The sequence below is a fragment of the Hemiscyllium ocellatum genome, chromosome 35 (assembly GCF_020745735.1).
Source record: "Hemiscyllium ocellatum isolate sHemOce1 chromosome 35, sHemOce1.pat.X.cur, whole genome shotgun sequence".
NCBI classification, from domain to species: domain Eukaryota; kingdom Metazoa; phylum Chordata; class Chondrichthyes; order Orectolobiformes; family Hemiscylliidae; genus Hemiscyllium; species Hemiscyllium ocellatum.
This window is the reverse complement of record NC_083435.1, coordinates 5023660-5167838: the sequence shown is the minus strand read 5'-3', so window position 1 is coordinate 5167838 and position 144179 is coordinate 5023660. Positions and strand designations below refer to the sequence as shown.

At 45.3% G+C, this 144179-nt stretch overlaps 5 protein-coding genes across 6 annotated transcripts; all 5 read right to left on the bottom strand.

Moving 5' to 3' along the window:
• Window positions 1–22708: 22708 nt before the first annotated feature.
• On the bottom strand, window positions 22709–35380 carry LOC132832929 (zinc-binding protein A33-like). Its single transcript, XM_060851171.1, has 7 exons — window positions 34980–35380; window positions 27346–27527; window positions 26539–26634; window positions 26031–26264; window positions 24352–24374; window positions 24143–24258; window positions 22709–23256 (listed from the first exon to the last, which is right to left on the bottom strand). Exons 1-7 carry the CDS (start codon window positions 35371–35373, stop codon window positions 22709–22711), a joined length of 1593 nt encoding a protein of 530 aa, XP_060707154.1. The 5' UTR covers window positions 35374–35380.
• Window positions 35381–35972: 592 nt separating this feature from the next.
• LOC132832382 (zinc-binding protein A33-like) lies at window positions 35973–44605 on the bottom strand. Its single transcript, XM_060850332.1, has 6 exons — window positions 44189–44605; window positions 43860–43955; window positions 41650–41883; window positions 40283–40305; window positions 40074–40189; window positions 35973–37967 (listed from the first exon to the last, which is right to left on the bottom strand). Exons 1-6 carry the CDS (start codon window positions 44561–44563, stop codon window positions 37384–37386), a joined length of 1428 nt encoding a protein of 475 aa, XP_060706315.1. The 5' UTR covers window positions 44564–44605; the 3' UTR covers window positions 35973–37383.
• Window positions 44606–52256: 7651 nt separating this feature from the next.
• LOC132832499 (zinc-binding protein A33-like) lies at window positions 52257–67787 on the bottom strand. Of its 2 annotated transcripts, none has more exons than XM_060850553.1 (6): window positions 67564–67787; window positions 61499–61597; window positions 58893–59126; window positions 57349–57377; window positions 57142–57257; window positions 52257–55419 (listed from the first exon to the last, which is right to left on the bottom strand). In XM_060850553.1, the coding sequence occupies exons 1-6, from the start codon at window positions 67756–67758 to the stop codon at window positions 54863–54865; spliced, it is 1230 nt and encodes a 409-aa protein (XP_060706536.1). In that variant the 5' UTR covers window positions 67759–67787; the 3' UTR covers window positions 52257–54862. The 2 variants fall into 2 exon arrangements, with proteins under 2 accessions (XP_060706536.1, XP_060706537.1); XM_060850554.1 differs by having other exon boundaries at window positions 58893–59123.
• A 2631-nt stretch (window positions 67788–70418) lies between these two features.
• On the bottom strand, window positions 70419–104963 carry LOC132832374 (guanylate-binding protein 1-like). Its single transcript, XM_060850320.1, has 10 exons — window positions 104729–104963; window positions 98663–98865; window positions 95631–95758; window positions 94368–94477; window positions 88116–88312; window positions 86380–86622; window positions 84964–85241; window positions 79997–80209; window positions 79584–79686; window positions 70419–75888 (listed from the first exon to the last, which is right to left on the bottom strand). Exons 2-10 carry the CDS (start codon window positions 98853–98855, stop codon window positions 75491–75493), a joined length of 1863 nt encoding a protein of 620 aa, XP_060706303.1. The 5' UTR covers window positions 98856–98865; window positions 104729–104963; the 3' UTR covers window positions 70419–75490.
• Window positions 104964–127015: 22052 nt separating this feature from the next.
• LOC132832397 (claudin-4-like) lies at window positions 127016–127902 on the bottom strand. Its single transcript, XM_060850358.1, has one exon. It carries the CDS (start codon window positions 127884–127886, stop codon window positions 127251–127253), a length of 636 nt encoding a protein of 211 aa, XP_060706341.1. The 5' UTR covers window positions 127887–127902; the 3' UTR covers window positions 127016–127250.
• Window positions 127903–144179: the final 16277 nt, after the last annotated feature.

Here is a 144179-nt window from a genome sequence, read left to right as displayed (position 1 = left end):
GTACATGTGGCCCACCTCTCCGCACAGGTTACAGTTCTTGGCCTCCTTACATTCCTTGGTCAGGTGGCCTTCCTGCTTGCAATTTCGGCATACGGTCACCTTGCAGTCGGCCGCCATGTGGCCTGACCTCCCGCAGGTTCGGCACACCTTCGGCTGCCCTGCGTACGTCAGGTAACCTCTGCTTCCTCCGATGGTGAAGCTGGAGGGTGTGTGGAAGATGTTCCCGCTGCCATCGACCCTCAGGGTTACCTTGCCCTGTCTTTTACTGGTCCAGATCCTGAAAGGATCGACCACATCGGTGCTTTCTCCTTCCACCTGGACATACCTCTTCAAGAAGGTGAGAACATCTGCCACTGGGACGTAAGGGTTGTACATTTGGATTGTAACAACCCGACTCCTCTGCGCAGGAAGCACACACAATGGGACCGCCGACAAGATGGAGAACAGAGGTTCCCCTTCCTTCTCCTTGAAGACCTTCAGGAGCTGCTCACAATGCTTCACACTCCTGAAGGTCACATCGAAGTAGCCTGCCCCAGGGAAATCCTGCAGGCAGTACACATTTTTTTAATTTCAAAAATATACTTTATTCATAAAATATTCATTAAATAATTTGATACACTGTACATTAGATAATGCCATACATATTTCCACATTTACATACACAGCTCAGAATTTTCATTATTACATACAGATCTGTGCATTTCTCACTCATATATTGAGCTGAGGTGCCAGCAGAGCCCAAATGACTGCATGGGCCCCCTGATCTTCTTTCGACAGGCAGACCTTACACGGTGGTCTTTCCCCACCGCGCCTTGGCGGCAGCTGCCCCAAGCTTCAGCGCATCCCTCAACACGTAGTCCTGGACCTTGGAATGTGCCAGTCTGCAACACTCAGTCGGGGTCAACTCCTTCAGCTGGAAGATCAACAGGTTTCGGACCACCCAGAGAGCGTCCTTCACCGAGTTGATGATCCTCCAGGCGCAGTTGATATTCGTCTCGGTGTGCGTCCCGGGGAACAGGCAGTAGAGCACGGAGTCCCGTGTCACGGCGCTGCTCGGGATGAACCTCGACAAACACCACTGCATTCCTCTCCAGACTTCCTCTGCATAGGCACATTCCAGAAGGAGGTGTGTGACAGTCTCGTCCCCCCCGCAGCCGCTTCGAGGGCAGCGTGCGGTGCGGCTGAGAGTCCGGGCATGCATAAAGGATCTCACAGGTAGAGCCCTTCTCACCACCAGCCAAGCCATGTCTTGGTGCTTGTTGGAAAGTTCTGGCGATGAGGCATTCTGCCAAATGGCTTTGACAGTCTGCTCAGGGAACCACTCAACAGGATCCGCTCTCTCCTTTTCCCGAAGGGTCTCAAGGACGCTACGTGCTGACCACTTCCTGATGGACTTGTGGTCAAAGGTGTTTTTGTTCAGAAATTTCTCCACGAAGAACAGGTGATACGGAACGGTCCAACTACTCGGAGCGTTCCGCGGCAGCGAGGCCAGGCCCATCCTTCGCAACACTGGGGACAGGTAGAACCTCAGTACGTAGTGACACTTGGTGTTTGCGTACCAGGGATCCATGCACAGCTTGATGCAGCCACACACAAAGGTGGCCATCAGGGTGAGGGTGGCATTGGGAGTGTTTTTTCCCCTATTGCACCGGTCTTTGTACATGGTGTCTCTTCGGACCTGGTCCATCTTTGATCTCCACATGAAGTGGAAGATGGCCTGGGTGACTGCGACAGCACAGGTTCTGGGGATAGGCCAGACCTGTGCCACATACAACAATACTGAGAGTACCTCGCACCTGATGACCAGGTTTTTTCCCGCGATGGAGAGCGACCGTTGCTCCCATCTGCCTAGTTTCTGTCTCATCTTCCTGATCCGCTCCTCCCAGGTCTTGGCGCATGCCCCAGCCCCCCCGAACCAAATCCCCAGCACCTTCAGGTGGTCAGTCCTGACAGTGAAGGGGATATAGGATTGGTCGGTCATGTTCCCGAAGAGCATGGCCTCGCTCTTCCCTCGGCTCGCGACCTCAACAGGGTGCTGCCCAACTACCACCAACACATCTGTCCCACTAGAAAACCAAACATCCTGAACCACTGCTACACAACCATCAAAGATGCCTATCCCTGCCCAAACTTCAGAAAATCGAATCACAGCCCTGTGTTTGTCCTCACGGCTTACAAGGAGAAGCTGAAATGGGAGGATCCCTCACGTAAATAAAATGCTGGTCTGAGGCTGTAGAAGACCATCCCGAGGATTGCTTGGAGTCGGTAGACTGGACCGTGTTCAAATAGTCAGTGGAAAACCTGAATGAGCATGCCCACACCTGTCACAGACTTGTTAGCAAATGTGTGGAGGACTGTGGACCAAAGAAGTCAAACCAAGTGTTCCCGAACTGGAAACCTTGGATGAACCAGGAAAACCACTCCCTACTGACGACCAAACATGCAGCATTCAAGTCAGACGACACAGACCTATACACGAGATCCAGGTATGACCTGTGCAAAGCTACCAGAGATGTTAAGAGGTAGTGCCAGACCAAGTAGAGGCCCAAACCTGCCAAACAGACTCCCGCCACCTATGGCAAAGCCTACACAACATTACGGGCTACAAAGTGAAGCAGAGCAAGACAGCAGTCAAAGTCACATCCCTCCCAGAGCACTCAGTGCTTTCTCTGCTTGATTTGAGCAGAATGCCAGTGGTATAGTGATGCCTACCCTGACAGCCATGGACACACGAGTTCCCTCGGTCACTGCTGCAGATGTCAGATCGGTCTTCCTGGGAGCCAACCCAAGGAAGGTGACAGGCCCAGACAGAGTCCCCAGCCGAGCACTCAGATCCCGTGCAGATCAACTGGAGAAGGTATTCACTCACATCCTCAACATCTCCCTCCAACAAGCTGAAGTCTCCACCTGCTTCAAGGTGACCACTAACATCCCAGAATCTGTGAAAGCACATGCTATGTGCTTTAATTATTACCATCCAATGGCTCTGACCTCAATAATAATGAAGTGCTTCGAGATGCTGGTCATGGCCCACACCAACTCCAGTCTCTTGGCCTGCCTCGATCGCCTACAATTTGCTGACTGATTTAACGGGTCCATAGTGGATGATATTTCCCTCACCTCGCATTCATTCCTGGAACATCTCGACACAAGGACACCTACATCAGACTCCTGCTCATTGTCTACAGCTATGCCTTCAAAACCATTTTCCCCTCCAGACTGATCCCAAAACTCTGGGACCTTGGTCTCGACTCTGCTCTCTGCAACTGGGTCCTCAGCTTTCTGACCCACAGACTGCAATCAGTGAAGATAGACAACTGTACCAGCTCTATAATAACAGTAAACACTAGAGTCCCCCAAGGATCCATCCTTAGCCCCCTACTGTACTTCGTGTACACCCACAACTGTGCTGCCAAATTTCAAACAAATACCTTCTCCAAGTTTGCCACCGATACCACTGTGGTAGGACAGATATCTAACAACAATCAGTCAGAATGCAAAAAGGAGATAGAGAGCTTGGTGATGTGGTGAAATGAGAGCAACCACTCTCTCAATGTTGGCAAAAGTATAGAAGTATCATTGACTTCAGGCTGAAAGGACTAGAACACGCCCCCATCTACATTAATGCAGCTGAGGTTCAGAGGGTGGACAATATTAGGTTCCAAGAGTGACAATAACCAACAACCTGTCCTGGACTTCCCACATGGATGAGATGGTCAAGAAGGCACAATAATGTCTCTTCTTCCTCAGGCAGCTCAGGAAATTCAGCATAAGGCCCGTCACCAACTTCTATGGACACATAATTGAAAGCATACTGTCCGCGTGCACAAAGGACTTGCACAGCAACTGCTCTGCTCAGGATCATAAGAAACTACAGAAGGTGATGTGCACAGCCCAGACTATCACAGAGGCCAATCTTCCATCCATGGACTCCATTTACATGGCTCACTGAAGCAGGAACACTGCCAACATCATCAAAGAGCCATCACACTCCGGTAATGATCTCCTACAACCTCTTCCATCAGGCAGAAGATACAGAAGCCTGAACACACGCACCAACAGGTTCAGGAACAGCTTTTCCCAGCTGTTATTAGACTGATGAATGGATTCTCCAACATTAATTAATGTTGTTTGTGATCATGTTGATCTTGCTTATCACACGGCCTTTGCAATGTAACTTGCATGCTTCTGTCTACATTTATTTTCACCCTATGCTCTGTATGTTCTTGCGCACTATGGTTTGCCTGTACTGTTCATAAACAAAGCTTTTCATTGTACTTTGGCACACATGACAATAAATAAATAAATCAAATCAAATCAAATCAAACAGGTAGATTTAGATTAGTTATCAATTTAGGATAATTATTCAAAAATTTTGACAAGTCACTTTACACATCAGAGTCATGAATTATACTGTACAAACGGTGCATTCTGCATGGCCATTTGACTGAAGGTAGTGAGGAAGGGAAGTACTATGTGTTGAACAGGAGGTGATGATCTAGTGGTATTATCACGAGACTATTTCTCCAGAAAATGAGCTAATGCTCTGGGGACACAGGTTTGAAACCCGGTGGATTTTGAATTCAATTGTTGTCTGGTTCCTCTTTAAACAAGTTGGACGACTCCGACCAGAATATTATGAATGAATTTGCCCAGGTGTCCCACAATACTGTAATGGTCAAATCCATGAAAACACAAGCTGGTACCAATGCAAAACTGTCCCAACTTCATTCTGAGCAAAGCGACAACAACCTTTAATACTGAACATACTACCTCTAATCCTATATGGCCCCTTAAGGTTATTACACTCCCTGAGTCTCCTATACATTTATTTTCACAGTTGTTCTCTCTTTGGTTGTCTCTGGATCTGCAAAGCTGCTTTCTTCCTTTCCCTCTGTCTCTGTCTCTGTCTCTGTCTCTGGATGAGCCAGCCGGTCTCTGCCCCTTGTCATGCTGGTCCCCTTGGAAGGCCTCACAAGATTCGAAGAAAGCAGTCTCCAGATGAACCCTGTTTTTATACCTTTTACATGGTTTTCTGGAGTCCTCCATTTTTCTGACAAATTAGAGAGAGCCGCTTAATTGTTTGAAACAAAGGCAATCATTTGTTACTGATTGTGTCTTTGTGTAGCAAAACCCAGTGTCTTTCTGATAGGGCCCCTATGTTTGGTGGGTAACATGTTGGGGATATGTCTGTCCAGAATAACTGTTGTCTTTTGTTCATGTCATTAGTATTTGACTGCTGGGTTTGCACTGTTTCTAGTGTGTGGGTTGTGTGATTTCAGGCTTTATTTGGTCAATGTACCCAGCATCCCTTGCTGTTTGGCCAAGCTCACAACCTATCAGTGTTTTAGCGGCCAGGAAGGTTCTACCTTTCTCCCCTTTTGAATGGAAAAAGGTTTATGTGAATGAAGTTCAAACCTAATTGTAAAAGTTGGTTAAGTTTGTTATTGGGGAGCCTATGTGTTCATTGAAATTTATTGTCCACATTGGTCAAGCCCACCATATAGTTATATGTACAAAAGAGGAAAACTCTTGTCACGATAATCCATAGTATCATGGTGCTTGGTAACTTTCAGTAATCAGAATAAATAGAAGTGACAATAGTGATAAGCCTGAGGGTTCATCCACCTTAAAGCCGCTGTGTGTGTGTGCAGTATGATCCAGAGTGAGTGCAGTGATCTCTTGGAATATCTGTCTTTCCAAGCCTGCGATCATAACCATCAGTATCCAGAGGTACATCAAAGTGAGTGCAGGTAAGAAATACTGTGGTGAGTAACTCACCTCCTGTCTCTCCAAAGTTTCTCCATTATCTACAGGGCAAAGGTCAGCAGGGTGACAGAATAGTCCCCACTTGCCTGGATCGTTGCAGTTCCAAAATCACTCAAGAAGCTTTTGACACATTTCAGGACAAAGCAGCCCACTTGAATGGCACCACATTGGCAAACATTCACTCCCTCAACCACCGATGCTCAGTAGCAGCAATGTATTCTAACTACAAAATGGACTCAGAAATTCACCAAAGCTACTGAGACAGCACTTTCCAAACACACGACCACTTCCATCCAGAAGGACAGTGGCAGCTTTTTACATTGGAAAAACCATCCCCCCTGCACGTTCCTCTCCAAGCCACTTGCCATCCTGACTTAGAAATATATAGGCCACTCCTTCAGTGTCGCTGGGTCAAAATCCTGGAATTCCCTCCCTCTGGGACATTGTGGGTCTACCCATAGCACATGGACTGCAGCGGTTCAAGAAGGCGCATCACCCCCACCTTCTCAAGGGGAATTCAGGATGGAGTGCGAGGTGGGTGACCTCTACTCGATCCATGACCACCTATTCCCAGCCTATTCATACATCTGTTACTGCCTCTTCAATATTGTAATTGTATCCACCTCCAACACCTTCCTTGGCAGCGCATTCCAGGCACTTATCACCCTCTGTGTAAACACTTTGCCTCTCAGATCTCCTTTCAACTTACCCCATTTTACCTTAAATCTATTGTTAGTTTCTTTTTCCTGAGGTTCTCACACACTTGCTGCAACTACAACACACCAACTTCAGTAAACAAGCAACCAAATTTATTAAGCACACTACATTACAGCAGGTGCGACATATTTCGACCAGAAAGCATTTCTGACTGGAAGGGATTGAATTGATAATTTACTTTGACAATAGCAGGGGAGTAATAGCAAATGACTGTCTGAATAAAGTGCAAATTACAATGGATAGTCATCCACATTCTTTCATAGCTGTCGTCCCCACCCAAAGACAGTGCAGTTTAACCCTTTAATAAGACATGAATGTGCAGACAGATAGTACAATTTAATCTTTTTAAGATTACATTACTCCCTTTTATAATTCCATGAACCACCTAGATGACACTATCAGCTTTCATTACACTCTGACAGCCAGTATTTAAGCAAGTTATTGATACACAACATGCAATGGGTATAACAACAAAAATTCCTAGTCCGTGCAGTAAATAGAATTTCTAGGATCCTAGCACGAGTGAAAAAGTTCAGCAGTAAAGTAGTTAAATCCACAGTGCTTAGTGACCACTCCAATCGCTCCAAGTCGAGTGGAAATGAGCCAGTTATCCAAACTCTGCATCAGTAAAGTCCAATCTGAAAACAAAATTCAGTCTGTCCTTGCACACCACTCCAAGGAGAAATCTGAATTCTTGGCTAAGGGCAGTTAAATACTTAACAAAACTGATCCGACTTCCATCCCCTGCAGGTACTGCATACGCAGGATACCAGCAGCATTCGAGTGTGCAGCAACTGCTGCTGCAGCACCAGGCTCAGTGAACATAGTATTCTGTGCTGCTTCTGCTCCAGCTCTGCTGTTAAATGTAACAAAGCCAACTGGCTATTGTGTTGTTAGCTTAACCAGTGAACCTTCATATCCATTAAATGATTGAAGGGCAAGGTAAAGCTCATATGGTTTAATGTCCATAGGAAGACCACTGACAAAAAGCGTACCGACCTCCTCTTCACTGTTCGTGTTCATGACTGGGGAGCTGATTGAATCTGTTGGATCAGGCTGTGGAGAGACGGGTGGTGGTCCAAAGGTGTGCTTCACCTGTGCATGGAGAAACTTGAGAGACGATGTTCGCTGCTGAAATTATCTCTATATTTCCTCTTTCATTTCTTCCTTGCCAAGGTGGTTATCAGTATGAAGACAGTCACACATTTAACCACACTAAATTGTGTCTGACTATTTCAACATTCTTTGAACTCTTGAAGCCTGTTACTCTGTTCACTACTTATGACATTGTCAAGTTTTATACAATCCATAAACTTCTAAATTATAGAACCTCAACAATCCATTCAATTATAACGACAATTAATGGTCCAAAAATTAAACCATTATTCAATTTTTCAATTTGCCATCCTGACTTAGAAATATATAGGCCACTCCTTCAGTGTCGCTGGGTCAAAATCCTGGAATTCCCTCCCTCTGGGACATTGTGGGTCTACCCATAGCAGTTATTCAAAAATCATTTTCCTTGAACAAATTGAGACTAGGCTAATGTGAAAGCTGTCAGGAAAAGTATTTCAAACATCGGGAATAGCAAGAAAATAAAATGCCTCCTGTGCTTTAACAATTGAAGAGACAGTTTCAGTTCAGATTTAAATCTCAAATATTTGTGCGAAACAAATGCAAAATATTTGAAAATATGTCCTCCAAATGAAAATTCCCAAATAAAACAGTTGGAATTACAGTGGCAACTTTGGTAGAGATCAACATTCTTTGAATTTGTAATATGAAGGGAGCCAATGATGTCTTAATAATAATTAACAGACGTGAAACAACTCAGCCTCAAGTTCTAATATTCTCTAAAATCTGAACAAAATATCTAACTCAAGATGCACTCTTCTGTTTGTGAATACTCTGAATTAAAAACACAGCAGCAAAGATACATTAGTACAATACTGTCACCTGGCATAAGCATGACACTGACTCAAATCGTTTTTTTAAACAGGCACTGTAGAATTTCAAACAACTCAGGGGCTCAAGGCATTCAGACAATTTGTTTTAAGATTACAAGTTTGACCATTTTTAAAAATGACACAATGTTGTGAGAAACGAATCTCACTCACTTCAATAATTTCAGTCCGAGACAAGATCTGAATCAGTAGTATTGTTTACTACTTGCAAGAGGGGTGTGGTGTCCACTGTCAACACGGCACGCACACACTGAATTTAACGAGTACACAATATTTATGTATTTCGTTTCTCTTCCCTCCTCCCATTGCTCCTCCCCTGTTTACATCTGTTTCTAATCCCTGAACTCATCCGGCCTTGTCCGTGACTAAATGTTTATCTCTGGCCTCACAAGGCCGTTTGACCACCTCGCTCTGTGGTCTTATTGTTATTTATCCTTCTTCACTGCCACCTGTGTCCGTGCTGGGCAAAGCAATATTTCCTTTTATTCTTTATTTACACAGAGCCTTGATGGTGGGTTTTTTTGTTTTTGCTGAAATGGGAAACAGATGTATGTAACTGTTTGTACAGGTATATCTGGCTTAACCTACACCCTCTCCCCTCGCAGCACCTTATCTATTTGTCTGTAACATCTACCATGTTTGCAGGCACATTTCATTATTGTATGCACATTTTAGCTAATGCAAAAGCAATTATAAGACCATAAGACCATAAGACCATAAGACATAGGAGTGGAAGTAAGGCCATTCGGCCCATCGAGTCCACTCCGCCATTCAATCATGGCTGATGGGCATTTCAACTCCACTTACCAGCATTCTCCCCATAGCCCTTAATTCCTCAAGACAACAAGAATCTATCAATCTCTGCCTTGAAGACATTTAGCGTCCCGGCCTCCACTGCACTCCGTGGCAATGAATTCCCAAGGCCCACCACCCTCTGGCTGAAGAAATGTCTCCGCATTTCTGTTCTGAATTGACCCCCTCTAATTCTAAGGCTGTGTCCACGGGTGCTAGTCTCCTCGCCTAATGGAAACAATTTCCTAGCGTCCACCCTTTCCAAGCCATGTATTATCTTGTACGTCTCTATTAAGTCTCCCCTCAATCTTCTAAACTCCAATGAATACAATCCCAGGATCCTCAGCCGTTCCTCATATGTTAGATCTACCATTCCAGGGATCATCCGTGTGAATCTCCGCTGGACACGTTCCAGTGCCAGTATGTCCTTCCTGAGGTGTGGGCACCAAAACTGGACACAGTATTCTAAATGGGGCCTAACCAGAGCTTTATAAAGTCTCAATATATTTCCTTCACATAGTTTTCATTCTTGTTAACCCAGCTCTTGGCTGAAACAATTATACACTGGTGTGAGTTAATTTACCTTGCAAAAGCAATTATGATTGCAGAAGTAACACTGCTTTACCTATATCCCACAATGTTGAACAATTTCATTGTAAAAACAAAAGCTACCCCATTACATAGTCCACAAAACACATGGAACTGGGATCCTGATTCAAACAAGGCAAAACAGTTACTTAAGGATTTTCTGAACCAGTACTTTAACAAACCAAACTAATTAAACATCAAATTCTTAGCATGGCACAATTTACATTGAAACTTCCTTTTCCAACCCAAGTATTTGTACAACATTAACTTCAGCGTTTCTTTTTTTTTCACATCTTCTCGCTGAAATTGCACTTAGAAAAGGAGAAAGCCCTTGCAGCGGACCACATGGTGCCACAGTCCAAGCCACTCCCTTCCCCCCCAATAAAAGACTCAAAGAGTCGAGTTCACAGCACAGAAACTTGGACAAAGCTTCCCCAGCAGTCAACGCACTTTCCTGTTGGGAGCCAAATGGAGCGGCTCCACTTTCAACCCCTTTCCCTGGTGACTCCGTAAGGCCAGAAGATACTGCTGATTTCACAGGTTTTGAGGAAGTATTTGTCTTCCATCCATATATAATTTTTCAAAATCTGATCGTCAGATATCCTTGAAACCACAGTCAATAGGATTTGATGTTAGACGCTATATACAGTCAATTCAGCTGGTTGCAACCAACAATCCCAAAACAGCAGCCAGCTTTACTATCCTATGACTGAACCCAATAAAATAATGCTATCCAAATGGATACCTATTTGAATGAAAGGATCACTTGTAACTTATGATTGTAAGCAGATTTTCACCAAATCCTGGAAAAAAGATGGGAAAGATTCTCCCAGTGAAAGTCTGGATATAAATGTGGAGATGGGACATGTTGTCCACGTTGTAAAATGATACCTGTCCATACTCATAGTCCAGGAACACCCCAATCTTCTAGGGTTGCACACTTAGGGAATGGAAACTCAGTGAAGAGGAACGACCAAAGCGATCCTGGCCCAGACACCAGTATCCATTCTCAGGAATTGAGTTGATTTTCCAGTCCCTTTCAGTTGATTCTCGGGTCATCCCAGAACCCAACAATTCCTGTCTCCAACATCCACTTCCCAATAATGTTACCCCGAGCTGAATCTCTCTGAGCCCAAGACACAGGGACAAGAGGCAAACCTCTCAAACGTACGTTGGATTTGAAAGATGGAGCTGAAACGATCGCTGAGTTTCACACTATTCCAATCCTTCACCAGGATGAGCTAGGGATTTGCTGTGTTCGGATCCAAAGCAAGAGAAGCTGGAGCAAGAGAAATGTTCAAACAACACAGTCACAGACTTTCACCACTACTGTGGGGGAAGGTTTAAATTAAAAGTGGCAGGAGGAGGGGAACCTGAGCAAGGTGACAAGAGAGAGTGGAAAATAGACACATATTAACAGTGCAAATCAATGTAAAAGGATACGATATGATTGCAATTGTGGAGACAGGTGTGACCAAGGCTGGGAACTGAACATCCATAAGGCATTCAATCTTGAAGAAGGACAAGCAAAAAGGAAAATAAAGTGGGGCACAGTTATTACTGAAAGATTCAATAAATGCAGGAGTGAGAAAGGAAGTTCAATCCAAGAATCTACATGTAGAATCTGGATAAAGTGAAGAAGCAGCAAGGGGTGGAAGACATCAGTGGAGTTGTTTATAGGCCTCCAGACAGTAAGGGAGCTGATGACTTTAAACAGGAAATTAGAGATGCATGTAACAAGCATTCTACAGTAACCATAGGTAACTTAAATCTACAAATAGATTGGGCAAAACACATTAGCAGATTAATTCTTTGAATATGTACTTTAGGTCAGTACATTAGGAACCAACATAGGAACAGACTATCTGAAGTTTGGTTTTATGCGATGAGGAAGGATTACTTAAAAACAAAAATGGAAAGTACTGGAGAAACTCAGCATGTCTGTTAATATTAGTAGAAAGGCAAAGTTAATCAACAATTCCCTTGGGAGAGGACCTTCAGTGAAGAGCAACTATAGCATGATAGAATTTATCACCAGAATAGAAAGTAGCATTGTCCAACCCACAATGAAAGTCCTAAATCCAAATCAAGGAAACCACAAAAAGTATGAGATGTGAGTTGCCTCTGACAGACTGGGTAACAGTGGGTGGCACGGTGGCACAGTGGTTAGCACTGCTGCCTCACAGCGCCAGAGACCTGGGTTCAATTCCCGACTCAGGTGACTGACTGTGTGGAGTTTGCACATTCTCCCCGTGTCTGCGTGGGTTTCCTCCGGGTACTCTGGTTTCCTCCCACATTCAAAAATGTGCAGGTTGGGTGAATTGGCCATGCTAAATTGCCCGTAGTGTTAGGTGAAGGTATGGGTGGATTGCGGGTCGGTGTGGTCTTGCTGGGACGAAGGGCCTGTTTCCACACTGTAAGTAATCAACTTTATTAAAAGGCATACAATGAATACACAATGATTCATATTTAAGGAACAAATGCATGCATGACAAAAGCTGCACATTACTTTTGAGCAAAAGAACACAACAGGAAAAGGGGCCCAAGCATGGCTCATAAAATAAACTAAGGATAGTATCAGACTCAAAGGGGAGTTAACATAGAACATAGAAAAATACAGCGCAGTACAGGCCCTTCGGCCCTCGATGTTGTGCCGATCCAAGCCCACCTAACCTACACTAGCCCACTATCCTCCATATGCCTATCCAATGCCTGTTTAAATGCCCATAAAGAGGGAGAGTCCACCACTGTTACTGGCAGGGCATTCAATGAACTCACGACTCGCTGAGTAAAGAATCTACCCCTAGCATCAGTCCTATACTTACCACCCCTTAATTTAAAGCTATGCCCCCTCGTAATAGCTGGCTCCATATGTGGAAAAAAGTTCTCATGGTCAACCCTATCTAAACCCCTAATTATCTTGTACACATGTTGTTTAAAGTTGCTCAAAAAAAGTAGCAAGTCTGAGAATTGGGAGCACTTTTGAATTCAAAGGACAATGAGATTAATTAAGAGGGGGAACTAATGGGGGAAAACTTGCACAGAACATAAAAGTGGGCTGTTGGAGCTTCTCTGGGTATAGGTTTCCCCCACCATCTGAAAGTAGAGTGTTCCTGTGAAACCTTTAGTAAGCCAAAATGGCGGAAAGCGAAGAAGCTATGTTCGCTTTTCGCTTTTTGTCATAAAAGTGAAAATCCTCTTTGGATTTCTTTTGGTTATATAGTGAAAATAGGTGCTAATGTCGGTCTTTCATAAAAGCGATGTGGTGTGAAGTGAACTTTTGAAAAACGGGAGATAATTACATTCAAGAAGAAAAGTATTATTGAAGCATTTGTCTGCCTTTTTGCAGTCTGAAACAGGAGAACTGATAACAAATTGACAACTAGGAGAAGACACATCAATGAAAAACAAGTTCTGTTTCTCCAAAAACAAAATTACCATCAATGCTAGAATGCAAAGCTCTATTGGGAGGGGAGGGATTGAAGGAAATTAGCATTTCAAAAAAACAATCAGCATTCAAAAGAAAGAATGGGACTGAAAGTTAATGATGCTCTGGGGTGCAATAACCTGTTTCCCTGGGTACTAATGGAAGGAGCTACAGAGATACCGCAAGTATTAGTTTCCATCTTTCAAACTTCTGGAGATTTGTGAACTCCATTCAGGTTACAGGGCAATAAATGTGATTCCTCTGTTTACAAAGGAGAGAGAGAGAGAGAGAGAGAGAGATAAAACAACAAATGCTGACTGGTAGCCGAAATGCGCATATCTATTATGAAGGATGTGATAAGCAGACATTTTGAAAGTACCAATAGTATTTCACAAAGCCAACTGGAGTTTGTTGAGGTTGTAATTTTAAAATAGATAACGGAGAATCAGTGAAGCAGTGAGGTATTTGAACTTTCAGAAAACTTTTATTAAATTCCTTATAAGAGGTCACTGTACAAGATTGAAACATATGGGCTTGAAGGCAATAGATTTGCATAGATGGTTGGCAGACAGGAAACAAAGTAAATATACTGGGTCCTTTTTGGCGCAAGGTGGTTACAGGTTGGGTACTGGAGTAGTCAGCGTTTGAGACTTAAGATAATCATAAATATGCATGAACGATTTGCTTGATGGACTCAGACATAATATTTCAAAGTTTGCTCAATACAACAGGTGTATAAACTGGATAGGCAAGAATAACAAAGCATTAATTAACTCATGATAGATAAAGAAGTATTTCTTTACAAAGAAGCTTTGATTTCCGTGTTCTGTATGCCAGTCAACAAAAGCAAGTGTGGAGGTGCAGTAAGCAGTTAGGTATGTTGCTTTCATTACAAGAGCATTTGGGCACAGAAGCGAGAAAATCTTCCTGCGGCTGTCCAGGGCCTCTGTGAAGCCACACCAAGAGTACTGTGTGCAATTTTGGTTTCTGTATCAAAATAAAATGTACTTGGACCCCCAGTACAGCAGCAAAGTCTCACTGGACTGATTCCTGGAATGTCATATGAGGATAGATTGGTTAACCTGGACCTGCATTCACTGGGGTGCAGAAGAATGAGAGGGGATCTCATTGAAACATAAAATTGTGACAGCGCTGAACAGTTAGGATGGGGGCAACGATGCATCCCCTTGCTGGGTGTTGAGAACAAGGGGTCATGGTCTCAGGGTACAGGGCACACCATTTCAAACTGAGTGGGAGAAAATTTTATTTGCTCAATGGCTGTTGAACCTCTGCCACAAAAGGCTGTCGAAACCAAAATACAATGCTATGTGTAAGAAAAGAAATATATTTATTCCAGAAATGAAAGTTGACAATTAATATGGATCAAGGTGTTAAGACAGAGGAACAACCAAGACCATGTGGAAGAGCAGAGCAGGATCGATGGCTGACGTCCAGTTTACTATGTTTCTGAGCTTGAGTTTCTCACTGAGTTTTATTCAAGCCCTTTCCTTTATAAAGATCACACTCAGGATATTCCCAGGAATTCCAGTGTATTAAATGACTCCAGGTTGTGTTATTGGAATCAGGGTTTACCCTCCTGGGATCACTCTGCCTGTCAATAGACAATAGACAATAGACATTAGGTGCAGGAGTAGGCCATTCAGCCCTTCAAGCCTACACCACCATTCAATATGATCATGGCTGATCATTCCTAATCATTATCCTGTTCCTGCCTTATCTCCATAACCCTTGATTCCACTATCTTTGAGAGCTCTATCCAACTCTTTCTTAAATGAATCCAGAGACTGGGCCTCCACTGCCCTCTGGGGCAGAGCATTCCACACAGCCACCACTCTCTGGGTGAAGACGTTTCTCCTCATAAGCTGTTTATAAGCTATGTCCTCTGGTTTGGCACTCACCCATCAGCGGAAACATGTTTCCTGCTGCCAGAGTGTCCAATCCTTTCATAATCTTATATGTCTCAAGGGAGACATATGTCCAACCCGATGAGAGCTGAACAGGGACTGGGAGCACATTGTGTTTTATTTTTACCTTCCCTCAGATACACACACACACACACACACACACACACTCCGGCTTCAATCCTGACCCAATACAAGGAATCCTGTGTCCCTCAGGGCTTCTCAGTGATTGTAGAGTGAGGCCCAGACCTTTAGAAATCCCCCAGGAACCGGGACCAAGAAGCTCTGATACGGCAAAGAGAGACCATTTCAACTCTGGAGGTGTCAGCTCCGATATCCCACATCCCCAATCAGTGTGATTGATGAAGAGAGAGAGAGAGAGAGGTGGGGGAGAGAGGGAGTGAGAGGGAGACCGTAGATGGAACTGACAGAGAGAGAGAGAGAGAGAGAGAGAGAGAGAGATACAAGGAAGCAAGTCAATGAAGAAAATAAGTTCAAAGTGGAATAGAAGCTGAATTGAAACCCAAAAGACAGAGTGAAGAGTAATCAGAATCATAAAAGGTCAATGATTGGGAGAGGTACACTCTGCAAAGGGGAGGGGAGCAGAAAGAGAGAGAAGGTAAGACATTGGAGCAGTCAGCCATTCAGCCCACTGGGACTTTCGATGAGATCACAGCTGATCTGATCATCTTCAACTCCAGTTTCCTGTCTACCCTCCATAACCCTTGGTTCCCTCACTGATTCAAAATCTATTTCAGCCTTGAATGGACTTAATGACTCAGCCTCAACAGTGATCTGTGATGAACAATCCCACAGATTCACAACCCTCAAAGAGAAACAATCCCTCGTTCTCTCAATCTCAAACGAATGACCCCTTCTTCTAACATTTTTGACCTCAGGTCTTCGATTCTCCCAAAAAGGAAACAAACTTTCCCACATCTACCTTGCAAAAGTCCTCAAAGGATTTTGTGTGTTTCAATAAAGTCACCTTGAGTACAGGACCAATCCACCCAACCTCTTCTCATGAGACAGTCCCTAAATACTGAGCATTTGCAGAGTAAACCTTCCCTGGACTGGCTCTGATGACAGTTTAAGTTTCCTTAGATAAGGGGCTCAAAAGAGGAAGAGGAATGTACAGGGAGTGCTATTGTTGCAAACAAGATACACAACAGAGTCTAAAGTAAATGTTTAAAAATCATAGCACAGGGGAGGGGAACATGAACCAATCTACAGAGGAATAACACCAGCAGCATCCCAATGTGATGTCCCACCGCTCTCCCCTCTCTCCTGAAACTCTCCCTGCTTGGAGAAAAGGCATTTGTCCAGGGAGACAAAATATTTCCTCAGGACAATTGAGAATAAACCTTGGGGACACTTTCAGGAATTGGGTTCCAATCCAGAGCTTGCTCCCCATGTCCACTGTGAGCACCAGCTGACCCCATATTTCCCAGCACCTCCCCTCCCTCAGCAGGGACAGACAAACCATCTCCGAGGTTAAGGAGGTGATGGGCGGGCACCTCCTTGTCACTGATGTAATGTACAGGAATGCTCCCCTGAGACTGATTAATGTGTACGCCCCAGTGGGTAAGAGTGAACGGTTGGCCGTCCTGCAGCAGCTTCCACTGGTTGGAGACTTCAACTGTATCATTGATGCAGATGGACGATCCGGCGGGGGGGACGGTAAACTGGACGCCAGGTCCAGAGCCCTGATGGACACGGTAAAAGATGCCAAGCTGCCCGATGTCTTCAGCACCCCTGCAGACGGAGCGCAGCGTAGATACACCTGGTCATGGGCAGACGGGTCTATCCACTCCAGGATAGATTACCTGTCTGTGTCTCGAACGCTCTCGGTCAGATCCACCGACGTCAAGCCGGTGTTCTTCTCTGACCACTGCCTCCTGCTGGCCGACTGTCATCTACAGGACAAGCAGCGGGCGGGTAAGGGAACGTGGAAGCTGAACACCAAGCTTTGACCCCAGGAAACATTGAGGAGCTCAAGAGGGACTACGCAGGTTGGAAAACCGTAAAGCCCCTGTTTGAGTCCCCAGTGGACTGGTGGGAAACAGTAAAAGGGAGCATCAAAAGGTTCTTCATCCTCAAAGGTGTTCGGAGACAAGAGAGAGGCTTAAAGAAACTGTCCCAGCTCCAGGAAAGTATGCAGAACCTGCTCTTGCTGCAGATGATGGGGGTCGATGTCACGGAGGACCTCAAGGAGGTGAAGGGCCAGCAAGCCTCGCTCTTTGCCTCGGAGGCTTCCAAGATAATCTTCCGGTCCAGGGTCCGCTCGGTGGAGCAGGACGAGACGTGCTCACGTTTCTTCTTCCAGAAGGTGCACAAAGAGAGCTCCGTGCTCAGCAGCCTGAAGGAAGAAGACGGCTCGACAACGTCATCTCAGGCTGACGTCATGAGGATCAGTAAATCCTTCTATGCCAGTCTGTATGACGCGAAGCCAACCAACAGCACAGACTCCCAGTTGTTTCTGTCCTCTATCATGGAGATCTTAGATGACAAAACACGGGAGAGGCTGGACCAGCCGCTTTCTCTGGATGAGCTGACTAAGGCCCCCGAATCCTTCGAAAAGAATAAAACTCCCGGGAGCGACGGCTTACTGGTCGAGCTCTATTCCGCTCTGTGGGACTTGATTGGCCAGGACCTACTGGAGGTGTATGTCAGTATGCTTCAGGCAGGTACCATGAGTGAATCCATGAGGAAAGGCATCATCACCCTCATCTACAAGCGGAAGGGGGGAGAGGGAGAAAATCAGAAATTGGAGACCGATCTCACTATTAAATGCAGACTACAAAATCCTGTCAAAGGTCATCACCAATCGGGTCAGGTCTGTTCTGGGATCGGTGATTCACCCTGACCAAACCTGTGCTGTGCCAGGCAGGAAGATCTCTGAGAGTCTTGCACTCCTCAGGGATACGATCGCCTACGTGCAGGACAGAGGGTTGGACACCTGCCTGATCAGCCTGGACCAGGAGAAAGCCTTTAACAGGATATTGCGTACGTATATGAGAGATGTTCTCTCCAAAATGAGCTTTGGGGAGGGAATCTGCAATTGAATCAGACTGCTCTACACCAACATTGTCAGTGCAGTCTCAATCAATGGGTGGGAATCAGATAGCTTCCCAGTCAGATCTGGAGTCAGGCAGGGCTGCCCTCTCTCTCCTGCCTTGTTTGTGTGCTGCATTGAGCCATTTGCCGAGTCCATCAGGAAGGATGTGAGCATGAGAGGGGTGACTATTCCTGGCAGTGGGGGCCTGCAGGTTAAGGCCTCCCTGCACATGGATGATGTCGCCGTTTTCTGCTCGGATCCGCTGTCCATGCGCAGACTCATGTGCATTTGTGACCAGTTCGAACAGGCCTCGGGGGCCAAGGTAAATCGAGTCAAGAGTGAGGCCATACTCTTAGGGAACTGGGCCGACCAATCCTCGATCCCCTTCACCGTCTGGACTGACCACCTGAAGGTGCTGGGTATTTGGTTCGAGGGGGCTGGGGCATGCGCCAAGTCTTGGGGGGAGCATATCAAGAAGGTGAGGCAGAAACTGGCCAGATGGAAGCTACGGTCGCTCTCCATCGCGAGTAAAAACCTGGTCATCAGTTGTGAGGCACTGTCAGTGTTGTTATATATGGCACAGGTCTGGCCTATTCCCAGAACCTGTACCGTCGCAGTCACCCAGGCCATCTTCCATTTTATATGGAGATCAAAGATGGACCGGGTCCGAAGGGGCTCGATGTACAAAGATCTGGGCAATGCGGGAAAAAATACACCCAATGCCACCCTCACCCTGGTGGTCACCTTTGTGTGTGGCTGCATCAAGCTGTGCGTGGATCCCCGGTACGCAAACACCAAGTGTCACTACATACTGAGGTTCTACCTGTCCCCGGTGTTGCACAGGATGGGCCTGGCCTCGCTGCCGCGGAACGCTCCGACTAGTTGGACCGTTCCGTACCACCTATCCTTCATGGAGAAATTTATGAGGAAAAGCACCTTTGATCACAAATCCATCAGGAAGTGGTCAGCACGTAGTGTCCTTGAGACCCTTCGGGAAAAAGAGAGGGCGGATCCTGTTAAGCAGTTCTCTGAGCAGACTGTCAAAGTCATTTGGCAGAATGCCTCATCACCAGAACTGTCCAACAAGCACCAAGACATGGCTTGGCTGGTAGTGAGAAGGGCTCTGCCTGTGAGATCCTTGATGCACGCCCGGACTCTCTGCCGCACCGCACGCTGCCCTCGACGCGGCTGCGGGGGGATGAGACTGTCACACACCTCCTTCTGGAATCTGCCAGAAGTCTGGAGAGGAATGCAGTGGTGTTTGTCGAAGTTCATCCCGCGCAGCGCCGTGACGCGGGACTCCGTGCTCTACGGCCTGTTCCCCGGGACGCACACTGAGATGAACATCAACTGCGCCTGGAGGATCATCAACTCAGTGAAAGACACTCTCTGGTCTGTCCGAAACCTGTTGATCTTCCAGCTGAAGGAGCTGACCCTGACTGAGTGTTGCGGGCTGGCACATCCCAGGACTATATGTTGAGGGACGTGCTGAAGCTCGGGGCAGCTGCCACCAAGGCACAGTGGGGAAAGACCATCGTATAATGTCTGCCTGCCAAAGAAGAACAGGGGGCCCACGCAATAAGTGGGCTCCGCTGACTCCTCAGCTAAATATATGGATGGTAAATGTACAGACCCATATATAGGAATGATTGATTCTAATCTCTATATGCAAAGAAATGGAATGTTTACATATGTATGGCATGACCAATTATACAGATCATCCAAATATTTTATGAATGAAGTATATTTTTGAAATTAAAAAAAGTTTCTATGTTTATACAAACTTTTATATCCTCTGCCTGATGGAAGAGGGTGGAGGAGAGTATAACTGATGTGGAAGGGGTTTGTGATCATGTTGGTTGCTTTCCTGAGGTAGCGGGAATTATAAATGCAGTCAGTGCATGGTGACTGGACTGTATCCACAACTCTCTGTAGTTCCTTCCAGTCTTAGGTAGAGCAGTTGCCCTACCCATGCTCTGATGCATTTGGATAGGACGCTTTCTGTGGTGCAACTATACAAATGTCTATGAGTCTTTATGGGCTTGCTGAATTTCATTAGCCTCCTGCGGAAGTAGAGGCATTTCTGTGGCGTATTTACCATCATGCCAATGTAGGTGGACCAGGACAGATTGTTGGTGAGTGTAACTCCCAGGAACTGTACGTTCTTGACCATCTCCACCTCAACACCAGTGATGCGAATAGGGATGAGCCCTCCACTCTGCTTCCTGAAGTCAATGACCAGCTCCTTCATTTTGCTGACATCGATGGAATGTAATTGTTATATTGTATTGTTACACTCTCTGTCTCCTCCCTGTACTCCATCTTATCATTGACATCCAGCCCACAATGGTGCTGGCGTCAGCAAACCTGTACATGGAGTTGATGTGGAATTTGGCCACAGAATTGTGTGTGTAGAAGTGGGCAGCTGAGTATGCAGCCTGACAGTGCACTGGTTTGAAGATTATCGTGGAACTGGTGTAGTCGCCTGTTCTTACTGACTGCAGCCTTTGCTTTGATTTATTGCAGTCACATGTACCTAAGGACAGTGAAAAGCTTTGTTTTGCAAGCAGTACAGGCAGATCATAGCAAATAAGGACATACAGTTCATAGGCTGCTTAGTCAGAGCAAGGCCTTCAAGGTTACAGCTGCACAGGGCATGCACAAAGCAAGGTCAATATTATGTGACGTTAAAGAGGTCTATTCAGCAATGTAATAACTGCAGGGAAGAAGCTGATACTGAACTTGTTGATGCATGTGTTTGAGCTTCTGTACTTTCTGCCTGACAGAAGAAGTTGGAAGACAGTACAACTGGGTTAGGAGGGGTCTTTCATGGTGTTGGCAGTGGCAACGGGAAGTGTAGATGTAGTCTATGGATGGGAAGCTGGCTTCCGTGATGGACCGGAAAGCGGCCTGGTAGTTAGCAAGTCAAGAATCCGGTCACAGGGTCGAGCATAGACCTCATTCCCAGAGTTTAGAGGTGAGTTTGTTTGGAATTGTGTTGAAGTGACTAGGGTTTCTTCCATCAACTCCCTGAACGGGCTGTGAGTTCCAGTCTCCCACCACCCTCTGGGGCAATATGCTTTTCTTCACATTTCCTCGAAATCTTCTGCCCCTTTACCTAGCTCTGGGCCTCCCCATTCCCACACCACTCTCTCTCCAGTCATTGATCCCTCTGCCAAGGGAAAACCTTTCTTCCTGACAACACCTCTCATTATTTTATACATCTCAACACGTCCCTCTGCTCCAATGACAACAAAAGCAGCCCCCAGTGAATGGTAAGGCGGCTAATGGGGGAAGAGACCAGGGGGTGAGGGATCAGATGGCAGTGAATATGTGTGTTGGACACCCACCTTGTTCTCAGACAGAGTAAAGCTGACAGTCAGCCCGGACACAGAGGAGAGAAGCTGGATTCCGAATCTGCTTCCACCATCCTTTCAGGCAGGACATTTCAGATAACAATGCTTTACATCAAATATATCTCACTTCACATCAAATATCCTGTCACTTCACATCAAATATCCTGTCACTTCACATCAAATATCTCCTCACTTCACATCAAATATCTCCTGGCTTCATATCTGCTTCATAACCATCTGAACACATTTAATTGATTCACATCACCTTCACTGCAGGAATTCCTGATTAACCTTGTCCACCACTAGTCTGTTAAATTCATTGACATTAACTGGGAACTAATCACCTATAAACCAAGTGCAGTCACTCTGAACTGCTGTCAGACAGAAATAATGGTAAGGAATTTTATTATACATCCTAATCACTTATATTACAAATTCATCATAAGGATTGCACGCATGGTTTAAATCACAGATCTTTTGATTGATGATACATCTGTTTTAAGCTTATGGCATAAGATATTTCTACAAAGCAATGATCTGTACACAATGACTTTATAAGACTGGCGCAAGTCACTAAAACAGAGGGAGCTCCCAACCTCCCAAATAAGTCATCTTCAGAGACAGAGAGCAGGATATACTTTCAGGATCAGGAAGAAAATGTGGAACAGTAACACTGTCCTGATCCACTAAGAATTCAGCACTTGCCAACACCATACATCAGACATTATATTTAAAGCAATAGGTTTGCTGCCTAAACTGGGATTAAGTAATGGGATCCTATTGTTGCTAAGGATTGTGCGATAACAAGATACAGATATACTGATTATTCCAGTTGTTAGTGAATTTTCACAGAGTCTGTGCATATTTATCAGTGATTATTGGTGTTTAAACATTTTCCCAGGCTCTGCTCATTTATCAGTGACTATTGGTGATATTTTCAGGTATTTTCTCAGACTCCTCTGTCACTGCCAGGATCTCTCATTAAACGAATAATTAATGGATACAATATCGGGTTGGTGAACTGTGATCTTTCAATAAGCTTCATTGCTACCTAAGTGTCACATCTGGGAATATTGTGCAATATTTTATTTGGAGGAAAGGATAAAATTCTCATCCTACCGGATTGTTACTCTCTGGGGACAGATTTTCAATGCTTCTACGTTTTTATCCCCATAAGTGATCGATGGGCTGAAGGAAGGATAGAGTTTCTCAGTGAATGTCCCAGTGAAAGTGTAGATATGGCTCTTGTTCTCTGAGTTATAAAAGGACACCTTCCCTCCCTCATAGTCCAAGCAGATACGAATCTTTCTGGGCTGCACACTCAGCTCTAAGAGTTTTGGCGGTTTATCACAAGCTAAATACTCGTGTCCACTTTTCAGGTTCACTGTCAAGTACCCATCACCTGGAGTCAGTTTAAATTTCTCCCTCCTGATGCAGGACTCCTTGACTACACCCACATTCCACTCAGTTTTGTTCCCTACGTCCACATCCCAGGAATGTTTCCCTGATGTGAAGCCCTCTGATCCCAAGACGAAGACGTAGGGATCAAATCTCTCTGGATTCCTAGGAAGCTGCTGCCGACTCCCGATGTATCTCACAGTGCACAGGTCCTCAGACAGTCTAAGGGAAGGGGCTGCTGTATTCGGGTCCAAGGTGACTGGAGCTGGGAACAGATGAAGACAAATAAGATGTTAGTAAGACTCACTGTAACCTTCACAGTCGGGTGTAGTGACTAGGAAAGTCAGCAATGAACCAGAATTAGAAATTCATCTTCTCTCCCTCTCTCCCTCCTTCCCTCTCTCTTTCCATTCCCTCTCCACACACTCCTCCTGCTTCTCAACCATTTTTATCTTTCTCCCCTCTCCTCTGTCTCTCTGTATTCCATTCCCCCCATCCCCCTTCCTCACTTCAGTCTCTTTCTCCTTCCATCTCCACAGCAGTTCCTCTCCCTCCCCAGTTAACCAACCCTCTTCCCTTTCCAGCTCCTCTATCTTCCACTTCTTCTCTGCTCCTCGGTCTCCCTTTCATGCTCCGTCTCCCTGCATTTTCTCTCTCTTAGTCTCTCCCGATGTCTCTCAGTGACGGTAAAAGAATAGCAACGTAGATCCCTGTCAGGATGGTGTGTTGCTTGAAGGGGAATTTGCAGGTGGTAATGGTCCCATGTATTTGGTGCCCTTGTCCTTCTCGTGGTACAGGTCTCAGATCTGTAAATAAATAATAAAGCTCCTACATTGGCACTGGCTCAATATATGGAAATCTCCAAGGCTCCAGAGTTTGAAACTGGATCAGGGACACCTCCCTGGAGCAGATAGAAATTTAACAGATTCTGCATCTGCCCCCAAAATATCCCCACTGGAATTTCTGGGCCTGGGCAATTATTCAGTAAAAAATGTCAAATAGAAACAGGTCTGACGATTATTATATTTACAACAGAATAACCAAAGGAAAATTCAGTCATTTACAAAAGAAATGGTTACAAAGAGACAGCTCCCTTCTACTCATAATTGTAAGAGTTGTTGAAGAGCTGGTGTCAGGAAGCTCACACCCACCTGTATTAATCACTGTCAGCATCTTTTTCCACACTCTGTACTGCAGGGAGCCGATGTACTTGCCTACATTTATTAAAGGGTAAACCTTCTGTGGCTCTGGGAGGGGTTGCTTCACTCTGAAACAGGAGATAAAGGTCAGTGTTGGGTCATTCCATGATGAGGGATGAATATGTTAGAAATAAAAGTCAAATCAAGGATGTAAATTTTACCTTTTCTGTATATCCTGAAATCTCTGTGGAAGAAAAGCAATGAACAGTTTAATACTTGGTGAATAATTTGCCACCATTGCCTTTGTGTATATACTTGGGTCCAGTTTACAGTTAAATGCACCAATGCTATTTGCCTTAGTAACCCTCTATGGTCACAGGTTCCACATTCTAATCATTGTCTGGATAAAAATGTTTCTCCTGAGTTTCCTATTGGAACTATCATTGACTACCTCATGTTCATGGCCTCTTGATATGGACTCGCCTTCTATCCTGTGCCATGACCATGGGTCAGAATTCCAAAGTGCCCTGGACTTCTTTAACTTGGAATTTCAAAATGTGCTTGAACCCTGCTAAACAGCAAGCCATCCCATAAGGAATATGTCGCAAATTGCGGATGCACTTTCTTCCTTTTGAAGCACTGAGGTTAGAACACCACTTTCAACTCTACTGGTGCATGCCAGTGGGACTGAACATTGTTGTGCGTACCAGACATTAGCATACTTTGCAGGTCACTATCCCCAAGCCAACATTTGTGTTGCAGGTCATGACTCTCTCTCTCTCTCTCTCTCTCTCTCTCTCAGTCTGCAAGCTAGATGTCAGAGAGATAACAGCCAAATGAAAGAGAGTAGGAGAGCAAAAGATAGGAATGGAGAATTCACTTTGAATTTTGGAATTCAGTCTTGATTGAATAACAGGCGACCTAGAGAATATAAACCATTATGTAAAACAAAGGATCATGAAGATTGACTGCTCACCCGTCAATATCAACACAGCTGGTGACATCTGCAGCATTGGTATCAACATTCAACCCTCTGCCATTTGTGAACAATTCATCGACTATTCCATTTTATTTTACATTTTGGACTCACTTCTTATTTTAAGTCTGCATGTATGTGCATCAGTAATTAATAAACTCACTCTTTATAAACTCAAACAAGTCCAGTTAAGTTTGCTCCTTTTGTGACACAGAAAGGATTTGTTTTTAAATTCGTTTTGTTAATAGAAATGGAGGAGGGGAGCGACTGAAGAAGAGCCAGCTCATCCCTCCATACCCAGAGGCTTAACGGTTTGTTATACCCGTGTGGAATTATAAGAAGTAGGAGAACGTCTCCAGGATCTGGGTGGAACACTGTCAAAACCCTTTCAATAAGGAGACTTCCATCTGTCAGTCAGGTCCTCAGTGTTTTTTTTTGTTAAAAGGTCTCAGCCAATTGAATCTTTCCTGATCTGTTTAAGACTCTGTTATCTCACTTTTTAGATTAGAATCAATCTAAACATTTTGGCACAGACAGAGAACACGGGGGCTAACACCTTCAACATATTGTCTAGCTAAAACCAATTGTTGCAGAATATGAAGAATATCCAAAAGTGTCTTCAGCAAGAGAGTATTTGTATTCTGGAACTCATTACAACATGGAGTAGTTGAGGTAAATTTGCCAAGTTACCTAGATGGGAGGACAGACCTGACTAAGAATGGAATGGGATATGCTGATGGGGTGAGAGAATAAAGTGTAGGTGGAGTCCTGTATGGAGTAGGAAACCAGGCGTGCACTGTGTGCTAGGTACTAGGCTGTGCAAATCAACATAATATCCAGAATTTGGATGGTTCATCCTGCCAAATCTGGAAACTATCCCAAAGAAGGGATGCGGGAAGCAAAACCCATTCAATAAGCAGCTACCTTTAAAAACTTGACATCGTCTTGTTCACTTAGCTCTCGTTTAATATCCTGGAGAGTGACTGAAAGTGATGAGATTTCTTCTGTTATCTTTGCAATCCTCTCCTTCATCTCCTGAATGTTTTTTTCTTTTTCCAGTTTCAGATCTTCCAACACAATCCTCTCCTCCTCATGAAGGAACTGGTGAAGTTTTTCAAATTCGGCTTGAATCTGTTCTTCTGTATTTACACACTGACGCTGTGGAAAACAGTGCAAGTTTAGATTAAATGAGCTTGTCTCTTCATGACCAGACAGAGAAAAGTTTTCCTTCATGATGTACAATCTAGTTAATTGATATTGCATGACAAATCATTCTGAAGATCAAGCTCTGAGAGTCAAGCTGCTGTAAGTTAGATTTCATGGACAACAGGGAAGTGTCAGCAATGATCTGTGATGTGCAAAAGTGAGATATAATTTTGGTAATGGACATTGGACAGTTTTTCTTAAAATAGCAAAATGATGTTAAATGTACCTGAATGTGAGTGAATGTTTTCTCATAATCACTCTGCACTGTGTTACATTCCTGCTGCTTGTCCAGAATCAGTTTCATCAAAGTCCTCAATTTGTCCTGAACAAAGAAAGCTCATTAATTTGTACACGTTTGTGTCAAAAGCAACGAGAACTTTAAATAACACATAGTTGACTTGTTGAACATTCTTTCAGCTCTCATTCGCTTGAGAGGTGACCCAACAGAGTGGGGGTTAAGCTGATGAAGAAGTCGATAGATTGTATCGAGGAACAGAGGATTTAGAAGGTAGCAGTAGGCCATTCAGCCCTTTGAGACATCCGACTGTTCCATAAAATGATGGCTGAATAGGTCCCTACCCAATTCCCTCCATAATCCTTGACGCCCCCTCCACTGTCTAACACATTATCAAGCCAACACAGCCTATTTCAGTGACCCAGGCCCCACAGATTAACAGAGTCCAGAGTGTGGTGCTGGAAAAGCGCAGCAGTTCAGGCAGCATCCGAAGAGCAGGAGAATCAAAGTCTCAGGCATAAAACAACATTAGAGTGGTGCTGGAAAAGCACAGCAGGTCAGGCAGCATCCGAGGAGCAGGAAAAACGATGTTTCAGACAAAAGCCCTTCAACAGGAAGGATGCTGCCGGGCATGCTGTACTTTTCCATCATCACACTCTCGACCCAGAGATTAACAACCATGTGGGTGGAAAAATATCTCAATTCTATCTTCAAAGGGGTTAATTTTAATCTGTGCCCCCTTGTTCTAATCTCTCCAGCAGGGGGGAGGTATCCTGTCAGTACTTGCCCTGTCCTGACCGCATACCCGGAACGTGGTGGGGACTGAGTCTCGGAGCGACGGCTGGCCGAGGGAGCTGATTGGTGAGAGGCGCTTGGCATGGGCTCCGGAGGCGGCTGCTGAGTCGTCGCTTGGGCGCTGTGAGGCCCCCGACAGAGGTACTGCATGGACTGTGCAGCCCGGAGCAGGTCACTGGCGTGGGCTGTAAAACCCAGAAGGTCGGGGGGAGGGTGGACGCTAGCGCTGGTAAAAGAGCGAAGAAGGAAAGTTGGACTTTCTTTAAGTTATCATCCTTTATTTTATTCCGTGAATGGCACCATGTACAAGCGACGGTGCACACTTTTCACTGCATTGAATGGACATGATAATAAGCGATATTCCTATTCATTCATAAGTCCTCTCCGGGATTTGATATTTCAATGAGATCACCCCTCATTCTTTCCAGTCCAGTGCTAAGGGCCCAAATCTCATCCATCCTTGCCGGCTGAGAGTCTGGTACAAGGAAGTTAGTGCTGGGCTACCCAACACTTCTTTGCACAGAGGGAACTGGCTATTTTGAACTCTCTTTGCCCCATCCAAACCTGCCCCAAAGCCAGAGAACTGGGATCTTTTAGACATTTCAGACCTGAGGAGAATAGATTTTTGTACAGTGAGAATTAGACAGGGACAGACAGTTACGAACCCTGCTGATGGTAATAGTGGACAAGTCAGATCTTGGAATGGACACTGCCTTAGACAATAAGTTTTGTGTTTTTGTAGTTTGGTTGTTTCAAAAGAAAAAGGAATAACAAGACAATTTACAGAAATATATGTATATATATATATACACACGCACACGTGCATATAGCATATAGATACCCACATTATATATAAATTGGCAATTCTGAATGCCCTTTAGATAACAGCAAAGAGAGAAACATCCACCCTTTCCTCAACAATATCCTTTACAATCAACCATAGTGAACTATCCACTCCCATTTCTACAGTGCAGAAATTGCCATTTCAGTCTGCACCAACCCTCTGAAGACCATCCTAGCTTATCCCTGTTCTGTAACAACAGCCTGAATTAATGTTAAAAATCACACAACACCAGGTTATAGTCCAACAGGTTTAATTGGAAGGACACTAGCTTTCGGAGCGCTGCTCCTTCATCATGTGGCTTCAACCCTGATGAAGGAGCATCGCTCCGAAAGATAGTGCTTCCAATTAAACCTGTTAGACTATAACCTGGTGATGTGTGATTTTTAACTTTGTTCACCCTAGTCCAACACCAGCATCTCCAAATCAAGAATTAATGTTATTTGAATGTGTATACATAGAAGCACTTTCAACTATTTTATTTGTTGATATTAATTTCATAATGTATGAGACATGTTTCCCTAGTTCTTAGTTTAAACAACTGCTCTAAGTTAACTAAAAATAAAGTACTGCAGATGTTAGAAATCTGAATTAAATGCAGAAACTGCTTGAGAAGTTCAACAGGTTGGGCAGCATCGGGGAGAGAGAAACTGAGTTAACACTTTTGAGTCTGACTTGAGTCTTTTCAAGAACTCTGAAGATGTTCTACAGAAGAATTGTACTGGATTGAAAAAAACTAGCTCTGTTTCTCTCTACGTAGATGCTGCCAAACCTGCTGAGTTTCTCCAACACTTTGTTTTTGATGCTGAACTTAATAATTTCACTGGTCTATGCCAATTCAATCTCATCAGTGACTGAATTCACGCAGAAATCTCTTCACTTCCTTCTCCCAAGTGCGGGAGTATTCCCAAGTTACTGATTGGTATTTTTTATCGATGTGTTGTTTTCACTTTTTGCTTTATTAATATGACACAATAAGTTCGCCTCACAGAATCTGTCTCAGTTAAAATAAGTTGAATTTCCCACTTTGGGCCGATTTTTAACTGAATTTTAGATGTCTAGTGATCATCGTTAATCAATGTTGATGATTTATTGTATTTTCTTATAGTTCGTTGAGAAGCAGCAGTTTAGATATGGTCCATTAGTTAATTAAGCAAAGAAAGGAAATGAACAGTCCATGGCCAGTGAGAATGCTTTATCAATCTTGAAGCCATTCTGGGGAAGATAGGAGCTGAGGCAGTGCACTTCCAAATTCCAATGGTTCTACATCCTTTCGTGGTGGTCTTTGCTCATCTTCTATGGTCCCAGTGTCAACAGCCTTTGCTCCTCTCTCAGGAGAATACTTGGTCTTCCCCCTCATCTCCCTGGCTCTCTCTGCCCCTTCTTCTCCTCCTGTCCCTTCTCATTATAACTTATTTTGGGAGTTGGCCATCAATACCATGTTCATCACCTCTCCTCTTGGCCAAATGGACATTAGACAATTTGACTTCTGAGTCAAAGACAGTTGTCCACTTGTTCATATTGTGACAAAGGTGTGTTTTGTCCTGCTCCAAACACCTCTGTCTATATTCAAAAGCAATGCAATATCTGTCTCCCGATTAAAATTTAAAAAGATAAAAGGCAGCACGGTGGCTGTGGTTAGCACTGCTGCCTCATAGCATCAGCAACCCTGTTTCAATTCCCACCTCGGGCAACAGTCTGTGTGGAGTTTGCACATTCTCCCCATGTCTGTGTGGGTTTCCTCCCACAATCCAAATATGTGCAGTAAAGGTGAATTGGCCATGTTAAATTGCTCAGTGCTAGGTACATTAGTCAGGGTAAATGTAGGGGAATGGGTCTGGGTGGGTTACTCTTCAGAGGGTTTGTTGGGAATCTAAAAAAAATCAATTCAATTTTAGCAACACGGTGGTTTAATGGTTAGCACTCATTGCTCTCAGTGCCAGGATCCCAGGTTCGATTCCAGCCTCAGGTGACTGTCTGTGTGGAGTTTGCACACTCTCCCTGTGACTGCATGGGTTTCCTCCGGGTGCTCCGGTTTCTCCCCACAGTCCGAAAATGTGCAGGTCAGCTGAATTGGCCATGCTAAATTGCCCATAGTGCTATGTGTATTAGTCAGAGGGAAATGGGTCTGGGTGGGTTACTCTTTGGAGGGTCAGCGTGGACTGGTTGGGCCGAAGGACCTGTTTCCACATTGTAGGGAATCTAATCATAAAACATAGGTACTAAATTAGCTTGGAGCAGTTTTTTTTAGCGCAGAAATACGATGCTATTTTCTGTACATTGTTAAGGTGCAAAGATGGTCTTCAGTAGAATGATGTGCTCTTCCTGTCGGATGTGAGAGATTGGGAACATTTCCATGTTCCTGATGATTATGTCTGCAGTAAGTGTGTTTGGTGAAAATCCTACCATATTGCATGGATCAGTTGGAGCATCAGTTAGAGGCAATGAGGAATTTACCGGAGCCAGGGGATGTGATGGATGGTGGTTATAGAAAGGGAGAAAAACTGCAGATACAGTCAGGAAAGATAGGAGAGGGAGGCAGGTAGTGCAGAAGTCCCCTGTGGCTATCCCCATCTTAAAAAGGTATGCGGTTTTGGAAAACATAGGAGGTGATGGACTCTCAGGAGAATGTAGCACAAACAGCCAAGTTTCTCATACTGACACGGGCTCTAACGTAACAAGAGGCATGTCAGGTTCCAAGCAATCGATTGTGATAGGGGACTCTCTAGTCAGAGGCACAGCCAGACTTTTCTGCAGCCGACTGTGGGAAATCAGAATGGTGTGTTGCCTTCCTGGTACCAGGATCAAGGATATTTTGGAGAGAGTGCAGAATATTCTCAGATTGGAGTGAGACCAGCTGGAGGTCACTGTATAGATTGTTTTTCTTTCCTGTGTTATTTGTTCCAATGAGATTCTGAAGGCGGAATATAGAAAGTTAGGCAGGAATTTAAAAAGGAGGTCCTCAAGGGTAGTAATATCTGGATTACTCCCAGTGCTACGAGCTAGTGAGGGTAGGAATAGAAAGATAGAGCAGATGAATGAGTGGATGAAGAGTTGTGCAGAGGAGAAGGATTCACATTTTTGCATCATTGGAATCTCTTCTGGGATAGAAGTGACCTGTATAAGATGGACGGATTACACGTGAAATGGAAGAGGACTAATATACTGGCAGGGAGCTTTGCTAGAGTTGCTTGAGAAGATTTAAACTAGAAAGGTGGGGTGACAGGGATACAGAGGAAAGAGATCATTCTGAGACTGATACAGTCAGGAAAGGGAGCGAGTCAAACAGTCAGGGTAGGCAGGAACAAAGCAGAGATCAAGGTAGGACTGATGAATTAAACTGGATTTATTTCAATGCAAGAGACCAGGCAGGGAAGGTAGGTGAACTACAGACATGGTTAGGAACATGAGACTGGGATACCATAGCAATTACAGAGACGTGCATCAGGGATGGACAGGACTGGCAGCTTAATGTTTCAGGATACAAATGTTATAGGAAGGATAGAAAGGGAGGCACAAGAGGAGGGGCAGTGGCATTTTTATTGAGGGCTAACATTATGGCTGTACGTAGGGAGGATATTCCTGGGAATACATCCAGGGAAGTTATTTGGGTGGGACTGAGAAAGAAGAAAGGGATGATTACCTTATTGGAACTGCACTATAGACCCCTCCCTTCCCCACCACTCCCAAAAGTCGGCAGGAAATTGAGAAACAAATCTGTAAGGAGATCGGTTATCTGTAAGAATAATAGGGTGATAATGGTAGGGGATTTTAACTTTCCAGATATAGACTGGGACTGCCATAGTGTTAAGGGTTTACATTGGGAAGAATTTGTTAAGTGTGTACAAGAAAATTTTCTGATTCAGTATGTGGATGTACCTATTAGAGAAGGTGCAAACCTTGACCTATTCTTGGGAAATAAGGCAGGGCAGGTGACTGAAGTGTCAGTGGGAGAGCACTTTGGGGTCAGCGACCATAATTCTATTTGTTTTAAAGTAGTGATGGAAAAGGATAGACAGGATCTAAAAATTAAAGTTTGAAACTGGAGGAAGGCCAATTTTGATGGTATTAGGCAAGAACTTTCAAAAGGTGATGGGGGCAGATGTTCGCAGGTAAAGAGACGGCTGGAAAATGGGAAGCCTTCAGAAATGAGATAATGAGAGTCTAGAGACAGTATGTTCCTGTTAGGGTAAAAGGCAAGGCTGGTAGATGTAGGGAATGCTGGATGACTAAAGAAATTAAGGTTTTGGGTCAAAAAAAAAGCATATGTCAGGTATAAACAGCAGAGATCAAGTGAATCCTCAGAAGAGTGTAAAAGCAGGAGGAGGAGTATACTTAAGATGGAAATCAGGAAGGCAAAAAGGGACATGAGATAGCTTTGGCAAATAGGGTTGAGGAGAATCTAAAGCACTTTTGTTAGTACATTAAGGACAAAAGGGTAACTAGGGAGACAATAGGGCCCCTCAAAGATCAGCAAGAAAGCCTTTGTGTGGAACCTCATGAAATGGGAGGGGGATACTAAATAAGTATTTACTGTAGAGATAGATCTGGAAGATACAAAATGTGAGATAAAAATGGTGACATCTTGAAAAATGTCCATATTACAGAGGAGGAAGTGCCGGATGTTTTCAAACGTATAAAGGTGGATAAATCCCCAGGATATGATTAGATGTAACCCAAGAACTCTGTGGGAAGCTAGGGAACTGATTGCTGGGCTCCTTGCTGAGATATTTGTATCATCAATAGTCACAGGTGAGGTGCTGGAAGACTGGAGGTTGGCTAACGTGGTGCCACTGTTTAAGAAAGGTGGTTTAAGAAAGCCAGGGAACTTATAGACCGGTGAGCCTGATGTCAGTAGTGGGCAAGTTGTTGGAGGGAATCTTGAGGGACAGGATGTCCATGTATGTGGAAAGGCAAGGACTGATTAGGGATAGTCAACATGGCTTTGTGCATAGGAAATCATGTCACACTAACTTGATTGAGTTTTTTTGAAGTAACAAAGAGAATTGACACAGGCATAGCAGTGGATGTGATCTATATGGACTTCAGTAAGGCGTTCGACAAGGTTCCCCATGGGAGACTTGTTAGCAAGGTTAGATCACGTGGGATAGAGGGAGAACTAGCTATTTGGATACATAACTGGCTCAAAGATGGGAGACAGAGGGTGGTGGTGGAGAGTTGCTTTTCAGACTGAAGGCCAGTGACCATGGTGTGCCACAAGGATTGATGCTGGGTCCACAGCTTTTTAGCATTTATATAAATTATTTGGATGTGAACATAAGAGCAAGTTTGCAAATGACACCAAAATTGAAGGCTTAATGGACTGTGAAGAAGGTTACCTGAGAGTACAATGGGATCTTGATCAGATGGGCCAATAGGCCGAAGAGTGGCAGATGGAGTTTCATTTAGATAAATGTAAGGTGCTGCATTTTGGAAGAGCACATATAACTGTATTTCTATTCTCTGAACTCCCAATAGCTGGGAGAGGTTAAGCTGGGAGCTTTCAAATCTTCATGCTGCACCATTAACAACTAAACTCCTTCTGACTCAAGCACAGAGAACTGTTATCCTGGTGAGGCTGGCTGGCCCAGTTACCATTCAATATCTACTGTCTGCTGGAGCATAAGTTCTGCTTTAAGATTCCCTGGAACCAATTCCCAGATACTGACCTTGTTAATGGCCAATCATCTTGGTTAAGCATACTGTGAACACTTCTTAACAAGCATCATCCTCCAATTAATTTTCAGGCCTGATCTCGCAAAGAGACATGTTTGTTCCTGCATTTCTTACACAAGCTGCTGCTTATCTTCAGCTCACGGGTCACAGCTCCAAACCAAAAATAATAAACGTAAGAAAATAAAACAAACAGAAATTTGTGCAGGTTCCAACTCAATGTTTTTACCGATCTGTTTAAATTCTATTTCTCCTATCCCATTCAGTTAAGCTTTATCTTTAAGGTCAAATATTCTTTTTTGGTTTATTTTCCAACTGCAATTTCTTCTTTTGAAAAATATTACTCTTTGCTCCTTTTGAATGTCCTTCTCTGGGAGTCTTTTCCTGTGGGTGTTCTCTGGTTCACAGGGGCTTTCCTTTCCTCTGTAACTCACCCCTCCCCCTCTCTTTCCATTGAAATCCTAGTAAATCCCCATCTGCTCCTTCAGGAAATACCCAGAGGAATTAATTTTCTTCAGCTTCCTGGTACCTCTTACTTTACTCAGTCACTGAGACTTTGCACCATGGATCAGATTCACTGAGTCATAGAATCACAAAGGTATAGCAACAAAAAGGCCCTTCAGCCCATCAAGTCTGTGGCTGCAAAAAACAAACACCTAACTATTCTAATGCTATTTTCAGCACTTGATCATGTACACCTATCCAAAGCGTACATCTACATTTTAATTAAATGTTATGTGAATTTCTCACTCTATAAACCTTACAGACAGAGTGTTCCAAATTCCCTTCATGGTCTAGGTAAAAAAAAAGTCCTCAAATCCCCTCTCTCTCGTCTGTTCCTTACCCCTTGCACATTGATTTGATGTGAGCCATTACACACTGTTTCTCTTTCTGCAGGTACCGCCAGACTGCTGGATACCTACAGCATTGACTGTTTTATTTATAATCTCTCCCTTTCCATCCCTAGTTCCAGAAGCAGTTATACACAAGGCAGAGCATTCAATAATTGAGTATTAAATACAAGCACATTATTTAACATGGCTTAAATATTCAGCAACACTCAAACCTGACTCTCCGAATGTTCCCTGTTCAGGATTCCATTCTCTATTTTCGGCATTTTATTTTACCCGGTGTCCCCTCACCTTAAACTCTTCAGCAGCTTCGTCCACTGGCAGCACCTCATGGTTTTGATGATCTTTTGAAATCATACAGCTGATGCAGATGAGCTGATTGTCAGTTTGACAAAATAATTTTAACTGCTTTTTGTGTAGGCTGCATTCCCGCCGAATTTCACCAGCTTTCTCAGTTTTTATAAATGTCTCCACGATGTCAGCGAGGATGCGGAATGGTCTCAGGGTCCTGGAGGAAGCCTCCTGTCTACAGACAGGACAAGGGGCAGTGGCCACTTGCTCCCAGTACTGAGTTATACAGGATCGACAGAAACAGTGATCACAATCGATTAAGACAGGATCTTTGTACAGATCATAGCAAACAACACAGGAAAGATCATTTTCCATCCTGAAGGACTGACGATCTGTGCTCTAAGTAAAATATTTATTGGTATAAAGTTTCTGTCCCTGATTTGGAATCAAAGTTCATTTTGTATCACAGTCCAGGTTACGAAAGCAGAGGGAAAACTGATCAGCATAAATACGTTACTAAGGTAGTTTCATCAGCTGGCTGAGTCCCTTGGATTCCTCCACATGGACTCCAAGGCCCATGAACTGTTACAGCTACAAAATGGTGCCATGGGGATATCTTCAGCTAATCACCACAGGTCATGCATTCAGATCCCAACATTTCGCTGCATTAAGTATTTCCACATTTCCCATCTGCTCCATCATTCGCCTAACAAATATTACCAAGTCATTTCAGCTTCACCACAGGAATTCCAGATAAACTCTGTCCATCCCTGGTCTATTATATTCACTGATGTTAACCGGGAACTGGTCACCTATAAAACTTGTACAGTCACTCAGCACTGCTGTCAGGCAGGAATAATTGTGAGAAACTTTATGATAGATCCCAATCTCTTACATTATAAACTCATCACAGAAAAAAAACACAGTTTAAACAGAGAGATGTTCAAGTTATCAGATTGTGTCACAAGTGTCTCAACAAAGTATTGCTGTAAGCTGCTATATACTGTGCCCTGGTTTATTTTCTATGTTTTAAGATGGTGTTGGACAGTAATGACATCTCACAATACTTTTCACTGCATTTGTAACAAATATAACAAACAAATACATGGGACAATAAAGCGATCAGTCAACTTATGTATGTATGGTGAAACACAAATCAATAAAGTTAAGGGAAACCTCCCTGCAGAGATAGAGAGCAGATAAACACGTCAAGAACATTCAGGATCAGAAAGAAATGGAATAGTTACACAGTCCTGATGGCAACGTCAACCCAGCAGACTCTAAAATTAGCCACTGGCTATTATTCTCAAAGCAATAGGCTATTGTGTCTGACCCTATTCTGTCCCTATGGCTCAGATCATTGCTTATTAATATTTGTACATTGTAATATTTGCTTACTAATAAACTCCAATACAGATATCTAACTATTTTCATTGAATCACTGACAGTTGCTTCAAAGATTAGACATTTAGATTACTACATGGATATACTGCATGGCACTGGAGGGTGTGCAGAGGAGGTTCACTACACTAATTCTGGAATTGAGAAGGTTGCCTTATGAGGAGAGTTTGAGTAGACTGGGACTATACTCTTTGGGATTTACAAGAATGTGGGGGGGGGGGATTCTTGTAGAAACATACAAAATTATGAAGCGAATAGATAAGATAGAAGCAAGGAGATTATTTCCACTAGCTGGTGAAACTAGAACTAGGGGGTATAACCTGACAATAAGGGAGAGCAGATTGAGGACTGAGCTGAGGAGGAACTTCTTCACCCAGAGAGTTGTGAATCTGTGGAATTCTCTGCCCAGTGAAGCAGCTGAGGCTACTTCGTTGAATGCCTATCAAGGCAAAGAACAGTAGAGGGATTAAGGGTTATGGTGAGCGGGCGGGTAAGTGGAGCCGAGTCCACACAAGATCTGCCATGATTAGATTAGATTAGATTACTTACAATGTGGAAACAGGCCCTTCGGCCCAACAAGTCCGCACCAACCCTCCGAAGAGCAACCCAACCAGACCCATTTCCCTACACCTAACACTACGGGCAATTTCTGCATGGCCAATTCATCTAACCTGCACATCTTTATTGAATGGTGGAGCAGGCTTGAGAGGCCAGACAGCTGATTCCTGTTCCTGTTTCTTATGCATGTCCCAGACTCTATGGGCATTTCTCAGTAATTGTGGCATTTATCTATGATAATTGCTGTGTAGTGTGTGGGATTTTCCCCATTGTCAGAATCTCACATTCACCAGTGAGTCAAAAGTATGGAGGGGAGGGCTGGAGAGGAAATGGGGGTACTGGACAGCTGATGTCCCAGTAAACCTCCCAGTGCCTATGAGAAGCTACTGGTGCTGAGTCTGAGAATGGTGTAGCAAGCAGAAGACGTTATTTCGAGTTGGAGAAATGGACTGACCCATCATCCTCCTGGATGGTTACTGACTGGGGACAGGTTTTGAGTGGTTCTGGATTTTTACACTCGATATTAAAACCTGGACTGAAGAAGGGGTAGAGTTTCTCAGTGAATGTCCCATTGAAAGTGTAGATATGGCTCTTGTTCTCTGAGTTATAAAAGGACACCTCCCCTCCCTCATAATCCAGACAGACTCGGATCTTCCTCGGATTCATACTCAGCTTTAAATGTTTCCATGGCTCATCACAAGCCAAGTATTCATTCCCATCTCTTAGCACCACTGCCCAATATCCTTTACTCGGACTGAGGTAGATCTGTCCCTTCCTGTTGATGGATTCCTTGGCCACACCGATATTCCATTGAGGCTTGTTCCCCACCTCTACCTCCCAGGAATGTCTCCCTGATGTGAATCCCTCCAATCCCAAAACACAGGGACATCGATCAAATCTCTCTGGATTGTTGGGAAGCTGCTCCCATTTCCCAGTGTTTTTCATGGTGCTCAGGTCCTCAGACAGGAGAAGGTAAAGATTGGCAGTATTAGGGTCCAAGGTGACTGGAGCTGGGAACAGACGATCACAAACAAATGGTTAGTCTTTCACTTGTTGGGAATGAATACATACACAAACAAACAAACACATATATATATGGAGAGTGTGAAGAGCTGCAAGATATTTAACCATTTGGACACATTCTGGAATAAAAAGCACTGATTGTCCTTAATTACTGGAACATATGCCTCTAAATTGCTTAGCAACCTTGGCTGGGACTTTTATTTCCAATACCTAGAGAGTCAGAGAAGGAGAAGCAACAGAAAGGGTCAGACAGCTGCTCTCTTTCTCTCTGCTTCTCCTGTATCAAATCTGGAAACTTAATAAAGTCAACAATTTATATGACCTGCTCAACTACAAGAAAAGGAACTGGGACCATTTGTCCAAGACTTTGAAAGCATCTTGATCCTCCTTCAAACTAAAGCTCTGTTTGAAAGGTCTTTTATCAATATAGAGCGGTCAGCAGTGCGATTTTGTTAACAAGAAACTCAGGAGCATCAACCTCCATCCTTTGTTTCACAGACTCTTGGCCAATAAGGATGTTTTACCTTATTTGTGAAATACCTCCTGAACAGGACCATTCTTCCTGTGCATGTGTGAGTGCAATTGTTTGGAATCAGAGGGGAATGGAGTTCTGATACTGGATTTTGTTTGGATATTAATAGGTCTTGCAATTTGTTTTAAGAATAATTTTTGTATTATAATAAACAGATTAGTTTGAGTTTCGATAAGAAACTTTGTGAAAGTCTGTCATTCTTGATCACAGTACCAAAGAGAAAGAAGAGGTTAACTTGGTAGTCTCCAAGTTAATAGTTTACACTAGTGGTACCATTTGTGGAGCAGTTGAGAGTATCAGCTCATTCTTCCTGTCATGGCTGTAACTTTTACAGCTGCTTAGTGACTGGGAAAATCAGAAATGAACCAGAATTTAAAAATTCATTCCCTGGGGAAGATTTTAAACAGCATATGGACGTACATGGAATAGTGTAAGTTAGATGGGCTTCAGATTGGTATGACAGGTCGGCGCAACATCGAGGGCCGAAGGGCCTGTACTGCGCTGTAATGTTCTATGTTCATTGTTGCATTACTATGTAGATTACAGACCCAACAGGCAAAATATCTTTGGGACAGTTACATTGTATCATACCAAGTGACATTCTGGTATAAAGGTATTCTGAGGAACAAAACCTGAAACATTAACTCTGATTTCTCTTCACAGATGCTGCTGGACCTGCTGAATTTTTCCAGCAATTTGTGTTTTGGTTAAAGGTATCAGCTTCATTGTCAGTTGCTCTTACAGTGTGATGAAAAAGTATTGTGTGTTCAGTTAGTCAGTTGTGATTAGATTAAATTAGATTAATTTAACCAACCAGTCCACACCGACCCTCCGAACAGCAACTCACCCAGAGCCATTCCCCTACATTTACCCCTTCGCCTAACACTACGGGCATTTAGCATGGCCAATTCACCTTACCTGCACATCTTTGGACTGTGGGAGGAAACCGGAGTACCCGGAGGAAACCCACGCAGACACAGGGAGAACGTGCAAACCTCAGACAGACTGTTCCCTGAGGCAGGAATTGAACCAGGTCTCTCGTGTTGTGAGGCAGCAGTGCTAACCACTGAGCCACCATGCCACCCAAAATCATTATGTTATGTACAGTAATATCAGTAAGCACCAAACACCAATAATCACTGAACCCAGACTATGTGCAAATCTGTGAAATTATAGCAATACCAATACTGTTGTTAATAAACTTCAAGACATCTATCTCAACAAGGTTAAAAATTGCACAACACCAGGTTATAGTCCAACAGGTTTAATTGGAAGCACTAGCTTTCGGAGCGCCGCTCCTCCATCAGATGGTTGACAAAAACAGCGCTCCAAAAGCTAGTACTTCCAATTAAACCTGTTGGACTATTACCTGGTTTTGTGTGATTTTTAACTTTGTACACTCCAGTTCAACACTGGCATCTCCAAATCATATCTCAACAAGAACCTACTGTTTTATGGTACATGTTATACAAGTTAAAACATAGGTCAGCATTCAGACGATAGCTTCTACACATAATTGTGAGAGTTGTTGAAGAGCTGGTGTCAGGAAGCTCACACCCACCTGTATTAATCACTGTCAGCATCTTTTTCCACACTCTGTACTGCAGGGAGCCGATGTACTTGCCCACATTTATTAAAGGGTAAACCTTCTGTGGCTCTGGGAGAGTTTGCTTCACTCTGAAACAGGAGATAAAGGTCAGTGTTGGGTCATTCCAGGGTGGGAGAGGGATATGTTAGAAATAAAAATCAAATCAAGGATGTAAGCTTTACCTTTTCTTTGTATCCGTGAATTTCTGTCAAACAAGGACAATTTTTATAGTTAGTCAAGAGAACATTTTATCACGAAATGAAACAAACAAACTGGAGTCAATGGAAAAGTACATTTTAAATATAGAGCGTGATTGAAAAGCCTCATCCTGTCCTTGGTGCAATGTCACTTACTCCACATTACTGGGTCCAAATCTGAGCATCAAATATAAGGGAAGATATGAAGGTCTCAACAGAAAGTGCAACAAAAGTTATGAGAATGGTTCCAGGGATGAAGATTCCATCACAGTGGCTGTTAAACACATCAATGGAGACAGAGGAAAAGCTCTCTCATACAACGAGTGGTTAGGGTCTGGAATACACAATGCCGCCTGAGAGTGTGGGGGGAGGGAGGGTCACTCAAGGGGTTAGAGTCTGGAGTATACTGTCTGAGAGTGTGGGGGGGACATTCAAAAAGGAGTTGGATCATTATCTGATAAAGAAAGATGCGCCGGGTTACAGGGAGAAGACAGGGTGGGATTTGATTAATTGCTTTCTTAGAGGACAGAGCTGATGGCCTGAAGTTGTTGAACTCAGTGTTGCATCCTGAAGGCTGTAAAATGCCTGAACGGAAGGCGAGATGTTGTTCCTTAAGCTTCTGATGGGTTCCACTGGAACATTGTGGAAGAGACTCGGAGGTGATGTAGACCAATATCTGTGTGCAGTGTTAGTATGTGAAGGTTGGGTTTGAGTGTAGCTGGACTCCTGTAAAATCATTTAAGAAGAAACAAGACATCTAATCACAGCAACCCGAAGACTAAAATCAACAGTGATTCAGAATCACCATGAGTAAAGGGAAATTCCTATATCACAGGTCATTGGCGTGCTGTTACTCAGTGAGGTTAATACTCTACATTTTAATGACAGAATCTGCAATTCATCAACTCGGTCAAAGATGCTCTTTAGTCTGTCCGAAACCGGTTGATCTTCCAGCTGAAGGAGCTGACCCTGACTGAGTGTTGTGGACTGGCACATTCCAAGGTCCAGGACTACGTGTTGAGGGACACGCTGAAGCTTGGGGTGGCTGCCGCCAAGGCGCAGTGGGGAAAGACCACCGTGTAACATCTGCCTGCCTAAGCACAGGGGGCCCACACAGTTAGTGGGTTCTGCTGATGCCTCAGCTAAACATATGGATGATAAACGTACAGACCTGTCTATATGAATGATTACTTGATCTCTGCATGCAAAGAAATGGAATGTTTACGTATATATGGCATGACCAATGGTACAGATCATCAAAATATTTTTATGAATAAAGTATATTTTTGAAGTAAAAAAAATCAAGACACTCTCAAAGAAAAGAGGCAAAGGAGAGGAAAATAAATAGTTACTGTTAAAAATGTGATGCTGTCCTGTTCCCTCAGCTCTTGTTCAATATCCTGAACAGTGACTGAAAGGGATGAGATTTCCTCTGTTATCTTTGCAATCCTCTCCTTCATCTCCTGAGTGTGTTTCTCTTTTTCCAGTTTCAGATCTTTCAACACAATCCTCTCTTCCTCACGGAGAAACTGGTGAAGCTTTTCAAATTCAGCTGTAATCTGTTTCTCTGTTTTTACACCTTGGACCTTTGGGAAATAATAATCAGATCGAACAAAAACAAATTAAAATATTGTTCAGCCTGAGAAACTTTGAACAACAATCTGGGACATTCTTGAAATCAAATCAAACTGCAGCTCATTTCAGAATGTTATTGAGAATAGCATTTCCAATCTGGTTCATCCTCACTGAGGTCATTTGAGATTTCTTCAAATATAGGGATAATTATTCTTTAATGGATGAAACAAAGCATGATTTTACAGAACCACTCATAATTTATGAAGACTTCTGAAAGGCTGTTCAGCCTGTGCAGATTTTTTCATTTGTGAATATAGTAGAGAAAAACATTTCCAATCTGATTCCCAAAACAAATAATTTATTGTTTTCTTTTAAATACAATGAAATTATTCTCTAATGCAGTGAAAGTACATTAATTTACCTTTCCATAGAACAGGTTATAGATTTATTCAGCAGAGCAATAACGGATGAGAAAGTTGTTGAATTCCTGAATTATCTCACTGAGGACTAGGTTAAAAATCACACAACATCATGTTATAGTCCAACAGGTTTAATTGGAAGCACTAGCTTTCAGAGCGTCACTCCTACTATAGCACCTGTTGGACTATAACCTGGTGTGGTGTGATTTTTAACTTTGTACACCCCAGTCCAACACCGGTATCTCCAAGTCATGACTGAGGACTGGAGCATACGGAGGATCCCGAGTTATAGTTTCAGTGGAAACTTCTTCTCCATGCCCACCCGAGCATGACCTCATCACCAAATCACCCCTCAGCCTTTGCTTTCCCAGAGAAGAGAGCCAGAGCCCATTGAATAGAAACATTCAAAACTAGGAGTGGGCCATTTGGTTCAATGAGCTTGCCCTGCCATTCAACATGATCATGCTTTCCCGCCTTCTCCCCATCCTTTACTCCTAAGAGCAATATCTAACCACTTCTTGAAAGCATTCAATGTTTTGGCCTCCCCTACTCAACATGGCAGAAAATTCCACTCTCTGAGGTGAAGACATTTCTGCTCACCTCAATCTTAAATGGCCTACCCCGTATCCTTGTAACCTGCTGGTTCTAGACTCGCCAGTCATTAGATTAGATTACTTACATTGTGGAAACAGGCCCTTCAGCCCAACAAGTCTACACTGACCCTCTGAAGAGCAACCCACCCAGACCTATTCCCCTACATTTACCCCTTCACCCAACAATTCACCTAACCTGCACGTTTTTGGACTGTGGGAGGAAACCCACGCAGACATGGAGGAGAATGTGCAAACTCCACACAGACAGCTGAGGTGGGAATTGAAGCCGGGTCTCTGGCGCTGTGAGGCAGCAGTGCTGACCACTATGCCACCATGCCTTGCACAGCATGGCCAATTCACCCAACCTTAGAAACATCCTTCCTGTGTTTACCATGTCCAGCCCTGTCAGAATTTTATCAGTTTCTATAGGATTCCTTCTCATTCTTCTAAACTCCAGTGACTAACAAATCCATTCTCTCTTCATATGTCCACCCTGCCATCCCAGGGATCAATCTGGGAAATCTTCCTTCCTCAGATAGGGAGACCAACACAGCACACAATATTCCAGGTATGGTTTTACCAAGGCCCTGTACAATTACATCAAGACAACCCTGCAGCTGTAGCTACAATGAGGACCAGCAACTGTCTGTCCACTTTCCTGCCCGCTGCCCCCCAGCATGTTTACTTTCAGTGACTGGTGTACGAGCACACCCAGGTCTCATTGCACCTCCTCCTTTCCAAATCTATCGCCATTCAAATAATAATATGACTTCCTATTTTGTATGAACAAACTGGATAACCTCACATTTATCTATATTATGCGGCATCTTTCCTGATAGGTGTAACCTCTCAGTTTGAGCACCATTCTGGTTTCTACCATCTCTTTACCTTATCTGCAGTATGAGGATGAGAGTGCTGCACGAAGCAATTTTACAATTCTAGACAGGGTATCAAACAATGCAACATCAGAAGTACCTGAATGTGGGACAATGTTTTCTCATAATCACTTTTCACAGTTTCACATTCCTTCTTCTTCTCCTGAATTGGCTTCAGGGAGGTTTCCAGTTCCTCCTGATCAAAAAAACATCAATGAATTTGGGTTTTTTTCCAGAAATAATGTCTAAAGGTTAAAGGCTATACAGATAAAATTCAACCTAATAGCTCTCAGGATTTGAAACAGCAAGACAAGTGGCATTTCACTCAAAAACAGAGTAATTACAAAAATATGCTTTAAGCATCGGGAGCCTCTCAAATCCATATCTGTTATTTATTGCTGTATTTTATTTTACTCAGTGTCCCCTCACCTTCAACTCTTCAACAGCTTCTTCCACTGGCAGCACTTCGTGGTTCTGATGACTTTTGGAAGACTGACAAACCAGACAGATGAGCTGATTGTCAGATTTACAAAATAATGTAATCTTTTCCTTGTGTCGGCTGCATTCCTGCTGAATTTCACCACCTCCACCGCTTTTTACAAATGTCTCCACGATGTTGGAGAGAGTGCGGTTGGGTCTCAGGGTCCTGGAGGAAGTCTCCTTTCTACAGACAGGACAGCAGGCAGTGTCAGCTCTCTCCCAGTACTGGGTCACACAGGATCGACAGAAGCTGTGATCACAGTCAAGTAAGACAGGATCTTTATACAGATCATGGCAAACAGCACAGGAAAGATCAGCTTCCATCGTGAAAGGCGGATCACTGTGCCGTGATAGCACGGTGTTAAGTGAAATATTTACCTAGTATTATTTCCTGATTTCAGCAGCAGCATTATAAACCACAGCCCAGAATAGGGCGGGGAAAAGTGAGTAATATCAATGGATTCTTGATAAACAAGTTTGGTTCCCTTATGTCCCTCCCGGAATAAGAACAGAAGAGCTAGGAGCAGAGTAAACAATTCAGCTCCTTAAGCCTCTTCTGTCATTTAATATGACCATGACTGATTTCATCTCCATCTCAACTGCACCTTCCTACCCACTCTGTATAACCCTTCAACCCTTTAACTAATTGAAAATCCGTGTATCTTCTTAAATTTGCTCCACGTCCTGGCATTCACTACACTCTGGGGTCATGAATTCCATAGTTTCACCACCCTTTGAAAGAAGTAATTTCTCTTTATCCCTGTTTTAAAGATGATACTCCTTATCCTCAAACTTTCGCTCTAGATTACCTCACAAGAGGAAACATCCTCTCTATATCTGCTTTGTCAATCATCTTTAGCATCTTATATCGTTCAATTAGATCTCCTCTCATTCTTTTAAACTCCAGAGAGTATGGGCCTACACTGCTCGAGATCTCTTCATAAGACAACGCACTCATCTCTCGAATCAATCTAGTGAACCTCCTCTGAAATGCTGACAACTATATCCCTCTTCAAGTAATAGGACAAAACCTGACCACTCTGCTCCAGGTGAGGCCTCATGGTGCCTTATACAGTTGCTGCAACATTTCCTTACTTCTATACTCCGTTTCCTTTGTGTGAAATGCCAAAATTATACTTGCTTTTCTGTTACCTGCTATACCTGCACAGGAGTTTTCTGTCATTTTTGCATGTCAACACCCAGATCCCTCTGCATCATAATGCCCTGAAGTGTCTTCGGATTTAGAAAACAAACTGCCTTTCTATTCCTCTGACCAAACCAGATAACTTCACACTTATCCATTTCCAATTCCATCTGCCAAATGTTGGCCTATTCAGCTTACTGATCCATTTCCATTTGTAAATTTTCTTATTTCTTCATTGCAACTTACTTCCCCAACTATTTTAATGACATCTGCACATTCTATCCCTGAATCTAAGTCACTAATATTGATTGTAAATAGTTGGGACCCGATTCCTGAACCCTGTGATGTACCATTAGTTACATGTTGGCAATCAGAAGACGCCCCATTTATCCTGACTCTCTATTTCTGTTGGTTAATCAATCCTCTATACTAGATGATAAGTTGCTCCAACCCTGTGAGATTTTAGATTTTATTGTCACATGAACCCAAGTACAGAAGTACAGGAGTACACTGAAAAGTGTATAGTGTCACCACACATGGTGTTATCTTTGGTACCAAGGTACTTAGGGACAAAAATGTCTTAGGTATGAAGTAGTAAGAGAATTGAGAGCTAAAAAGTTAAGCACGTAAGGTAATGAAGAGTTCCAGGTGTTACTGTCGACATTTTTCTTGCATGTGCCTGAACCTGGCCACAGAGCTAAACCCTAGCTGCTTTCAGCGTACAGACCTGGCTCATACACACACAGACTAGAGTGCAACCAAAGTGGCAAACAGTGCTGATTTCAGAAAGTAATTTAGGATTCAGGAAATTAGTGCTGTTTGGTGACAGAGTGGGTTGGAGGGGAATCTGGAAGCTGTGATGATGCTGTCACTTTAAAAAGATTATTTTGTCTTCTGGGGTTTTTTTCAAAAGCGATTGTAAAGGCAGAGATGCTGAAATGTCTATTTTAACAATGGCCCAGGAGTGGCCAGTTCTCCCAGTTCAGATTTTTATTTTGAGTTTAGTTCAGTTGTAACAGTCACAGGAGCTGCTGCAGTGCAAAAAATTCCATGCTTCGGATGATGATCCCTGGCTGACTTTTCTCTCCAAAAATTCTCCTGTCTGTAAGAACCCGTTTGCGCCAAGGGTTGTGTTTACGGGATGTTACAGGAATAGGAACAGCTCCTTCATTAGGTTGCTGTGTTGGGTCAGTTAAATTTTCCACTAGTTAAGTTATTCTAAATTGTGTTTTCCTTTGTTCGTGTTTCAACTGTGGTGTTTAATTAAGTTCTGTTTTGCTTAAAGCTATGTTATTTGACCTGCTGCATCACACCTGGAATATCAACTTCACAACTGCCTTTAACATCAGAAATAGTTAGGGTCTAGGCTACTTTCTTACAGTATTTTGTGGGAGTCAGGCTTTTATTCCATCGAACCCAGGTTGAGCTGTGAGAAGACCGGACAGGTTGGAGTGTGAAATTTGGCAGCAGTGGTTTTAAATTAGTATCACTCATTGATTGACACAAGGCTGGTGAGCGTAAGATATGGTGGTTTGCATGTGGAATGAACTTCCAGAGGAAATGGGGAATGTGGGTACAATTACAATTTTTAAAGAACGGCAGATGGTGGAATTGGAGTTCAATAAAAACCGGGTAGTAAGGAGCTAATGATGAGCATGAAACTATTGCCGATTGTCAGAAAAACACATCTAGGTCACCAATGTCCTTCAGGAAAGGAAATCTGTCAGTCATTCTCACTTGGTCAGGACTACACCCGACTCCTACACATGACTCCAAACCCAGAGCAATGTGGTCACTTCTCAACTCTGGGCAATTAGAGATGGGCAATAAATACTGGTCTAACCAAATACCCTAAAAGTGAATAATAATTAAAAAAAACCATGGGGAGCTATGGGGCAGACCTCAAAGATTTGCAGGGGGAAAGAGGTCACACTTGAAGGAGTGTAGGAGCTGGGAAAAATAAACAGTGAGCAGGAGGATCAGGCGGCATGAGACTTGAGAAGTGGGAATGTCGACAAGAAAGACATGATGTAAGGTTAGGGTTCATGCTAATAGCTGAATACAATATAACTTTTTTTTGTTTTGTAATGCACTGGACCCCAATACAGGTAACCTGTCAGAGTGAATGAGGTGAAGGGAATTTGCATAAATTCACAATGACCTACCATGGTAACACATGCCTGAAACCAGTGTCCATTTGTTCTGTAATCCTGCAGGGTTTTATAGAGCTCTTGGGGTGCAGTGGCAGTGTCTCTACCTCTGAGGCAGGAGGCCCGGATTCAAGTCCCACCTCCTTCAGATGTGTGGCATGGCACATCTGTGCAGGTTGATGAAAAATACTTAGCCTGAGTTTGGAAGAGTGATCGCTCCTCGTCATGATACTGCTTCTGCCTTTCCCATGTAACAGAGTAAAGGCTCCTGTTTGAAACACTCTGGCAGCATCTGTGGAGGCTGCAGCCTGAATCAATGTTGTTTGTTAATTATTATCACTGTGTTCAGTTGTTCTGATTCTGACCATTTCGAGACCCATTCGGAAAAATTCTCCTTCTGACCCCACAGATCCTTCTGGGTGGTTTCAGCTTTCTTGGTCTGCTTTTATTTTGGTTTCCAGCATCCACGGTATTCCATTTTGGTTTTTAAAATGTTGCTGCTAGTTGAAGTAATGAGCATTCACAGTTCAATTCCTTAACATTACTCAATTTTCTCTTCGACTCAAATGAATAGAAATAGCCTTAACTCACATTTAAACAAGGGGACAATACCACTAATGGATGAATACCAGTAACCGTAAAATAATATAAATGGAGGTATATAAATCTACATCATAATTAATAAACACACTGTTTAAAAAGTGACCATCAGTAAATGGATGCTGTGGGTTAAATACACCCTCAGACAACTCAGAGATTACTCAGGTAAAACTAAAAATAATGCAGACATTGTGGAAGTCCCTATGTTACTAACAATCTACCCAAGAAGGCCTACTCAACTCAAAGATTAGCTGGTGTGAGTATTAAACACCAACATGTTAATACTGCTAACACAGGAGGGTGAGCTCTGCCTATTCACTATGTGTTTTTGTGTGTGTATATTACCTCTCGTGAGCCTGAAAACTGTAAGCAGTTGAATCAAATTGCGCAATGCAGAAACCTTGGCTAACTCCATTGAAGACAGGATTGAATTCTCCATTCCAGACAAACAGCTGGGTGTATCTTGTGCTGCAGACTGGCGTTATCAGCCATCCAGTCCAACGCACGTGTGGTGTAAGTAAGTACTGCCGCAGGGGCTGAATGAAACGAGTTCTGTTGAGGGAGAGGAACAATTAAAACATTTCCAACTACGCTGGAGAGATTTGATAGGTCTAGGATTTTAGAACTGCTCCTGAACCGCATTTAAAAGTACCTGTACCCACTCCAGCCAGGAACTTGTGGTTTGGAAATATCATTTACTCAGAAAATGTTAGAATAGGCTTCTGGACAGTGAAGTGGTGTCTGTGGTCTCCCAATACCAGCTAGTCCCGGGGGGCTATGACCTGAGCGGGTCAGCAGTGACCTCTCCATGGGACCCACAGCCATTGCTGAAAAGCGCCTGACCATGTGCTCTGTCACCTTGATCCCCCACCCACCTCCCGGGTTTGGAATCTAATCTACTCTTCCGGGCTATAGCTGACTATTATCTTCTAATACGCTTTTTATTTCAACTTAATCCTCTCTTCAACTTCCTTGGTTAGTTACTGATCCGCATTGGCTCCCAGTCCAGCATTACCTCAAGCTTACATGTCTCGTTTTAAATCCCCCTCCCATGACCTACCAGACTTCAGTCTCTCCCTCCAGCTTAACAATTCACTCAATCGCCGCACCGCTCCCACTCTAGCCTCTGGACGATCCCCAGAGCTGGGGAATATGATCTCCAACCAGGCACCCTGTCACCCATCCCATCCCATCCCAGCATTGCCTTTTGCGGCTCAGTGCCAACTTCTTTGAACGAAACAGCTTCAGTTCGTTTCTCTGCATTTATACGCGCTACACAAATCCAAGTTGTTGTTGTCTGCTCTCTCTCGGCAGTGGCTGTTATGGGTTGTCAGTCTTTCATTTTCTTGCTGTCTTGTGTCCTGCCTAATAAGAAGGGAGAGAGATATCTGCAGGGATTGGACATGAGTGAACTCTGAGGCTGCTGCTCCCCATTTGCAAAGCGCCTTTTCTCCGCCCAAAGGAAATAATGAGCAATTCCGCCATCTGCTGGCAGCTTCCGCACTGCTCAGTTTGTCAAGCCTGATTCACTTTTTGAATAAAACTTTCTAAATTCAACAGCCTGACAACTTGCTAATTGTTCGGCCACACTTCACATTGTGCTTTACTTTGTGTAGTTTCACCCTCTGCCATTTCAGCGCTATCCCTGGATTCGCTGATCAGAGGGATTAGATTACTCACAGTGTGGAAACAGGCCCTTCGGGCCAACAAGTCCACACCGACCCGCAACCCACCCATTTCCCTACATTTACCCCTTACCTAACACTACGGAACTGTGAATTGGAGGAAACCCACGCAGACACGGGGAGAACGTGCAAACTCAGTCAGTTGCCTGAGTCGGGAATTGAACCCGGGTCTCAGGAGCTATGAGGCAGCAGTGCTAACCTCTGTGCCACCGTGCCGCCCACTGCTGTTCTGCACAGTCTCTTCCAATCCACAGGTTTAAGCACAGAGCCAGACACCTCAGTGCAGTGCTGAGGGAACAGTATTGGGTTTTAATTCTTCTGTTTCTGCTCTCCAATTATTCCCCACGCTACTGAGTTTGAGATTTAATTTTGCAGGCGTCTCTGGAACAGTGGCTGCGAGTTGGTTGCACTGCGCCAGCTAAACAGGTATGACACCGAATCATCAGTGTCAGTGGGTTTTACCTCCTTTATTGCCCTTTCCTAATTGCCCTGGAGATGGCGGTGGTGAGCTGCCTTCTTGAACCTCTGATGTGGAGGAGCCGGTGTTGGACTAGGGGTGGACAAAGTTAAGCATCACACAACGCCAGACTATAGTCCAACAGGTTTATTTGGAAGCACTAGCTTTCAAAGCGCTCCTTCTGACATGATGAAGAAGCAGCGCTTCGAAACCTAGTGCTTCCAAACAAACCTGTTGGACTATAACCTGGTGCTGTGCGATGTTTAACCTTCCTGAACCCCTGCAGTGGTAGATACATCTGAATGTTTCGCTTGGTCCTTTCAAAAACCAAAGTCAAGCACATTGCAGTGGGTCTGGAGTCACGTGTTGTGTCGAAGTAGACAATTAAATAACTCCCAGGAGGAGGAGGAGACTCCAAATGTATCCCCATCCTAAATGATGGGGAAATCCCAACATATTATAAAAAAGGTAAGGCATTTGAATCCATCTTCAGTCAGAGATGCCCAATAGATAATCCATCTCGGCCTTTTCCAGTGATCCCCAGCATCAGAGATTCTAGTCTTCAACCAATTCGATTCAGTCCATGTGATATTAAGGAATGGTGGGAGGCACTGGATACTGCAAAGGCTATGGGGCCTGGTGACATTCAGACAACAAAAATTGAAAGCTGTGCTCCAGAACCTGCAGGACTCTAGCACACTTACAACACACCAGCATATACCCAGCACACCTGCATATGTCATGTACACAAAAAAGCAGGACAAATCTGACCAATTTCTATTGTTCCTAGAAGGGTCATATTGCATTAACTCTGTTTTCTGTCCACAGATGCTGCCAAACCTGCTGAGTTTCTCCAGCACTTAGTTTCTCTTTCAGATTTCCAGCATTGTCAGGGTTTTGTTTTTATTTTCAAAGAGATATGAGGATGTGGGGAAGGAGAAGCTGACCAAGAAGATCAGCTACTACCGTAACACTCACATACTCATGGGATGTAAAGGTAACTAATTACTCTTACTCATTGTCCAAAAACATTGTCTAAAATCCACCTGCAACACATTAAATATATTCCCACCCAAGTCGGTAAACACTTAACCCTAACGTGGTTTCATAAATCTGATCTCCAATTTGAACATCGATGTTGATTATCCATTCAGCAGCCATATTTATTCCAGGCCTACATTTGTCAAATATCTCAAAATAATTCCAAAGATTCCAGGGAGAGAGTGCAGGAGGAAGGATCACATTCCCATGGAATATATAGTACCTTCCCAATGAGGGGGAATCTACAAAACATGACAAAGAGACAAACCAAAATCTAATGTCAGCGTGAGAGTGCAAACAGATAAACGAAACCAGAACAGATTCTCAGCAAAGCTGAGTGAACTTGCAGAGTCACATCAGTTCTGTCAGTGCCATTCAGAGATAATGTCATGGAGAGATTCACAGTGTAAATCGAGAGGATAGTGGCACTCATACAAAATGTTAGATGCTATGAAATAGGGACATAAGGGTGACGTGACTGGATGAGAAATCCTGAGGCCCAGGCTGGTGCTGCGAGGGGACTCAGGTTCAAACCCCACCTTGGCAGCTGGAATTTAAATACGTCCAGGATATCACAATAGTTTTCAGTGACATTGACCATGGAGTGATTGCTGTAAAGAGCCATTTGGCTTCGGGAAGGAAGTCTGCCACTCTTCGCTGGGCTGGTCTGCATGTGACTGCAGACTCAGAGTACCATGGGGGATTCTAGTCCACCCCTGAAATAGCCCAAATCAGTTCCAGGTCAATTAGGATCAGGCCACAAATGCTTCCTTTTCATCCCACAAAAGAATAAAATGAGTAAAAATCTTAATTATTGGGAGATATAGATATCTTAATAAATCCCGAGACTGAATTATTACTTGGAGAGCAGATTAAAGGGTCTTTTCCCAGCATTTTCCTTTATTTTGTTTTAAGAATAGCAAAAGACAATTATATAACAGTTTTTGTACTCCATACAATTTTACTTATTATTGAACTCAATCAGAATTCCATCCAAACCTGTGACGTCCCTGCCTATAGAGCTTGGTTAAAATTATTCTCAACACTCAATTGTTTGTGGCCTTTCCTTATTACAATTTCTGGATTGTTGTTGAGTTTGGGATACTCGTGATGTATGTGTCTCTGCTTTGACAGAACCTCAAACAAGTATCCAGACTCTGAGCAACTTCTGGAGTAACTGCTTTTAGCCCTCCTGCTTTTAGCCCTCTGTCAGCATGCGAACATTGGGTTTCTGAAAATCACGCTCAAGTCCTTCTCGAGATGATGTGAATTCTCAATGTCTCACATTGTATCGACAGATAAGGAAGATGTCTTGGAGCGCCTCATTGGTGATATTATTCAGCAAGGTGACATTGGCTGGAATTGAGAGTATGGTGCTGAAAAAGCACAGCAAGTCAGGCAGCATCTGAGTAGCAGGAGAATCAGTTATGCCCGAAACGTCGAGTCTGCTGCTCTTCGGATGCTGCCTGACCTGCTGTGCTTTTCCAGCACAACACTCTCGGCTCTGATCTCCAGCATCTGTAGTCCTCACTTTCTCCCTCCTGGATATTGGCTGGAAGCAGAGTCTAGATTAGAGTGGCGCTGTAAGGGCTTGCTGATGAAGGGCTTTTGCCCGAAACGTTGATTTTCCTGCTCCACGGATGCTGCCTGACCTGCTGTGCTTTTCCAGCATCACTCCAGCCTAAACTCTGATTCCAGCATCTGCAGTCCTCACTTTTGTCCCTTGGCATATAGCCACAGTTAAGCTTAAAAAACAATGAGCCCAACTTTCAAAAAGGAATTGGGCTAATCCTCAAAGTAGAAATGTTTTCAGTGTCACAAAGGAAAATGACCAGGAGCATTGGCTCATAGAATGGTCTTCCAAAGAAGTGGAACAGGCAATAGGATGGAAGATTCTTCTGTGCTGGGTCATTCTTTGAAATATTAATATCAATCGGTTAGAACCATTTTACTTAATATTCTGAAAACATATCCCAATATTAAAAACAAACAATTGCTTACACATTGGTTTCCTGAACTCTGGAATCTGGAGGAGGTAAAAAGATATTTATATCACTCAGATATTTAGAGAAAGACCCTGAAAAACAGCATACAGCTATCCCTTTATCAGTCTTGTGTTTCCTGATCGACTTCAGAAAGAAATGCTACTAAAGTAAAAACATCAAATGCTAGAAATACTCAGCATCTGCAGAGAGAGGGAGACAGAGTTCGCCCTCCAGGCCCTTTTTCAAAGATAGAAGATGTTAGGGGAATGACATGTTTTTGATAGGTATGGAGGGAGGGGTACATAGAGGAGGGTAATATAATGATTGTAACAAGGTAGCCCTCATGGAATATGAGTTCCCTGATTAGGGCTGTTAACTGGGTCCAATCAGGGAGCCCTGGCTGACAGATATAAACAGGAGTGTTCAGGGAGAGGTGGGCACCGCAGGGAGTGGAGTGTATTATTTCCCCCTTCAACTTTATTTTGATTTAATCCCTGCCCTCCCCTTCACTTTTTGATCACACAGCATTGCCCTTTAATGTGAAGGGCACTGCTTGTCACTGGCCACTCGGGTGTTTCCTTTCTTCCTGATGGTGGATATTTGAATAAAGGTTTGTGCACCTTATGTCTTTTACTGTGTCTCACACCTGTACACATACGACATGGGTGCTGGGGAAAAAAATAAGCACTACCGCAGTTAGGCAGGTGTGTGGGGGTAATTAAAAATAAATAAATAAGTGAACAAGAGTGTTCAGGGAGAGGTGGGCACTGCAGGGAGTGGGGCATATTATTTCTCCCTTTAACTCTATTTTGATTTAATCCCTGGCCTCCCCTTCACTGTTTGATCACAGCATTGCCCTTTGAGGTGAAGGGCACGGCTTGTCACTGGCCACTCGGGTGTTTCCTTTCTTCCTGGTGGTGGAAACTGAATAAAGAATCGTGCACCTTGTGTCTTTCACTGTGTCTCACACCTGCACACCCACAACATGGGTGCTGGGGGAAACATATACACTACCACAGTTAGGCAGCAGTGTGGGCGTAATAGAATAAAAAGAGAAAAATAAATTTAAAATAAACATGGTGACAAAGGTTCTGTTCACTTGAGAGCTGCCTCTGAGGAAGAAGAGAAAAAAAACAAATAAACAGAAATGTTCGAGGTTCTGTTTACTCTGAGGGCAGGCTCGGAGGGAACCGAATCAGTTCAAGGACTCTCCACATGTAAATAAAGGGTGATGGTGTCCGGCCTCTGAGGAGTTATTTCAGTTACTATGATAGGATGGGAGGCAGGAGATGGTGGAAACAATGATGAGCCCAGTCTACATGGGATAGTAACAGGACAAGAACAGGAACAAGAGATGAAGGTGCAGGAAGTGTACACGCCAAGAGAAAACAGAAGCTATCGTTAGGGAGTAAAGTTGTCAAACTTGCACACTTTATGACTGCAGTATCTGGAAGACTGATGTCATTCCTCTCGTACAGATGCTGCCTAATCCACTTCAGTTTCTGCTTTCATTTCCCATTTTCAGCATTTGCAAAATTTCCCTTTGATTCAAACAAAAATTCTATTCCTCTTGGATTATTACTCTACGGGGACAGATTTTCAGTGGTTCAGCATTTTTACCACCATCATTTCGACCAGGACTGAAGAAGGGATAGAGTTTCTCAGTGAATATCGCAGTGAAAGTGTAGATAAGGGTCTTATTCTCTGAGTTATAAAAGGACACCTTCCCTCCCTCATAATCCAGACAGACTTGGATCTTCCTTGGTTTCTCCCTCAGATCTAAGTGTTTCCATGTTTTGGTAGCAGCTCTGTACTGATATCCATTTCTCAATGCGATAATCCAGCCTCCGGAATCTGGATTCAGGTCAATGGCCTCTTTCCTGTTGATAGATTCTCTGACCACACCGACATCCCATTCGGTCTTTTGCCCCACCATCACCTCCCAGTGATGTACCCCAGATGTGAATCCCTCACGTCCCAAGACACACAGGCAAGGATCAAATCTCTGTGGGGAGTCCGAGGGTGACTGCTGTCTTTTCATGGTGTGCCTCACACTCGTGAACTCTTCGGACAGGAGGAGATATGGGTGAGCTGTACAAGGGTCCAAGGTCACTGGAGCTGAGAAAACAGAATTAAACAGAAACTCTTAACACATTCTGTGGGTGACCTGAGAAGCTGATGAGTAATATCATTAATGAGATGATAGACAAAAACACGGCAATGTTACTCCCACCCTTACTTACACTGGATTCATTGACCTTCTATAATTAGCGTCTGATTTCCCAATAACCTATTCATTTCTGCGATGGGCACTGTCACAGGCCAAGTCAGTATTTATTGCCCACCCCTTGTTGCTGCGGAGACTGCAGTTGTGAGCTACCATCTTGAATTATTGCAGCCCATGGGATACACGGACACCACAGTGGCGTTCGAGAGGGAGCCCCTGGATTTGGACCTCGTGACACTGAAGGGACAGTGCTATGTTTCCACAATGAGTGGCTTGGAGTGGAACTTGCAGGTTGAAGCGCTGCCTTTGTCCTTCTAGTTGGTAGAAGTCTGTAGAAGGTGCTTTGGTGAGCTGCTGCAGTATAAATGTAGATGGTACACTCTGCTTCTCCTGAGTATTGGTAGAGTGAATGTTTAAGGTGGCAATGGGATGTCAATCAAGCCGGCTGCTTTGACTTGCACAGTGTCAAGAATCTTGAGTGTTGTTGGAGCTGCACCCATCCAGACAAGTGGGGAGTATTCCATCATTTTCTTGACTTGTGCCTTGTAGATGATGTACAGGCTTTGGAGAGTCAGGAGATCAGTTTCTGAATATAGAATCCTGGACTCCCACCTGCTCTTGTGAGCACAATATTTATAAGGCCTGTCCAGGTTGGTCAATGGTGACCTCCTTGATAGTAATGCTGTGGTTTCAGCATTGGTAATCCCACTAGATGTCCAGGGAAGATGGATCAGATTTTCTCTAGTTACCTGGTACTTGGGTGGCGCAAAAGTTAATTACCACTTATGAAAGCAAACCTAGAAATTGCCCATGATGCATCTGATCATGCTTCAGAATCTGCAGAGTCATGAATGGAGCTGATCATTGAGCAGACGTCTTTGACCATTCTACTCCTGATCTTATGATGAAGGGAAGGTTCATATGACCATACAACCACAGGAAATTGGAACAGGATTAGATTAGATTACTTACAGTGTGGAAACAGGCCCTTCAGCCCAACAAGTCAACACCGACCTGCCGAAGCGCAACCCATCCATACCCCTACATATACCCCTTACCTAACACTACGGGCAATTTAGCATGGCCAATTCACCTGACCCGCACATCTTTGGACCGTGGGAGGAAACCGGAGCACCCAGAGGAAACCCACGCAGACACGGGGACAACGTGCAAACTCCACACAGTCAGTCGCCTAAGTCGGGAATTGAACCCAGGTCTCGGGCGCTGTGAGGCAGCAGTGCTAACCACTGTGCCACCGTGCCGCCCATTCGGCACCTCGAGCCTGCTCCACCATTCAGTAGGTTCATGGCTGATCTGATATTCCTCATGTCCACTTTCCTACCCTTTCCCCATTACTCTTGATACCTCAAAAATGATCTATTTATCTCAGCCTTAAAATACACAACAAAACTCTGCCCACAGCTCTCTGTGGTAAGGAGTTCAAAATGCTCACAACCCTCTGTGAGTTTGATGTCAAGGGCAATTAGTCTCACCTCGCTATACAGCTCCTGCACTTCCAGAAGAGAGCTGCTGAGCTGAGCAATTCAAACTCTGTCTCTCTGTCTGCTCCTGGGGAGATCAGTCCATCCGCTGCCTCATGCCAGAAAACTAACCTGTGCTAATCACTGTCAACATCTTCTTCCAGACTCGGTACTGCAGAGATCCAATGGTCTTCTCTACATTGATAACAGGACCAGTCTTCACTGGAGCTGGGGTAGGTCTTTTCACTCTACATGAACAGAGCAGTGCAAGGTAACAGCAGCAAATTATGAGCATTCAACATCAGAGAAGAAAAATAGATTCTCTTTAAATCTATTCACCTGCAGCTTTTCACCATCTCTGGATATCTCTGAAAGAAGCAAAAGATAGTAATTACTCTTTCAGAACTTTGTTACAAACATATCACATATTTAAGGGAGACACGGTGGCTTAGTGGCTAGCACTGCAACCTCACAGCACCAGGGAACCAGGTTTGGTTCCACCCTCAGGTGACTGCGCAAACTCCACACAGACATTCTCCCCATATCTGTGTGGATTTGTTCCCACAGTCCGAGGATGTGCAGGTGAAGTGAATTGGCCATTGGAAATGTCGAGGGGTGGGATGGCCTTCAAAAGGGTTGGTGTGGACATGATGGACCGAATGGCCTGCTTTCACAGAGTAGGGATTCAGATAAATAGTAAGGTTTTCAGACTTTAAACAACAAAAATCAGCCCTTTATGCTGACAGTGTGAATTTAATGATTTGCTACAGCTGATATTCTACAGCGCAATTCACAATGGAGTCAACTACAATTACCTTATACATTCAAATGTTCCCTGTGTAAAATATTCAGTTTCAAAGAACAGTGGATTTCATATTCCCATGAAAACAGAAGAGATACTTTATATGAATGCAGATGTAGGCCACTTGGCCCATCAAGTCTGTTTCTCCATTCAATGGGATAATGGCTGATCTTATTACTCCACATTTCTGCCTAGCCCTGATAACCTTGTACCTTCCCTGGTTTATCGTGACTCTCTATCTCTGCCTTAAAAGTATTTAACGACAGTTGAGTGGTGATCCTTATAGAGGTTTATAAAATCATAAGGGGCTTGGATAGGGTAAATAGATAAGGTCTTTTTCCTGGCATGGGGGAGTCCAGAACTGGAGGGCATGGGTTTAGGTAGAGAAGGGAAAAATTTAAAAGAATAGGTTAGGATACCTGGTTGGCATGGACGAGTTGGACTGAAGGATCTGTTTCCATGCTGTACATCTCTATGATTCAATGATTCTGCTCCCATTCCTTTTACAAGGAGAGAGATTGAAAGACTCACAGGTCTCTGACAGAAAATGTTTCTTGGTTTTGAATAGGATTCAGTTTATTTTCAAACTATGAGCCTAGTTCTAGATTTCCTTCACCAGTCACCTCTTCAAGACTCCAGCAGATATAAGCTTTCTCATTTTCTGTCCTCTCTCTATCTCCCCACCTCTTCGCCTGAAGACTTTGATATGTCACTAAGACTATTGGTCATTTGTCATGCCTGAGCCTAAAGCCCACTGGATATTCAACTGTGTGGGCAGCACAAGCACGGAGTAACCAATTTCAGTTTTGCTCAGTCCAGCTTCCCCCTGCCATAAATTTCTCAAATCGGATCTTTTTACATCCACCCGGCTGTGACTTGGTGTAGTGTCACATCCAAAGGCCAGTGCAGTGCTCTCTCTGTAGTGCCCTGCAGTGTCAGCCTGGGTGAGCTGATCAGTGTGGAGTGAGACTGGAATCCACAATGGGATTGGGAACAGAGCCTTAAATGACAATGTCAGCTTCTGTTGGGACAAACGGGGAAAGACAGGGAAGAGAAAGCGACTGTCCAAGGAGGCACTGACTCTGAGAAACCACACATGGTCCTCTTCTCCCAGTAACTGCTGCATCTCCTGAATGGAGGCGGACAGCACTGCTATTTCTTCGGTTATCTTCTCAATCTTTCCCTTCACCAACAGGGTCTTTTTCTTCTTTTCCTGCTTCAGTTTCTGCAAGGCAATCTTCTCCTGCTTATGCAGAAACTGGTAAAGTTTGTCAAACTCTTTTTTCACGTGCTGCTCTGCCTCGTTTGTTCGCTGCTGTGGGAAGAGAAAAATTGAAATGACCAGATTAATGGATCAAGTTCTGGGACAGAAATGATATGTGTTCCAAGCCATTCCTGATTCCTGACATGTATACATTTGCAAATAAGGTTTACATTACAGAGCACAGGAAAACTCACAGCTACTGACAACACCAGCAAACAGACTCCAATCTCAAACCTATAGAATGAGCTGAAACAAGCCCAGAGAAGGCTGGAGAAACTCACGAGGTCTGGTAGCATCTGTGGAGAGAGTCAATGCTTTGAGTGGTTGGGAGGTGCTGTCCTGGAGGGATTGTCACTGGATGATTAGTCCAAAGAGCCAGATAATGTTCCCGGTGACTGTATTTGTATCCTGGATATTTCACTTCAATAAAAATCTGGAATTAAGTGTCTAATGATGACTGCTATCAATTGTCACCTGATTCATAAAGTCCTATAGAGGAAGAAATCTGCCATCCTTTCCTGGTCCGGCCTATATGTGACTCCAGACCCACAGCTATGTGGTTGACTCTCAACTGCCCTGCAGGCAATTCAGGATGAGCCATAAAGGCTGGCCTAGGCGAACATGAAGACTGCAGATGCTGGATATCAGAGTCAATAGTGCAATGCTGGAAAAGCACAGCAAGTCAGGCAACATCCAAGGAGCAGGAGAGTCCACGTTTCGGGCAAAATCCTTTTATCAGGAAATCCTGAAAAGGGCTTTTGCCCATAAATGCTGGCCTGGCCAGTACTGGGTGGATAGAGGAATGTCCAGTGAGATTCCAATAGTCTTCAGCCATTGAGGAAGAAGAGGTGTTGTTGAGTCTTCTAGACTGTCACATCTATGAGGGTTCCAGGCAGTCTCTGGCAGCTGCTTCCTTTGGGTTTTATCCTGAGGCTTCCCCAGTCTGATTGAAGAATCAGTTTCCCAAATGAGGACGTGAAATTGAACCAAAGTTTCAGCTGCATTTGCATTCTGAAGGGGGCAATGTTCTTGCAAAGAAAATATGTGCAGCACAGAAATGAAATATTGGGCCTGATAGGTCCATACCAGCATTTATACTTCAGCTGGCTCTGCTCACTCTACACTGCTGTGCTCAGTGTGTCAACCTAACCTTCCATTCCTGTTTCCTTCATCTATTATTTCAAAGGTTAATGTTGATTTTTCTCTGTGCACCTTCGCAGCAGCTGTAACACTGTAACCTGTATTCTTTTTTGTTATTTATGACAAGGGGTAAACCCCTCTGCTAATTTAAATCAGCCACACAGAAAGGATTCACCCCATGCTGTAATCTGTTAAAATTCGAGAGGCAAAGGGCTATCCCAGAGGTCACTAGTTAAAGTAAAAATTAATAACTTTATTCTTTAAGTATAACAGAGACTATTAACTAACGACCATTTACAACTCATTTCTCTTAAACCTATCTTTTACCTCCCCCTCTACAATACTAGTCTAATAAAAAAAATCCCAGTTATAATTTACCAAAACAAAACAGCTAGCTGAGTTTCCTCTGTAATTCTCTCTCCAGGTCGATGTTCTGCTGCACAAACTTATCAACTGGTGTCTTTCAGAGAGCTGTTCTGCTGGCAGTCTGTCCTTGTTGGTCGCTTAGCAGGTCTCTCTTTTGGCTAACTGGTCAAAATATCTGTTATTTACACCCCAACACACTGGATCGTTTCATTGATTTTAATATTATCAAAATACTAAATTAATTGATTGGAGCTTGATATCTTGGGGCATAATTTAAACAGATTGGCCAAATTTGAGTTTGTTTTTGTCTCATGGCAACCCAGCTACTCTAGCTGTTTTGACCAAAGGTTACATTGTTACCTTGTTCTGGACTCTCTGAGCTTCTCTAAGTCTTTGCCAGCTTTTCAACTCTCCTAAAGGTACAGTACACCCACAATTTCATACCAGTTACCTTGATGCACTTGTATAGTATATGATCTGCCTGTAAAACAACACTGATGAAGGAAATCTCGATCTTCCTGCTCCTCGGATGCTGCCTGACCTGCTGTGCTTTTCCAGCACCACTCAAATCTAGACTCTGATCTCCAGCATCTGCAGTCCTCACTTTTGCCCTGTAACACAACACTGTTCACTACATCTCGGTACACGTGACAGTAATCAATCAAATCAAATCAGCTTCCTCTTCAATGCATCGATTTGACTTGTCTCAGTCACTCCCTGTGGTAGTGAGCTCCCTCCAAGTAAAAGGGTTGCTCCTGGCTTCCAACAGGATTTCCTGGTGACTATTCTATATTTATGACCCTTTCACACAAACACCTCAGAGTAAAGATGTTACGTTAAGACTTATCTTTGATTAAAAAGACTTGGATATTTGAGCAAGTGTTTAAAATGTTATATTAACAATGTATTAAACATACCTTAATGCAAGCTAACCTTCTCTCGTAGGTCTTCTTTGTGATACTGCATTCCCTCTTCTTGTTCTGGAGTGGACACAGTAAAGTTTGCAGCAGTTCCTGCTGAAAATGGGACACATCCATTAATTGTGCTGACATCGAGTCTGGAAGCCTGCATACAGTTATTAGGAATGTGAATATTAGACTCAAAACATTCAGCTAATGTTCAAATCGTTGCTGTTTTTAACAGAGGGCATTACTGTGCTTATTTTAAACAAAGTAACATAACTATTAAAGACTGCTTCTGTATGGGTGCATTGGTTTAGATACGTTCAGGCCAGACCTCAAAGTGTTTCTTCAATCATGTTTATGGACATTATCTGCATGGTGATACAGCAGCATTGACTGGAATCTCTAGCACGTGATTACAGAGAGCCCTGTTACATCACAGAATGTTTCAACAGCTCATCCAGAGAGGCGATGGCACAGTGCGACTGTCCCCTGGGGACCCAGTTACAAAATCAACAAGAGCAGATGATGGAATTGAAACTAAATCAAAATCTGGAATTAAATATCTAATGTAGTCATTGTCAATTGTTGTAAAAACTCATGGTAACATGCTTGAGAAAGACAACAGTAGCCCTTAGTTGCTGCAGAGTGACACAAACAGTGTGGCTGAGCTTCCTCAACCATCCCCCCGGCCTGAGATGTGGTCACCCTCAGGATCATCTCTCTCAAGTAAGAAAACAGCATTATTGTGATTGGCTTTTTTAAAATATACCAGATTTAACAAATGCGATTTTATTTTTCCTTGTTTGATTGGGCCCTGGGTCAGGTTGTATTATTAATTGTGGTCAGCTTCTAAAGTGGGAGGTGTGGAGTTCCAGTGACATTGGAGATGCCCAGCCTATCCCATCAAGGCCTACTGAAGTAAGCCCATTGGTATTGAAGATGTCACGGGTTCACAGTGATCGGAGCAAGAATTTCTCTGTTTCTTGTGCCTTCCATCCTTCCCCTGATTGTCTACTGTTTCCCCTTCTGCTCTCTCCAGGCTCATCACTTTTTCCCTCCAGATGCCTTGCTCCTTATTCAACTGATATAGGACCATTTTTTTCAGAATGTATTTATTCACAGGATGAGGGAGGCACTGGCTAGACCAGCATTTATTGGCCATCCCTAATTGCCCAGAGGACATTGTTGTGCATCTGGAGTCACATGTGGGCCAGACCAAGTGAGGCTAGCAATTTCCTTCCCTAAAGGACATTCACAAACTAAATGGGTGTTTCCAACAATTGATAATAAATTCACGATTAGACCCTTACTTCTCAATTTTTAAAGATTGAATTAAATTTGACAACTGTGGTGGGATTTGAACCCATATCCCAGGAACATTACCTGCGCCTCTGGGTTAACACTCCAGTGATAATACCACTAGGCCAGCTCCTCCCCCATTGGATGCTATTCAGCCCCTCAAGCCTGTTCCACCACTCAATGAGATCAAGGCTAATCTATGTCTGAACCCCATATTCCCACTTTGATCCATATTCTTTAATACCTTCACTTAACAAAAATGATCTGTCTCAGATCTAAAATGAACAACTGATCCAACATCCACTGCTAATGTACAAGAGAATACTAACTGTCTACCACCTTTTGTGAGTGGAAATGTTTTCTAGCATGTCTCCCGAACGGTCTGGCCCTAATTCTCAAACTGTGCTGATTCCCAGCTCCCAGATTAAAAATGAGACTGTTAGCTATTTCCTCTTTGAGGAACCGAAGAGAAGTAGGAATAGAAGTGAAGTAGTAGTGGAGGAACTGAGTATTTGGTATCAGTCTTCATGGTGAAAGACACCAGCAGCATACCAGAACTTCAAGGGAGTCAGGGGCAGAGGTGAGTGTAGTGGCTATCACTTAAGGAGAAGGTGCTGAGGAGATGGAAAGGTCTGAAGATGGATAAATCATCCAGACGGGATGGGCCAGTCCCCAGGATTCTGAGGGAGACAGCTGAAGAAATTGTGAGACATTGGTGGTGGTCTTTCAGGAATTACTGGAGTCAAAGAAAATCCCCAGAGGACTGGAAAATAGGCTGGTTAGCCTGACCCGAGTCATTAGTAAGGTTTTGGAGTCTATCGTTAAGGTTGAGATTGCAGAGTACTTAGAGTCGGACGCTGAGGGGTGACCTTATAGAGGTTTACAAAATTATGAAGGACATGGCTAGGGTAAATCGGAAAAGTCTTTTCCCTGGGATCGGGAAGTCCAGAACTAGAGGGCATAGGTTTAGGGTGAGAGGGGAAAGATGTAAAAGCGACCTACTGGATAACTTACATGTATGGAATGAGCTGCCAGAGGAAGTGGTGGAGGCTGGCACAGTTGCAACATTTAAGAGGCATTTGGATGGGTATACAATAGGAAGGGTTTGGAGGGATATGGGTCGGGTGCTGGCAGGTGGGACTAGATTGGTTTGGGATATCTGGTCGGCTTAGACGGGTTTGACCAAAGGGTCTGTCTCCATGCTGTGTATGACTCTATGACTCTATAAGTGCATGGTTAAAATTGGACAGAGTCAGCGCGTCTTCATCAAGGGGAAATCATGCATGACAGATCTGGAGGAATGCTTTGAGGAGGTCATGAGTAAGTTAGACAAAGGAGGGCGTGTAGATGTGATTTATTTGGATTTTCAGAAGGCTGCTGACAAGGTGCCGCACAGGATATGAGCTCATGATGACTTGGGCAAGGTACTGGCATGGATTGAGAATTGGCTGACTGGCAGAATAAAGAGAATAGGGATAAAGGGTCTTTTTCAGGATGGCAGCTGGTGACTAATGGTGTTCTGTAGGGGTCAATGTTAGGACCATATGTTATACATTAACAATCTGGATGATGGAACTGACGATATTGTTGCTAAATTTGCAGATGACACAAAGATAGGTAGAGGGACATGTAGTCTTGAGGAAGTGGGGAGGTTGCAGAAGGGCTAGGTGAGTGGGCAAAGAAGTGGCAGATGGAATACAATGTGGTGAGGTATGAGGTTATGCATTTTGGTAAGAAGAATTGAGGCATAGACTATTTTTTCAATGGGGAAAGGTTTCAGAAATCTTAAGCACAAAGGGACTTAGGAGTCCTCATTGAGGATTCCTTTAAGTTTAAATTGCAGGTTCAATTGGCAGTTGGCAAATGCAATGTTAGTTTTCATTTTGACAGGGCTAAAATACAAAAGGAGAGATGTACTGCTGAGGCTGTGTTTGACTCTGGTCAGACTGTATTTGAGTAAAAAATGAGGTCTGCAGATGCTGGAAATCACAGCTGCAAATGTGTTGCTGGTTAAAGCACAGCAGGCCAGGCAGCATCTCAGGAATAGAGAATTCGACGTTTCGAGCATAAGCCCTTCATCAGGAATAAGAGAGAGAGAGAGCCAAGCAGGCTAAGATAAAGGGTAGGGAGGAGGGACTAGGGGGAGGGGCGATGGAGGTGGGATAGGTGGAAGGAGGTCAAGGTGAGGGTGATAGGCCGGAGTGGGGTGGGGGCGGAGAGGTCAGGAAGAAGATTGCAGGTTAGGAGGGTGGTGCTGAGTTGAGGGAACCGACTGAGACAAGGTGGGGGGAGGGGAAATGAGGAAACTGGAGAAATCTGAATTCATACCTTGTGGTTGGAGGGTTCCCAGGCGGAAGATGAGGCGCTCCTCCTCCAGCCGTCGTGTTGTTGTGTTCTGCCGGTGGAGGAGTCCAAGGACCTGCATGTCCTCAGTGGAGTTGGAGGGAGAGTTAAAGTGTTGAGCCACGGGGTGATTGGGTTGGTTGGTTCGGGCGGCCCGGAGGTGTTCTCTGAAGCGTTCCGCAAGTAAGTGGCCTGTTTCACCAATATAGAGGAGGCCACATCGGGTGCAGCGGATGCAATAGATGATGTGTGTGGAGGTACAGGTGAACTTGTGGCGGATATGGAAGGATCCCTTGGGGCCTTGGAGGGAAGTGAGTGTGGAGGTGTGGGCGCAAGTTTTACATTTCCTGCGGTTGCAGGGGAAGGTGCCGGGGGTGGAGGTTGGGTTGGTGGGGGGTGTGGATCTGACGAGGGAGTCACGAAGGGAGTGGTCCTTGCGGAACGCTGATAGGGGAGGGGAGGGAAATATATCCTTGGTATTTGGACTATTATGAGCGGTTTTGAGCCCTGTATCTGAGGAAGGTTGTGTTGGCATTGGAGGGGGTCCAGAGAAGGTTTACAAGAATGATTCCAGGGATGAAGGGCTTCTGATGTGAAGAGAGATTGAACACTCTGGGTCTGTCCTCAATGGAGTTTAAAAGGATGAGGGGGATCTGATTGAAACTTAGAGAATACCGAGAGGCCTGGTTACAGTGGGCATGGAGAAAATGTTTTCACAAGAAGGAGAGGCTACAACCCAAGGCTACAGCCTCAGAATGAAGGGATGACACTAGAGAATGGAGATGAGGAGGAATTCCTTCAGCCAGAGGCCAGGGAATCAGTGGAACTCATTGCTGCAGGGAGCTGTGGAGGCCAAATCATTGAGTGTACTAAGATATGGATAGCTGGGTTCTTGATTGGTAAGGGGGGATCAAGGGTTATGGGGAGAAGGCAGAAGAATGGGGTTGAGAAACATTTCAGCCATGATCGAATGGTGGAGCAGATTTGATGCGCTAAATGACCTAATTCTGCTCCTGTGTCTTATGGTCTGTTGTTAAGCATTGCGTTCCCTTTCAAATCTACCATCATGTTGTCTCAAAAAGCAAGCAAAGCTTCACCCCCTCCCCCCAACTTCCCTTTTCTCTCTATAATCACTGAGCATTGTTTCCCCCCTAACTCATAGACATTTCCCTTACAGTTCCATGTTTGAGGATTTCCGATTGGGTCCCTGCCACTTATCAATGACACAGATTACCGACAGAGGCAAAGAAAGGTAAAGCTTTCTGTCTCAATTTGTACTTGACAAAGTCTCTGCTCTTTGGTATCATTGCCCACTCCATCTTCCACCAATCTCTGTCCTAAGCCAGCTGGGTGGGAGAATCTGCCTCACAGTAGGGAGGTTGGAGCACTGTAGTAGTGTCACTGGACTAACAATGCAGAGGTCCTGACTCATGCCCAGGGAATGTGGGTTCAATCCCCATCAAGACACCTGGTAGGATTTAAATGCAAGCAGCAAATCTGGGATTGAGAGCTGGGCTATGGAGGACAGTTGCTGGGTTCACCCAAAGTGCAGACATTGAACTGATGTCAGGAGAGTATGAATTTACCCAGTTTAGCAGGAAGTTGTCATTTAGCAGGTACAGGAACTCAATCAGGACAACACTCCCCTGCACTTTCCCCAGGGTGACTAGGGAACGGGGAATATACACAGCGGAAACTCTACTAAAATGTGTACATATTCTGTAGGCAGTCAATATTTTTTACAATCCATGTGACATTTTATAAATTCCTATTTTGGAAACAGAACCAGTCGGACTCAAGATTAAAATGTGTACACAATCTGTAGGCAGTCAATGTGTTTTTGCAATCCATGTGACATTTTACAAATGTCTTCTTTGGAAATAGAACCAGTCTGACTCAAGATTGGAATACATACAGACTCTAACCTTACACCTTTAGTAAATTATATGAGGTGAGATCCCTTACTTTTTAATAAAACCTTAAGTTATCTCCGCAATGTGACTTGAAGAAAGCTCTGGGATTGACATATGAATCAATCGAAACCTGCATCCCCAATCTAAAAGATGAAAGACTTAACAGCAATCTAAGTTTGTTCAATATCTCACGTCAGTGTATGTCACTGTGGTCTTTTACTATAAATTCTTTGTCCTGTGATCCTACTCTACTGACAAAGGAACAGCGCTCTGAAAGCTTGCACCTTCGAGATACTGTAAACCTTGGATTATAACGTGGTGTCGTGTGATGTGTAACTTTATTCACCCCAGTCCAACATATGCACCTCCACATCTGTGAAGATGGTAACGTTGTTGTAAGTTGGGTCTCTGGACAATGAAGATGTAACTGGATGTGACTGCTGAATGGATCTGAAACTCCAGGAAAGAGGAATTTCTGAAACTGTTTACCGGATAGACCAGCTCCTCCCAGCCGCCCCTCACCTTCAGCTCCTGAGCTGCTTCTTGGACAGGGACCACCTCGTGGTTCCTGTGGGCTCTGCAGGTCTCGGAGAGCATCTGCCGGTGGGTTTTACAGTAAAGTTTCAGCTCCTGCTGATGGCTCGGATCTTCCCGGAGACAGCTGCCCGTTCTCTGTGCATCCTTCAGGGAGGGCTCAGCCTCCGTGACAGCTTTCATCGCGTCGGCCCAGGTAGCACACTCTCTCAGCTTCCCCCCCCCCCCCACTCCTCGGTTCTTTCGCGAGGAAGACACCCTCAGCAACAGGGAGGTCGATCTTTAAACGTTCTGCACAATCTCTCGCCCCACCCCACAAACACGCAAAGCCTCCAGCAGAACGACTGCCAACTCTCCCGAAACTGGTATTTGCAAACCTTTTTTCAGTTTCATTTCCTGGAATGCTTGGAAGAGAATCTGTGAAAGGCCCGCCTCCTGGATATGGGCGGAGAGGTTGTCACTCCCAGATACTTACTGGAACAGGACGTTGCCAAGACTCCCCAACCCTCCTCTCTGACCTATCACCTCCATCCCCACCCCCCATTCACCTATTGTACTCTATGCTACTTTCTCCCCACCCCCTCCCATTTATCTCTCCACTCTGCAGGCGCACCCTGTTTCTCTCCTGATGAAGGGCTTTTGCCCGAAACGTCGATTTTCCTGCTCCTCGGATGCTGCCTGACCTGCTGTGCTTTTCCAGCACCACTCTAATCTGGAAGGTTTTTGAGTGAAATCGAGAGGCAGGATAGGCTGGGTGTGAGACTGGAGAGTAGGAGGTTGAGGCGTGACCTTATAAGAGATACATAAAATCATGAGGATAAGGTGAACAGCAGGTACTTTACTCTAGGGTCTGGGGTTTCAAGACCAAAAGCACATTTTAAGGATGACAGGAGAAAGATTTTTCAAAAGACATGAAGAAGCTTGATGAGAGCAGAGTGTTAGATGTGATCTATATGGACTTCAGTAAGCCATTCAATGAGGTTCCTCATTAGCAAGGTTAGATCTCATGGAATACAGGGAGAACTAGCCATTTGGATACAGAACTGGCTCAAAGGTAGAAGACATAGGGTGGTGTTGGAAGGTTATTTTTCAGACTGGAGGCCTGTGACCAGTGGAGTGCCACAAGGATTGGTGCTGGGTCCTCTACTTTTTGTCATTTACATAAATTATTTGGATGTGAGCATGAGAGGTACAGTTAGTAAGTTTGCAGATGACACCAAAATTGGAGGTGTAGTGGACAGCGGAGACGGTTATCTCAGATTACAACAGGATCTGGATCAGATGGGCCAATGGGCTGAGAAGTGGCAGATAGAGTTTAATTCAGATAAATGTGAGGTGCTGCATTTTGGGAAAACAAATCTTAGCAGGACTTATACACTTAATGGTAAGGTCCTAGGGAGTATTGCTGAACAAAGAAACCTTGGAGCACAGGTTCATAGCTCCTTGAAAGCAGGTAGATAGGTTAGTGAAGAAGGCGTTTGGTATGCTTTCCTTTATTGGTCAGAGTATTGAGTACAGGAGTTGGGAGGTCATGTTGTGGCTGTACAGGACATTGGTTAGGCCACTGTTGGAATATTGCATGCAGTTCTGGTCTCCTGCCTATTGGAAAGATGTTATGAAACTTGAAAGGGTTCAGAAAAGATTTACAAGGATGTTGCCAGGGTTGGAGAATTTGAGCTCCAGGGAGAGGCTGAACAGGCTGGGGCTGTTTTCCCTGGAGCGTCTGAGGCTGAGTGACCTTATAGAGGTTTACAAAATTATGAGGGGCATGGATAGGATAAATAGACAAAGTCTGTTCCCTGGGGTTGGGGAGTCCAGAACTAGAGGGCATAGGTTTAGGGTGAGAGGGGAAAGATATAAAAGAGTCCTAAAGGGCAACTTTTTCATGCAGAGGGTGGTATGTGTATGGAATGAGCTGCCAGAGGATGTGGTGGAGGCTGGTACAATTGCAACATTTAAGAGGCATTTGGATGGGTATATGAATAGGAAGGGTTTGGAGGGATATGGGCCGGGTGCTGGCAGGTGGGACTAGATTGGGTTGGGATATCTGGTCGGCATGGATGGGTTGGACCGAAGGGTCTGTTTCAATCCTGTACATCTCTATGACTCTATAAGAGAATCTAGTTTTTACACAGAGAGTGGTTCCTGTGTGGAATAACTTCTAGCTGAAGTGGTTATTGGTGCAGTTACAATGCTGAAAAAAATATTTGGATAAGGACACGAGGAGGAAAAGTTTGGAGGGTTATGGGCCAAGTGCAGGCAGGTGGGACAAGTTTAGTTCTGAGGAAAGGTCACTCAATCTGAAATGTTAACTCTGTTCACAGATGCTGCCACATCTTTTCCAGCGTTTTCTGTTTCTATTTCTGATCACCAGCATCCAAAGTTCTTTCAGTTTTTTGTTTAGTTTAAGATTGTGGTGTATATCACTATGGTCTTTTACTATAAATTCTGTCCCCTATGATCCTACTCCACTAGCTACTGATGAAGGAGCAGTGCTCTTGTACTGTACTCCCAAGATATTGTAAACCTGTTGGACTATAACGTGGTGTGGTGTGCTGTGGATTTGCCTGGACTGGTTGGATTGAAGGGTCTGTTTCCATACTCTTCAGCTGAGTCAGACCTCCTGCCATTTCTCTCTCTTGGACTGAGTGTAAGATCAATTTCTCATCCCATTCTATGGAATTTCCCACCTTATCGTAGTTTGGTTCACATGAGAGGTTAAGTGGGACAGGTGAACAGATACGAGAAGGTACATTATGAAGATAATATTAATCTGCAAGAAATAAAGTAAGGAAACAATGGAGACTCATGTCATTTTCAATATTTTATTTTGTGATCTTAACGGAACAAGAAAAGTTTTGCAAGATAATAATGTCAGATTCAGAGAAAATCTGGGGCAGGAATTTTTCCAGAGTTAGGGAGAGCCATACAATGGAGAAAAGAGCTTCTCACTGCAGACAGCAGCTAAGCAGAGGTATTTGGAAAAAAAAATACAACTATGACTTTGCAGGCTGCCAACAAGTCAGGTAAATACTGTAGTCCAGACTCAACATGACCTCAGTTACAAAGGCGGAGTGTATAACATTGTAAACAAAAGAACTGACTGTTTAAAAACATCATAAATACATTGTACTGCATTAAATGCACTTTTTAAAAGCAATTTAGCACCATTATATTCAGCCCAGGGGAGACTGGTTAGCTCTTGGCTGTTTTTGTGAAGCAGCAATGCCAAAAGTGTGGGTTCAATTCCCATCCATGACTGAAAGACTCTCCATCTTAACCTCTCCCCTCACCTGAGGTATGGTGACCTGGTCAGCCCTGGTCAGGTCTTCACTCAGGTGTTCACACCAGATGTAAGTGTGATTGCCTTCACTGGGAGATTTGTCACAACTCTGCATTGATTTGGATGCAGGGGCGAACAATGATGAGAGGTCATTGCTGAGGGCAGAGGTCAGCCATACTGCATCAAACCTCAGCTTCCCGAACTCTGTCAGTGACATCAAACAGTACATGTCACATTATTAACAGACCTGGTTTCACCTGAATATGAATAAGTAAGCTGCACAAACACAGGGCAGAGTGTGTGTGGTGGAGGAGGGGGGAACTATGCCAGTGTGCTTTCCCATTATACCCTCTTTCTTCTACATTCCTACAGGGGTTGAGTGTGTCATTGGCAAGATCACCATTTGTTGCCCAACCCTAACTGCCCTTCAACTAAATAGTATGGGAGAGACATTTCAGAGGGCAATTCAGAGTCAACCCCATGGCTGTGGGTCTAGTGTCTTGTGTACATCTAGACTAAGTAAGGGCAGCAAGTTTCCTTCCCTAACCAGGTGGCTTTTGTAGTAGCCTACAGTCACCATCACAGACTAGCTTCTGATTTCAGCAGCTGCTGGGGTGGCATTTGAACCGGTGTGTCCAAAGCATTCACCTCGGTCATCGTTGACCCTCCAGTAAAAATATTCCTGGCCGCTGGGTGAAACTGGAGTTGAATTGAGCTTTGAACCCCACTCCCCCAACTCGCTGAACATATTGACAGAGTAATTACAGCAGAACTTTATCATTCTGTCAATAAAAATGCAGACGTGCCCTATCCAAATGTTCAAGTCATGCAGGTATATAGCATAGAAAAAGACCATTCAGCCCATCAACTTGTGCCACTTAAAAACAACCTAACTATTCTAATCTCACATTCCAGAACTTTGCTCACATCCTTGTTAGGCGTGGCATCACAAATGCACATTGAAATACTTTTTAAATATCATATAGATTTCTTCCTCTACCATTCTTTATAGGCAAGGTGTTCTAGATTCCTACCTCCCGCTGGGCAAGCAAGCTTTTATAGAGTAATACAAACCCTTCAGTCCAACTCATCCATGCCCACCAGTTCATCCCAAACTGAACAAGTTCTATTCCTCACATAGTCTCTAAATCTCCTGCCCCTTCCCTGAAATCTGTACCAGTCATTGATTCCCTCTGGTCTATGCCGCTCATAATTTTATGTAACTCAGTCATTTCCCCCCTTCCCCAGTCTCCTCTGCTCCAAGGGAAACACTCTAGTCTGTACAATCTCTCTCCATAACCAAAGCTCTCCAGCTCAGGCAACATCCTGGTACATTCAGATGTGACCTAAGCAATACGTTATAAATTCCAGCATATCCATCCCTGCTCTTAAAGGAAGCATCCCACATGTTTTCTTAACCATGTTATCCTGATATCTTAAGAGACCTGTGTACATACCCAGGTCCATCTGATCCTCAGTACTTCTGCTCATCACGTATTCCCTTGCCTGTTTGTGCTGTCCAGGTGCATCACCTCAGGCCTATCTGGATTGAATTCCATTCACCACTATCTGTCCACAGCCTACCTATATCCTTGTGTAGCCTTAGGCCATCTTCCACCATCTTTACCATCCCAGCAATTTTCACGTCACCCATATAACTTTGAGTTTCTTTTTCTAATGAAAGAAAAATGTGGAAGAAAACACATGCAAAATCACACAAAAAATCATCAGCAGCAGTCATGTCCAAAATTAGTTTTGAAATGGTGAATGTTTCTAGCAGTGTCTTATGTTCACTGTTACATTCATTCACTAAAATAATATTCAGTTCAAAAATATGATAATATGACACCTAAAACTAGACCATGTGTATTTTACACACCATTTAACTGTAAGACTTACCTGACTCAGTACTCTGCACAAAACATTTTAAAACAGCAACACCAGGGCTTCCCTGAGACAGCTCAATACTTCGGAAGGATCCCCCACTTATAAAGTAAGTGGCTCTGAGGCCAGATGACTCACTGCATTGCTTCCACTGAGGCTCATTGTAGATGTTTAGAGGGATACCAGGGTTAAGATTACCATTAATAAATAAACTGGAGATTAAGGAACTGATGGTGTTCCTGGTTTAAGGCTGATGTGTTCATGTGTTGTTTCCCATTCTCCCACTCCCACAGCAACAATACTTTCAGAATGAACACTCAAAAGCCATGTTCAAGTAGTTGACAGGGAATGGTACTAGCCAAGATTTTAGCCTTCACGCCCTGGATGACAATAATCTTCCACCTGAATAGCATCCATGAATTTTAAAAGAGTTTCAGGATGGAGATGGAGAGGCATCTTATTTAATAACCCATTCAGGAAAGGTGGAGAAGCCAGAGAACTCAAAACTCCAGGATTTAAGAAAGGGGACAAAATATATCTGGTGACTTATAGACCAGTCAGTTGGATAAATAACGTAAATGTCATAAAAGGAGAGAAAACATCTTGAAATGAAGAACTGGATAATGAATTGATTTCATTTGATTTATTATGAATCACCAGCATAGATCATGAATGGAAATTTAAGCTTGATCAACCTTGAATGTTTTGAAGAAGCAACAGAGAGTGGACACACAGTAGATGTGAGTTATCTAGATTTTTAAAAGGCCCTGAACAATTGACCCATAATAGACTAAACGAATAAGGTGGGAAAGCTTGGCAGAATAGAGTACATACTGGTTTTACAGCAGAAAAGCATAGAGTGAAGTGAAGCTAGTTAGTCAGAGTGACAGAAACTGGGAAGTAATATTTCATAAGGACCAGTGCCTCCATTCCCACCCCCATTCACCTATTGTACTCCATGCTACGTTCTCCCCAACCCCAAACCCCTCTCACTTATCTCTCCACTCTGCAGGCACACCCTGCCTCTATTCCTGATGAAGGGCTTTTGCCCGAATCGTCAATTTTCCTGCTCCTCGGATGCTGCCTGACCTGCTGTGCTTTTCCAGCACCACTCTAATCTAGACCCTGCTATACATCATGTTCTTTTCAATTCACTTTAGGGAAAAAGACTTTGGCATGCCACAAAACTAAATTCTAAGTGAGCAGAATAGTCAATCCTGAGGAGGGCTGTAACAATTTACAGGAAGGCATTAATAAACTGGCAGAGGCACAAATAATTAGCAAATAATGTCGATCCAAATAAATGCATTTTGTTGGAATAAGGAGGAAGGCACCAATATCCTGGCGTCTCGCTGGAATGGAGGAACAAAGGAATCTAGAATTAAAGAATCCCCACACAGATCAGCAAAGCCAGAAAGTAAAGCTAGCTAAAGACTGAGTTTTTATTTCTTGAGGGCTAGCATTGACAAGCTGCAATGATGTGCTGAACCTCATAGTCCAAAGTGCAGTTTGGGAGTCTGACCATTATTTAAAAATTGTAGAGGCACTGGAGAGGCTACAGAAAAGGCTACAAGGAAGATGCTCAGAATGTCTGACTAAACTGATCAGGGTCAGACCAATCTCAAAATGAGAAGATTGAGGGCTGACCTATCAGGCCTTTAAAATGATGAGAAGTTTGGATGGAGAATGTTTTCTTTTGTGGTGAAGAGCAGAGCTCGAGGCCATCAACAGGGAAACCTCTTCATCCTGAGATTGGGAAGAATATGGACCTTGAATTATCTCAATGCACGTAAAGGAAACAAGACAGCAATATTAAGGAGAAGCCTATAGATGGTTACCATGAGGGGTGAAGATGGGAGGAATGTGAGCATCAGCAAGGCCTTGTTGGGTTGTTTCCATGCTGGATATCCAATCACACGTCAAGGTTAGGTCACCTGCTCAGCCTTCATTGAGAAAAGAGAGCTGTCCTTTCAATTCTTTCCTGATCTGTGAACCTACCCATTTCTGCCATCCTCCTTGTTAAACTAAGTTGCATCCTCTTCCGTGCCTCGAACCAAAGTTAGCTGACATAAGAACATAAGAACTAGGAGCAGGAGTAGGCCGTCCGGCCCTTTGAGCCCCTGCTCCGCCATTCAATAAGATCAGGGCTGATCTTTTCATGGTCTCAGCTCCACTTACCCGCACTCTCACCATAACCTTTAACTTCTTTGTTCTTCAAAAAAAAAACTATCTTGGCTTTAAAAACATTTACTGAAGTAGTGTTAACTACTTCACTGGGCAGGAAATTCCACAGATTCACAACCCTCTGGGTGAAGAAGTTCCTTCTCAATTCAATCCTAAATCTGCTCTCCCTAATTCTGAGACTATGTCCTCTTGTCCCAGCTTCACCTGCCAATGGAAACATCCTCTCTACATCTATCTTATCTATTCCCTTCATAAATTTTATATGTTTCTCTCAGATCCCCCTCCTCATTCTTCTAAATTCTGATGAATATAATCGCAGTCTACTCAGTCTCTCCTCATAAACCAATCCACTCAACGTAAGATTGAGAAAATATCCCTCCCTTTCAATTCTGTCCCTCAAGAAATAACAGCTCATGCTCAATTTGATCCTATTTTACGACAGCAGAATTAAGATTGTGTAGGCTATATTAAGGGCATGCGATCAGTTATGCAATAAAGGCTAAAATACACCCAAATATGTGGCAAAACAATACCTGTTCTAACCTGGGGTAATGTATTGGAGGATTATATCTTGGTCAACAGCTTCATGGTTTTATGTGATGTATAAGCATTAATTATAGTGTCTAATGCACCCTTAGCTATTGAAGCAAAACTTTCCCAATTAAAGGAGGACCTGGCAGATTCTTGTTGCTTCCTCAGGGTCTTGATTTGCTCATCCATCATCTCAGCTTTTGATTGAAACTGTTTCTCCATTAATTCCTTCTGCTCTTTCAGTTTGCATTCCAGTGCTGACTCCTGCTCTCGCTGCAAGTTCCCTATCTCTTCCTCCATCTTCAAGTGCAGTTGTTTGGTACTTTCTTCATAAAACGCCTTCTCGTTGTTCCTGATTTCCTCGAGGCTCTTCAATGCTTCTTCCTGAGCCTTCGCCTTTTGTTTAATCTCAGCAGCTCTCTGCTGCTCAACTTCAAAAGCAGAACAGGAAATTGTCAGAAGTGGCGTTTACACATCATTGCAAGCATGTGCACACATTCTCTCATATACACACACACACTCACATGCTCACACATACACTCACAAACACATGATTACCCCCACACACATTTAGACATGCCTACACACTCATACACGTATGTTATATATGCACATAGTGACATACACTGCACATGCAGGCACAGATACACCCATCCACAAATATACACTCAAACAAACAGACATACATATGCACACATATTAAATACATACACATATATAGATATAAAGGCATGCTCATACACATATAGACATACATACACACATAGAACTGTAAGCACAGGTTCAGGGCCATCAATATTATGCTGAACCTGATGCAAAATTAAACTAATTTCTTCTGCCTGCCCTTGGCCCATATTCCTCCATACCTTGCACAATCATGTGCTTATCTAAAAGTGACTATCTTGTCAGATCCACGCCCCACCACCCCCACCCCCCGCAAGCAGCCCACCCACCACTCCCAGCAGCTTTCCCTGCAAGAAGTGCAAAACTAGTGCCCACACTTCTCCCCCCACACCCCCCCCAACCACCATCCAAGGGATCCTTCCACATCCGACAGAAGTTTACCTGTATGTCTATCAGTGTCGTCTACTGTATCGGTTGCACCCGATGTGGTCTCCTCTACATCAGGGAGACAGGACGCCAACTTGCAGATCGTTTCAGAGAACATCTCTGGGACACCCGCACCAACCAACCCCACCGCCCTGTGGCTGAACACTCCCTCCCATTTCGTCAAGGACATGTAGGTCCTGAGCCTCCTGCATCGACAAACCCTTATCATCTGACACCTGGACGAAGAACACCTCATCTTCCACCTTGGGCCTCTCCACCAGTTTCCCCATTTTCCCCTCCCAATCTTATCCCGGTCCCAACCTTCAAACTCGGCACCAACCTCCTGACCAGTCCGACCTTTCCACCTATCCACTCCACCCTCCTCTCCAACCTATCACTTGCACCCCTCCTTCATCTACTATCACATTCCCAACTACCTTCCGCCCAGCCTCACCAACCACCCCCCACTTCCCCCACCCCACTTATCTCTCAGCTGCCCAGCCCTCAAGCCTCAGTCCTGATGAAGGGCTTGTGCCCAAAACATCAATACTCCTGCTCCTTGGATGCCCCCTGACCTGCTGCACTTTTTCAGCACCACACTCTTGACTCTGATCTCCAGCATCTGCAGTCCCTACTTTATCCTATCTTATCTTAAAGATCCTTAAATGCCCCTATCGTAGTTGCCTTCACCACATGATTGGTAGCACGTTCCATACTTCTACACTCTCTGTGCAAAAAAAATGCCTCCTTTGAACTTTCCCTTTCTCACCTTAAATGCATGCCCCTCAGTTTTAGATATTTCAATTCTGGGAAAATGATTCTGACCATCAACCACATCTATGCGTCTCATAAATTTATAGACTTCTATCAAGTCTCCCTCAGCCTCTGCTGCTCCAGAAAAATCAACTTGAGTTTTCCAGACACTCCTTATAGGTCACACCCTCTAATCCAGGCGGCACCCTGGTAAACCTCTTCTGCACCTTCCGCAAAGCCTCCACATCCTTCCTGGATTATGGTGACCCGAACTGTATGCAATTCTCTAAGTGTGGCCTAACCAAAATCATGTAAAGCTGCAAGATGATATCGTGACTCGTGTACTCAGTTCCCCGACCAATAAAGGCAAGCATGCCACACGGCTTCTGTCTGTTTGGCCACTTTCATGAAGCTATGGACTTGAACCCCAACATCCCTCTCTACATCAATACTGCACAGGGTTCTATCATTAAATTTTCTGTAATATTTGATCTCTCAAAGTGCAGCACTTCACATATCCACATAAAGACACATGTATGTACACACATATATACACTTAAAAATATACACATTTGTAAAGACACCATGCACACCCTACAGAGTGACACACAGACACAGGTAGGAGCAGATAATTCCACGTACACATTTCACACAAGCAGACATGATCGTTGGCACCCACACTCATTCAAAGTAAATTCTAAATTGTCAGAAGTGGCTGCCATATTTAATTTGATGCACCATTTTTAAAAAACCGAGTGGTATCTTCCTCCTAAGGGAATAATAAGTGACATTGAGAGTGTATCTTTTTCCAATGCGGTTACATGTTGCAGCAAGCTGTAAGTACTTCAACATAAGCCCAACCAGTTATGTATCTGTAATTCTGAGCAGGTTAGAATGTTAGGAAGAAGCTATTCCCTCAGGCAGTGTCAGTAACTAGAGGCCAGAGATTTCATTTTAAAAAATCTATCTGAAAGGATGGTGGACTCAGATTCCTAGAACAGGTCTAAAAAAGGACTGGTTTTCAGGATGGGAAGGGAAAGGGATGGACAAGGTGGTTGGATAGTTGAAGGCGGGAGGAGGGTTTATGAAATTGGTGAGATTTTTCAAAGAGCTAGCTTGAGTCCGTATAGGTCCTATGGTCTTCTTCTCTGAACATGAGAATACAAGAAACAGGAGCAGGAGGTGGGCTATTCAGCCCCTTGAGATTGCTACCCCCAATCAACTACATCACGGCTGAACTGATGACCCCACATCCTGGGTACCTGCGATACGCTTGCTCCTCCTTGGTATCAGGATCCTCTCAATCTCTGCTTAAGAAGTATTCAAAGACTCTACTTCCAAGACCTTTTGAGACCTTTTGGGCGGCACGGTGGCACAGTGGTTAGCACTGCTGCCTCACAGCGCCTGTAGACCCGGGTTCAATTCCCGACTCAGGCGACTGACTGTGTGGAGTTTGCACGTTCTCCCCGTGTCTGCGTGGGTTTCCTCCGGGTGCTCCGGTTTCCTCCCACAGTCCAAAGATGTGCGGGTCAGGTGAATTGGCCAAGCTAAATTGTCCGTAGTGTTAGGTAAGGGGTAAATGTAGGGATATGGGTGGGTTGCGCTTCGGCGGGTCGGTGTGGACTTGTTGGGCCGAAGGGCCTGTTTCCACACTGTAAGTCTAATCTAATCTAAAAAATCTAATCTAAAAGACTCTCAGGCCTGTGTTTGGAAAAACTTCTCCTCATCTAGGTCTTATGTGGATGATCCCTGCTGTTTAAACAGTGTTTCCCCATCTTTAAATTTATGTTGTGTATCCTGTCAGACTGTGATGGCCCTGTTGTGCACTTCAGTGATTGTTGATCTCTGATTGGGGGAGTGACACACTTCACTACTTCTCCTGCCTTGCCACTTTCTGTCTTATGTAGCGCAGTGGTAGTGTCCTTACCCCTGGATTGGGGGCCCGGGTTCAAGTCCCACCTGCTCCTAAGGTGTGTCATAACATCTCTGAACAGGTTGTCCATGAAAAAATAAGTTAGCTTTAAACAAAACACAGGAAATTGCAAGATAAAACCCAAAAGAACTGTGGATGCTGTACATCAGAGACTAAAATAGAAATTGCTGAAAAAAAACCCAGCAGGTCTAGCAGCATCTGTGGAGAGAATCACAGTTAACGTTTCGAGTCGAGTGACCCTTCCTCAACTCTGAAATGTTAACTCTGATTCTCTCTGCAGATGCTCTCAGACCTGCTGAGCTTTTCCAGCAATTTCTATGTTTGTCATAATAAATCGCTTGGTACCGATCTCTGATTCCTTCCAGATGAAAATTACTGTAACTTATTTACCTGCCAGCTCTCTGGCCTGATCTGTCAGCCTCTTGTCAGCCTGCAGCACTGAATCAGCTTCTGAAGTTTTTCTTTTCATGAATGAGTTCAAGGCTTCTTCAGCCTGTGGGATTTAAAATTCAAGTAAAGACATTCTGAGAGGATGCAAGATTCGTTTGGGTAGAATTTCAACAATGACTTTTCAGTGAGAAGTTGACCTGTGGGAGATGGGAAGCTGACTGATTGACATTTGAGATGTTGACTTGTCTTTCTATTGAGTTATAAGAGCTCACTGTTTTAATGCAAGAATTGGCCCTCTGTTTTTCTAGTTATTGCATGCACTGATGATGGTAATAGGAAATGTTCAGCTGGTGTAAAATTTCAAGAGATGCCCCTGATCAAAAAGCAGATCCAAATGAGTGATTAATATTTACCTTATTCCCCTTTCCTGGAGTTACACGGAATTTCTCAATCATCTTCTTGTGATCCTCTTCATACTGCTCATATCCTCCTGCACATGTGTACAATCCCTTTCGTAGTTTCTCCTCGATTTCACAGGACAGGGTCTCCAGCAATTTTGTACACGTCTCCATGGAAACAGCTTCATTCTTGTCACAAACCTCAAAATAATGCTGCTCCACCTCAGTCTGACAAGATAATCCAGATATTGTAACTAGAGCAAAGGTTAGCATTGCAGTGGATACCTGATGCTGTTAGATATCCAATAGATGTTAGCCTGAACCATTAATGTAATTGTTAAAATCTGAGAGATTAATTACAGAATAACAATGAAGAGATGACAAAACAGCTACTTCAAATAATGTATTTTATACTAGTCTTAAAGTCTGCCATTGCCCATACAACATTCACACAAGCCACTACGGCAAGCCAACTCATGCACAAATTGCTTTGTTTCTAACATTGCCCTTTCCATAACAAAAAAAAGGGATTTGTTCATGTGCTACTCATGTATTTACCAGTACTTACCCAATATACTCAGTGCACAAAACATGATCATTCATTCAGAAAACCAATAAGCTCATCAGTCTCACTTTCATCAGTCTCTGAGAATGAATTTCATCCATTGTCTCTAAATTGTTCTGATCTTTCAATGATGTGTTTGACTTGCTGTTGTTTGTCTGGTATCTGTTCATTCCTGTAGTGATGTTCCTTTCTGGGGAATTTCATTTATACACTGGGTGCTAGTTTGGAATGAGGTGTCTTAGAATTGCACAACATCTCAGAATTTAGATTCAGCATTTAGTTTTTTGGGTTGGTCAGTTTCAGCACAAGTTGAGGTGTTGCTACTGGTTTTTCAAATTGAGTGAAAGCTGCTAATGTACATCAAAACCACTGCCTACCCTCAGCAGTGAGCTTGTGGATACTCTGATGTGCCTGTATTGGCCAATGCATTGAGTACAGGAGTTGGAAGGTCATGTTGCAGCTCAACAGGATATTGATGGGGCCATTTTTGGAATACCATGTTCAATTCTGGACCCCTGCTATAAGAAGGATGTTGGGAAACTTGGAAGGGTGTGGAAAAGATTTACAAGGATGTTGCCAGGGTTGGAGGGTTTGAGCTACAGGGAGAGGTTGAATAGGATGGGACTGTTTTCCCCGGTGTGTCAGAAACTGAGGGGTGACCGTACAAAGGTTTATAAAATCATCAGGGGTGAGGAAAGGGTGAATATAGCTAAGGTCTTTTCCCCAGGGTAGAGGAAAATAATTTTAAGGTGAGAGGAGAAAAAATATAACAGTCATAGAGTCATAGAGATGTACAGCATGAAACAGACCCATTGGTCCAACTTGTCTATGCCGACCAGATATCCCAACCAAATCTAGTCCCACCTGCCAGCATCTGGCCTATATCCCTCCAAACCCTTCCTATTCATATACCCATCCAAATGCCTCTTAAATGTTGCAATTGTACCAGCCTCCATCACTTCCTGTGGCAGCTCATTCCATCTTCCTCTGGCAGCACATTCTATGGATTTAAGGGGCACCATTTTCATACAGAGGGTGGTGCTTATATGGAATGAACTGCCAGACGAAGTGGTGGAGGTTGGTACAATTACAGCATTTAAAAAGCATCAGGATGGGTATATGAATTGGGAGAGTTTAAGAGGGATATGAGCCAAGTGCTGGCAAATGGGGCTAGATTAATTTAGGATATCTGATCGGCGTGGACAAATTGGACTGACGGGTCTGTTTCCATGCTGTACATCTCTATGACAGGTTAGGCAAGAGCATTGGGAAACATCACACATTTCCAGCTAATTGCTGCATTGCTTTCACATCTGTAGGTTGCTGGATCTCTGCTGCATTTCTGCTACAGATCTGGCCTTGCCAGGATTCGGGTGAAATGTCTGTAGATGGCCAATGTGCTTGACTTCAGGCATCTTTGATATATCGTGTTCCATCTTTTTTTTCCTGATCACTGCGTTTTCTTCTGCTGTTACCAACGAATGCCTCTTCACTTGCTCATCACCCACTGTCAAGTCCTGGCTTTATTTTTCTCCTCTGCTTTTCTCCCCCCCAAGATCCCCTGGGTTTGTGGGGTCTCTGATTCCTCCGGCTTTTTTGTTTTCAGGGCAGCAGCTATTCTCCATACCTGATGCTGACTCAGCTTCATTCTCTCACCTAATTCAAGATAGTAATCACCGGGAAGACACTGTAACAGTGTTGCTGTAATCCTCTGGGATTTGTTCAGCCAGCAGTGGGTTATTAGCATATGAAAACTGAAAATTGCCTCTAGCATGTCTGGGGCTTTTGACTTGCCCCAACTGAAATGAGTGAATTTTGCGTAATTTTGGGATCCAAATCTTTATTCTGACCATTGCATTGAGATCATTTGTTCACCTGAGATGATTAAACCACTTCACGCAGTCTGTGAAGCTAAACACTTGCCTGTCATGTGATTCAGCTTCTGGGAATAAGAGCACTGCTTTCCCTGAAGAAGGGTGACAACTTCGGAACTCCTGCACAAGTCAGTAGCTTTCTTCAGAATAAGTTTTTTTCGATTAGATTATTTACAGTGTGAAAACAGGCCCTTCGGCACAACAAGTCCACACCGCCCCTCCGAAGAGCAACCCACCCAGACCCATTCCTCTACATTTACCCCTTCACCTAACACCTAAATTTAGCATGGCCAATTCACCTGACCTGCACATCTTTGGACTGTGGGAGGAAACTGGAGCACCCGGAGGAAACCCACGCAGACACGGGGAGGATGTACAAACTCCACACAGTCAGTTGCCCGAGGCGGGAATTGAACCCTGGTCTCTGGCGCTATGAGGCAGCAGTGCTAACCACTGAGCCACCGTTCTCTTCTCCCAGCAGATATACTGTCATGGCAAAATCTCTTACAACAGATCTAATGAAACCATTTTTCATCTGCCCAAATTCACAGGATTCAGCTAAACATATTACTGTGTTTACGTGCTGATCCTTCTCCCCCTTTAGCTCCAGTGTTGAACATATATCGCTCAAAATTAACATTAAGATAGGAAGCAACAATGCATTTTGAAAGCTTTAGAAATATCAATAGTTTGACTTCCCTGGTGCTCAGTAAGACCTAGGCAGTAGAACATCTTGTGACACTTCCTGCAGTATTGATAGCAGGGTGAGAATGCTTATTTGCTCTGGTTTTTTGATTAATTCTGTTGCAGTTTCATTGTTTTCCCACTGAGTTCCAGCTTCAATTCTACCTCAAATCGCCGTACAGCAGGAGTGAATGGAAAATGCAGAGCCATTTTTGACACAAGCAGTAATTTAAGGCTGTAAGCTGCTGTTTCTGTTCCTTCTCCCTTGCTGTTACTTTCCATCTCACTGCTCTGAAAATCCACTTAGACTCAGCCTCCCATTTCTGGACACCGAGTTTTCAAGCAATGCCTTTTAATGACTAATCCTGACTGCACGCAAGAGACTTATCAAAAAGAGAGAGACCACAATGCCAAGGTAAACTGCATTGCTCCTAGCCATAGATTAATCTTTCTAACAGGCACTTATTATGAACATTCAATTTGAACAATAAGGAATCATTCGTCATTGGTGAGGGAGCAGTGCAGGAGAATATCAAATACAAACAATTAATAGCCTGATTACAATGATCAAAGATGCCTGAAAGGAAAGCAGGAGATAGTCAGAGCATTGAAGAAAATTTCTCAGTTAGTGGGACGCTGGTTAACAAAATATTACGTGTCCGAGTCGAACCTGACAAACTGGATAAATGTCAGGCTGGGAAAGAGTTCAGGATTGGTCCATGAAGCTAATGCAGAAACCGAGGATGAAACGGAGGGTAGTGGTGGGCAACGTCTCCTAGAACCATCTTTAATTTCTTTACTTGTTCCATCACCACCCCTTCCAACAATCCACCTCATGGACACCTTTACTGATATTAGTTAACCAACACAGGGATGGAGCAGATAGCCTGGATATAAGGGGACTCTTCTGGATAAGGTTGGACTGTCCTGGGTATGGATGGACAATTGCAGGAAAGGAGTGACTCTCCCAGGTATGGAGGGACTGTCGTGGATATCAGAGCGCAATATAAGATATGTGGGGACGCTCCCGGATATGGATGAACTGTCTTATGTGGAGCGGTTAAGTTGGTAGGGTTTCTACACATTGCAGTTTAGATGAATGAGAGATGACCTTGTTGAAACATACGAGGTGCTTAGAGGAGCTGACCCTAGAGGGGGAGATGGGGACAGGATCCCCTTGTGTGGGAGAGAATAAGGATTGTATATTTAAGCCAAAAATGAGGAGGATTTCTTTCTCTCTGAGGGGAGTGGAGCTGAGGAATTCTTTCCCGGTTGTCAGGGCTGAGTCATTCAGTATCTTCAAGGCTGAGAGGGAGAGATCTTTAATCAGGAAGGGAAACAGGGTTATCAAGAAAAGGCTGGAAAGTGGAGATGATCAAATGAGCCATTCAATGGTGGAGCAGACTCAATGGGCTGAATGGCCTACGCCTGCTTCTGTGCTGCAAAGAATGTATTTATTTCTTGAATTCATTTTCCCAACTGCCCTGGTGGGTTTTGGATCTATGTTTCCAAGTACATTAACTAGTGTACGACTGCACCCTGAGAGGGTGGTCCAATCTGTGCTGTGTGTTTGTGGGGGTGGGTGGAAAAATGACAATGGGGAAGAGGGTCTTATCAACAGAGGGCAGGAATTGTCCAGAAAAGTGACAGTTCAGGTCTGAACAGTGTAAGGTGCAGGATGTGTTTGGGAAATAATCAAAATGGTTTGGACAGGATGACTCCTTGAGAGATGGAAAGTGCAACATAAGTGTCCCTACTAAAAACCACAGGGGCTGTGGAAGGTTATTACAATGACTATTCCAATTCCCCGCTCCCCCTAAGATCCTCGTTGCATTTTGTAAACACACTTTGACCCTCACCAGTAGTTTCTTGTAATATTCCTGATCTTGGTCATTGAAGGAGCTCTTCAAGAATAGGTGGATGGCCTCATCTCGACACAGGGAGTGTATTCCTGTCAACTTTGCGGTTTCCATTGGCATCTGCACCCTCTGCCCCATCTGCTCCTTGTAGTGAGTGAGGCCATTCTGGAAGGCAGCTGTGTTTTCAATCTTAGCCATACAGGTCACAGCATCCTCAATGCAAGGTACCTTCCCACTGTCAATAGTTTCTACGTAGGCTCGAGTCAAAATGGCCAACACTGCGAGAGAAGAGAGAGCAAAGAGTTCATTACCAAGCTTTTGTAATTATGGCAGGTTAAAGGGGGCAGCCATAAGTTCCTTAAAGGTGGAGTTGCAGGTAGGTAGAATAGTGAAGAAGGCATTTGGTATGCTTTCCTTTATTGGTCAGAGTATTGAGTATAGGAGTTGGGAGATCATGTTGTGGCTGTACAGTACATTGGTTAGGCCACTTTTGGAATATTGCATGCAATTTTGGTCTCCCTACTTTACAATCAGAAGGAGATTGTGAAACTTGAAAGGGTTCTGAAAGGTTTACAAGGATATTGCCAGGGTTGGAGGATTTGAGCTACAGGGAGAGATTGAATAGACTGGGACTACTTTCCCTGGAGCATTGAAGGCTGAGGGGTGACCTTATTGAGGTTTATAAAATCATGAGGGGCATGGATAGGGTAAATAGACAAAGTGTCTTTCCGGGGGTGGGGAGTCCAGACCTAGAGGGCATAGATTTACAGTGAGAGGGGAAAGATATAAAAGGGACCTAAAGGTCAACTTTTTCACGCAGAGTGTAGTGCATGTATGGAACGAGCTGCCAGAGGAAGTGGTGGAGGCTGGTAAAATTGCAACATTTAAAAGGCCTCTGGGTGGGTATATGAATAGGAAGGGTTTAGTGGCATATGGGCCAAGTGCTGGCAAATTGGACTTGATTAGGTTAGGATATCTGGTTGGCATGGGTGTATTGGACTAAAGGGCCTGGTTCCATGCTGTACATCCCTCAAACTCTATGATTCTAACTATCCCTTATCAAGCACTGACTGATGGTAAATTGGTTGTTTCATTTAGAGGCTAAAGCTGTTCTCAGAAGGTCACAATGGGAATTGGCACAGTGGGATTGGCGATTGGACTGTACCATAATGTTCAAGGAGCTCAATTCCATCCAGAATTGACCTGGGAGTGTTTTGATGGGAAGATTCAGATGACAAAGTGAATTGGAAAGTATTCCTTTGCTGGATTCCCACGTGCTGCTGAGCAGCCAACGTGGAGAGAGGGACCTCAGTCGAGTCAGCATTTGCTTGTTGAAGGGATGAAACAGCCTGGTGGATGTCCCATCAATCCCTGATTGAGCTGACAGACATACTCGTCACATTGTGCTGCACTTACTCCGACCGTTAATCCTGTGGCCACCTTTGACTGTTTTTGGCTGTGATTCACTGTAGATGTACTGGCAGAACTCTCGGCACACCGCACGGAACTGTGGGTCAAGCTGGCTTTCCGGCAGCGTCTCCACCTGGTTTAGATTGGTGCTGGCAGTCGGCTGAACAAAAACAAAACATTTGCGGGACCGGAAGTAATTCCTGATGCATTCCCGGGGCTGGTTATACTCCATCACTTTCTTTGCAACACCTGCATTCAGTCAAAAGAAACAAAACCACATCCACTTTGGGTGTTACTATGACTGGGCAGAATTCCCTGATACAAAGCACCGACAGCACCTTAAATCCCTTTTCCCATATCCCACTTTGTTTGTGTATTGCTGATAGCCCTGGGAGTGATTGGAAAGATGTCAGCCAGCTGGACCTCATAGAATCAGAGTTTCCCGACTGGGGCTGTTAACCTGGTCCAGTCAGGGAGCCCTGGCTGACAGATATAAACAGGAGTGTCACGGGTTCTGTTCACTCTGAGAGCAGGCTCTGAGGGAGCTGGATCAGTGCCAAGGATTCTCCACGTGTAACTAAAGGGGGACTTAGTGACAGGATACCAGCTGCTGTGGAGTGATTTCATCCCCTACCCAGAAATCTGAACCCATCTCAATCTAAGAAAATTTCCACTCACACAGGATCAGCACATTTTGGAGGAGAGTTTGAGATTTTCACTACGGGTTGTGTGTTGGATGGGGGAGTGGTGTGTGTGTGTGTGTGTGTGTGTGCACGCGTGCATGCACGCCCATGAGAACGTGTGTGTGTGCACAAGAACGTGTGTTGTGCGCATGAGAGAAAGAGTGCACGTGTATGTGTGTGAGAGAGTGTGCGCGTATGTGTGAGTGCACGTTTGTGTGAGTCAGTGCACGTGTGTGTGTGAGAGATAGAGAGAGCACATGTGAGACTGAGAGACAGAGAGACAACGTGTGCGAGAGAGAGAGAAAGTGCGTTTGTGAGAGAGAGCACGCATGTGTGAGGGAGAGAGCGTGAGTGTGAGAGAGAGAAAGAGAGAGCTCCTGTATGTGAATGGGAGAGAGAGCACATGTGTGAGAGAGAGCGCATGTGTGAGAGAGAGAGAGAGTGCGCGCGTGCGTGTGTGTGTGAGAGAGCGCACGAGAGAGAGTGTGTGTGTGAGTGAAAGTGTGTGTGAGAGAGAGAGAGAGAAAGAGAGAGCTTGTGTGTGTGTTGAGAGAGAGCACGTGTGAGAGAGAGAGAGACAGAGAGTGAATGTGTGTGAGAGAGAGCGCATGTGTGTGTGTGTGAGAGAAGGAGAGCACATGTATGTGTGAGAGAGAGCGCATGTGTGTGTGAGAGAGAGGGAGAACATATGTGTGTGTGAGAGAGAGAGCACATGTGTGTGAGAGATAGAGAGAGAGAGAGAGAGAGAGAGCACGTGTGTGTGTGTGAGAGAGAGGGCACGTGTGTGTGTGTGAGAGAGAGCACATACGTGTGTGAGAGAGAGTGCATGTGTGAGGGAGAAAGAGAGTGTTTGTGTGAGAGTGCCCGTGTGTGTGAGAGAGAGCGTGCGTGTGTGTATGTGTGTGTGTTTATGAGAGAGAGAGAGAGCACGTGTGTGTGAGAGAGCGTGTGTGTATGTGTCTGATGAGAGAGAGAGTGAGAGAGAGTGCCTGTGTGTCTGGTGAAAGGTGTAACACAATCTCACTCGGGTGAGAGACATTGCATCCATTGGATTCTCACCTTTTTTGAGTTGTAGGCCGTGGTTCAAATACTCATCGGCTGTGACATTCTGGCCATTGATTTTCAGGTCCAGGGTGAAATCCCGCACTGCCCAGACAAAGGCCGGTGAGACCTTCAGTAAATCCAACTCTTCATCTTCATCATCACCTCCTTGATCAGCCTTCACTTTGATCAGCTCCGTCAGATTGGAAACAAAACTGGATTCTGTTAAGGAACTGATGATGTACTACGTTAAAGGCAGCACCTCAGACAGTGCCGCACACTCTCCATGGCGGTAGAATGCTACTGTTCTAAAGAGACTGGGATAGTTCCAAGAGCAACAGATAGGTTAAGCACAGGAGGATGTTTCTAACAACCGGGGAGTCCAGAACTAGTCTGAGGATACGGAGTTGGACGTTTAGGACTTAGATTTCCTCCACAGTCCAAAGGAAACTGCCCACAGAGTTCAGGGTTGTTCAGGTGAAGGGTAGTATAGACATGGGGCATGCAGGGTTACAGGGATAGGCTGGGTCTGGGTGGGATGTTCTTTGGAGGAGTGGTGTAGACTCAATGGGCCGAATGGCCTGCTTCCACACTAAAGGGATTCTATAATTCTATGAAGAGGAATGTCTTCACCCAGAGAGTGGGGAACCTGTGGAATTCATTGCCATAGAAAGCAGTTGAGGCTAAATCATTGAATGTTTAAAAAAAAGACTTAGGTATGCTTCCAGAGCTAAAGGTTATTGGGAGAAAGCAGGAACAGTGATGATCCTATTCAATGGTAGAGCAGGTTCAAAGCTGAATGGTCAGTCTTGGTCCTGTTTTCCAGGTTTCGATTTGACTATAACAGCCTGCTATTGACTGGAAGGCATGATGGAAGAATTCACAGGTTGATATACTCTGCCTGTTTGGCTGCCTTCTGAATGCTGCCACCCTTGGCTACTAAGTCCTGGAATGGGACTTGAAATCAGAGACTCTTGCACACTGCCTACTACATCGCATGGCCTACAAGATCATCTTTGGAAGTGGTCTCTTACAAACAGTTGCTATTTACTTGGCAAACCAGCTGAAAGATCAAACAGCTGGTGACTGAGGTGAGCACGTTCCAGAAGGTGTGGGAGTTGGGAGGGACTTGGTGAAGTTTCAGGGAGAGGAATGGAAAGATCCCAGCGATCTCTGTGAAGGGGAGGTGGATCCAGCAAAATCACAGAGACACAGACAAAACAGTTCACACAGGAAACTGACCAGAGACAAGGGTGGAGTGAGTGGGACGAAGATTCAGGAGCCACCCAAGCAACCTGGAACATCCGGACAAATGGAAAATACAAAGATTCCACTGTGTCTGGCAAATTTATGAAGAAAGACCAAACATTAAACAGAAGGGAAAGAGATTTGAAGAGGTTCCAGATGCTCAAAAGGAGTGAGGAGATGGTAACCACAAATTGTATTCTGCACGTTTTGTTATAAGAAGGAAGGAAATTCTGTTTTCCACACAACGGGAACTCGAGGTCTGGAGTTCACTGCCCAAGAGTGTGGTAAAGGCAGCTTCAGATGGAAGCATCTGTGAAGGAAGAATGTGCAGGATTACAGGGATCATTCCGAGACCCGGTGGACCCTGCACAATGGGCTGAATGGACTTCTTTAGTGCATGCTCTAACAAAGCGTGCAGCTCATCCACAAACCTGGGCTGTCACAAGCTCAGGCCACACCTTTGCTGTTATTGTCAATTGCAAAGTTGACATTTTGTGCAAACATATAAATGAAGCTCCTTCTGTTTGCTTTGCCATTATATAAGATTGGGGCTGATCTGATTCCAGCCTGTACCCACGACCCTTTCTCCCCCATCCCTTCCCTTCCATTAACCTCAGTATTCACAGACTCTGCTTCCACCTCCTTTTCTGCAGATGCTGGAATCCAAGGTAGACAGTCAGAAGGCTGGAAGAACACAGCAAGCCAGGCAGCATCAGGAGGTGCAGAAGTCAACATTTCTAGACCCTTCTTGACCTCCAGTCTTGAAGAGGGGGTTACACCTGAAATGCTGATTTCTCGACCTCCAGATACTGTCTGGCTTGCTGTGTTCTTCCAGCCTCCTGCCTGTCTACTCCGCCTCGTTCTGTAGAAGTGAGTCCCAAAGGTTGATAACACACTGAGTGAAAAACATTTCCCCTCATCCCGGCTTAAATGAGTGACTCCTTTTTAATCTTCACTCTAGAGTCTTGTACAAAGGGAACATCCTCTTCACATCCTCGCTGTCAAGACCCCTCAGGATCTTATATGTTACAATCAAGACACCTCTTATTGTTTGAAACTCCAGGGAGTATATGCTTTGCCTGTCACTAGTTACCTGATGAAGAAGCAGCGCTCTGAAAGCTAGTGCTTCCAAAAAAAAACCTGTTGGACTATGACCCGGTATTGTGTGATTTTTAATTTTGTCAACTTTTCCTCATAAGACAACTCCCCACTTCAGGTATTAGTCTACACTAGAACCGTTACCAGTATATTTAGATCCTTCCTTAAATAAGATGAACAATACTGTGCACCAGATGCAGAGTCATATCAGCATTGAAATGTTAACTCTGCCGCGCTCTCCACAGATACTCTCACTCCTCCCCTCCCTTAGTGTTCCAGTCTCCTCACAATAAACGATGAAACCACCTGATGAAGGAGCAGCGCTCTGAAAGCTAATTCTTCCAAATAAACCTGTTGGACTATAACTTGGTGTTGTGTGATTTTTAACTTTGTCCAACCCAGTCCAACACCGGCTCCTCCACATCATGACAATGAATGGTCGCATTCTATTGGGGATGGTAATTATTCGCTGTACCTGCACACTAACTGTCTACAATTCCTCTGCATCCACAGCTCATGTTACTTCCTCGAAGGACTCCAGTATTTTGCAAGGTTTGTGAAGGTTTGTAGCTCAGGTTGAGATTTAGGGTGTAGGTTTGCTCGCTGAGCTGTAGGTTTGATACCCAGACGTTTCATTACCTGGCTAGGTAACATCATCAGTGGTGACCTCCAAGTGAAGCGAAGCTGTTGTCTGCTGCTTTCTATTTATATGTTTGTCCTGGATGGAGTTCCTGGGGTTTGTGGTGACGTCATTTCCTGTTCGTTTTCTGAGGGGCTGATGGATGGCATCTAGATCTATGTGTTTGTTTATGGCGTTGTGGTTGGAGTGCCAGGCCTCTAGGAATTCTCTGGCATGCCTTTGCTTAGCCTGTCCCAGGATAGATGTGTTGTCCCAGTCAAAGTGGTGGCTTTTTTCATCCGTATGTAAGGCTACAAGGGAGAGAGGGTCATGTCTTTTTGTGGCTAGCTGGTGTTCGTGTATCCTGGTGGCTAACTTTCTTCCTGTTTGTCCTACGTAGTGTTTGTGGCAGTCCTTGCATGGAATTTTGTAGATGACGTTGGTTTTGTCCATTGGATGTACTGGGTCTTTTAAGTTTATTAGTTTTTGTTTGAGAGTGTTGGTGAGTTTGTGTGCTACTAGGATTCCAAGGGGTCTTAGTAGTCTGGCTGAGACTTCTTTGATGTATGGTAAGGTGGTTCGGGTTTCTGGCTGTGTTTGGTCTGCTTGTCATAGTTTGTTCTTGAGGAATGTGCGCGCTGTATTTTTTGAGTATCCATTCTTCTTGAATACGTTGTATAGGTGATTCTCCTCTGTTTTCCGAAGTTCATCTGTGTGCAGTGTGTGGTAGCTCGTTGGAATAGTATTCTGATACAGCATTGTTTGTGTGTGTTGGGATGGTTGCTGGTGTAGTTAAGTATTTGGTCAGTGTTTGTCAGTTTTCTGTATACGTAGGTTTGTAGTTCTCCCTTGTCCTTTCTTTCGACTGTGACATCCAGGAATGCGAATTTGTTGTCGGTTTCTTCCTCTTTGGTGAACTTTATGCCTGTGAGGGTGTTGTTGATGATGTTAAATGTCTCTTCTATATTGTTTCGATTTGTGATGACAAATGAGTCACCTACATAGCGGACCTAGATTTTTGATTTGATGGTTGGTAGGGCTGTTTGTTCTAGCCGTTGAATTACCGCTTCTGCTATGAATCCTGATAGCGGATATCCCATGGGTGTGCCGTTGGTTTGTTTGTAGATTATGTTGTTGAAAGTGAAGTGGGTGGTGAGGTACAGGTCCACTAGCTTCATGATGTTGTCATTGGTAATGTGATTGATGGTGGTTGGTGTGTATGTGATGGTCTCTTCTAAAAGTGTGGTAAGTGTTTTCTTTGCCAGGTCAACATTGATGGAGGTGAACCGTGCTGTTACGTCGAATGAGATCATTGTCTCGTCTTCTTCTATTTTGGTGTTTTTGATGATTTTTAGGAATTCCTGGGTGAAGTGGATGGAGTGCTGTGAATCTTCTACTAGTTATTTCAGTCTTGCGTGTAGTTCTTTGGCCAGTCTGTAAGTTGGTGTTCCGGGGAGTGAGACTATAGGTCTGAAGGGGGCTCCTGGTTTATGGATTTTTGGTAGTCTGTAGAATCGTGGGGTGTTGGTCCCGTTGGGTTTCATTTTCTGGAATTCTGTCTTGTTTAATTGTCCGGAATTGTGTAATTTTCTTCGGACATATGGAATTTTGTTTCCTAGTTGTGTGGTCGGGACTAGCGCCACCTGTTGGTAGGTGTTGGTGTCTGCGAGTAGTGCATTGGCTTTCTTGATGTAGTCCCTTCTGTTCAGGATGACTGTGAGCTGACTTTTGTCTGCAGGTAATAAAACAATGTTTTTGTCTTTTTTGAGGTTTTCTAGGGCTTTCTTTTCTTGTGTGTTCAGTTTGTTTCCTTCCCTCTTTCGGCTCAGAGTAGGTGCAACTGTCTGTCTGATCGTTTGTTGTGTTTCGTCCATCAGATTGTTGTCCTTCAATGTGGTTTCTAAGGCCGTTAGGAAATCCTTCTTGACAGCATCTTGGGAATTGAAATTTAATGCTTTGACTAGAACCGCTTTTTCTGTGTCTGATAGGGTCCAGTCTGATAAGTTCTTTAACCATGCCCCTGTGTTATCGGTTTTGTTTTTTTTGTGAGTTTATCCAGTTTTTTCCTCAGGTCCCGTTTTTCTTTATCTGTGTTTGTCACTGTTTGGTGTTTATAGCTTGTTCTATCGCTTCTGTCCATTCTTGATTTGTTGCTATTTTGAATAACGGTTTTTGGCGCGCAATTTCGTGGTTGCATTTTCGGAGTCTGTGGTGGGCGTCATTGATTAGTTCTCGGAGTATTCTGTGGGCGTTTTGTTCTGTTAAACTTCTGGCTTGAGACAACACATCTATCCTGGGACAGGCTAAGCAAAGGCATGCCAGAGATTTCCTAGAGGCCTGGCACTCCAACCACAATGCCATAAACAAACACACAGATCTAGATGCCATCTATCAACCCCTCAGAAAACGAACAGGAAATGACATCACCACAAACCCCAGGAACCCCATCCAGGAGAAAGATATAAATAGAAAGTAGGAGACAACAGCTTCGCTTCACTTGGAGGTCACCACTGATGATGTTACCTAGCCAGGTAACGAAACGTCTGGATATTAAACCTATACCCTACAACTCCAGTATATTGGATAAACAGGATTTCTTTTCCAGGAAACATGCTGACCAGAAATTCCCCATTAAATGTTATTAATCCTGTAATAATAGCAGCTGCCACAAGGTAGAACATGTTTATAAGGGGTCTCTCTCTCTCTCTCTCTCCCCCTCTCTATCTAACCACAACATTGATCCACAAGGACTTCGTTTTTCAGAAAGTCAGGAAATAACCCACGGTTCAGGATTTCCTCCCACTCTTCCTTTCTCCCTTCGTTGTTTATATTGTTTCTTGACTACTCCAGGTTTGATTTGGAGACGCCAGTGTTGGACTGAAGGGTACAAAGTTAAAAGGGAGTTAACACCTTCAATACCTTATCTGGGCCAGCATGACACCAATGATTAAAGTGCACTTGGGAAAGTAACTTTAAAAAAAGTTTTGCAATGTACATATGAAAGAACTGAAACCACACTGTCATTCTAAAAGATGAGAGACTTAACAAACAATCCGGGTCTTTCTCAAGATATAATTTCAATTACATCACACTGTAAACTTTTGCTATAAATTCTGTGTCTTACAATCTTATTCTCTACAACCGCCTGATGAAGAAGCAGCAATCCGAAAGCTCGTGCTTCCAATTAAACCTGTTGGACTATAACCTGCTGTTGTGTGATTTCTAACCTTGCTCCAGGTTTCTAAGTGAGTTCCACCTTCTCACCACTCTCTGAGTGAAGAGGCTAGAACAGGGTAAAAGGATACTGGAGTTTTTCCAGTGCGTACTGGTCAATAGTCCCCACGCTGTTGTACACAAACGTGCTGCTCAGGAGCACGGCCAGGGAGAAGATCCAGCAGTCGTTAGTGTGGTCACCCTGTGAAAACACGGACACAATGAGAAATACACACCACTGAACTCACTGGCATCACCATGAACAAACAGGAGCGAAAGACTTGCATTCCTGTAGCACCTTTCACATCCCCAGCTTCACCTACCACTGAGTACTTTGCAGCCAATTAGGAAATTTGTTACATCACAACAAAGAAAAACGGCAGGCCACTTGTACACAGCAAGATCCCAATAACCGCAAAATGAAGAATGACCAGCTATTCTATTTTATTGATGTTAATTGAGGCATAAAGTTAGGACTGGACTGACCTACTGACAGTGCGGCACTCCCTCATCACTAACCCTCCTTCAGTGCCCGTTCCCTCAGCACTAACCCTCCGACAGTGCCCGCTCTCCCAGTACTGACCTTCTGACAGTGCAGCACTCCCTCAGCACTGACCTTCCAACAGTGCAGCAATCCATCAGCACTGACCCCCTGGCAGTGCGGCACTTTTCAGCACTGACCCTCCGACAGTGCAGCACTCCCTTAGCATTGACCGTCCGACAGTGCTACACTCCATCAGTACTGACCCTCCGACAGTGCAGCATTCCCTTAGCACTGACACTCTAACAGTGCAGTACTCCTTCAGCACTGACCCTGCGACAGTGCAACACTCCCTCAGCACTGACCCTGCGACAGTGCAACACTCCCTCAGCACTGACCCTCTGACAGTGCCCATCCCCCTCAGCACTGACCCTACGACAGTGCAGCATTCCCTCAGAACTGACCCTACGACAGTGCAGCATTCCCTCAGAACTGACCCTGCGACAGTGCAGTGCTTCCTCAGCACTGACCCTGCGACAGTGCGGTATTCCCTCAGCACTGACCCTCAGACAGTGCAGTGCTTCCTCAGCACTGACCCTGCAACAGTGCGGCATTCCCTCAGCACTGACACTGCGACAATGCAGAACTCTCAGCACTGATCGCCTTACAGTGCAGTCACCTGATGAAGGAGCAGTGCTCGGAAAGGTTGGATTTCAAAGAAACCTTTTGTACAATAACCTGGTGTCATGCGACTTTTGATTTTGTCCACCTCAATCCAACACACAGCAGCTTGACATCATGGTGTCTACACACAGGGATCTGATCACATTGTTTTATTACAACGTTATTCATGGAAACAACAACGTCCCCTTACTTTTTCCACATCTCCCAGACCTTCTGTATCCAGCAACACCAGGCAGTGATTCCGTTTCTTTGGGTGAGGCACGCACCACATCCAGATACCCTTGGTGTGGGATTGGACAGTCGATCCGAGGGAGAAACCTGGAGGTGACACAGTTATAATCACCAGGATTCATTTTGAGATTCTCAACTATCGTTAAGATGGAAGTCCTGAAAGCGATGTTAACTGTATTGCGACCTGCAAAGAGAAACTTCCCAGAGTCCCCGCTTACCTATTGGCAACATTTCTTAATTTCCACTTGAAACTGAATGTGATGTATCACCACATTCCACCCCCTCACTCATCCTGCATTTATTTATCACTCCAGTACATAACCTGAGAGCTCTACACAGTGGACATTTATAGACGCAGCCCATGGGAACATGCAAACTGATGAATGAGCAGCTGGTAGAGGCTACTCAGCCCATCACGCTGCCCTGTCATTCAAGAAGATCATCCTCCATCTGATCACCATGTACTCCAGCCCAGCTCCCACTGCTGGGCAGAGGTGATGCCCTGCTAGTATTATCGCTGGACTATTAATCCAGAAATGCAGCTAATGTCTGGAGGATCTGGGTTCAAATCCCACTATAGCAGGGGATGAATTTGAATCTAATGATGACCATGAAACCATTGTAGAAAAAACCCTTCGGGTTCAGTAATGTCCTTCAGGGAGGGAAACGTGATGTTCTTCCCTGGGCTGATGTACATGTGACTCAACACCACTCAGCAATGTTGTCGACTCTTAACTGACCTCTGGGCAATTAGTGATGGATAATGAATGGTGGCCCAGCCAGTGTACCCTTTGTCTTGTGAATGAATGAAAAAGAAACCCCAATAGCCTTTCACCCCCATTAGCTCGTTGAGAATCTAGCTCCCTCAGCCTCCAGCAGCTTCTGAGGAAGAGAGCTTCAAACATGCAAGTGGACCCTCATTTGGAATGTTTTGCCTCATTTCGGCTGTAAATGGATGACCTCAGATTTTGAAACAGTGACCCTTAGTTAGATGCTCCCTGCCCCAGAGAGAAAACTGACCCCCACCCGTGTATTGTTTAATCAATCGCACTGTGCAGCAGTGCTGGTTGGAATGGGACAGTCTCCTTTATAAGCAGGTACCATGACTGGGATTTCCAGTTTCCGTCTCTGGTGGACGTGGCTGAACCAAAAGGGCTCCTCTTGCATGATCTGACAGCAACTGAGACTGTGCAGCATGGATAAAGGCCCTTCAGCCCGTCTTTTGAATACAGGTCATCAAGCCATTCTCCCACTTTGTCCAAAGCCAAGGGGTCATCCAAAAACGCATACGGACCTTTAAGCTGGAGTGAAATCAGAGGGCCTCGTGGAAATGGACAGATTGACCATGAGAATCCAGTGGTGCTTATTCAGGGGATTATCGTGATCCGGTGGATCTGTTGTAGAAACAGGGGACATGGACGTGTGGGTCAAGGTCAGGGAAAACCAAGATTACAGGACGTTGCATCATTCCAACGTGTTCACTGCTATTATGCCGAATACAAAATTCGAAAGGTCCAGCCAGAGATTCAGTGTAACAGGGATCCACAGAGGTGCTGCCCAAGGGGATCAAATACATTCGGACAGATTACAACACCAGACTCCCCAACATTACTTTCTCATCTTTGATCAACATGGTCAGAACAGACTACTACAGTGCAATTTTAAAATTTATACCACTCCCCATCCTCACGGTCACAGCCCACAGCCCACAGTAACACACCAACCAATACCCCCTCCCCATCCTCACGGTCACAGCCCACAGCCCACAGTAACACACCAACCAACAGCCCCCTCCCCATCCTCACGGTCACAGCCGACAGCCCACAGTAACACACCAACCAACACCCCCTCCCCATCCTCACAGTCACAGCCCACAGCCCACAGTAACACACCAACCAATACCCCCTCCCCATCCTCACGGTCACAGCCCACAGCCCACAGTAACACACCAACCAATACCCCCTCCCCATCCTCACGGTCACAGCCCACAGCCCACAGTAACACACCAACCAACAGCCCCCTCCCCATCCTCACGGTCACAGCCCACAGCCCACAGTAACACACCAACCAGCACCCCCTCCCCATCCTCACGGTCACAGCCCACAGCCCACAGTAACACACCAACCAGCACCCCCTCCCCATCCTCACGGTCACAGCCGACAGCCCACAGTAACACACCAACCAACACCCCCTCCCCATCCTCATGGTCACAGCCCACAGCCCACAGTAACACACCAACCAATACCCCCTCCCCATCCTCACGGTCACAGCCCACATCCCACAGTAACACACCAACCAACACCCCCTCCCCATCCTCACGGTCACAGCCCACAGCCCACAGTAACACACCGACCAATACCCCCTCCCCATCCTCACGGTCACAGCCCACATCCCACAGTAACACACCAACCAACACCCCCTCCCCATCCTCACGGTCACAGCCCACAGCCCACAGTAACACACCAACCAACACCCCCTCCCCATCCTCACGGTCACAGCCCACAGCCCACAGTAACACACCAACCAATATCCTCTCCCCATCCTCACGGTCACAGCCCACATCCCACAGTAACACACCAACCAACAGCCCCCTCCCCATCCTCACGGTCACAGCCCACATTCCACAGTAACACACCAAACAACACCCCCTCCCATTCCTCACAGTCACAGCCCACATCCCACATCCCACAGTAACACACCAACCAACACCCCCTCCCCATCCTCACGGTCACAGCCCACATCCCACAGTAACACACCAACCAACACCCCTTCCCCATCCTCACAGTCACAGCCCACATCCCACAGTAACACACCAACCAACACCCCCTCCCCATCCTCACGGTCACAGCCCACATCCCAGAGTAACACACCGACCATCACCCCCTCCCCATTTCTCTCTCTCTCTCTCTCTCTCTCAACATTCAATGCTCAGGCTGTCAACTGAATCAAGCAGATTGAATTCTTCGTCAAGTGACATGTCCTGAAGTTTACCGTGATTCTGTCCCGCCAATCGGTTCATCAGGTAGGACTTGCCGGTCCTGTAAAATCCCACAATAGACACAACCACGAGGGTCTCCTTAATGCTGGAGAGAAGCTGGAACGCTGCCTCATTGAGCACCAGCTTGCCATCTTGTCTGTTTTCGATCAGACACATAGGTGCCTCCATGTAGCTCCCAGACGCCATTCTGACAAACCTGCAATATGAAAACCTCTGCAGTTATCGCTCACTCTTCACTGAACATACAGACCCGTGAAAATATTTTGAAAGAGCAGCTGATGTGCCCAAGACAGTGTGATAGTGAGACCCAGGGTCAGGACAGGGACTCTCCCCTCACTGAATAGTCATTTCCCTGTTTAGAAACTTTACACAATCAGGCAACAGAAAGCTGGTGTTTTCACTCTAGGGCACATCTTGGCACAGAGGGGAACAGACTGGCACAGAGGGGAAGAGACTAGCACACAGGATGCACAGACGGACACACGGGGAATCAGACTGACACACGGGGGGAACAGCCTTTCTTCAGGGATGCAGACTGTTGTATACTTTTCCTTCTTTGTTTCTCTCTCTATCGCACATCTCTTTCTCTATCCATTTTTTAGATTACTTACAGTGTGGAAACATGCCCTTCGGCCCAACAAGTCCACACCGACCCGCCGAAGCACAACCCACCCATACCCCTACATTTACCCCTTACTTAATACTACGGGCAATTTAGCATGGCCAATTCACCTGACCCGCACATCTTTGGACTGTGGGAGGAAACCCACGCAGACACGGGGAGAACGTGCAAACTCCACACAGTCAGTCGCCTGAGTCGGGAATTGAACCACTGTGCCACCGTGCCGCCCATGTTTTTCTCCCCCTTTTTTCTCTTCCCTCTTTTTCTTTACCCCATCCCCATCATTCTGTTCCTCCCTCCCTCTTTCTCTGTCTCTCACAGAGTCAAAGAGCATGTCCTTTGTCCCATCTCGCCCAGTTTTCACAAGTTAAACCAGTCCCATTCGCCTGTGTCTGGGCCATATCCCTCCATTCCCTGTACCTGTCAAAAATGTTTTAAATAATAAAATTATACTCATGCCCACCGTGTGAGAAAAAGATATGCCACCCTGCTCACCCACAACATGGCCACATAATAAACACAGAAGCTGCTCTGTAAAACACACTAGTCAAGCCTGCCACCACATACAGTAACTACCCAGAATGCTCCAGTTTTGACCAAACAGATTAACATAAAAACCAGACATGGCCAAACCCCTTCACAGACCAGAGAATAAACTCCCTAAAATAACACCAGGTTAGAGCCCAACAGGTTTATTTGGAAGCACTAGCTTTCAGAGCGCTGCTCCTTCATCAGGTACACAATTGTAAGTCACAGAATTTATAGCAAAAGTTTACAGTGTAATGTAACTGAAATTATACATTCAAAAACACCTTGATTGTTTATTAAGTCTCTCATCTGTTCGAATGACCATGGTAGTTTCACTTCTTTCACATGTAAATGGAAAAACTTTTTAAAAGAAGTTACATTCTCAAGAGAACTGTGACAATTGGTGTCAGCCCAGATAATGTACTGAAGATATTCACATCCCTGTGTGTTGTCTGTGCCATAATGTTTAGACTGATTCTAATCTAAAGAATGAATTAACAGAATCTTACATGGATTCATGCAGTTTTTGAGCAAAGTGCAATGTAACTCTGCAAGTACAAATTCAGCCCACAAATTTATGTGTGTGTGTGTGTATAGGAGTGTCTGTATGTGTGTGTACAGTGCAATGGAATCACCTGTAGTGTGACATGAACCCACGTCATTGTGGTTCTGTTCGCCGAGCTGGGAATTTGTGTTGCAGACATTTCGTCCCCTGTCTAGGTGACATCCTCAGTGCTTGGGAGCCTCCTGTGAAGTGCGATTCATGAGTGATGGCACTCATCCACAGATTCAATCAATCAGCACATCAACCTGGGCCCAATATACCGGCCACTGCAGCAGACAGCTGGAACTGACAACCAGAAGCGGCAGAGACAAACCACTACAAATGCCAGAGGAAAGATCACAGACGCCCTTCACAGGAGGCCCCAAGCACTGAGGATGTCACCTAGACAGGGGATGAAACGTCTGCAACACAAATCCCCAGCTCGGCGAACAGAACCACAACAACGAGCACCCGAGCTACAAATCTTCTCCCAAACTATGAACCCACGTCATTATACACACTGCACTATACACACACACACACCTACATATACACACACAGACACACACACTCCCACACTCACACATGCACCCTCTCACAGACTTAGAGGCCTTTACAATCACACACATACACATATACTCTCTCTCACAGATAGTGACAACTCCCCTCCCCCCACACAAAAGCCCACATGCACACACACACATATATGTGTGAGGGGTGAATTTGTACTTGCAGAGTTACATTGAACTTTGCTTGAATACAGCGTGAATCCATGTAAGACTCTGTCAATTCATTCTTTAGATTAGAATCAGTCTAAACATTATGACACAGACAACACACACAGGGTGTGAATACCTTCAATACATTATCTGGGCTGACGCCAATTACTACAGATTCTGGACTAGAGCGGTGCTGGAAAAGCACAGCAATTCAGGCAGCATCCGAGGAGCAGGAAAATCGACATTTCGGGCAAAAGCCCTTCATCAGGAATAGGGGCAGAGTGCCTGAAGGGTGGAGAGATAAATGAGAGGAGGGTGGGGGTGTGGAGAAAGTAGCAAGAGTACAATAGGCGAATGGGGGTGGGGATGGTGGTGATAGGTCAGGGAGGAGGGTGGGGGAGGGTAGCAAAGAGTACAATGGGTGAATGGGGATGGGGATGAAGGTGATAGGTCAGAGAAGAGGGTGGAGTGGATAGGTGGAAAAGAAGATAGGCAGGTAGGACAAGTCATGGGGACAGTGCTGAGCTGGAAGTTTGGAACTGGGGTGAGGTGGGGGAAGGGGAAATGAGGAAATTGGTGAAGTCCGCATTGATGCCCTGGGGTTGAAGCGTTCCGAGGTGGAAGATGAGGCCAATTGTTATAGTTCACTTGAGAATGTAACTTCTTAAAAAAAGTTTTGTGATTTACATATGAAAGAACTGAAACTAAAATGGTCATTCTAACAGATGAGAGATTTAACAAACAATTGAGGTATTTTCAATGTATAATTTCAGTTACATCACACTGCAAATGTGTTGCTGGTCAAAGCACAGCAGGTTAGGCAGCATCTCAGGAATAGAGAATTCAACGTTTCGAGCATAAGCCCCACACTGTAAACTTTTGCTATAAATTCTGTGTCTTACAATTGTGTCCTCCACAACCACCTGATGAAGGAGCGGCGCTCCGAAAGCTAGTGCTTCCAATTAAACCTGTTGGACTATAACCTGGTGTTGTGTGATTTTTAACAGTCCAACACCAGCATCTCCAAATCATGGGTCCTTAAAATAGCATTTCACAATCAGCTCCCCGCCCAATTAGCGTTGCAGTCTCAACACCCTAAGGCAAGGCTCATTTCCTGTTGAAACTGAAATCACATAAACAAACAGACAGACTGAGAGGTCCTGGAAGACATTGCTTGCAGAATGAATACAATGGACATGCCCAGACACCAGGAGAAGGGACAGTTGCACATATTTGTTCGTATAGGACATACAATGAAAAGTCCTCCAGAAGACATTCTCGCCCACTCATGGAGATGGTTGGAATCCCCTGTGCCCAGTATTAATTCAATTGCTGCTACAGGATGCTTGATTAATTTCCATTCTGTTTATTCTTGTTTTAATCTCTTCACAATTTTCACCATTGTACTGTAACTGCTTCACAATCATCACCTTTGTGTTGTACCCCTATAAAAATATGCCTACACTTTCTGTTCAGGAAGTGCAGTTGGCCATCTGTGCAGAGAATCTGTTCTGTGTCAGCTTGGGTTATTTTCCCTTCCGTGATATCGCTTTGTGTAATAAACCTCTTGTTAATTTCATCTCATTTGTGGTCTCTGGTCCATTGGCTCACATCCCAAATGGCCACACACCACTACGTCTATTTGTATGATTTGGAGATGCCGGTGTTGGACTGGGACGTACAAAGTTAAAAATCACACAACACCAGGTTATAGTCCAACAGGTTTAATTGGAAGCATATTTGTATGTTCCAGACACCTACCACTCTCTGTGTGAAAGACGTTGCCCCTCTGGACCCTTTTCTCACTCTCCCCTCTCACCTTAAACCTATGCCCTTTAGTTTTAGACTCCCCTGCCCGAGGGAAAATCTACCTTATCTATACCAGGTTATAGTCCAACAGGTTTAATTTGGAAGCACACTAGCTTTCGGAGCGACGCTCCTTTATCAGGTGGTTGTGGAGTCCGCAGAATTTTATCTGTGTCTTACAATTGTGTCCTCCACTACCACCTGATGAAGGAGCGTCGCTCCGAAAGCTCGTGTGCTTCCAATTAAACCTGTTGGACTATAACCTGGTGTTGTGTGATTTTTAACTTTATACGCCCCAGTCCAACACCGGCATCTCCAAATCATACCTTATCTATGCCTCTCATGATTTTATAGACCTCTATAAGGTTACTGTTCAGTCTCCTACACTCCAGGGACAATGTCCCAGTCTATTCAACCTCTCCTTATAACTCAAACCTTCCAGTCCAGGGAGCATCCTAGTAAATCTTTCCTGCACTCTTTCGAGTTTAACAATATCCTTTCTATAGCAAGGTGACCAGAACTGCACACAGTACTCTAAATGTGGCCTCACCGACGTCTTTTACAGCTGCAACAAGACATCACAACTCCTGTACTCAATGCAATGGAAGTAAACATGCAGAAAGCCTTTTTCACTGCCCTGTCTATCAGTGAATCCATTTCCAAGGAGTTGTGAACCTCAACCCCCAGATCTCTGAATTCTATAGCACACCCCAGGGTCTTACCATTAACTGTGTAAGTCCTGCCCTGGTCTGTTGTATCAAGAACTCAACACCTTGCATTTATCTAATTTAAACTCTATTTGCCATTCCTCAACCCACTGGCCCATAAACTTCTACACCACCCACTATATCTCAGTGTCCTCCTCTAACGTACTAACCATACTTCCAAAACCCACATGCAAATCATTTATATAAATGACGAATAACAGTGAGCTCAGCACCGAACCCTGTTGCACATCACTGGTCACAATTAAAAATCACACAACACCAGGTTATAGTCCAACAGGTTTAATTGGAAGACACTAGCTTTCGGAGCGACGCTTCTTCACCAGGTGGTAGTGGAGGGCACAATTGTAAGACATTGATAAAATTCTGTGGACTCCACTACCACCTGAAGAAGGAACAGCGCTCCGAAAGCTAGTGCTTCCAATTAAACCTAGTATAACCTGGTGTTGTGTGATTTTTAACTTTGTACACCCCCGGCCAACACCGGCATCTCCAAATCACTGGTCACAGGCCCCCAGTGCAGACAACAACTGACTACCACCCCGTCCCAAGAAGTTCTGGGATATACATATTAATGAACCGGCAACCCATCCTTAAAGGTAGAAAACTTAAAAGCGATCTAGGTAGCGTTTCAGTTGCATGATACTGAAATCTTTCGCTATAAATTCTGTGGCTTATGACCCTGCTCCACAGCTGATGAAGGAGCAGCGATTCGAAAGCTAGTGCTTCCAAACAAACCTGCTGGACTGGAACCTGGAGTTGTGTGATTTTTAACTTAGCTGAAAAATGTGTTGCTGGAAAAGCGCAGCAGGTCAGGCAGCATCCAAGGAGCAGGAGAATCGACGGTTCGGGAATTATGACCTGCTGCGCTTTTCCAGCAACACATTTTTCAGCTCTGATCTCCAGCATCTGCAGTCCTCACTTTCTCCTAGTTGATTTTTAACTTAGTCTACCCCAGTCCAACAGCGGCTCCTCCACATCATTCTGCAGTCACATCAGAGTGAAGTTCCCCAGCAATTTAAACTTGCTTTCAAATGTTCGATGTGTACCAAGTCCTGGGGTACAGCTGTAAACAGAACAAACAAAGACCCACATTCATTAATCCATACACTCACCTTCCTGCTGCAATGAAGGAGATTGTGATCTGACAGCCGGCGAGGAACTCTGCCGCTCTTAAACAGCGGAGGGAGAGCAAAACTGAAAGCAGATTTCATTAACTGGAAACTGCCTTCCGGGAAATGCTGCATCACCCTGGTCTGGCAGTGACAGGTTTGCAGTACAAGCATTGTCAGAGGTTTGAGAGGCTATTCTAGGTCATCTTCCTCAGGAGAGAGGAATCAAAGTGACGGGGAACTCGGAGTGGCGTTGGCACAGGACAATACATTCCTACCTTATGCGGAATCCTCAATGTGCTGCGGGTATTTTAGACACCATGGGGGAGGGGGAATGCGAGTGAATTGCTGGTGGGATTTTCAGCAGAAACTTCTCCCTGCCCCCAAAGGGTGGTCCAGTTCAGGCTCATATCTTACACCGACTCCAGATCAGCTTTACACAATCCCCTTCACTCCCTCCACCCCCTCACAATCCCCCTCACTCCCTCCACCCCCTCACAATCCCCCTCACTCCCTCCACCCCTACTCCCCCTCACAATCCTCCTCACTCCCTCCACCCCCTCACAATCCTCCTCACTCCCTCCACCCCCTCACAATCCCCCTCACTCACTCCACCCCCTCACAATCCCCCTCACTCACTCCACCCCCACTCCCTTCTCACAGCCCTCCTCACTCCCTCCACTCTCACTCCCCCTTCAAAATCTCCCTCACTGCCTCCACCCTGACTCCCTCCACCCTCACTCCCCCCTCACAGCCCTCTTCACTCACTCCATCTCCCCTCCCCTCACTCCCCCCTCGCTCACTCCATTCCCCCTCCACTCATGCATGCTCTCCTTCACACCAACACCTCTCACTCCTCCAGCTCACCCCACTCACCCCGACTGCCCGTCCTCTCCCCACTCTCCCCACTCACCCCTCACTCCCTACTCACCCCTCACTCCCCGCACTAACCACTCACTCTCACCACTCACCCCTCACTTTCCCCACTCACCCCTCACTCTCCCCACTCACCCCTCACTCACCCCACTCACCTCTCACTCTCCCCACAGCCCCTTACTCTCCCCACTCACCCCGCACTCACCTCTCACTCTCCCCACTCACCCCTCACTCTGCCCATTCACCCCTCACTCACCCCTCACTTCCCCCACTCATCCCTTACTCCCCACACTCACCCCTCACTCCCTACGCTCACCAATCACTCTCCCCACTCACCCCTCACTCCCCACACTCACCCCTCACTCTCCCCACTCACCCCTCACTCCCCACACTCACCCCTCACTCCCCACACTCACCCTTCACTCTCCCCACTCACCCCTCACTCCCCGCACTCACCACTCACTCTCCCCACGCACCCCTCACTCCCCGCACTCATCCCTGACTCTCTCCATCACCCCTCACGACCACTAAAACTCTCACTTTCACCCGTGCTGAACCTAATTCCCCTCAATTATCCTCACTCACCCTCACCCCTCCAACACCCCCCATTCACCATCACTCTCCCTAATCCCCCCTCACTCTTCCCAATCCTCTCCCTCACTCTCCCCAACACCCCCTCACTCTTCCCAATCCTCTCCCTCACTCTCACCATTCACCCATCACTCCTCCCACTCACCCCTCACTCCCCGCACACACCTCTCACTCCCCGCACTCACCACTCACTCTCCCCACTCATCCTACTCACCCCTCACTCCCCCTACTCACCCGTACCTCCCCCCACTCACCCCTCACTCTCACCACTCACCCCTTACTCTCCCCACTCACCCCGCATTCTCCCCACTCACCCCACACTCATCCCTTACTCTCACCACTCATCCCTCACTCCCCCCACTCACCCCTCACTCCCCCCACTCACCCCTCACTACCTGTACTCACCCCACACTCCCCGCACTCATCCCTCATTCCCCACACTCACCCCTCACTCCCTGCACTCACCCCTCACTCTCCCCACTCACTCCTCACTCTCCCCTCTCACCCCTCACTCCTCTCACTCACCCCTCACTCCCCACACTCACCATTCACTCTCTCCACTCACCCTACTCACCCTTCACTTCCCCCACTCACCCCTCACTCCCCCATTCACCCCTCACTCTCCCCATTAACCCCTCACTACCCCCACTCGCCACGCACTCTCCCTACTCACCTCGCACTCACCCCTTACTCTCACCACTCATCCCTCACTCCCCCCACTCACCCCTCACTCCCTGTACTCACCCCTCACTCTCATCACTCGCCCCTCACTCCCCACAATCACCCCTCACTCTCCCCACTCACCCCTCACTCCCCGCACTCACCTCACTCTCCCTACTCACCCCTCACTCCCCACACTCACCCCTCACTCTCCCCACTCACCCCTCACTCTCCCCACTCACCCCTCACTCCCCGCACTCACCTCACTCTCCACACTCACCTCACTCTCCACACTCACCCCTCACTCCCCACACTCACCCCTCACTCTCCCCACTCACTCTCCCCACTCACCCCTCACTCCCCGCACTCACCTCACTCTCCACACTCACCCTTCACTCCCCACACTCACCCCTCACACTCCCCACTCACCCCTCACTCCCCACACTCATCCCTCACTCTCCCCACTCACCCTTCACTCTCTACACTCACCCCTCACTCTCATCACTCACCCCTCACACTCACCCCTCACTCTCCCTACTCACCCCTCACTCCCCACACTCACCCCTCAATCTCCCCACTCAGCCCTCACTCCCCACACTCACCCTTCACTTTCCCCACGCACCCCTCACTCCCGTACTCACCCCTCACTCTCTCCATCACCCCTCACAGCCACTGAAACTCTCACTTTCACCTTTGCTGAACCTAATCCCCTCAATCACCTTCACTCACCCTCACTCCTCCAACATCCCCCATTCACCATCACTCTGCCACATTCACTCTCACTCACACTCTAAATCACCACCTCACTCTTTCCAATCCTCTCCCCCACTCTCCTCCACCCCTCCACTCTCCTCAACCCCCCTCTCTCTCCCCAATCCCCCCTCACTCTCCCCAATCCCTCCTCACTCTCCCCAATTCTCTCCCTCACTCTCCTCAACCCCCTCGCTCTGCCCAATCCTCTCCCTTACTCTCCCCAAACCCCCCATCACTCTCCCCAATCCCCCCTCACTCTCCCCAACACCCCCTCACTCTCCCCAACACCCCCTCACTCTCCTCAATCCTTTTCCTCACTCTCCCAATCCCCCTTCAGTCTCCTCAACCCCCTCATTCTTTCCAATCCCCCCACTCTCCTGAACACCCCCTCACTCTCCCCAATCCTCCCCCTTATTTTCCCCAATCCTCTCCCTCACTCTCCCCAAACCTCCCCCTCACTCTCCCCAACACCCCCTCACTCTCCTCAATCCTTTTCCTCACTCTCCCAATCCCCCTTCAGTCTCCTCAACCCCCTCATTCTTTCCAATCCCCCCCACTCTCCTCAACACCCCCTCACTCTCCCCAATCCTCCCCCTTATTTTCCCCAATCCTCTCCCTCACTCTCCCCAATCCTATCCCTCACTTTCCCCAATCCTCTCCCTCACTCTCCCCATCCTCCCCCTCACTCTCCCCAATCCTCCCCCTCACTCTCCCTAATCCTCTCCCTCACTCTCCCCAATCCACCCCTCACTCTCCCCAATCCTCCCCCTCACTCTCCCCAATCCTCCCCCTCACTCTCCCCAATCCTCCCCCTCATTCTCCCTTGCTGGCTCCTGCAATGCCTCACTAACACCTACCCTTCTTCCTTCCTTCTCACTATCCACCTTCACAGACCCCACCCCCCCTTACTCCTCCCCACCCTGAGTGATCCTCCTCATTGCCCTCCACACTCACTCTCAGAGCCTGACTCTCCCCCCACATGCTCACTCCTGGTCTCCTCATTTCACCTCACCTCATTCCCGTCTCTGCCGGAACAACGATCGGGTTCCCTGAGCCTTCATTATCCACGCCAACCCCCTCCCCCAATCTCCACCTTCAAAGGACCATCCTCTGCCATTCTGCCCCTCCCTCACCGAACACATCCTGCCCTCCCCTGCACTATGAGCACCCCATAGAGACCACTCCCTCCACCACACCCTGGTCCACTCCTCCATCACTCCAAACACTATCTCCCACCCCTGCCCCCATCCCCGGTACCTTCCCCTGCAACCGCAGGAGGAGTGACTGGCCCTCCCTCACCTGAGGGAGGGATTGTGCCATTTCATTCAGAAATCTCCTGTCCTCAGGCGGCAGCTCATCAACCAGGTGAGGTAGCACCTTCACCTGCTAGTAACTGCCTTTCTGGAAACCGCCCCTGTCCTGTTCAGTCTGTAAGGCCAGAGGGATGACATTGGCCAGTAGGGATACCAGCTTGCATCCTTTGGGAATTTCCTTCCTGACTGAGGAGCTTGCTGTATTCCTGTTACGGCCCATTTCTCTATAACCCATCTCCTTCATATGCCAACCTTTCAACTCGGCTTCCTCTGGGAACATTTGGAAGTCTCTCAAAGTTGGAAAAGGGGTGGTGTGGGTCACTCAGACTCAGCAGTTTCCCCTTCACAACTAGTATCCCTAATCTCCAAAGGAGATTATTAAAGAGCTACTGGGATGCTACTTGGATCTGAAGGTTTGAGTTATAAGGAGAGTTTGACAGACTGGGACTTGTTTTCTCCTGGAGCGTAGGAGGCTGAGGGGTGACATTATAGACATCTATCAACTCATGAGGGGCATGAATAAGCCACAGCTTTTCCCCAGGGTAGGGGAATCTAAAACGAGAGGACATAGGTTTAAGGTGAGAGGGGAGAGATACAGCAAGGTCCAGAGGGGCAATGTTTTTCACACAGAGGGTGGTGAGTGTCTGGAACAGGCTGTTAGAGTTAGTGGTGGAGGTGAGTACAACTTTATAATTTCAGAAACTTTTAGACAGGTACATGGATGGGACACAGAGGGAGGGATATGGACCAAATACAGGCAAATGGGACTAGTTTAAATCGTGAAAACTGAGCGGCATGGACAGGTTGGGCCAAAGGGTCTGTTTCCATGCTCTAGATCTCTCTGACTGTATAACGATGTGTCTGTTTGGGGTCTTTCTTCTGCTTTTAAAACTCAGGTTTCAGCGAGTAAACATGTCCCTGAGTTCAAAGGCCTGCTCCAAAATGCAACAGTTTATTTGGGGAAATGCGACAGGAGAATCCAGGAGCTGAACACTAATTAAATGGAGAAAGACTGCAGAAAGCTACAGAGTGGAGTGGTTAGGGAGTCCTCATCCATGAATCTCAAAAACACATAGAGATGGACAGCACAGAAACAGACCCTTCGACTAGTCCATGCTGACCAGATATCTGAAACTAATCTGGCCCCATTTGCCAGCACTTGGCCCAGATCCCTCTGAACCCTTCCTACTCATATACCCAGCCAGATGCCTCTTAAATGCTGTAGTTGTACCACATCCTCTGGCAGCTCATTCCGTGCACGCACCATCCTCCGTGAAAAAGCTGCCCCATAGGTCCCTTTTCAATCTTTCTCCTCTTGTTATTTGATTTCTGAAGATTTCTCATTTTCCAGTGGTCCTTTAACCTGTGAATATCTGCCACCAATCAACTTTTGTAAGTTGCTGCCTAATCCGAGCGAAATTGTCCTTTCTTCAATTGAGAACTCTGACCTTTAGATCCAGTCTATCCTTTTCCATCACTACTTTAATACTAATGGAATCATGATCACTTACCCCAAAGTGCTCCCACATTGACACCTTGCCCTGCCTTATTTCCCAAAAGTAAGTCAAGTTTGTACCTGCTCTAGTAGGTACATTCACATACTGAATCAGAAAGTGTTCTTGTACACACTTGACAAACTCCTCTCCACTCAAACTCTTAACACTAGGGCAGGCCCAGTCAATGTTTGGAAATTTAAACTCCCCTACTATCACCACCCCATTATTCTTACAGATCACCTTACAAATGAGCTTCTCAATTTCCCATTGACTATTGGGAATGTCTATAATACAATCCCAATAAAGTGATCATCTCCTTCTTATTTCTCAATTCCATCCAAATAATGTCCCTGAATGTACTCCTTGGAATTTCCTCCCTAATACGGCTGTAATGTTATCCCTCATTAAAAATGCCTGTCTTGCACTCCTCTCTAATTTTTCTATACATCTATACCCTGGAACATTAAGCTGCTAGTCCTATCCATCATGTTCTGTAACTGCTACGATATCCCAGTCCCACGATCTCAGGTCATCTGCCTTTCCTGCCAGGTCTCTTGCATTGAAACAAATGCAGTTTAATTTGTAAGTTCTTCCTTGTTCTCTGCTTTGTTCCTGCCTGCCCTGGCTATTTGACTTGCTTCTTTTCCCAACTGCACTAGCCTCAGGCTGGTCTTCCTCACTATCTTCCCGGCTCCCAACCTCCACTAGTTTAAATCTCCCCGCCAGTATATTAGTCCCCTTCCAATTCAAGTGCAATCCATCCTTCTTGTACAGGTCACTTCTAACCCAGAAGAGATTCCAATGATTCAAAAATGTGAACCCTTCTCCCCCTGCCCCAGCTCCTCAGCCATGCATTTATCTGCTCTATCCTCCTATTCCTACTCTCACTCACCTGTAGCACTGGGAGGAATCCAAATATTACTATCCTCAAGGACCTCTTTTTTGACCTCCTGCCTAATTTCCTATATTCTCTTCATGGAATCTTGTCCTTTTCCCTTCCTATGTCATCAGTTCAAATGTGTACATCGATCTCCAGCTGGTCCCACTCCCCTTTGAGAATATTCTGTACTCTCTCCAAAATATCCTTGATCCTGGCACCCTGGAGGCGACACACCATTCTTTCTTCTTGCTGCTGGCCACAGAAACATTATTCTGTGCCTCTGACTAGAGAGCCCACTATCACAATCGATTGTTTGGAACCCGACATACCCCTCGTTACATTAGAGCCAATCTTGGGACCAGAAACCTGGCTGTCCGTGCTACATTCCCCTGAGAATCCATCACCCTTTATGTTTTCCAAAGCAGCATATTGCTTGAGAGGGGGATAGCTACAGGAGAATCCTGCACTACCTACTTCCCTCTCCTACCTTTCCTGACGATAACCCATTACCTGACTGTATCAGTAGTTTTTCTCCCTTCCTATAAATGCCATCCATCACACACCCCAGCTCCTGTAAATTCCTCATTGCCTCTAACTGAATCTCCAACCGATCCATACGACCTGATAGGATTCACAACCAAACACACTTCCTGCAGACACAGTCATCAGTAATGTGGAAATTCCCCCTAATTTCACACACCTTGTACTATCTACAAGATACCCTGCAGAAGCTCACCAAGTATCCTCAGACAGCACCTTCCAAACCCATGACCACTTTGATCTAGTAGGACAAGGGCAGCAGGTACTTGGGAACACCACACCTGCAAGTTCACCTCTGAGCCCCTCACCAGCCTGACTTGGAAATATGCCTCCGTTCCTTCATAGTTGTTGGGTCAAAGTCCTGGAATTCCTACCCTACTTGCATTGTGGGTCAACCCACAGCAAGGAGACTGCAGCGATTCAAGAAGGCAGCTCACCACCACCTTCTCAAGGACAAATATCAATGCTGGCCCGAGTCCCACAAATGATTAAAGAAAAACATCCGACAGGAAGAGCTCATCACTCTACTCAGGACCATCTTTGCACCTTTAACAATTGGCAGAAAATAGCACAGTCTTACTGTTCCAAAAACACTGAGTCATCAAGAGTCATAGTACAGTATGGAAATAGACCCTTTGGTCCGACTCATCCATGCTGATCAGATATCCCAACCTTATCTAGCCCCATTTGCCAGCACTTGGCCCATATCCCACCAAACCCTTCCTATTCATATACTCATCCAGATGCCTTTTAAATGTTGTAATTGTACCAGCTTCCACCGAGTACAATTACACCATTTAAAAGGCTTCTGGATGTGTATATGAATAGGAAGGGTTTAGAGGGATATGGGCCAAATGCTGGATGGAAGTGGGAACACTTACAACACTTAAGAGACATCTAGCAGCTCATTCCATGCATGCACCATCCTCTGTGGGAAAAAGTTGCCCCTTAGATCCCTCTCTCCTAAACTTATGCTCTCTAGTTCCACCCCATTTACCCTATCCATGTCCCTCATGATTTTACAAACCTCTATAAGCCTCTGATGTTCCAGGGAAAACAGCCTCAGCCTATTCAACCTCTCCCTGTAGCTCAAATCCTCCAACCCAGAGAACACCCTTGTAAGGTCTCTTTATTCAACAACAGGACCTTTCCATTAAGTGTATAAGTCCTGCTCTGATTTGCCTTTCCAAAATGCAGCACCTCGCATTCATCTAAATTAAACTCCATCTGCCACTCCTCAGCCCTGGGATAACTTGGGACCCATGCTTTACATTTTTAAAAAAGTTTAATCTATAGACAAATCTCAATAAAACAAAAAATAATTCACCCTCCTCACTATAATACATTTGCAGTCAAATAGAGTATGATTAGACTGGATAAGCCATTTAGCTGCTTGTCTGTTGTGAGTTTCTCCAAAGTCGGCTGTGAATTCCACTGTTTGTTTATTCTTCTTCAACCTAACTCCCAAGTCGAGAGATTCTTGAAAATAACAGGTGGCTGTGAAGTTCACTGTCCAGACAGTCCAATGTGCAAGTTGACTGCTCCCTCTTATTCTCACTTCCCTCCGAGTCCCTGTTCTCTCCATTCTTTCAAAGTATCTTGTCTTAATCTTCTTTTTCCAAAGTTCCAAAACAATGCATAGCTTATAAAACAGTGATTACCGCTCCAAGAATTTGAGGGAATCAGCTCCAACACGGAAAAAAAAACCTCAAAGCGGGAGCAATTCTTTACATGCACAGTTTTCTTCCATCCTCCATCTTGGATTACCCAGAATCCAACAGGAAGGCAAACAAAATGCTGTACTTTCTTTCAAGGGAAATGGAATGTAAAAGCCAAGAGCTTTTGCTAAAACATGTATGAGGCACCAGTCAACAGCAGCTGGAATGCTGTGAAAAGTTTCGGGTTGCGTTTTCTAAGGAAAGGTGCACCAACATTGGAGGCAGTGCAGACAAGGTTCGTAGGCCGATCCTAGTTGACTAGGTTGGGCCTGTACTTCTTGGAATATAGAAGGAGGAGGAATGAATGGATTGGAACATACAAGATTCTTAGGGGATTTGAGACGGGAGATGTGCAGAGGGAGAGGCTGAACAGGCTGGGACTGTTTTTCCTGGAGCGTTGGAGGCTGAGGGGTGACATTACAGAGGGTTATAAGATCATGAGGGGCATGGATAGGATAAATAGACCCTGGGGTAGGGGAGGGCAGAACTAGAGGGCATGGGTTTAGGGTGAGAGAGGGGAAAGATAAATAAGGGATCTAAGCGTCAACTTTTTCATGCAGGGGTGTTATGTGTATGGAATGACCTGCCAGAGGAAGTGGTGAAGGATGACACAATTACAAGATTTAAAAGGGACCTGGATGGGTACATGGATAGGAAGGGTTTGGAGGGATATGGGCCAGGTGCTTGATTTTAGCAAGCAGTTAGCAGATATCTGGTCAGCATGGACGAGTTGGACCAAATGGTCTGTTTCTGTGTTGTACACTTCTATGATTCTATGAAACTAAAAAAACCTTGCACAATGAAAGGGAAGTGGCCAGTTCACCTAGCTCAGGGTTTTTTTTTTCTCTGGTTTGCTTTGGCTTGGTTTTAGCAAGCAGTTAGGTTGAAGTTGCTGGTCAAGTTTTAGCTGGGGACCCAAAGACATGGTCCCATGCTGATTTTCTCTCTCTCTGCAATCTCTCTCCTGTCATTGCCTGTGTTGGAATTTACCTTATTGCCAAGGGGTGTGTTATGGGACATTGCAGGAAATCAAACAGCTCTTCATTTTCCCATAGTTATATTATTCTAAGCTTGGTTTTCTTTTGTTCATGTGAAAGTAAATTCTGTTTTGTTTAAAACCAAGTGGTTTGACCAGCTACATCGCTCCTGGAAGATTCACCCCACGTCAGCTTAAAACAAGGGCTCCCTTGTTAAAATGTTTTAAGGGGTCTGGCCTGGGCCATAATAATACGCAGTTCCCCAAAGGTGGCAATACAGGTGCTCAAAGTGATGAAGAAGGCATATGGTATGCTTGCCTTCGTTTACCAGGTCATGGAGTACAAAAGTTGTCATGTTGTAGCTATATTGTTAGGTTGCATTTGGAGTATTGGTCACCACATTATCGGAAGGACATGGAAGTTTTGGAGAGAGTGCAGAGAAGGTTCACCAGGATATCACCTGGTCTCGAGAGCAGTGGCTATGAGGAAACGTTAAAAAGACTAGGATTGTTTTCACTGGAAAGACGGCGACTGAGGGGAGACCTGATAGAGTCTACAACATGAGGGGCAGAGATAGGTTGGATAGTCAGAGGTTTTTTTTCCAGGGTTGAAGTTTCAATTCCAAGGGTGGACAGGGTCAATGGGAGAGGGGGCAAGTTTAAGGGAGATGTGTGAGGGACGTTTTTCACGCAGAGAGTGGTAGGAACCTGAAGAGGTGATGGCAGAAGTTACATTAGCAACATTTAAGAGGCATCTGGATGGTTACATGAAATAGGGAAGAAATAGAGGGATACAGACCAAATAAGGGCAGATGATTTGTCTGTACGTTTAGTCAGGGCATGATGTTTGGCACAGGCATGGAGGGGCGAAGGGCCTATTCCTGCGCTGTACCTCTCTTTTGCTCTTTTGTTCTCTTTGTCTCACTTATTCTGTCGGTTTTTGCATTTTGTATGTTTGAGCACAACAGGAATTGGGAGGAGCCTCAATGTGCGCAGAGTCACATAGGAGAAACCGCACACTTGTTACTTGACCTTTTTAACACAAAGCTATCAGCAAGCTGTCAACATGATTTAACAAGCGTTAGCCTAATTTGTATTTTTATTCCCCTTTTCTTTCCACACGTGATTAGAAGAGAGCGCAGTTTACCGAGGGGTCAAATGCTGAGTGAAAATTGTTCTCAGGAGAATTTCTCCACACGCACACACACACACAAACACAAAGGAGAATATGAAATTCGGATGCTATCTCACACACAGTGTTGTAATCCTGAGCCCAGGAACTAATACAGTTATGTTGTGCTCTCCTGATCCCTCATGAACTGGTGTTGATGTATCTCGCTTTCTCCCCCAAGAGGCAATAAGGCAACATTGCAGATCTAAACCACAGGGGAGGCAATGGCTTAGCCCTAGTCATATTATTTTTGGGCTATTAATCAAGGAACTCAGCTAGTGTTCTGGTTCAAATCCTGCCACAGCAGATGGTGGACTCTGTATTTAATTAAAAATTACACAGAGGGTGGTCTGTGTGTGGAATGAGCTTTGTTAAGAAGTACTTGATTTGGGGACAAGAACAACATTTAAAATTCATTTGGATGGACACATGAAGAGGAACGTTTTGGAGGGATATGATTCAGGAGCAGGCAGGTGGAAGTTGTTTAGTTTGGGATTATAGTCGACACGGACTGGTTGGACCAAAGGGTCTGTTTCTGTGCTGTAATGACTCGATCTAAAGCTGAACATGAAACCACTGTTGATTGTCAAAAACATCCATCTGGTTCACAAATGTCCTTCAGGGAAGGAAATCCACCATCCTCACTTGGTCTCACCAACTCGTGACTCCTGACCCGATGAGGTTTAAGTCTCAACAAGGACCTGGCTTTACCTGTGGAGAGGAAAGAGAATTTCTGTCTGGAGAACAGTCACCGGGACAGTTCTCAGAAAGGGTCACTGGACCCAAACTGTCCACTCTGAGATGCTGCCAGACCTGCTGAATTTCTCCAGCTATTTCTGTATTTTGTGTCAGATATTCAGCATCTGCAGTTCTTTGTTTTCTTCTGAAAATCCTTGGGTCTGAATAAGTGATAATGAAGTGTCAATTGGGGAAGGGGCTAGAATTCTGAGCAGACCCCAGTCCTGACAGGTGTGCTGTTTCCACCCAGCTGTCACTTCAGTGTTAAAAAAAACGAAAGAAAAAGACCATCAGTTCTTCCTCCAATTCTACCAAGCTGAGGTTGTGCGTACCGAGGGAAACAGGAGTTTAAAACCCATTTCCCAAAGAAAGATGAAATTCTGAGTGTTTCCATGCACAAAGTCCTCTTCCCCCAGGATGGAGAGTGGAGTTGAGAAACCACCCTATCACACTACAATCCTGCAGCTATTAGACACAGCCAGCCACAGCAGGATGGGTCCCAGCCCGTGCCTCAGAACCAGCTCCTTCTATATCAGTGGTTGGCTACTTTCACAAATTTGCAAGCTGCAGACTTGCCCTCCCTCTCCCTTCTATTACTAACCGACCCAGCTCTAGTGACTGCAACATTAGCAATGCAACGGCCCAGCAGCCAGTCAGTGTCCAGGAAGGGTTTTGACAGTCACTGACTCTGTGAGTGAAGTTAAAAATCACACAGCCCAGGTTATAGTCCAACAGTCTAACTGGAAGCACACGAGCTTTCGGAGCGACGCTCCTTCATCAGGTGGTTGTGCCGGAGAGATTCTCACATAGGGTCCCATTTCCTGATACGATGGGACGTCCCGGTGTGTTGGCTTTGTGTACCTTCGGAAGGCAGTAGAAGTCGCCTACACGAGAAATACGTGACATGAGGGTGTGTAGGGAACTCTGAAGGACTGGATCCAAAGTCCTGATCAGTGTGTTTCATTCACGGGTGTGTTCTTTGGTCGGATCAGCTGATAGTCATCTGTAGTGTTCCTGGTTGTTCAGTTGTCGGTACACTTCCTTGCAATAATCTGTTCTATTCTGAACGGCAATGGCTCCTCCTTTATCTGCTGGTTTGATGACAATGTTGTGATTGGTTTGAGAGCCTGGATGGCATTGCGTTGTGAACGGGTGATGTTTTGTTCTACCTTGTGGGTACGGCTGATGAACCTGGCATTTATATATTTCCTGGCAGTTTGAGCATACATGTCAAGCCCAGGGCAACTGCCCTTTGGTGGGGTCCATGTTGACACCTTCTTTGGTCGCTCCTCTACAGATCCCTGTGATGACTGTTCCAGTTCATCAGTGGGCTCAGTGGGATCACTGCCAGCACCTTGAAAGAATTCCCGGAGTCTCATTCATCTGATGAACTCCTTTGTGTCTGCTGCCAGAACTAAAGTGGTGGTGGGGCAGAAGTTGAGACCCTTGCTCAGGACTTCAATCTCTTCCAGTCGAAGAGTGTGGTCCCATAAGTTGATAATAGACTTCCCCGCTGTGATAATGTTATCCAGTCATAATGTGAAAACCACCTGATGAAGGAGTGGCGCTCTGAAAGCTAGTGTGCTTCCAATTAAACCTGTTGGACTATAACCTGGTGTTGTGCGATTTGTAACATTGTACACCCCAGTCCAACACCAGCATCTCCAAATCTGTGAGTGAAATCCTCCTAGATTTCCACATCAATGTTTTAATTCGTTCAGAGAATCTGGGCAGCATTTATCACCGTCCTGAATGAATCCCCCAGTTAAGAGTCACATGTAAGCCAGTCCAGGTAAGAATAGCAGACTTCCATCCCTAAAAAGCATTAGTGAACCAGATGGAACTTTACAATAGTCAGCAAGTGGCTACATCTCAGCTTTCGGCTGGAACAGCAGATGCTGGGATCTGTACTGAAAACAACAGATGCTGGATATCACAGTGGGTCAGGCAGCATCAAAGCTAACGTTTCAAGTCTGATGACTCATCACCAGAGCACATTAGGCTGGATCATATTCCCAATTTTATGGAATTCACATTTTGTTGCAGGATTCCTGGCCTCTAACCAATGTTTAACAGCAGCCATTGAGGGGTTCTCAGTCTGGTATTACCCCTTCATATCCATCATGCCAGACAAATCCAAAACTGGAATTATGTTTTAATTTCATAAGATGGGCACATGATATACATCCCATTTTACACAGTGTGCCTTCTCATTTGTTGAAGGCTTTGTCCCTTGATGTAAAATCTGAAAGGAGCAAGTTCTTACTGAGAACTGCTACAGCAAAGCTGTAAACCTCATCAGGAAACTGCGAGACATTCTTTGACCGCACACTCGAAATTACAACCGTTAGAGTCGGGAACTGTGATATATATCTCCATCTCAGAATGAGGAGTGGCTCAGATTGGACCAGCCTCCACCACTTCCTCTGGCAGCTCCTTCCATACACGCACCACCCCCTGCTTGGAAAAGTTACCACTCAACCTTTTTAAATCTTTCCCCATGCACCTTAAACAGTCACATATCACCAGGTTATAGTCAAACAGGTTTATTTGAAATCACCAGGTTTTTAAGCACTGCTCCTTCATCAGGTGACTCCAAAAGCTTGTGATTTCAAATAAACCTGTTTGACTATAACCTGCTGTCATGTGATTTCTGCCCTTTGTCCACCTCAGTCCATCACCAGCATTTCCACATCACCTCTAGTTTTTGACTCCTCTTATACACCTTCGAGTGCAGTAACATTGCAATCTCCTGTGCTCAGTAATGTCTGAATATTCTGCTTATTGTATGGGCCAGTTTACCTCCAGGATGTGGTCAGGGAAGTTGCGCAAACACCGCAGATATTTCAATGTTTTTAGTATTTCTGCTCACTCCTTACTTGAAGAAATAGAAACTTGAAACTGTTTTCTAGCACTGGCCAGTTCCGTAATTGACTCAGAACAAACCCCAGCCATGGAATGTGTATTGAATGTGAGACTGCAGGGAATGATGATGAAGTTATTTATGGATCAAGAAAAAAGATGCAGACAGCTGCTGCCTGGAAAGAATAACTTTTGCTTTTGATTTATTTCGGTTCCTGAATTAGTGGATGTTCCTGTGACTGATACGGAAGAAATGCAGGGTTCTGTTCTGAGTGCACCACAACACGGCTCACAATATCAATTTCTCCACAGTTAGCAAAATGGCTCATCGATGTTTTTTTTCATTTATTCACAGGATGTGAGCATTGCTGGTGGGGCCCAGCATTTATTGCCCATTGAGAAAGTGCTTTTTTCTGAACTGCTGCAGTCCATGTGTTGTAGGTAGACCCACAATGCTCTTAGGGAGGGAGTTACATGGATTTGGACCTTGTGACCCTGAAGGAACTGTGATATATATCTCCAACTCAGAATGAGGAGTGGCTCAGAGCGAAATGTGACTGATGCAGCAGCTGAAGACCTGAACAGGCCGGGTCCTGATGGCAGAGCACACAGGCCAGCCACACAGTAGAGCGAAGGGCGGAGTGAATGGACCGAGCCCCACAGCGGAGCGAACAGGCTGAGTCCCCACGGTGGAGTGAACGTGCTGAGTCCCACGGCGGAGCAAATGGGTCAAGTCCCACGGTGGAGCAAAAGGAACAAGCCCCACAGCAGAGCGAATGGGCCAAGCCCCACGGCAGAGCAAACCGGCCAAGTCCCATCGCGGAGCGAACAGACCTAGTCCCACGGTGGAGCAAACAGGTCAAGTCCCACAGTGGAGTGAATGGGCCGGGTCCCATGGCGGAGCAGAATGAACAGGTCGAGTCCCATGGTGGAGCGAACTAGCCGAGTCTCACAGCAGAGTGGGGAGAACAGGCTGAATCCCACGAAGGAGCAAACTAGCCGAGTCTCACAGTGGAACAAATGGGTTGAGTCCCACAGCGGAGCAAATGGATCAAGTCCCAAGGCAGAGCAGGGAGAAAGGGGTGAACCCCATGGTGGAGCAGAGTGAACAGGCCTAGCCCCACAGTGGAGTGATTGGGCTGAGCTCCATGGTGGAGCGGAGTAAATGGGCGGAGTCCCACAATGGAGCAGAGCAAATGAGCTGAGACTCACTGCGGAGGGAACAGGATAAGTCCCATGCCGGAGCAGAGTGAACAGACTGAGCCCCACGGCGGAGCGACTCCTGGATGGAGGCCGGCATGTAGAGGCAGCGTGGCCTCATACCCTGGGGCCGACGGGCACGAACTGGAACTTTAATACTGATGGTCACTTATTATCATCCTGTATTTTGTGCTAATCTATATTTATTTGTACTCTGTAGCTGCACTTAAAAGTCTCTGTACCTTGGCTCTCTGTACCTAAGATGGTGCCAAAAGGCAATGTTACAAACTGTTTGAGTGCACATGACAATAAAGGCTGTTCTATCCGTGCCCTGACCCTTACACTCACCATGCCAATCCATGCCTGCACCATCTACCACAGACTGACCTCAGCACCCAGGCAGTGAAGTGGTCAAGTGGTTAGCACTGCTGTCTCACAGCATCACAGAACCGGGTTCAATTCCCGCCTCAGGCAACTGTCTGTGTCTGTGTCTGCGTGGGTTTCCTCCAGGTGCTCCGGTTTCCTCTCACAGTCCAAAAATGTGCAGATTAGGTGAATTGGCCATGCTAAATTGCCCGTAGTGTTAGGTGAAGGGATAAATGAAGGGGAATGGGTCTCGGTGTGGACTTGTAAGTGATCTAATCTAATCTAACATCTGAAGGCCTGGAGGGAATGGTGGACAGGCCGCAAAATCAGAAGTCCCATCTCGAACTATAGCAACTTGCCATTTCTGCCAGTCAGCCAATAGGGTTGGGTTGGGAGTTGCTGTTGTATATCACTGGAGATCTCACCATCACTTTCCTTTTTATACAGAGACCTGGAGCCTCACCAGGCTCTTGCTGATGGTTTGAGCGAATGCCCAGTGTACTCCCACAGTGAGTGGATCTGAAGCTGCCCTGTTTAGCAACGTACTGAATGGCACAGAGACCTACTGCAGATAGGGTCACCTCAGGATTTGTAACATTGCTTAGAGCTGACGGGGGGAGCTGAAGGATGGATCCAGCCCTCCCCACTCCATGTTAATGTGACCAGCTCTCGAGGCAAAAGTGAGGACTGCAGATGCAGGAAACCAGATGTTTCGGGTAAAGGCCCTTCATCAGGAATGAAGGCAGGGAGCCTTTGGGGTGGAGAGATAAATGGGAGGGGAGTGGATCTGAGGAGAAGGTAGCAAAGAGTACAATAGGTGAATGGGGGTGGGGATGAAGGTGATAGGTCAGAGAGGTTGAGCAGATAGGTGGGACAGGAGATTGGCAGGTAGGAAAGTCATGAGGATGGTGCTGAGCTGGAAGGTTGGAATTGGGGTCAGGTGGGGGGACGGGAAATGAGGAAACTGGTGAAGCCCACATTGATGCCCTGGGGTTGAAGCAGAAGATGAGGTGTGACCAGCTCTCTGCTCAATCAGAACCAAGATCCTTCAAATTCCTTTGGACGTTGCATTGACACGTTGGACATAGAGGATCAGTTCGGTGTCAATTAGCCAACGCAAATCGTTGGAACTCAGGGTTATTCCATATTCCCTTGCCTTCCCAGTTGTGGGGCCCCTGCCCTCAGCCATCAGCACTGAATGGAATTCCATCCAGCTCTGTGTTTCTCTGGAGATTTTGCTGATGTCGGGAATGCAGGCTTACCTTGTTGAGTGTGAGGATATTTTATGCTGAGACAGTGGAAAATAAAGCTCAGTGTTTTTCGAATGAAGAATCCTTGAGGCAATGAAAAATTAAATTACAGGTTGATTTGGTAATGTCTGACCTATTGCTGTTCTAGAGACTACCTCGATAATACAGCGGGAAACATTGCTCTCTGGCAGGATAAGGCAATGTCTGAGCAGTATTCCCTGCATTTCAAAAATTGAAAAGTGATTTAATCAAAATTGACAGAATGCAAGGATTTGTACTGATTGAGGATCGCAGGACTCAGAACACAGTCTGATAATTGGAGTCTGACCTTTCCAGGTGAACTGAGGTGACATTCCTATTTCCTGAATATTTGCAAGTCCCATCCGCTAATAGGGGAAAACTTTAAATCTGAACTTGATGGAGCTTTTGTAAAGAAATGTGTTGAGACACATGGGACAATGGGGGTGACTGGGAATAGTGCTATATTAGCCATTGAAAAGTGGGATAGCTTTGAAGGGCTAAATGGCTTCCTCTTCTCTCATGTCCTTCCTCATGGATGAGCCTATGAGGAAAAGATACAAAAAGGAACATAACTTTGATGTATTTAAAGGCATCGTCATGATGGCGCAAGCAGTAATTTAGTTGGAATATGTAATAAGGCAAAATCCATCATTCTGTTCTCAATCGAAATCCTAGCTCTAACCCTATCGTAATCCTAACCCTAACTCACACTCTAACTCTAACCCAAACACTAAGCATAAACAAAACCCTAACATGAACTCTAACCCTAACCCTAACCCTAACTCTAACTCTAGTACTAACATTAACTCTAGCCCTAACACTAACCCTAATACTAACTCGAACCCTACCTCAACCTCTAACCCTAACCCTAATACCAACCCTAACACTGACTCTAACTCTAGCCCTAACTCTAACTGTAACCCTAACTCAAACCCTAATACTAACCCTAACCTTAACCCTAACAAAGCAAATCCCATCACTCCGTTCTGAGCTGTAATCCTAATCCTACCCTTAACCCTAACCCTAACCCTAACCTGAACTCTAAGTCCAACTCTAACACTAACCCTAACCTGAACTCTAACCCTTTGGGTCTGGGTGGGTTACTCTTCGGAGGGTTGGTGTGGACTGGTTGGGCCAAAGGGCCTGTTTCCACCCTGTAGGTAATCTAATCTAATCTATACCCACTTCCTCAACAAGTTCATTTCACACTCTGGGGAAAAAAATTGCTCCTTTTGTCTTTTTTAAATCTCTCTCCTCCTATTCAAGGCCCTGTGTGTTGTTGGAGGGGGTGGGTTATGATACAGTACAGTAGTGTGGACAGAGAGAGATTGGATTGGGTCAGAGAAATGCGACAGAGTTGGACTTTTGCGAAAAAAAGGCAGAGGAAAGACCTGAAACGTAAAAAATGGAATATAAGGCCCTCTGAAGTTGTGTGTTAAGGTTTGTGGAGTTTTTGGGTGTTTATAAGTGTTAAAATCAACTAGGCAAAAGTGAGGACTGCAGATGCTGGAAATCAGACTCTAGATTAGAGTGGTGCTGGAAAAGCACAGCAGGTCAGGCAGCATCCGAGAAGCAGGAAAATCGACATTTCGGGCAAAAGCCCTTCATACGGCAGTCACAGATGTTAACCCTTTCTGCTCTGAAACCCGTGCGCTAAGAAATGTGTACTTTCAGTCCTCAAACTGAATTCCTGCTCCTGCATAGTTTTGAAACTATTACTGTCTCTCTGACAGTGTGAATGATGAAGGGGGTTATTTCGATCTCTATCAGTGTGTATCTTACCTTCCAGAAGGATAATTGTTTTACAAATAGACAATATTACAACTTAAAACCTACAAGGCCAGTGGTGCAAACCTACAATGGGCCTCAAGGGAGGAGGTAGGGAATGATTTTCCACATCTTTATGTTTTGAATAAACAGGAATGTTGATTGGGAAAGGAAAGGAGAATAAGCTAGTGAAATTCTGTGAATGACTGCTCCTAATGTTGGAGAATAAGATTATATGTAGCTCCTCTGGTTAGTAATCCTTGTGTGTGTTATTACCCTGTAGTGAAACTGAGTAAAAACCAAATCCATTAAACCCCTTCCACTGACACTACCAGCAATCTGAGATAGTAACTTCACAGAGTGATGGTGTTCCAGATGGCAACATGATTCAAATTAACTGGGATTTTCATTATTCAATGATTACATCTGATATTAATGTATCTCAGTGTAATTGAGAGTAATACACTTGAACATTATTCATGAGGTTGATGTATCTCAGTGTTATTGAGAATAATCCTCTCTGAGATTATTCCTGCTATTAATGTATCTCAAGGTCGTTAGGAATAAATTACATTGAGATCATGACTGCTATTAATGCAATATGGATTATTGGGAATGGATTACCCCTCCAGGTCAGTAATTTAAATGGTTGGGAGATTAGGAGTCCTTACAGACATTAGAATAGAATAAATAGTCTTTATTGTCATGTGCACTTGTGCAGTGACAAGTTTGGAATGTTGTCTCTCGGATCCATTTTAGGTTCGGGGTAACTAGGTACACATACATTAACTGTTGTTACAAAATGGAAATGGTAAGAAAAGAAGACTAGCTTGGGAATACAGAGTTTACATAGTCCAGAATGAGACTAAAAATCATCTTTAAAGTATTCAAGTTGTAATCCTTTACACTGAATCCGTGCCCACCAGGTTTCTGAATACAAGGTATGAAACATTAATTCTGTTGACCAGAAACTGAATTGAACTCAACACATAAACACAGTGGTTACAAGAGCAAGTCAGAGACTGGCAATACTGCAGCAAATAACTCCTGACTTCCTAAAACCTGCCCCACCATCTACAAGGCACAAGTCAGGAGGGTGAGGGAATACTTCATACTTGCCATGGATGGGTGCAACCTCAACAACACTTAAGAAGCTCAACACCATCCAGGACAAAGCAGCCCCTGCTTGTTGGGCACCACTTCCACAAACATCCCCTCCCTCCACCCCTCGACACTCAGTAACAGCAGTGTGTACCATCTATAAGATACCCTGCAGAAGCTCACCAAACATCCCCTCCCCCCACCACCTGACACTCAGTAACAGCAGTGTGTACCATCTACAAGATACCCTGCAGGAACTCACCAAACATCCCCTCCCTCCACCCCCCGACACTCAGTAACAGCAGTGTGTACCAGCTACAAGATGCTTTGCAGAAACTCACCAAACATCCCCTCCCTCCACCCCTCTGATGCTCAGTAGTGGCAGTATATACCATTTACAAGATGCACTTGCAGGAGTTCACCAGCAATCCTCAGACAGCACCTTCCAAACCCACAACCACTTCCATCTAGAAGGACAAGGGCAGCAGATACAGGTGGAACATCAGACATGCACCTCCAAGTCACCCAATCACATGTTTATCACTGAGCCCTTTTCCTGAAATCCCATGATGAAGCAGAGTAGACAGAGGAAGGTTCTAACAGAGTCTGCCATAGTGACAGTGGCAGCAGGATGACATGGGAAGAGAATTGACAAAGAGCAGGAAAAGGTTTTTGCTCTAAATATATCCACTTTCAATATCGCAATGTGTGGATGGTGAAGAGATCAGCTAAATAAGGGAACTATTTGCTGGCATGGATTAATGTGTTGCATAAGTATATTTTTGTGGGACACAGAGAATACTTGGTCAGGAGTGAACTTTCCTTCCCTAAATGGCATCAGTGAACCAGACTGATTTTACTGTTATATAGATATGGGTATAAACTGGCAAATGTATAAACTTTATTTAAATTCCCACCGAATGGTGTGGAATTGGAACCCATGTACCTAGGGAATGAAGCCTGGTATCTTTGGGAATACCAGTCCAGTGCTATACCACAACCCCACCATCTCCCACTACCTTCAGCTTCACGTGTCTGCCTGTAGCTTACTCATGTTTTGTCCAGCAGAGAGCTCTCTGGCTATACACACATGAAGACATAAACACATACACACACAGGTAGACTGCAGTGTTTCAAGAATGCAGCTCACCACTACCTTCTCAAGGGCAACTAGGGACAGGCAATCAATACTGGCCCAGCCAGCGACACCCACATCCCACAACAGAATTTTCAAAACATTCAAAGTTATATCCAAGCACACCCCACAGGCATGCACACACACAGATACACCAACAGTCAGACACAGATATACACAGACACACACACTGACACAGACATAGACACATACATATTCACACACGTACACGTACATTGATATACATGCACACACACAAGTACAGACATACACACAACACACAAGTACACACATTTATTCACACACAGACAGACACGCACCAGTTCAGCTCCCTGGGCAGCTGTGAGAATGAAATGGCAGAACTTTCTGTCTGCACTTTAACTTTGAGTAAGGCTTAGGCCGGTCACAGTGCAGAAAGGAAACTCTGACTCCGGGTTGCAAGACCAGAGAGACACCAACCACCCAGCCCCAGCACCCAGTGAATGAATGGCAGAGGAACCTGTCATTCTCTGCTTTGTTTTTCTCCTGCCAGATTCTCATTTCTGCCCCAGCTGGTTCACCCCTCCCCAACCCTACTCCGCACTGAACAATTACAGTCACAATGAATCACATTCAGAATCATTCCAGTCACAACCAGTATCACTTACAATCACAGTCAGAATCAATACAATCACAACCAGTATCAGTTGCAATCAGTCAGAATCAATACAATCACAGCCAGTATCAGTTACAATCACAGTCAGAATCATTCCAGTCACAACCAGTATCAGTTACAATCACAGTCAGAATCAATACAATCACAACCAGTATCAGTTACAATCACAGCCAGAATCATTCCAGTCACAACTGGTATCAGTACAATCACAGTCAGAATCATTACAGTTAAAATAAAGTGCGATTTATTTTTTATATAAGTTGTTTGAGCTGTATCGAGTTTCCAATATGTATACATAGATTGGATATGCGGAATGCTCTGCCAGTTTCGAAGACTTGCTTTAAACACAGTAAATGTGACTGAGAGATGAGTCTACAGTATCGTATTGCAGGAGGGTTCCCGCCTTTTCTGCCGTTCCTGTCCGGGGCTGGGGCCAGATGGTGTACCTCCGCTCCCTTACACATACTGGCTCTCGCTGTAGCTTGCTTGGCCGGGCCTGTACTCTGCTGGACGAGCTGCCTGTGCCCTGGCTTTGGAACAGGAGAACCACAGCAGCCCACTGGCTGCGGTGAACAGGGCAGTTGCACCCATGCCAATGTACAGAGATTGCCCAAGTTCCCTCTTGACTCCCTCCGGGACGGACGGGCTGCGGAATTCCCTGACGATCTCGTTGGCTGTCCAAGCCACCGGGATCAGCTGGAGGATCCCGGAGAACAGCAGCGAGCAGGCGGCGGCTGACAGGAGCCGGGCTTTGCAGGGCTCCCCCTCGACCAGCCGGGTCCAGCTGGCACCAGCGATGCTGGTCAGGATGCCCAGCGCGCCGAGCACTCCGGCCGTGGTGGTCAGAGCCCGGGCTACCTGTAACTCGTGGTCCAGGGCCAGCATGGAATCGAAGGTGCTGCAGATCATCTCGCCGGTATCCTGCCAGACGCAGTCCATCCACAGCCCTTCCCAGGTCTGCTGGGCAGTCACTAGGTTGGCACCTTGAAAAGCGGGCACTTTCCAAAGGGGCAGGGCGCAGGTCAGGATGACACACAGCAAGCCATTCACTGAGAGAAAGAGAGCCGCAATCTCCAGAAGGACGTGCCCCATCTTTACTCCCCTTCCCCAGCTCTCAATCCCCCCTGGGTTCGCAAAATTAACCACCGACCCCCCCCCCCCCCCCCCAGAGGAAAACAAAACAGTTCTGATGTTAAAATGCTCCACTGACCAACCCCAACACAATCCCCTTTTTCTTTCGAATAAAACACATACACACTCGCGCACACACAGACGGACAAATCTTCAATAACCGAATCTAATGCTGATAATCAGAAACAAAAACAAATATTGCTGGCAAAGCACAGCCGCGTGTGTGGAAGGGAGAGAGAGAGAGAGATATCAAGAGTTAAAGTTTCGGCTCCAGCGATCCTTCTTCACAATCTTCTCTGCTTTTTTCACCCAAAACCAATTCAATGAGGCTGGGCGTGTGTTTTAATGTCTCCCACCTCGCAGTCAGTTGGTAGCCAGACTCTATGTCTTCTACTAAACAAAACAAAGTCACAATGTTTAATTAATTTGAGCCAAAGTTTGTTTTGCTCAGTCAGAGTTCACGCCGGGGCCAAGCAGCCTTTCCCACAGCGTTCACACACTCAAGAGCTGTCCCTTGACAGAGCGCCTCCTCCTGGTCACCGAAGCTCCCCCGGCATGTTCCGCTCCCGAGGTGAGTCCGTCAGTGCCTGGCTGTAACCTTGGGAAGCTGAGCGCCTGAGGAGGATGGAGGGGGGGTGCTGTCTGTGAAAGCGCACTGTCCTTTCCTGCCTTTGCGACTTGGTCTTTATACCAGCTTCAGGCCGTCCTTGAATCTCTCACTCCTCACTCAGGGATGTGACTCCCTCTCCCTGTTTGTTGCCAATCCAATGATGGAAAATGCGCTGTGAATAGCTGAGTCCAGCACCTGGGCTGCTGCTGTTAGACAGTTGAGAGATTTCTGGAGTTTAGTCTATAGGCTGCCTGCTCTGGTCTCTCTCTCTCTCTCTCTTCTTCACAGCCTATTACACCACCCAGCAGATCTCATTTTCTCTCTCCTCCTCTTCCTCCTAGCCAACCCACCCCCACACCCCCTGTTCAAAGCTTCACATCACTCAGTGTAGGGGCACAGGGAGGTGACTCGACATTTCCGAATAAGCTTTCCTTTCTGTTGGGAGATAAGGAGGAGGTTGTAAAATGAATGGCAGCTGTTGCCACTCACTGCACTGGTTCCTCCAGCCTCCCCCAGCCCTCTGAAAGCTACAAACACCAGCGATCCGGATCAAACTCCCCCCTCCCCAGCTTTACGTCAGCCCCTTATTTTACAGGCCAGCTGACATGGCAGTAAATCACACTTTCCACCCCCAGTGAAATGAATAACCTGATTTTTAATTAAAGACTAGAAATTGCCAGCTTCGCAAACTGGAGCCACACAAGAAGCTTTCTGATGGCACTTCATGTTTTTGCAGCCTCTGTCATAGAGTCATACAGATGTACAGCACAGAATCAGACCCTTCGGTCCAACTAGTCCATGCTGACCATATATCCCTACCTAATCTAGTCCTATTTGCCAGCACTTGCCCCTAAACCATCTAAACAATTCTCAGCAAGGCATTTGATAAGGTTTGCCATGGTAGGCTCGTTCAGAAGGTCAGAAGGAATGGGATACAGGGGAACTTAGCTGTCTGGATACAGAATTGGCTGGTTGACAGAAGACAGCGAGTGGTAGTGGAAGGAAAGGAGGTCAGTGGTGAGTGGTGTTCCACAGGGCTCTGTTCTTGGGCCTCTACTCTCTGTAATTTTTATTAATGACTTGGATGAGGAGATTGAAGGATGGGTTAGCAAGTTTGCAGATGACACAAAGGTTGGAGGTGTTGTTGACAGTATAGAGGACTGTTGTAGGCTGCAGCGTGACATTGACAGAATGCAGAGATGGGCTGAGAGGTGGCAGATGGAGTTCAACCTGGATAAATGTGAAGTGATGCATTTTGGAAGGTCGAACTTGAAAGTTGAGTACAGGATTAAAGACAGGATTCTTGGCAGTGTGGAGGAACAGCGGGATCTTGATGTTCAGGTACATAGATCCCTTAAAATGGCCACCCAAGTGGACAGGGTTGTTAAGAAAGAATATGGTGTTTTGACTTTCATTAACAGGGGGATTGAATTTAAGAGCTGTGAGAGCTTGTTGCAGCTCTATTAAACTTAGTTTAGACCACACTTAGAATACTGTGTCCAATTCTGGTCGCCCTATTATAGGAAAGATGTGGATGCTTTGGAGAGGGTTCAGAGGAGGTTTACCAGGATGTTGCCTGGACTGGAGGGCTTATCTTACGAAGAGAGGTTGACTGAGCTCAGACCTTTTTCATTGGAAAAAAGAAGGCAGAGAGGGGACGTAATTGAGGTGTACAAGATAATGAGAGGCATAGATACAGTTGATAGCTAGAGACTTTTTAACATGAGGGGTCATAGTTTTAAGCTGTTTGGCAGAAAGTATAGAGGGGATGTCAGAGGCGGGTTCTTTATGCAGAGAGTTGAGAGCATGGAATGTGTTGCCAGCAGCAGTTGTGGAAGCGAGGTCATTGGGGATATTTAAGAGACTGCTGGACATGCATATGGTCACAGAAATTTGAGGGTTCGTACATTAGGTTCACCTTACATGAGGATCAATGGTCGGCACAACATCGTGGGCTGAAGGGCCCGTTCTGTGCTGTACTGTTCTATGTTCTAAACCCTTCCACGTACCCATCCAGATGCCTTTTAAACGCTGTAACTGTACGGGCCTTCACCACTTCCTCCGGCAGCTCATTCCATATGCGCACCACCCTCTGCGTGGAAAAGTTGCCCCTTGGGTCCCTTTTAAATCTTTCCCCTCTCACCTTAAGCCTATGCCCTCTAGTTTTGACCTCCCCAACCCTGCCAAAAGACCTTGTCTATCCGTGCCCCTCAGGATTCTGTCAGGTTCCATTGCCAACTGAATCTCCAATGCCCAGATTGTGTTTTATTTTAAAGATACCTTTACAGCATGTGGGCATCACTGCTAATGCCAGCAGGTTGCCCATCCCTAAGCTGCCCCTGAACTGATTTAGGTGCTGTGTCATTTCAGAGGCTAGTTAGGGTTCAAGATTAGAGTGGTGCTGGAAAAAGCACCAGGGGTTTTCCGGATGAAGGGCTCCTGCCCGAAACGTCGATTTTCCTGCTCCTCGGATGCTGCCTGACCTGCTGTGCTTTTCCAGCACCACTCTAATCTAGACTCTGATCTCCCCAGCATCTGCAATTCTCACTTTCACCTAGTTAGGGTTCAACCCTATCGCACATGTAAGCCAGGCCATGTGAAGATGGCAGATTTCCTTCCCTGAAGGGGATTAGTGAACGTGATGGACTTTGATCACAATTTACGATAAAACAGGACGATGTCCATCGCATGGTCAACATTCCTGAGGCCAGTTTTCAATCGCAGATCTTTCTTTATTCATTGGACTGTGGGAAATCTTTGCCAGCCCGGAAATCTACCCTGGAACATGGCCCAAAGCCAAGAGAATGTGCAGAGATGGAAAGCTTCATTCTGCAAAGGTTAATCAGCAACCAATGACAAATGAGCATCTCGAAAGAGAGACAGAGAGACAATGCATGAGAGCATTATGTGAGTCCTGCCATTGGCACTACACTAGGCTGCCCCTGCCACATACACCATGGAGTATGGCTCCTGTGCTACTTTTAATAACAGGACCACAGACAAAGCATTATTTCCACATGTAGTTAGCGGCTGAAGAAATCAATTGAATTGTAGCTGAGATAAACCAGAGAATGATCATAATCACATCCTCATTCTATCATGAAAGTTATGGAGAAAGACTGAGCGATTCATTGTTGTTTTGAGGCTATTTGCCCCATTGAGCCTCCTCTACCATTCAATCTGATCATTGCTGATCATCCGACACAGTCCCCTGTTCCTGCTTTCACTCCATACCTTTTGAAGCCTTTAGCTTGAAGAATTATATCAAACTCCATCTTGAAAATGCTCAGTGTAATGGCCTCCACCACTTTCTGTTGGAGCCAAAAAAATTGTTGATGTTGGAATCCAAGGTAGACGAACAGGAGGCTGGAAGAACACAGCAAGCCAGGCAGCAACAGGAGGTGGAGAAATCAATGTTTCAGGTGTAGCCCTTCTTCAGGACTAGGGGTGGCTGTAGGGGGGAGCTGCAGATGAAGGGATGGTGGGGGTAGGGTGATGAAGTGGGATAGGTGAAGACAGGTCAAGGGTACGACCTGATTGGTCTCCCCACCCCCACCCTCCTCTAGCTTATCTCTCCACGCTTCAGGCTCACTGCCTTTATTCCTGATGAAGGGCTTTTGCCCGAAATGTCGATTTCGCTGCACTTTGGATGCTGCCTGAACTGCTGTGCTCTTCCAGCACCACTAATCCAGAATCTGGTTTCCAGCATCTGCAGTCATTGTTTTTACCTGGTCAATGGGAGGGAGGGATCCAGTTGGTTGCAGGGAGGAGTGGAAGGGATGGGGAGGGGCTGGGAAGGGAATCAGTGGAAGGGAAGCAAGGTTATTTGAAATTGGAGAACTCAATGTTGATTCCTCCAGGCTGTAGGGTGCCCAGGGGGAAGATGAGGTGGTGTTCCTCCAATTTGCGGTGTGGTTCATTGTGGCAATGGAGGAGTCCGAGAATGGTCATGTCAGAAAGGGAGTGGGAAGGGGAATTAAAATGGGGAGTGACTGGGAGGACCGGTTGGCCCCTGTGAAACTGGCTGTGATGCTCAGCAAAACTCTCCCTAAGGTTAAATTTGGTCTCCCCGATGTGGAGAAGACCACATCGGGGAGCACCTGATCCACATCCAACACATCATCCTTGAACATTTCCGCCAACTCCAACTCAAACCCACCACCAAGAACATCTTCCCATCCACACCCCTCTCTGGCTTCTGCAAGGATTGTTCCTTTTGCCAATTCATGGTTTGTGCCACACTCCCCACCAATCCCCCCAAACACCCAGGTACCTTACCCTGCAATCAGAAAAGATGCAAAACCTGCTGGTACATCCCCCCCCCCTCACCTCCATCCAGGGCCCTGAATAGTCCTTCCAGGTGAGACACAGGTTCACCTGCCTCTCCTCCAACCTAGTTTACTTCATCAGCTGCTCCCTTCCCTTCCTCTGACTCCCTTCCCAGTCCCTCCCCATCCTTTTCACTGCTCCCTGCCACCAACCGGATTCACTCCTTCCACTGATCAACCATGCTGTCTTCACCAATCCCACTTCACCACCCTGGCCCTCCCCATCCCCTTTATCTGCAGCTCTCCCCACACCCACCCCCAGTCCTGAGGAAGAGTTAAAACCAAAACGGCAACTTCTCCAAATCCTAGTGCTGCCCGGCTTGCTGTGTTCTTCCAACCTCCTGCTTGTCCACAATATTCTGTGGCAGAGAATTCCAAGGCTCCTCACTACATTTACCCCTCCCCATAGTCCTAAATGTATCCTTTGATTCCAAACTCCCCCATCATCAGGAATATCTTTCCTTTATTTAACAAAGCTGAGTCCTGTTAGAATTTTATAGGGATATATGCGATCCCTTTTCATTGAAGAGAAAAGATTTATAGGGCTACAGACCAAACACAGGAAAGTGGGATTAGTGTAATTTGGGAAATCTTGTCAGAATGGACAGGTTGGGCCAAAGGATCTGTTTCCGTACTGTATGACTCTATGATTATGATTCTTCAAAACTCAACTGAATATAGTCCTGACCAAACTGTCTCTCTGCATGTGTCAATCCTGCCATCCCAGGGAAATCTATCTTGCACCCCCTCAATAACCAGATGTTCCTTCAAGGGCATACAGTCAGAGAGGTGTACAGCACAGAAACAGATCCTTCAGTCCAACTTGTTCATGCTGACCAGATATCTTAAATTAATGTAATCTCATTTGGCCCATATCCCTCCAAACCCTTCCTATTCATATACACATCCAGATGCCTTTTAAATGGTGTAATTGTACCAGCCTCCACCACTTCCTCTGGCAGCTCATTCCATACATGTACCACCCTCTATGTGAAAAAGTTGCCCCTTAAGTCCCTCTTATATCTTTCCCCTCTCATCTTAAAACGATGTCCCCTAGTTTTAGACTCCCCTATCCTGGGGAAAAAAAACCTTGGCTATTCACTCTTTCCTCACCCCTGATGATTTTATAAACCTTTGTATGGTCACCCCATAGTTTCTAATGCTCCAGGGAAAACAGCCCCATCCTATTCAGCCTCTTCCCATAGCTAAAACCCTCCAACTCTGGCAATATCCTTGTGAATCTTTTCTGCACCCTTTTAAGTTTCCCAACATCTTTCCTATAGCAGGGGTCCAGAACTGGGCATTTCAAAAATGGCCTCATCAATATCCTATTGAGCTGCAATATGACCTTCCAACTCCTGTACTCAATGCATTGGCCAATACAGGCACATCAGAGTATACATAAGCTCACTGCTGAGGGTAGGCAGTGGTATTGATGTACATTAGCAGCTTTCACTCAATTTGGAAAACCAGATTAAATACCTCAACTTGTGCTGAAACTGACCAACCCAAAAAACTAAACACTGAATCTAAATTCTGAGATGTTGTGCAATTCTAACTCATACAGGTATACAACATGGAAGCAGACCCTTCAGTCCAATTCATCCATGCCAACCTATCCTAAATTAATCTAGTCCCATTTGCCATGATTAGGTCCATATCCCTCTAAACCCTTCCTACTCATACACCCATCCAGATATCCTTGAAATGTTGCAATTGTACCAGCCTTCATCACTTCCTCTGGCATTTCATTCCATACACGCACCACCGTCTGCATGAAAAAATTGCCATTAGGTCCCCTTTAAATATTTCCCCTCTCACCTTCAACCTATGTCCTCTAGTTTTACACTCCCAAACCCTAGGACCTTGACTATTCACCCTATTCATGTACCCCATTATTTTAAAAACATATCGAATGTCGCCCCTCAGCTTCCAGTACTACAGAGAAAACAGCCCCAGCCTATTCAGCCTCTCCTCATAGCTCAAATCCTCCAACCTGTTCTGAGAAAGGGACATTGGACCCAAGACAGTAATTCTGATTTCTCTGCAAATATGCTGCCAAACCTGCTGAGCTTTTCCAGGAATTTCTGCTTTCGGTTGTTCAAGGACATTCAGGACTGGTTGCACTCATCTCCCCCTTCCCAAACTATCACTCTTCAGATAAAGTGCCTTGTTCTTGCTAACGACGATGACACCAAAATTGGAGGTGTAGTGGACAGCAAAGAGGGTTACCTCAGATTACAACAGGATCTTGACTAGATGTGCCAATGGGCTGAGATGGAGTTTAGTACAGATAAATGCGAGGTGCTGCATTTTGGGAAAGCAAATCCTAGCAGGACTTACACATTTAAGGTAAGGTCCTAGGGAGTGTTGCTGAACAAAGAGACCTTGGAGTGCAGGTTCATAGCTCTTTGAAAGTGGAGTCGCAGGTAGATAGGATAGTGAAGAAGGCATTTGGTATACTTTAATTTATTGGTCAGAGTATTGAGTACAGGAGTTGGGAAGTCATGTTGCGGCTGTACAGGACATTGGTTATGTCACTGTTGGAATATTGCGTGCAATTCTGGTCTCCTTCCTATCAGAAAGATGTTGTGAAACTTGAAAGGGTTCAGAAATGATTTACAAGGATGTTGCCAGGGTTGGAGGATCTGAGCTACAGGGAGAGGCTGAACAGGCTGGGGCTGTTTTCCCTGGAGCGTTGGAGGCTGAGGGGTGACCTTATAGAGGTTTACAAAATTATGAAGGGCATGGATAGGATAAATAGGCAAAGTCTTTTCCCTGGGGTGGGGGAGTCCAGAACTAGAGGGCATAGGTTTAGGGTGAGAGGGGAAAGATATAAAAGAGATCTAAGGGGCAACGTTTTCACGCAGAGGGTGGTATGTGTATGGAATGAGCTGCCAGAGGATGTGGTGGAGGCTGGTACAATTGCAACATTTCAGAGGCATTTGGATGGGTATATGAATAGGAAGGGTTTGGAGGGATATGGGCCAGATGCTGGCAGGTAGGACTAGATTGGGTTGGGATATGTGGTCGGCATGGACGGGTTGGACTGAAGGGTCTGTTTCCATGATGTACATCTCTATGAATCTATGACAACACGGTGGTTAGCACTGCTGTCTCACAGCATCAGGGACCCGGGTTTGATTCCAGCCTCAGGATGACTGTCTGTGTAGAGTTTGCATGTTCTTCCTGTATCTTGCGTGGGTTTCATCCGGGTGATCTGGTTTCCTTCCACAATCCAAAGATGTGCAGGTTAGGTGAATTGGCCATGCTAAATTACCCCATAGTGTTCAGCGATGTATAGATTAGGTGCATTAGTCAGGGGAAATATAGAGCAATAGGTGTAGGGGAATGGATCTGGGTGGGTTGGTGTGGACTTGTTGGGCCGAAGGGCCAGTTTCCACACCATAAGGATTTGGCTTCTAATTCTAAAGTAGATAAAATCATATTATCCACAATATACTGCCTTTTCCATGGATTTGCTCACTCACTTTACTTGTCCAAATTACACTGAAATATCTCTACATCTTTCTCAGAACTTAGGGTTGACTCCAAACTGCTGTTTGAGGTAGAACAGTAAGACACTGATTTGAATGGGAAAAGGAATTGCTGGCCATTTCTCAGGGGTAAGTGAAAAACATATGGAGGTCTCAGGCCCTCTCCAGCTTAAATTTATTTTGCAACTAAAAAGGTGAGACATTTCTGAAGATTAAATGAGAATGGTCACACTGCTGGTTTTTGTGCTGTGATGAGGGGACAGCACACGCCCAATATTTCACTGACATTATATCGTTTCGGGAAGCGATTTTCCCTTTTCTGCCTTACCTTCGGCTTTCGCAGCCCGGGATGGGAAGGAGGAAATGGAGGGAATTAACTCTGAGACAGCTGGAGTGATTGATGAGCGGTTAAGCAACTTCTGTCTTGCCAATAATGCTGACAGTTTCTCGTTAAAGTGTGAGGGGGCATTTACTCTGTAGCTGCTTATCTCAAAGCGATACCTGCAGAAACCATTTGCAGTTGGCAACAACGTCTCTTGCATTATGTTTCTGGCAGCAAATGGTGTCAAATCCAGGCCTGATTCGAAAAGCTAATGGATTCTCCACCGATAGAGTTTGGGGGTGTAGGGAATAAGAGGTGAGACCAAGGCTGATATGTACCATAATTCCATTTAACTGCCTTTGATCCTTATCGCTCGATGCTTGTAACTAATAAATGTCTCCTCCTGAAAATTTAATTGCTGCGGATCCGACAGATAGTTGGCTCTAAGTGTTCCAGATGTCTCCCACCCTTTGAGAGAAAGATTACTTTGCGGTTTCACTCCTCAATGCAATTAGTCAGGTTTACACCACAATGAGAGGCTATTTGCATCTTCAAAAGAACTATCAATTAGCCCCATCCCACAAACTTTCCCCTTACCCGTCCAACCATTTCCAATTCAAAATTATCTTTCAACCTGCTTCTACCACCCTTCCAGATCTCAACAACTCCCTGCTTTTCTCCCCATTGGCTGGTAACTAACATCAGGACCGACAAATGTACAAATCTGGAGCAGAAGTGGGCCACTCAGCCCTTTTTGAGGCTGCTGTGTCCGGTTCTGGTGGCCCAGTTGCAGGAAGAATGTTACTAAGCTGGAGAGGGGTCAGACGAGATCAACCAGGATGTTGCTGGGGGTATGGAAGGTTGAATTGTAGGTTGGGACATTTTTCGCTGGAGTGTAGGAGGTTGAGAGATGACCTGATAGAAGTTTCTGAAATCATCAGGACTACAGAGAGGGTTAAGGGTAGTTGCATTTTCCCCAGGATGGAAAATTTCAAGACTAGGGGGCACATTTTAAAGTGAGAGAATGATTTTAAAAAGGCATCAAGGGCAATGTTTTTACATGAGAGTGGTGGATGTGTGGAATGAACCTCCTGAGGAAGTGATGGACTATTCAACGTTTAAAACACATTTGGATAGGTACCTAAATAAGAAAGGTTTGGAAGGATATGGGCCAGGAGGCAGACAGGTGGAACTAGTTTAGTTTGGGATTATGCTCTACATGGACTGGTTGAGCTAAAGGGTCTGTTTCCATGCTGTTAGACTCTGTAACTCTGCGACTGCTGAACTCCATGTTACCTTTGGACTCCTTTATTAGTAAAAAAAAACCTTCCAGTCGCAGCCTTGGAAATATTGAATGACCTGCCTCCACTGCTTTCTGGATAAGAGAACTCCACAGTTTCACAACTCTGTGAAAAGTTAAACCACCTGATGAAGGAGCAGCACTCCGAAAGCTAGTGCTTCGAAATAAACCTGTTGGACTATAACCTGGTGTGGTGTCATTTTTAACTTTGAAAAGAATAGATCTCTCCACATCTGCCTTAAATGGGAGATCCCATATGTTTTAAACGGTGTCCCCTATTTCTCGTATCTGCCTTGGAGTTAAGTATCTTTTCAGCATAACACGACCCCACAGGAGTAAACATTTCAATAGCACACTTCACACTCTTCAAATCTCCACCCTGCCAATCTTTCTTCATTATTCAACCTCCCCATCCATGGGAACAGTTGAGTGTACAGTCTCTGAGCTACTTCCAATGCAATTATAGTCTTTCTTAAATAGAAAGACCAAACCTTGACACAGTGTTCCAGTTGTGGTCTCACCAAGACCTGAGGCAGCTGGAGTAAGACTAGTCCCCTTTCAATAACCAGCAATGTTCCCATTTCCCTTCTGAACCACTTGATCTTTGCCGGTTGTGTCATTGCTAGAAAGGATATTAAATGCGGCCCATCCCTATTTGCCCCTGAGCTACGCAACCTGCCAGACCATGGGGCAGATAAGAATCAATCACATTGCTCTGGGGCTGGAGAACAGAGTTTTTTAAATTCATTAATATAATGTGGACATTGCTGACTGGACTAGTATTGTCTATCCCCAGTTGCCCCTTGAGAAGATGGGAGTGAACTGCCTCCCTGACCTACTGCAATCCATGATGGCCTAGTGATATTCTTGCTAGACCATTACTCTTGAGACCCTGATAACATTCTGGGGACCCAGTTTCAAATCCCTCCACAGCCAACGAAACTTGAATCTAATTTTTTTTAAAATCTGAAATTAAGAGTCGAATGGTGACCATAAATCCATTGCTGATTGTCAGGAAAAGCCCATTAGGGTTCACCAATGCCTTTAGGGAAAGAGATCTGCCATCTTTACCTGGTCTGGTCCACACATGACTGCAGACCCACAGAAATGTGGGTGACTCTTTAGTTAGGAAGGGGCAATAAATGCTGGCCTAGCCAGTCACTACCCTCATCCTACGAATGAATTTGAAAAAACTCAAGGGGTTGCCAAGGTTGGAGTGCTTGAGCAACAGGGAGAGGCTGAATATACTGGGGCTGTTTTCCCTGGAGCATCGGAGGCTGAGGGTTGACCTTATAGATTTTTATAAAAATCATGAGGGGCATAGATAGGATAAATAGACAAGGTCTTTTCCCTGAAGTGTGGGAATCCTAAACTAGAAACCCTATATTTAGCATGAGAGGGGAAAAATTTAAAAGGGTCCTAAGGAGCAACTTTTTCACGCAGAGGGTGGTGCATGGAATGAGCTGCCAGAGGAAGTGGTGGAGGCTGGTACAATTACAGCATTTAAAAGGCATCTGGATGTATATATGAATAGGAAGGGTTTAGAGGGATATAGGCCAAATGTTGGCAGATGGGACTAGATTAGGTTGGGATATCTGGTCGGCATGGATGAGTTGGACCGAAAGGTTTGTTTCCATGTTGTACATCTCTATGACTCTATGACTGCCTGAGGCAAAAAAGAAGGGAATCCTGGGAAGAGCAGCAAGGATCAGATAATTCAAGGAAGTCCAGGATTATCTTCAGGGAGTCTCTGGGCAGACATGAATGTGGAAGCTTTGACCATTGTGGTTTCAGAATGCATGAAAATAAGTGGAGTGGGAAACAGCAAGGAGGACAGCTGTATTCTGGAGGGTGGTATGGTTGGGATACTGGCTTTATTAAATACAAGTGGAGGGAGGTTATGATGGAGCAGTATATAACGTTAGTTAGTCCACAGCTGGAATACTGTGCGTAGTTCTGGTCACCACGCTATAGGAAGGACGTGATTGCACAAAAGAAGGTACAGAGGATGTTGCCTGGGACGCAATGACTCAGCTATAGAGAGAGACTGGGATTTTTCCCCTGGAGCAGGGAACGGGGATCTGACTGAGGTGTACAAAGTCCTGAGGGGCACAGCCAGGGTAGGTAGGGAGAAACCTTCCCCTGGAATAGAGGGGTTTTAACAGCAGAAGGTGCAGGGGTAGAGGCAGCCCATCGGTGAGGGAAGGGAAGGAGGACGAGATTCCGAAGGGTTTGAGGAGAAAGGTTTTCACCCAGAGGCTGGGGGAAGGGTGGTTGCTGTCTGGAACTCACTGCCTGAAAGGGTGATAAAGGCAAGAAATCTCAAAAACAATCCAGAAGCAATCACTTGAAACGCCACAGAATACAAGGTCAGTGGTTGCTGGAAAATGGAATGAGATTAGATTGATGTTTGGTGCCCGCATGGATCCCATGGGATGAAGGGTCCCTTTCCATGTTGTAAAATCTCAAGCCTTGGGGTACAGCTAGCTGCCCTTTCTGTGTTTTTTTTGGGTCATCGTATTGTCAGTGTTAAACATTCTGTGACATATTTACAGCACTGAACTACAGAGGCCCCTTCATTCTCATCAAACTTTGTAAAATGAAGGAGGAACAACCTTTTGCCAGACTTGTGTTCGTCTGGCACACCCTCAGTCATAATTATACTCTTGTTTAATGCAATTGCCTAGGTTTTAATCAGCAGAGGAGTCATTTATTATCTTCAGCACTCCTTTCAGCGAGGAAGCCAGGGCTTAGCTGAGTTTTGTGGAAAATATGAGCTCAAACTCCCATTATTTCATGACTAATGATTCATCCACAGCCCATCAATGTTTACACAAACACAGAACTTGGATTACTGTGTCCATGTGCTGCTTTCTCTCTCGTTTTCTCTCACTTCCCCTTCCCCTGAGGAAACTAGCTGCCCACCTTACACTGTTGGATTTTCTGCTCCAATCAATGAGTGCCCCTCTTCCTTCTTCCCTCTTCCAATTTGTTAATGAAATCCCAATGGGATCGAAGGGACAGGGAGCAGCTGGGTATGAGATTAGTGGAGGGAGGAGATTGCCAAGCTTGGTGGTAAAATGACAATTCTCAGGGTTTTTCTCCTGGGACCTCTTATTTTTAAGAATGCTGTAAACAATGAGGAGGGTAGTACAAGCTACAAGGGAGGGTTGCCGATGCAAACAGGCACATGGCAGGTTTCCTGCAGGGAGATTTGCAGACAGGCTTTGGAGAAAGAGCGGGTTGTGAGACAGATTGGACAAAGAGCTAGTGCAGGTACAGTGGGCAGAATGGCCTCCTTGTGCACTGCAACATGACACCATGACCACTCATTTTCCATGTCACTGTTTGTTGCTGTCTGCCCTCTTGACATCAGCCAGCTACCTTATGGACAGCTGGTTCACGATGCAGAGAGACCTCAGCAGAGTGGGTTCGATTCCCCGACTCACTGAGAAAGTTCCCACCCCCTCCAGCTGTCCCCTCGCCTGAGGCATAGTGACCCTCAGGTTAAACTCAGCATCAGTTGTTTCTCTCTCTGTAATGAGAAGCAGCTTATGGGCTGTGGAGATTGTACGTTTATCTGGATGTAATTTGATGTAAGATGGTTGTTGGGGAATGAATGGGATTAAGGACAGTGCTCAGTGTTTCCCCTTGGTTAGAATTTCCAGCCCCATTTAACAGTGCAATATTGGGCAGGTAGGTAGCAGGGTAAAGCTACTGTGGCCCCTGATCTTACAGCCTTGTTTTCTTGGATTGTTTCCAAACTTTGCTTTTCAATGTTTCTTAACTCCCAGTTTTGCTGTCCCTGCCCTCAGTTCCTTCCTGTACCTCTTTTTATCTGGATTTACACAGGTTCCTGTTGCCAGTCTGCGTGTTTTACTTACCCTCTGATCTTTTATTTTCTCTATTTCCCTGCCAGCTGTCATTGGCACAGTGCCGTGACATATTGGACAATCCAGGCATTGGCTAACAACTGGCAAGTAACATTCGTGCCATACAAATGTCAGGCAATGACCATCTCCACTAAGAGACAATCTAACCACCATCTCTTGACATTCAATGGCATTCACCATCATTGAATCCCTCCTATTATCAACATCCTGGAGGTTACCATTGATCAGAAACTCAATTGGACTAGCCATATAAATACAATGGTTAAAGGGGGAGGTCAAAGGCTAAGAATCCTGCAGCGAGTAACTCCCCTCCTGACTCCCCAAACCCTGTTCCACCATCTACAAAGCACAAGTCAGGAGTGTGAGACAATACTTCCCACTTGCCCTGGATGTGGGCAGCTCCAACAACACTCAAGAAGGTCAACACCATCCAGGACAAAGCAGCCCCTGCTTGATTGGCACTATATCCACAAACATCCCCTCCCTCCACCCCCCGACGGTCAGTAGCAGCAGTGTGTAACATCCACAAGATGCCCTGCAGAAACTCACCAAAGATCCTCAAATAGTGCCTTCCAAACCCATGACCACTTCCACCTGGAAGGACAAGGATAGTCGATATGTAGAAACCCCATACCCTGCAAGTCCTCCTTCAAGCCACTCACCATCACAACTTGGAAATATGTCGCCGTTCCTTCACTGTCACTGGATCACAATCCGAGAATTCCCACCCTAAGGGCATGCAGCACATGGACTGTCAAAAAGACACCTTACTACCAACTTCTCAAGGGCAACTACGGACTGGCTAATAAATGCTAGGCCCAGCCAGTAACACCCCGAATTAATGAAAAAGAACTTAAAAACTCCACATCAAAGGAGACTATATTCTCTTCTCCATAATCTAGATCTACAACGGCTCCTGAACCAGGCACAGGGCAGAGATGTGCGGAGACCCTGTCAATAATCTCAATACTGCCATCGACTGCTCCCTGGCATCTCATCACCAGCTTCCCCAGCTTCCCCAGGGCATGGTGCCCTCAGTAACACACATATCCCATTCTGAACCAGAGAAATTATCAGAAAAAATAATGAGGGGGCATGGATTAAGGTCATGAAAATCAGATTCTTCAGTGACCCTCATTTTCACTCGAATACTCCCACCCCCTCCCCCACCATGAGATGGTCTCCCCTACCTCTCCCAGCCCTCCTCCCCTGTTCCTTCTCCTCTGGGTGCCCCTCTGGCATGGGATGACTTGGTGCTATGGCTTTTGTGACCTCCCCCTATAGTTGGAGAGTACATACCACGTTTGTGCCAGAGAATAACTCTATTGTAAACAAACAAAGGAAAGAGGGATACAGAATCACTGGTGATCCCTCACAGATGAGGATGACTCTCTCCCACTCTCAGGGAGTGTCTGTAGGTGGCTGGAGAGACCGATGGGCTCTGTTATACTTGGGGCATGGGGTGGTCACGGGAAGGAGGTGAGTCCGGCATTGGTGTGGCAATGCGATCCTTTTCCCTGGATTCCATTTTTTCCCAACAGCAAATCTCCAGTTTCCCGACACCTTCTCGGATGCTCTTCCTCCACTCTGGACTGTCTCAGATCAGCGATTCCCAGGTTTCTGTGGGAATGCCCGCATTTCCCCAGTGAAGCCTTCCAGAATCCACCTAGGGCTCGCCTGCTGTTTCAGAGCTGGGAGGAGAGCAATTGCTTGGGGAGTCTCGTATCTGTCATGGGGACGATGTGCCCAGCCCATCACAGCCGATCAAGGAGGGGGTCAGTGCCTCGATGCTGGGGATGTTGGCCTGGTCAAGGACACTGGTGTTGGTGTGTCTGTCTTCCCAGCAGATTTGCAGCATCTTGCGCAGGCAGCGTTGGTGGGACTGCACCAGCACCTTGAGGTCCCTGCTATAGACAGCCCGTGTCTCAGAGAGATACAGGAGGGTGGGAACCACCACAGCTCTGTGTAAACTATGAACTTGGTGTCGGAGGTGCTGAATCTCTTCATCAATAACTGCTTTGGCCGACAGGACACTCCCGCGGTTTTGGAAGTGGCCAATGTTCTCTAGGATGTTGATGATTGGGGGCTTCACTCCACAGTTTTGGGCCAGGTTGCTGATGAATGTTGTGGATGCTCAGGGTGAGACCCAGGCTCTCTTATGTCTCCATAAATCTGCTGACAATGCTCTGGAGTACATCCTCTAAGATTGCACACATGCAACTATCACCTGCATACTGTCGCTCAATGACACATGATACTTGAATGGCCAATGCATCACTCTCAATAACTTATACACCATTCCTT

Coding starts and splice junctions, on each gene's coding strand:
- LOC132832929 (XM_060851171.1), bottom strand. CDS start 35,373: ATGGAAAATGATCTTTCCTGTGTTGTTTGCTATGATCTGTACAAAGAT. Junction 26,635..27,345: donor CACCACGTTCCGGGTATGCG/GTCAGGACAGGG, acceptor TTCTTTGTTCAG/GACAAATTGAGGACTTTGAT. Junction 23,257..24,142: donor GCTGACAGTGATTAATACAG/GTGGGTGTGAGC, acceptor ATCTGTTCCCAG/CTCCAGTCACCTTGGACCCG.
- LOC132832382 (XM_060850332.1), bottom strand. CDS start 44,563: ATGGAAGCTGATCTTTCCTGTGCTGTTTGCCATGATCTGTATAAAGAT. Junction 43,956..44,188: donor AAGCTGTTGAAGAGTTGAAG/GTGAGGGGACAC, acceptor TTTTTTGATCAG/GAGGAACTGGAAACCTCCCT. Junction 40,306..41,649: donor ACAGCATCACATTTTTAACA/GTAACTATTTAT, acceptor CTTGTTTGACAG/AAATTCACGGATACAAAGAA.
- LOC132832499 (XM_060850553.1), bottom strand. CDS start 67,758: ATGAAAGCTGTCACGGAGGCTGAGCCCTCCCTGAAGGATGCACAGAGA. Junction 59,127..61,498: donor GAAGGTTAGCTTGCATTAAG/GTATGTTTAATA, acceptor CTCTTCCCACAG/CAGCGAACAAACGAGGCAGA. Junction 57,378..58,892: donor ACCATGTGTGGTTTCTCAGA/GTCAGTGCCTCC, acceptor TGCTTCTTTCAG/AGATATCCAGAGATGGTGAA.
- LOC132832374 (XM_060850320.1), bottom strand. CDS start 98,855: ATGGCGTCTGGGAGCTACATGGAGGCACCTATGTGTCTGATCGAAAAC. Junction 94,478..95,630: donor GTCTGGGAGATGTGGAAAAA/GTAAGGGGACGT, acceptor GTGTTTTCACAG/GGTGACCACACTAACGACTG. Junction 88,313..94,367: donor TACGCACTGGAAAAACTCCA/GTATCCTTTTAC, acceptor AACAGAATCCAG/TTTTGTTTCCAATCTGACGG.
- LOC132832397 (XM_060850358.1), bottom strand. CDS start 127,886: ATGGGGCACGTCCTTCTGGAGATTGCGGCTCTCTTTCTCTCAGTGAAT.